General features: G+C 36.6%; 5 protein-coding genes and 1 non-coding gene across 6 annotated transcripts in view; 5 read left to right on the plus strand and 1 right to left on the minus strand.

Annotated features, from left to right (window-relative positions):
* The window catches only part of LOC115218798 (probable rRNA-processing protein EBP2), a 15,800-nt gene extending 15,593 nt beyond the window's left edge, over positions 1–207 (plus strand). The window contains exon 9 of the mRNA XM_029788733.2: positions 66–207. Within this exon, the coding sequence (XP_029644593.1) occupies positions 66–152 (87 nt within the window). The 3' untranslated portion in view covers positions 153–207. The remainder of the gene's footprint in view (positions 1–65) is intronic.
* A 15,905-nt stretch (positions 208–16,112) lies between these two features.
* On the plus strand, positions 16,113–31,333 carry LOC115218789 (zinc finger protein 271-like). The gene is made up of 2 exons (XM_029788722.2): positions 16,113–16,314; positions 29,325–31,333. Exon 2 carries the CDS (start codon positions 29,628–29,630, stop codon positions 31,227–31,229), a length of 1,602 nt encoding a protein of 533 aa, XP_029644582.1. The 5' UTR covers positions 16,113–16,314; positions 29,325–29,627; the 3' UTR covers positions 31,230–31,333.
* Positions 31,334–39,951: 8,618 nt separating this feature from the next.
* LOC115218788 (gastrula zinc finger protein XlCGF26.1-like) lies at positions 39,952–54,603 on the plus strand. Its single transcript, XM_029788721.2, has 2 exons — positions 39,952–40,218; positions 50,525–54,603. Exon 2 carries the CDS (start codon positions 52,744–52,746, stop codon positions 54,445–54,447), a length of 1,704 nt encoding a protein of 567 aa, XP_029644581.1. The 5' UTR covers positions 39,952–40,218; positions 50,525–52,743; the 3' UTR covers positions 54,448–54,603.
* An 8,744-nt stretch (positions 54,604–63,347) lies between these two features.
* On the minus strand, positions 63,348–108,595 carry LOC115219331 (zinc finger protein 658B). The gene is made up of 8 exons (XM_036509381.1): positions 108,163–108,595; positions 107,947–108,034; positions 99,961–100,067; positions 95,371–98,299; positions 86,093–86,431; positions 82,190–82,202; positions 70,408–70,526; positions 63,348–65,190 (listed from the first exon to the last, which is right to left on the minus strand). Exons 4-8 carry the CDS (start codon positions 97,237–97,239, stop codon positions 64,465–64,467), a joined length of 3,066 nt encoding a protein of 1,021 aa, XP_036365274.1. The 5' UTR covers positions 97,240–98,299; positions 99,961–100,067; positions 107,947–108,034; positions 108,163–108,595; the 3' UTR covers positions 63,348–64,464.
* A 5,534-nt stretch (positions 108,596–114,129) lies between these two features.
* LOC115219582 lies at positions 114,130–114,293 on the plus strand. Its single transcript, XR_003882337.1, has one exon. It is a non-coding gene; the product is annotated as a U1 spliceosomal RNA (small nuclear RNA).
* A 26,980-nt stretch (positions 114,294–141,273) lies between these two features.
* LOC115218914 (SH3 and PX domain-containing protein 2A) overlaps positions 141,274–142,428 on the plus strand; it is an 83,916-nt gene continuing 82,761 nt past the window's right edge. The window contains exon 1 of the mRNA XM_029788914.2: positions 141,274–142,156. Coding sequence (XP_029644774.1) covers positions 142,088–142,156 — 69 coding nt within the window. The 5' untranslated portion in view covers positions 141,274–142,087. The remainder of the gene's footprint in view (positions 142,157–142,428) is intronic.

Genomic DNA, 142,428 nt, shown 5'->3' on the forward strand with positions numbered 1-142,428 from the left:
GTCATTTCATCTTTTTTACGACCTTTTAAAGAGAAAATAAATTTCTCAATTTTTTTGTTTTTTAGAACAAGAAACAGAAAGGGTCTCAAAAGCAGCAAAGATTGGGAAAGAACCGAAGGAATCAAAGCAAATTCCGAAATAAAAAGAAATGATTTCAAATTAGTTTATAAATAGCTTTAAAAATAAACATTTTTCTTTACATAAAAATTTGTTTCTTGTTAATTATTTAGTTCTTTCAATCTTATATAAGCTTTTCTTCTTTACCTTTATGTTACCAACCTAGCTCTGATCATAGTATGCCAAAATGCCTAAGACTGCCTGCATCTATCCATATTTAAATCAAAATATTTATGTAGATGTTGCTAGTGTGTTAGTGGTAACACAGTACATTATTTCACTTGATAAAATACTGTCTGATAATGTTTCAACTTAAATTTTGTATTTTCTATTTTACAAAACCAGTTTCAATTCATGATTTTATAATTTAATTTGAAACATCAGGTTTCAGTATTAGTTTACTTTTTACCTTTTTACCTTTTTTTTTTTATTATTCATCTTCATCATCAGCAACAACACCTGCTGCCATGCAAAGCAAGAGTAAGCATGCTTGTATACATTACATTAAAGATGCATATCAGAAGAGAATTTTTAACTTTTAGCATTTTTGTTACCATATTTCTGTTGAAATACATTGCTTTTGTTTGAATTAATTTTGGAAAAAAAGAAAAATTTAATAAAATGATTTTGTCCTTAAGCTGGTGTAATGGAACATAACATGAAATATTGGAAGGCTTTTAATTTAGATCACTCCTTATTTTTCTAACCAGGTTCCACACTCATATTTTTGTTACTTCTGAGTATACCCTAGTACATCACCATTTCTCTGCTGCTCTCTTTTACACTTTTGCTGTTCCCTACTCTCTCTCTCCCTCAGCTGTGCAGTCAAATTCATAAAAATAATTATCATTCTCATAAAATATCTAGGTTTTGGTTCTTGTATGTCTAAAATTTTTTAGTAACTTCTTTATTTTAAAATCTTTCAGCAACATTCAGCTCATAAACTAATAAAAGTGCTTTGTGTCATTGGGAATCTCTTTTTGCTTATTTCTGTAAGCAGTGATACTAATGGGTTCTAGGGAATAGGGGTGCATTAACGTCTGTGAGGTTAAGGTTGGGAAAAAGAGAAAGGGTTAGATGCTATAAGCCATCCACTTCTTTCTGTAAGCTGAAAAGTTGGAGGAATCTACCCTCTATCATACCCTGCCCCATTTTCCATCAGAAAAATGCGAACACACAGAATATGTTGGGAAGTATTGTTTATGGAAAGTATAAGAAGCCTACAAAAGGAAAAGTATGTAAATGTAGAAAGTGGAATGATGGTTACTTGGTGTTTTTATCTAGTCAGACCAAAGATGAAAAGTCTGTCATCAACTTCCTTTAGTCTGAAATTTAACTTATTGGACCTTTGGCACTTCTGAACCACATTACCACCACTCCACCCAGATTACCATTAGAACTTTATACTTCTCAGATTCTACCATCATAGATCTTATTGTACACTGTTGATTTGTATCAAACCAATCTACCATGACTTCTCAAATTTTTTGAATTTCTTGTGTACTTCATACGTTACTAGCTTTGTACTTTCTTTACCTTCTGTCTCTCTCTTCCAATATGTCTGATCATAAATCTTTCCTCCTCTACCTACACCACCATCTCAAACATAACCTCACCATGTTTCCTATCTGCTGCATCCAACCCCTTTTCAAACTATACATTATCAAAAGAAACCTGTTTCTCTAACCACATATCCTACCTCACTTGCTACCTTCACCATGACCTCATTCCCAAAAGATACTGCCTCCATTCTCGCCCTACCTTCCATTCTACTTCCAATATCTTAACCATTCTTCACACCACTTCCTGCTGCCTTTTGCGTGCCACCATCTGCTCTAATCTCTCCAAAATACGCCCCTTGATCGCCTTCTCCCTTTTACTTACTCCATTTTCTGTTGCCCACACCATCCTTCATTTCATTCTTTACCTCAACTGCTTTTCTTTTTTGCTTGCACAAAACACTACAAACTTCAGTCACTCCTCCATCCTGTCCCATCCCACGCCTCTTCACCCACCCCTTCTCCATCTCTAACCCTCTTCAACTTTTCCCCAACTCCTCTGCTACTCCCACTTTCCAGACACACCCCAGTTACCACATTTACCTCCACCCAACTCACCTTCATCCACCCACCCCTCTCCTCTTCACTCTTGTTACTATTCAGCCTGATCGCTCTCTCTCTCAAGTCGAACGTTCTCTCCTTTGTAGGGGTGGGGGTGTCTGTTTCATACCACTCACTCCGTCCAGCAACGAGTTTCCAACCGGAGCTGATGTCCGACATTGTGTTCGCCGTGTCGGGCTGTATACTCCACAATACTCTGACTGCATCTAACGAAGAAGACTGCTTCATTGACCTGGGCCGCTGAGCATCCCGCTGGACGCCGGCTCCCGGCCAATTCCAGGCAGTTGATCCAGTTGCAAGTTTTGCCAATGCCGTTTCAATTTTCAGAGGCGACCCCGATATTTCAACATTTGAGCTGAACTCTCAGCTCCGATATCGTCATTAAAGCAACCGACAAAGGTGAAACCATGGCCGTGTGATGTGCAGACCTCTTCAAGGCTGAGGTGCTCCGCCAACTCCAAGGCACCTCATTCTATCGCCTACTACCCCCCAGTTCCTCGTCACACTATCAACAAATCGTCTAGTCTACCATTCACGATCTTATTTCCTCCATTCTACCGCCTCCAACCTTATTATCCATACCCCACGCACCACCATCATTTACTTCCTAAAATTCACAAACCCAACAACCCTGCCGTCCTATCGTTTTTGCTTGCAGCTGAACTCCTCAAAATACCTTGACCTTATCCTCTGTTAGGAATCCTGGCTTAAAATCTAAGAAGCTATTCATTACAAAAGTATTTTGTTAGCTGCACTGCAGTAATGTGAGTGAAACATGTTTATCCTAGCTGCACCAGGACTCACTGGGAAGTATTGAAAAAATGTATACGACGACATCAAAATAAGTCAACTTGAAAAATTATTTGACAATAGGCGCAGGAGTGGCTGTGTGGTAAGTAGCTTGCTTACCAACCACGTGGTTCCGGGAGTCATTCCTACTGCGTGGCACCTTGGGCAAGTGTCTTCTACTATAGCCTCGGACCAACCAAAGCCTTGTGAGTGGATTTGGTAGACGGAAACTGAAAGAAGCCTGTCGTATATATGTATATATATATATATGTATATTGTATGTGTGTGTCTGTGCTTGTCCGCCCAACATCGCTTGACAACCGATGGTGGTGTATTTACGTCCCCGTTACTTAGCGGTTCGGCAAAAGAGACCTATAGAATAAGTACTAGGCTTACAAAAAATAAGTCATGGGGCTCGATTTGCTCGACTAAAGACGGTGCTCCAGCATGGCCACAATCAAATGACTGAAACAAGTAAAAAAGTAATATGATAAAGTGTGTCAGTCATATATATATATTCAAAACAATCCCGTACGCTTCAAAGTCTGTAAAGACATGGATACGAATACATAACTTTTTTACTCCATTCTCCAATTTGTTAGTTTTCAAACGAAAAATTTGGTTCGGGGTTTCTAATTTCACAAGAAAATCCTCACAATACGAACACCGATTTTATGACTTTTTTATGATGACTCAAAATGGACGATCACATTGAATTTCAAGGATTTCATTTAATTACTTTGATTTATCAGTTAAAAGCAAAGACAATAATTATTTTTTCTCACTTAGTAAGACTTGAGAAATTCGGGCTTTGCTAACATTTTGGAGAGAAAATTTTATGGAGGCAGACTTTCCACTTTTCCATACATGCAGGAAACTGACAGAAGTGTCAAAATATCATAGGCAGCATTATGGATCATTTTTAATTTTAATACTTGTCGCTTGAGTGTTGAAGTGTGACCTGTGGTAGTGACTGGATGAGTTGAGGAATGAAAATATGTTTCTTGGGTTGCGTGAAGAAGTAACTGGGCAACACCCGCGAATATTTTACAAAAGATTTTATTATTGCACAAAGTCAAACTGCGTCAACCTTTTGCAGATAACAACAGCAATAATTGCATACTAGGAGAGAAAGGTAAACCGCCTTACGTTTGAAGAAGTTACTTTCGAGACATTGAATGTGTAGCGAACTTCCTCTCTCTATTATATATATATATAATAACAATATAATAAATAAATAAAATATATGCATATATACATACATATATGTACATACTTACATTTATATCTATATATACATGCATATATGTATATATTTATGAGTACAGGACACCACAATTAAACGTAGAACACAACGAGAAACGAAAACAAAATCAAACAAGGAAACGGACTTTTTTTAACAACGAAAAAACAGAGTACAGGGCAAACAATACAAGGAAAATTCCCCTTCATCAGCAGCCCCTGGTTCGACTCAATGCGTGTTTCGAAGGTAAGGGCAGAACACGGCCAGACCGAAACAATCCTTCCTGCAAAAGGAATTAAATAAGATTCTCTTGCAGAGGGGTAAAACAAGTGACAAGAACAGGACGTAAAAGCAATACAAATGAAGAAAAAACAGTACAAATAAGGAATAACAGGACAGGGAACCAACAATAAGGGCCTTTTTTGGCCCAGACGATGGAAAAAATTAGTTAGAACGCATGTGAAAAATCGGCTTGCGAAAGACAGGGAAGTCGATCTATGCTTGTCGAAAGCACGGAGCGGAAAGAAAGATTTAGTAGCACTCTGATCACGGCCAGAGAGAGGAGGAGGAGGAGAGAGAGGGGGGGAAGAAACCAGAAAGGGTGAAAAATAAGGAGAGAGACAAGTAGAGAGGAAGACAGACAGGCAGGGAGGAAAGGTGAAGTAAAGAGTAAGAGTGCGCGTCATGATTATTCAAATAAAAACTTACTTGGAGAAGAGAAATAACGCGTACGTTCGGTCATATAATAACAATATAATAAATAAATAAAATATATGCATATTTACATACATATATGTACATACTTACATCTATATCTATATATATATATATATTATATATATATATATATATATATATCTATATATATATGCATATATATATATATATATATGAGTACAGGACACCACAAATAAACGTAGAACACAACGAGAAACGAAAACATAAAATCAAACAAGGAAACGGACTTTTTTTAACAACGAAAAAACAGAGTACAGGATAAACAATACAAGGAAAATTCCTCTTCATCAGCTGCCCCTGATTCGACTCAATGCGTGTTTCGAAGTTAAGGGCAGAACACGGCCAGACCGAAACAATCCTTCCTGCAAAAGGAATTAAATAAAATTCTTTTGCAGAGGGGTAAAACAAGTGACAAGAACAGGACGTAAAAGCAATACAAATGAAGAAAAAACATATAAATACTTACGAACATAGCAGGTAACTGCTAACCTTTGGACGCTGTTTTGGAACCAAGTGTGTCTAACACTCTGATTGGTTGGTATTGGCGCAATTTGTCTCTTATTCTATCGCGCGCCAATATGCAACCCAACCAATCGCAATCTCGAAATAAATTACGTAAGACAGTCTTTTCTAAACTGCATTTGAGCATACCGTCAGCTATAAAAATTCACCTCCTTCTAGTCTCGGCGTCTGTTGGTTCCAGACATCCTAAGGTCTAACAACTGACCACATTACAGCGACCTCCATCATCGTCGCCACCGTGATGTCTCTCTCCAACGTCGTCAACAACATATACACAGCACCGACAACATTGGACAGGTTCTAACATATCGCTATTCGTGAGCTTCTCACTAGGGTTAACAGCAAACATACAGCCCACGTAGATGCATGTAGATATATGAATAAATGTCCATCAACCACTTTCGTTCAGCTTGTGTATATATACGTGTGTCCACAATAAACGTGTCTAAAGTTATTACCTTTGTTCCCTGTATTTCTTTACCGGGTTCCTACCAAATCAGATTGCAGTCCTCTGAGCGGAGTCACATTAGATGGAATACCACCTATCCATCTAAAGTGGTGGCCCGACGTGATGTGGACACTATCTAACTATAATGGTAACCCCGACACAGCATGGACACTTACCCTTCTAAAAGTGTGACCCGACGTGTAAAACGCTCTACGACGTTCGAGACCATTATCCATATAAAATGATGACCACGACGTTCCAGACCACTAAACCAACTAAAATGGTGACACGACACAGCACACACTACACGCCCGTCGACTTACCGAATGCGGACTCCACATCTTACGTCACGTGACTCAGGTCATTCTTTGCTGACATGCCACTAATGCTTCCTCGTGACCAGTCTATTTCTTCTACAGTACCTCCGGATATTTCTACCTGGACTCACGTGTTTGTAGGAAATGATGCCGTCAAGGGGCCACTCACACCTCCCTACACTGGGCCCTATCGCGTTCTTAAAAGCACACCGAAACTGTTCACTGTGGACATTCACGGAAAAAAAAGAGACTTCTTTATCGACAGAGTAAAAAAAGCCTTTTCTGAAACATTTATGTCACTTGCTGACACACCCATCATTCCACAAACACTGCCCCCCACCACAACCACCATCTCCACTCACCAAAACACCATTCTTCACCTTACAGGACACGTTCTGGCAGATCTGTTTATTGGCCGAAGACATTGTCTCAGACTATTTACATTTCTCAACTTTGCCTCGCCAGTGACTGTTCCGGAGAATAGGCCTATGTTGCTATAGACATCGCATTCATAGTTTCTCTCTTTCTGTATCATTGTACATACATGCTTTGTTCTATTTGATGGACACCTTTCTTTGCCGAACGTTTTTCCTTGTTGTTCCTCTTTTGATTGTTAAATGTTTTGTTCTTATTTTTTTTTATTGCTCAGTGTTCATATTGCATTTGAGCCTAATGTCACCTATAAAAATTCACCTCCTTCTAGTCTTGGCGTCTGTTGGTTCCAGACCTCCTAAGGTCTAACAACTGATCACATTACAGCAACCTCCATTTTCGTCGTCACTGTAATGTCTCACCAACTTCGTCGACATCATATACACAACACCAACACACTGAACTGGTTCTAACATATCGCTATTCGTGAGCTTCTCACCAGGGTTAACAGCAAACATACAACCCACGCAGATGCATGTAGATATATGAATAAATGTCCATCAACCACTTTCGTTCAGCTTGTGTATATATACGTGTGTCCACAATAAACGTGTCTAAAGTTATTACCTTTGTTCCCTGTATTTCTTTACCGGGTTCCTACCAAATCAGATTGCAGTCTTCTGAGCGGGGTCACATTAGATGGAATACCACTTATCCATCTAAAAATATCGAGTTTAGTCTTTCAAAGAACCCCTAAATGTTCGCACAAATATCTGGAAACGTCTTATGTGGCAAGAATGGAGGCACATATCGCTCAGCTGCCTCAACATTCTGCAGGGCAAGAGGTGAAACGTGTGAGTGAGTTGACCGCTCTCAACGTTCTGCAAAGAATGTTGGCACCAAAAGTAACTTTTTATAGAGTACAAGAAGATTCTAGAGGATTAAATCATGTGATGGTTTGACGCTGATTGGTTGCTTAAAGACCGGTTACGTGAAACTACTGTTGTTCAGTCGTGATATCTGACCGGATATCCAGAGATTTGGTTTCGAAACCCCGCTACACATTTAATACTGATAAAATAATTTCCTGCAAATGAATACAGGTCATGAGAATAATCAAGTTAGGTGTTAAATTCATTCGATGAAAGCTATATTTCTACGTCAAATTGGCTCAGTGAAACATTTTTGTTGTTAAATGTTGACCTAGAGTCAGAATCAAAATTATCAGTATTAACAGTGGGTTACGAAGTAGCAAAGCTAGTAGTCAAAGCTTTGAAACTTCTGGTTCAATTTTCTAAAACATCGTCAAGACGGTATTCTCAATTTATAGAATTTAAAGCATTGTCATTGATGACGCCAGTTACACAATTTGGTGAAACTGCAAAAGCAACAGCCATTGAATCTTAGTTATTCAATTATTATAAGAGTCAGATTGTTCGTGATCTTTTAAAGGATTCTGCTTGTTATTCCTTTAAGAAATGCTGCGATATTTTATTTTAATAAAGGAATAATGAGATTCAAGTGTTCTTTCTCAGTTGCTCAATAGTATTTGGGATTTTTATCCTGAAAAAAAAAAACAATGAAGATCAATGGACTATAACAGTCTGCATTAACGTAACAAGTAGAGAAAGTATATCACTACCAGTTTAAATCAAGAACAATAATTAGCGAGTAAGGTACTGTCTTCAGTCTGTATTTTAGAAATAAATTATAAAAGCGGATGGTTATAGCTTGGTTAGTTTAATGTAATAAGCATATTTATTAAGTCGTGCTTGCACGAGCATTTTCCAACCGGAATTTCTTAGAACTCTAGGATTATGAGAGAAATATAGTACCTAGTTTTATATTCGTAATTATGTTATGTAAGTACGACAGATGCCTTAAAGTAGGGACGAAGTTATAAAGAGAAACTACGGGAAAAGTAAGGGAGTTTGGTCTTAAAGGTCTTGGTTAGGAAAGAATTTCTAAAATCATTTTTGTGACATTAGATGATTTTAGCACGGCCAAACCTTTTACAAACACTTTTAGGAATTGTTGATTTTTAGTTGCCTGTTTTAATTAGTGAAGCAAGAAAGAGTTCACCAGTCACCAACTTATTATTACCAAAACGTATTGGTGAAATAGATTAACTTAACTGAATGTCACAAGGCATCTTGACATACAACTTGAAACATCTTTAAAAAATAAGTTTTTGGCTACACCAAAAAATATTTTCTGATGGAACAGAAAAAGGCGTGGTTGAGTGGTATAAAGCTTGCTTCCCAACCACATAGTTCCGGGTTCAGTCCCATGCGTGGCACATTGAACAAGTGTTTTGTACTATAGCCTCGGGCCAACCGAAGCCTTGTCAGTGGATTTGGTAGACGGGAACTGAAAGAAGCCTGTCATATATATATGTGTGTGTGCGTGTGTTTGTCCCCGCCCCGCTTGACAACCAATTTTGGTGTGTTAGTAAGAAATATCAATATTAAAAAATTAATACTGGGGTCGATTCTTTCGACTAAAATTCTTGAAGGCGGTGCCCCAGCGTAGCCGCAATCTAATGACTGAAACAAATAAAAGATACACCGGGAATTAAGTGGCTGTAGAATGTTAGAATATTTGGCATTTGGTAAACATTCAATAATATGTACAAAATGAGTAGAAATTACACGGAGACTAAATAAATTTTCATTTGTCATTTTTTTTGCATTTGAATAGTTTTATTACAAAAGTAGAAATACTGCTGGTGTATTTTGTTCAATAAACAAAATCTCCGTCGGAAACCATACGGCAACACTAGATTATTGAATGAATAAAATGCAGTTCCATATTCAGAAATGTTTTGTGCATGTATTTATTAAAATATTTCGTATTTCAATCATTTATTGAAGTTATCTGTGAATGATGTTTTAAACAGAAGACTGGGCGCGATTTGTGTGTGCGTGTGCAGAGCTATATCATAATTACATTCGAGTAAGCTATGTTCAAGCTCCAGCAGAAATGAATTTTCATATGGAAAGAGCGGTAAAATATCATCGTATTATTAGTTGAAAGCGGTCACGTGACTAGGATGCAATGTTCCCCCACGTTGACTGAAAGTATTTTGGCTATAAATAACGTCTCAGAATAGTTTTGTAGCTTATCAAAATGTTTTTAAAGAGTTTTGATTATCTTTTTAGTCTAAACTTATTTCTAAGCAATAGGATTAAGTTAATAAATACAATAGCTGAACGAAACTAATTTGTGTACAAGCTAGTTTTACATGTATTTATGTATATATATGTAAAGTTAGAATGTGCATATTCAAGGAGAAGGAAAGGGAAAATGTATGTATGGGCGAACGCTGTGTCTACATAATATGATGAACATTTTAGAAGATTAATGGGAGTAGAATATATTACATTCATTCGCTTCAAGACGAACAGATGACAAAGAATGGTCAACGTTAATATGAATTAGTTGGATCATTTATCTTTTACTTGTTTCAGTCATTGACCTGCGGTCATGTTAGGGCACCGCATTGAAGGTGTCGCGGGGTGGTTGCCGTCGCTCGAGTTGAGCTGGTCAATGAAACTATATTTCGTTGGTCGCCTGAATTATAACTAAAGCAAACTTGTGAACATTTAACTGAAATATTTATTGCCAGACATTAAGATATTTGGTGTTGGCTATTTATAAAGAACAATATTAATAATTGCCAGCTGGGAAAGAGAAAAACGGCTCTGAAATTATAGAAAGTTATCTATGTGAAAACATGCGGTCGGTCCAAAAATACACGAAATCATCTGTGCAAATCTTCTGAGCGATCTGTGGTGACAAAAGACCCTTGGCCATCTGTCTCCTATGCTACGCGTCAAAAGTTTTTTTGTTTTTTTTTTTGGTGGGGACCAAAAACCAAATTGTAGAACGTTCGAGAAAACCATATCACGCCACAATGTCACTCTAATAGGCCAATTTATAGACCGATCACATGAAACTATGGTGATTCACTCGTGGTATCTGAGCGTATATCTAGTGGTAAGGTTTCGAATCCCTGATACAAAAAGCTTTTAGTCGAATGAATCGACCCCAGTACTTGTGGCTGCTAGATGTTGATACTATTTGTGCTTGAACTGATTTGCTAACTGTTAGGAGCTGTATATGACTGCTGGTGTGAGCTGGCTATTGATTGTTGGGTGCTGGCTGTTATTTCTAGTGTTGGAGATCAACAGTTGTGCATAGAAGAAAATGACGAAATCTGTTGAGGTGTTTACATTATTTCTGGTTGAAAGAGTTTGAACGTTACTGTACTTGGTGTAATTGAAATAGTATTATGACAAATGTTGAGAGAGTTTAAATGTTATTGGAATGGTATTATGATAGATGTTGAGAAAGTTTTGATGTTATTGTAATTGAAATAGTATTAGAAAAGTTGTGTTTCCGCCGGATAGTTCGTCATGATGATATTAGCTAGGTCCAGTCGTTTCATGTTCTCTCTGCTATATCTCAAAGTTTTCTGGGTCTTGGCGGCCGCATGTGTTGATTTTGTAAGTATCATGAGACTCAGAAGTGAAAGCGCCTAGAGTTGATATTAGTTGCTGAAGCCCTATTTCATGTGAAGTCGTGATTGGCCAGATTCCATCGGTCACGTGGGCAGTATTCCAGTGAATCGTGACATTCGTTACAAATTATTTTTAGTCGAATGAATCGACTTTAGTACTTACTTTTTAGAGCCTGGCTTTTATTCTGTCGCCTTCTTTTACCGAACCGCTAGATTATGGAGATGTATACAAACCAATACTAGTTGTCAAACGGTGGTAGGGAATAATCATAAACACAAAGACGAACAAACATAGATGTTTTCGCCTGCCAAATCTATTCATAAGGGTTGTGCCACGCAGTAGGACAACCTGCATATATGTGGCTGGGAAGCAAACTTCATATCACACGACGGTTCAGTTTTATTATCTAACTTATATTTCATCATGATTAATTTAGAGTCCTTATTTATATTATAAATAGTATTATCTGGAACAATTAATTGTGCGTGTAGAGATAAAACTAAATGTAAATTTAATAATAAATGTAATTTCGATGATGTAGTATATAAATGTGTAGTGACTATGATTGATGATAATAATAGGAATGGTTATAATTTAAATGCCATTTACATATGGTCGACATTTAATAAAATTGAATTACGGGTGGCTCAACACATGAAGTCTTTTAAGAATAGAAATTTAATTAATTCTACTGGCCTTAGTAAATATATATGGCAACTAAAATATAAAAATATTAAATACAATTTATATTGTGAGATAGTTTGTAAGGCAAAATCATATCGAATAGGTAGTAATTTTTGTGTATTATGTACTAACGAATTTAAGGAGATATTATTAACTAATAATAAAAATTTAATTAATTCCCTAGACGATCGAAAAATTGAATGTAGACATAAATTAAATTACTTATATAATAAGTTTAGCTAATTTGTGTATACATATATAAACCCTGCTTTATGTTACTAATTGTTGTAGTTGTAAAATGTGTATAAATTAGCATGAGATTATATAGTCTATATTACATAATTAGAATAAGTTGAAATTTAGATGCTTATAAAATAAATAAATAAATGAAAATAGATTAAATTATAGAATTTTAGCTTAATTTAGGTTTATTATATTATGTATTTTACGTATTTAGAATTTAAATTATTTAGACTGTACAATTTTTCCAGTTAATAGTATATTAAATTTAATTTTTTTTCCTTATTCTTACAGCTAAAATACATTTGTAATTTTAATAGTTTTAATACATATTTCTTCTATTAATTCTATTTACGCCATATTTTCACGCTATATATTTCTTATAAACGCTAAATTCTACGTTATACATTTAAATTTTTACTTAACGAAAACCCTTCGATAAGATAAGCTATATTTTTATGTTAAGAAATATTGTTAAATGCTTTTCAATTATTTATAGTTAATACACGTTAATTTGTTAATTAGTATAAGTTAAGATAAGTACATTTATTCTATTATTATTATTTATTATTTATTATCTTAGACCTGATGAGTGACTATATCTTTAAATAGAATTAATTTTAGTTCGATTTAATTTTAAATCGAATTGATTTTATCATTATTATCTATTTGAAAATATAGCCACGAAACGCGCCTTGTCTTTTTACTATTATTTACTATCTATTGTACTTTATTAATTTTTAGAATAAGTTTTTTTTATAGTATATGTTTTCTATATGGTGTAAATAACATGTTTCTTTATTGAATTGTTTAATAGTTTAAATTATATACATATATTATATATTGTGAAATTTGATTTAAAATTATTAAATTGAATTATATTCCCTACTATATATATATATATTATATATATATATATATATATATATATATATATATATTATATATATATATATATAATATATATATATATATAGGTGCAGGAGTAGCTGTGTGGTAAGTAGCTTGTTTCCCAATCACATGGTTCCGGGTTCAGTCTCACTGCAAGGAACGTTGAGCAAGAGCCTTGTGAGTGGATTTACTAGACGGAAACTGAAAGAAGCTCGTCGTATATATATGTGGGTGTGTTTGTGTTTGTCACCACCACCCCCATCGCTTGACCGATGCTGGTGTGTTTACGTGCCCATAACTTAACGGTTCGGCAAAAGTGACCGATAGAATAAGTACCAGGCTTACAAAGAATTTTAATACACTCACTGTATTCGTGACTGTCACTCCCGTGTGGGCCACTACAGTCCCAACAGACGCTGCACCACCATCAGCAGCTCTCTGCCGGCGTTACTGATTTTTCCTTCTGTCGAGTGCGCTTTTCTTAAGTAGCGAGTTCCTGTTTTTCTTCTCGCTTCATCCACTTTCGCAGAATTTGTCTCTAGCGTGAGCGATCACTTGTCACCTCCTTCCATCTCAGGACGTCCAGATCAAGTGACTTCATATATCTCTTGTAGACATCCTTCAAACGAAGATGAGGTCATTCTCGTGCTCTTGTGCCGGTGGCCAATCCCTCATACAGGCGGTCTTTTGGGATCTTCCCGTCCGGCATGACCGAGCCAGCGCAGGCGATTCTGCTAGACTCTGCTAGGATGAGCATACTGAGTATCTTGGCACGGTTGAGGACTTTTGGTGTTGATGATGCGTCTCAAATTATATATATACACACACACACATGTATACATAAATATACATACATCTATACATATCTATCTATCTATCTATATATATATATCTATCTATCTATCTATCTATCTATCTATATATCTATATATCTATCTATCTATCTGTCTATCTGTCTGTCTATCTATCTATCTATCTATCTATCTATCTATCTATCTATCTATCTATCTATCTGTATATCTATCTATCTATCTATCTATCTATCTATCTATCTATCTATCTATCTATCTATCTATCTATCTATCTATCTATCTATCTATACACTTTGGTCTCTTATATATAAGTATATATATATATCTAAATTTTGTACGACTCTATTATTCTTTCTATTCTTTCATTCTTTCCTTCTTTCTATCAGCCCCTTCACAATTACTTCCTTCATTCCACTCATCGTTCTCCCTCTCTCACATTTCCTGGCCTTCTCTTCATGCTCACCTTCCCTCCCCTTTCACGTTACTCTGTCCCTTTCATTTTTTCTCGTCTTCTCCTTAATTCTTCTATCCCTCTGCCACTACCTCTCTCTCTTCTCTTCCCACGTGACCGGTGTTTGACCAAGCCTGACCTTTCTTTCTTGGTTCGACTACCATCTGTACAACATCTATATTCCTTCCTGTGCCTGTCAAACCTTATGTCCCGACCGTAAGGCTTTACTTCCACACACGCCAGCTTAACTGAATTCATCCTTAGTCGAAAGACTCCTGTTATTTGTATTTGTCTACCATTTCTCCGTTTTTTTTCTGCCCTTGTTTTCATATACATTCGCTGCTTTCTTCCCAGGAATCTAGTGCTCTTAGCTTAGTTTTTTCTTGGGGCTAACCAGATTGGAGCAATCTCGAATATAACCAGCCGAAATTGCAAAGATAATCTGGAACTCGACTGAAGAAAGAAAACTCCGAATGACACGTCCTTGTTTTCTTTGTATCGTACGTCTGTCTGGATGTCTTATCCTCTTTTTTGCATCACCTAACTGTCTGGATGTTTTGCGTTCTTGTCCCATTTTATACATACACACACACACACACAACACACACACACACACATATATATATATATTATATATATATATATATATATATATATATATATATATATATATTATATATATATATATATTTCGACAAAATTATTTTTAAAAATATGGCGTTACCTCATTCTTTAGATATATGAACAGAAATAATCGACTATATTAGCGTAGTTCTGAAACGATTCAATAGATTTTTTAATCTTGCTTTGCAGAATTCCAGTGTTTTATAGTATTTCGAACAATTGCTAGTTTGTGCTTTAATAAATAAAAATTAATTAAATAAAATATCAGTGGAACATTCTTGAAAAGAAATTATTTCCCATAATTCGACCAATTGTCAATTCGAGCAACTGTTACTTCTATCAACTGTTTCTCAGTCATGTCTTCGGTAAATTATATTTTGATCAACTGATTTTAATCTACTGTCAGCATACTATATATTAATAATAATTTCAAATAAGAGTAAGAATAGAAATTATCCTAATTATTCTTAATTAATAGAAGAAAGTTGTGTTTAGAAACACTGACCGTATGAAATAACACATAAATAAGTGTTTATGCTAAATTTTGAATTATATATAAAAGATTTGAGAGGAAGATATTGTGAATTAATTATTCGAATTTGGCGAGAGAATATCTACAATTTAGTTGTAATTAAAACTTTACCGTTAAGTAGAGGAATTAAAAACATGTAGGGTTTAAAAACAATTAAATGGTGAAGTTAATGATGAGAGTTAACTCCCTTGAAAAATATCTATTAATAAAAAAAAATATAACATTCTCTAAAAATTCACAAAATGAATATTTTTATTGTTTTTCTTTTTGTATGCACCAATTATGTGTACAATTTTTAGGGGAATCGTGATTCTAAATAAAAGCCGAAACCAGAATTCAAATGATTTTTCTAAAATATGGATAGAAACAGACAACTGAACGCCTGGAAATTTATATTTTATTTTAGTATATATTCTTAGCTTCTTTATATATGTATACATATACAGACACATATCAACATATTTACATGCATTTGTGAGTATACACATTAATAAATATGCATACATCTTGAGAGGAAGAGAAGGGTAAGCATATATAGAATAAATACTGAAAGAGATTGGGGGACATTAGTGTTAATATTTTTAATGAAAAAATGTCTTAGTGAGAAATTCGGACTGAGGCTGGCTTAATTAATCCAAGACACTGTCTATGTAAACAAACCTAAGCCCTACCACCCAACACCACAACTAGGCCATCATGGATTATTTCCCTTCCCAAGTTTCTTGCTTTTCAACAAACCCCAATCAATAGAAAACGTGCGCATTATCTGAGCTATGTCCCGTTTTCCAGGCTGTCAGACAGATCTAATATGCTTTAGAAAATAGAATTGGAAAATCTGACAGAAACATTGCTTGTGACAATATCGAAATATCTCATTTCAAAATCTCCCATGTAAGTTAACATTGATAACGATGCTAATCTGTATGTGTAGGCAAGGCTGTATGTTCAATGTATATACGTGTAAGCGTACGCAGTCTAAATATGTGACAATGTTTATAGTTATGTACATCTATTCTCTACACAGTTATTATATGCATGCATTTGCTTACGACCTGTCTAATGCTATGCAGATACATGTAATTATTTATTCTTGGCAGTTGGCATGCTGCAAAACAATATTTCTTGTGTTCGTGATTTTTTGATGAGGATTTTGTTTGTTTATTTGTTGCACTGTCCCTTTCTTCTGCTCGCCTCGCACCCACCTCTTTATTTCTATTTCTCACTTCTTACTCTCTGCTTCACTCATTTTTACTCCGCCCTTCCCTCATTTATTTTCCTTACCTCTTCATCCCTCGAGTGCATGTGTGCTTAATTGTATCAAAGTTACGCGCTTTCATGTTTTTCTTGCAGTCTGGTTTACTCCAGACGGGCTCTGAATTCGGGCAGATTCATATTGTTTCCTGCCAGTCTACCTGCTTTCTCATGGATACATGCAAGGAATTTATGGATCCTGTTTTAGCATTTAGCATGTCTTAATTAAAGATGCTTTCTCTGTGGATCATTCATCTAATTTTTTTTTTTTTTTTTGCTTAACTAAGAATCAAGCTGAAAGCAGAGAATATGCTATTAACCTCCTTGCTAGTACTCATTGCTTGAGTCTGTAATACGGCAACCCCTTTTATTGAATAAAACTGAGTCTAGATAGTATTTGAATACCTCTGCATTAATAAAATATCCGAATGGCGTCATTACCATATATGCGTGTCAGAAATGCAGGTTTAGAAAATGATGTTTTGCAGTAATAGTCCATTGCTAAGTGTTTTTGCTCACACCACCATCATCATAACCGCTTTTTCATCATCACCATCATCATCATCAGTATTATTTCTCTCAGTAAATTATATTGTCATTTAGGCAAAACTTATAAATGCATAAACTTGCTGAAGAACAACGTCAATTATGTTAATTTCAACCGCAAGTGTAGAACTTCAATAAGGTCAGGGTGGTCAGAAGGTGCTTTAAGGAATTCACCTAGGAGAATCGAAACTTTAATGCAAATTCGATTTTGATTCACTATATTTAATGCTTCCCAGTAGTGTTTCTCACAGTGGGATGAATATATATAAATATATATATATGAGGATTGAAAGGGGGTGGACAAATTGGCATGTTTAAACTTCAATTTGACCATCACTGATAAATAAAGAAGAATTATATGGATATAAAATCTATTGCTTTCTCATTAATAGAGGGTGATGCTTGTCTGTTTGAGACACCCTGTTATAATATATACAAACGAATACATTCCGTTTATACTATGTGAATGAAATACTTGGTTGATATACACTTATTTAAAGCTTTATGAGGTACAGATGATATTGGTTTATTTATTAGATACGTCTATCACCTGTTTATGTATATAAGCAATGCTTTATGAAATACCCATCAGTACCATTTATTCAATCTTTGATTCTAGTCTAGTCTGGAATTTTAGCCTCTGATTCTATAATGTATTGAAAATCTCCACAATATCGCTAATTCATAAAGATGACAATAGTAAACATAAGATGGCAACATTGTTGGAATATAAGAATCTGTTACATATTCATTTTTAAAGATGTTTTGGAAGCAAGATATTTCGTAGGCCACTTATGTCAACTGGTACAAGTATCATATTCCTTTTTAAAACATTGTATTGACAGAACTGTTACATACTGATTAATAAGTGACAGCCACAGGACCTGTCATAGATTTACTTTTCCTACATTATAGGATTAGTAAATAATTGGTAGCAGGTTCATAGTTAGTACTGAAACCTAATACATCACATAAAAGCTGATACATTCATTTTGCTGTCATTGTCATCTAATTTGTGGTCCATCTGTTATCTTTCACATTGTGAACTAATCCTTTTTGATTTCTCTCAGCAAATCTACTTACTCCAGTTTGCCTTATTAAATAGGCTCCACTCCTTCTCTTGAGTAACTGAGCATCTTAGAAATATATGACTAAATAGCAGTAGATCCCTCATTGCTCACCTTTTCTGCTCATCAGATCCTTCATCGTGGTACCTCTCCATTTTTTATCTTGTCTTATACTATGGTTCTCCTGTATCCCATATGTGATGGGAACAGCTCATCTTTTAAGTGGATTAACTCAACCTCACAGGTTAAATAACTAGCTTGATTGCTCTTTTTTTGGGGGCTGCATACACCCACAAAAATTTCACACATATGCTATTCTCTTCACATGCCTGTATACATACCATCCACACCACCATAATTCACTAAACACACATATACACATTATACACACTTGCAAATAAACCACATACCCTGTACTTCCCTTCACTATCACTCTCTTTCTTATAAAATTCCATTTCCTATCCTTACCACCTTTGTTTCATGATTATAAACTCATATGCACATGATTTTCTTTTTTGCTTTTTTATTCCTTCCTTTCTCTTTTTATGATGAAAGACAAATATTTCAAAATGTAAGAAGATTCATGTACTTTTCTTTATCCCTGCATGTGCTAATTTATTAACTTTGCATTTCCATTATTTCTTTGTGTTGTATTTAAAATACTGTCTTAGACAAAACATACACACATTGAATAGTAAAAATCAGAAAAGCATCTCTACAGCTGTTTCAGTAGCTAGAGTAAAAGCACCATCATTTATGTGATTATGTAATTAACATATATAATTATTTAATTATCACATTTAATGTGAAAGGTTAACAATTTTCTCTAGAGAAAAAAAAAATGGAAATTAAAATGCTGTTGCTGTTTTAAATAATCAATGAGACAGAGAGAAGAAAAAAAAAAGACAGATAAAATAAAACCCAAAAAGAAAACAATAAATAAGAAAGGAAAATTTTCAGAGGGAATGAATGATGTTTTCTGAGAAACTGGATAGCCCATTGCATTTAAATTAATTATGGTAGTTAATTACATAATTATAAAAACGATAATTTACTCTATCAATTGAAGTAGCTGTAGAGAAAATCAAACTCTGAATCATATATGAAATTTATGATTTTTCTGCTTTTCTAAATATGTTGCTCTGAACTATCATTTTAACTGATTCTATATATACAAGTAAATTTACTCCACTAATATTCGTTATAATGCTATTATGTATTCAAGTTTAACAGTGTGTTAATAATTGAGTTCTTAAATACAGTGGATATATTTTATGATGTTTATACACACTTTTCCAGTGTATGGTATTTGTAAGTTTGTGTTATTAACAAAATAAAGAAAATTCAACACACATTGTAGAATAATATATTTTGTATATTATTGTAGACTATTTTAAATATTGCCAGCCAGTGTGAAACTCTAGGTTATGGCTAGAATAAAACAATATGCACCCTCAATAAAATAATATATAAATACTGTTACGCAAATTCAAGTCACTTCTCCATGAACGTTTGAATTCAAGTAACAACTAAAGAAAAAATTGCTGTTAAGTCCTATGAGGAAGAAAATAAAAGAGACTGAATCCATTCAACATTCTAATTCCCTTCTTTCTTATTATTGTTCTTATTTGATAGGAGGCGCAATGGCCCAGTGGTTAGGGCAGCGGACTCGCGGTCATAGGATCGCGGTTTCGATTCCCAGACTGGGCGTTGTGAGTGTTTATTGAGCGAAAACACCCAAAGCTCCACAAGGCTCCGGCAGGGGATGGTGGTGATCCCTGCTGTACTCTTTCACCACAACTTTCTCTCACTCTTACTTCCTGTTTCTGTTGTACCTGTATTTCAAAGGGCCGGCCTTGTCACTCTCTGTGTCACGCTGAATATCCCTGAGAACTACGTTAAGGGTACACGTGTCTGTGGAGTGCTCAGCCACTTACACGTTAATTTCACGAGCAGGCTGTTCCGTTGATTCGGATCAACCGGAATCCTCGTCGTCGTAACCGACGGAGTGCTTCCATCCCATCTTATTTGATTCTCTTTAAATCTCTATATGATTTGAAAAAGTCAAAATAACTTACATGATTTTCATAAATTAAATTTCAATATTACACTGCTGAAAAATTAATTAAGATTAAAATAAGTATATGCAATTGGAATTCTATTACTTGTGTGTGTGTGTGTATACATACAGATGTTACTCACTGTTACTCAAGAAAGATGTCTCTGCCTTGTGTGGACATGTGCTATGAATGGGCAATGAAGGTTGGGTTAAAAATAGCCTGAGATTTCTGGTTTTATGATACAAAACCTTTCATCTTAAATTAAAATCTGTCAAATTCATGAAAGAAGCTTTTTATTAAGTTATGTTTCAAACAGCAGTTTAATGATAAACATTTGAAATATGGTCACATAATGGTTGAATATTAAAGATTAGTTAAAGTATTGAAGGCCTTAATAAAAATAAAATTACCTTTTTAAAGAAAAAGTTCTGTAAATATTGAATAAATACTGTTTAATACAGTAACAGTAGTCTAATGACAAAAAATAATTTAGGATGTAGTTTTCCTGTTCATGAAGATTTATAATCTACATTGCACAACACTAATTGTAAAAATAGCTATATATTAAGTCAGTGTAGTTCCCACTGAAATCCAAGTTATACAATAACCACAGACCAGTAATTGTAGCAGGATGAAAACTTAATTGGCTTAATTCTGTGCTTTCTAATGCATACATTCCAATCTCTTGAAGTGTAATCTAAGTACCCTATATCAGTTCTTCTGTTATATGCCCTCATTTAAGGATATTTTTTACTAGCAGAATACATCATCCATTTGTGTTACTTGTAAACTCCAATCATTGTGGTTGAGCTCATATTGATTTAACAATATATTTGCTCTTATTTAGTTACTACTTGAAACTGCCCTACAACATTCAACAAAGAAATTCACTTCATAGCTTTGGTCCTAATGCATAATACTTTCAACAAATATCTTTTTCCATAGCCTTAGCTCAGCCTTATGAGTGATATCAAGCTGAGGCCTGTCAGACTGATGGTACCTTTGTCCTGATGAACTCCACCATCATCACCTGGCCTTTGAGCACCTTTAGCAAACCCCAGTCAGTTGCAAGCATTTGAACCAGATCTCTGATCTCAAAATATCTTCTTTCTAGCTTCCAGTGTTGGAGGCCTTTAAATATATGATGGTTGCTGCTCTTCCACTTCTAAGTCATAATAAAAAAAAATAAGCAACTTTTCAGGTGAAGAAAAATTTCCTTTTATCATTGACTAATAGAATCCCCCAAACTTCTTCCACATTCTCTGTGACTTACAAAGTAACAGTAGCTTTGTTTCAATCTGTAATATATTTACCTTATTATTTACATAACCTCCTTACTTTGGTTGATAACATGGTACTAATACATGTAGTACACTTAATGTGTTGTTTGTACTTGGGAAACTTCTTCAACATTTCTAAAGCTATTCGTTGCATTCCATTCCATATATAAGCTAAGTTAGATGTTACTCCTTGGTTTTGAGCATAGAAATTCTCATACGACATGGTTGGGTTTTGAATGTTCATACTGCCAACTAAAACGTTAGTTTAGGCTTATCAAGGATGACCATCAGTTTTATTTTATTAAAAAATTTTTTTTTCATACTTTCACAACATACTTTCACATACTTTAACATGTGAGGCTGATTGAAAAGAAATTATGTTACTTGTGTGAAATGTATGTCATAGTCGAAACTTCAGTAGTTGCATATTTGTGCAGATCTGCTCCTCTTTTGTTTTATGTTGGGACTACCAACTGGTCTCATTAGTCCTGAACAGCAAGAATACATTAACAGATATAGATTTTTTTTTCTTATTTCCTTCTTGGATTTATTTGCCTAAAATAAACACTCAGACTAGTATTAGAAAGATAGTCTGTTTGCCATTTTAGATTTACTCTAAAATAAACCTAAATAAGCCCAAACATGTAAATTTTGGTGTATGTGTGTGTATGGGCATTGGTCATAACATTGACTAATCTAGAATCATTTTAAAAGAATTAAAGTAAAAGATACAGTATTAATTCTTTTCTTCTTTTTTTTAATAATGATGCTAGCATTTTACTTGTGAAAAGCAAAGTTAATTGAAATAACACTTCATATGTTACTGATAATTTTTGTCATAACAAAAAGGATAAAAAGTAAAGCTGACTTTAGTTAGATTTTAACTCCGAACTGTACAACACTAGGAAAAAGTTAACAATTATCTGTAAAGTGTAATGTTAATAAACATCAGTAAAACATGTTAGTTGAATGTATTGGTTGAAATGAGAAATAGTTTTTATATATTAAAACAAAATTCTTCTTGGTAAAAGTATCACTTAACATTGTTCATTAGATTGTCTATGGGTCACATACTCTCACCTGTGCTGTGTTGTATCTGGCAAAGACACTAGGTAGACCAAATATTGTAATATTGAAGAGCAGCTTATATTATAGGGTAAATGATGAGATTGTACTGCAGCTCAAATAGTGATATTGGAGGGCATCTACAATGTAATACTGATGTTTGGACAAAAGTGTAATATTATATGCCATGACAACATGTAATATCAGAGCAGCTATATTATTATATTGTAGGACAAGAAAAATATTATATGACATGACATGCCAAATTGTGATATTATGAGCCAAAATGTGATATACAGCAAGACAAAATATAATACTAGAGTGGAATCAAAATGATATTTTTGAGATATAATGTATTAGATTGTAGAGCACATTAAATTTTGTAGAACAGTAAAAAGCTGGATATTGTTGAGCAGGCATAGTTTGAAACAGTAAAATTGACATTTTGCTTTCTCTATTGCTGTAACTGATGAAACTGAGTTTGCTTTTTATATTTATATGAGTTAATGAAAATTAGTGTCGGAAATACAGGAGATAAATTTCACCATATAATATGTTATATGAGTTTATGTTTGTATGCATAGGCTGTAGTTCTACCAGTGTCACATGTAACACCTTTAAACTATAAAACATTTGTCACAAAACAAATATTTCTTCTTGCAAAGGTTCATGAATTGGTACTTGCTTGAGGAAGTATTGTGTGTGTGTGTGTATATATATATACTCACACACACACACACACATATATATATATATATATATATATATATATGCAAATAAAAAAACAGGAAAAAACAAAAGTCAATTAGACGTACACAGTGAATATATTAAATTGACGTTCAGTAAACATTTTAGTTTGAAAAATAGGAGTGGAAATGATGTTTTGAGCATGCCTCTTCATCTGAAAGAGGAAAAAGTTCTGAGAGGAAGAAAAGGAGGAAGAAATAGTCCAGAGAAAAGCACATATATTATTACACATGCGTCATTACATGGTTGAAAAATAACTGACCAGAAGTTGGACGAGATAGAGAATGTGGTTGTAGAAAGGCAGAAGGGTGCAAAAATGGCCACTGTGTGTGAGTATGTGTGTGTGTGTGTGTGAATGCATGTGTTACTGTGTATACATGTGTTTGTGTGTGTGCATATGAGTGTGTGTGTACAGGTATGTGTATGTATATATGTTTGTGTGCCAGTGTGGGCAAGGAGTACATGCTATGATATGCAAACGTGTGTGTGTGTGTGGGGGGATCTGAGTTATGTATGTGGGTGTGTGGAAGGTGTGGAAGATAAATGGAATGAGAAAAAAGGAGGAGACATCAGAGGAAAGGAGAATGAGAGGGAAAAGAGAGTTGGAAGCAGTTACAAGAAGGAATGGGTTGTGTTAAGCCCAAACAGTGTATGAGTTTGTTGTGTGAAAGTCTGGTGGAAGTGGTTCCATGGTGTAAGGCCAGGCTGAAGTCAGTGAGGTGTTTGGTGGAGTGGTTGGCTGAGCAGAATTGACAGGTGATGGGGGGGGGGATTTTGGAGGCAGATATCTCATAAATGTTCTGCAAATCTGTCAGCTTGATGGTGGCCAGACTGTCCAACATATAATGGGCTGCAAAGGGTACATTTGAGGCAATAAATGATGTTGGAAGAGATACAAGAGAAAGAGTCAAGGATATGAATAGTGTGTTGGCTAGTCCCAGTGAGGGAGGTGCTGTTGGTGTGGCACTGGGGTCTGGAGCAAGGGAAAGATCCAGGGAGAAGGGAAGGGCTACAGACCAGTTGCTAGCATAGGTTTCAGGCTCATTTGAAGGAGGGAAGGTGGGTTAGGGAAAACAGAAGGTTGCAGGATTGGATAAAGGTTGAAAGGCCTGTAAGATTTTCTAATGAAGGGGTAGGGTAGAAGGGTCGAAAAAGAGGGGAAAGGAGATGCAGGTGAGAGACAGGTGTGAGGAAAGAGAGAGGGCTGAAGTGCAGTCAACTTAGTATGCACAGGTAAGGGCAACATGGACAAGATTGGAGGGTATTCACAATGAGTGAATAAACGGGCCAAATATTGAGACTGAGTCTCAAAATCTCAGTCACAGCTGCACAGACATCAGGGATGGAGGAATTAGGAGTAGTGGATATACCATTTAGTTTGGGAGGGGTGGAAGGAGAAAAAATTGAGGTGGAGTTGGGAATTAGTAGTTTGAAAATGCTGAAAGTGGTAGAGAATGATTGAGGGCATCATTAGAGAGAGAGAGAGAGTTGAGTTGTCCAGGAAGTTGAAAGAGATGACAGAGGTGAGCTCAAGGGATGGATGAAAGGTAGAAACAGAAGAGGTGAAATTACTGAGTCATTTACTGCAGTTGTCTATGTACTGACTATAGTTCTAGGTAGGTCAGTGGCTTGAGAGAAGATTTAGGCCTTGACATAATCAACAAATAAGTGGGCAAAGTTGGAGCTCATTCTCACTCTCACAGTGACTCCAGATATATATATATATATATATATATATACACATATATACATACATATATATACACCACCTAACTCAGTACCCTCACCACACACACCACCATACAAACACCCATACACTGTTCCACTCTGTACTCACATCACACCATTATGCACACACCCACACACACCTTCCCACTCCACACACACTAGCACCCAACACCTCCCAGTACCCACACCACACACCATTATGCACACACCTTCCCATTCCATAAACACCCAATACCTGCCAACCCTAACTCCTGTCACCCCCTATCCCACCTCTCAACCCCTAACTCTTGGTATCTGTATCCTACCTCACACCTCTATGCATTCCCCCACAACACATTATTTTCTCCAAAAAAGCACACAATGCACATGTACACGGATAATATACACACACACACACACATGCTTAAAACACATACAACTTTCACACACATACATACACACGTGCACACACACATACTTACACACGTGCACACACCACCCGAACAAGTACATATCAACTGCTACACACACGCATTTGCACACACACACAAATGCACGAAATGCACATCACTCAGTGCACGCTCTAATTTACTTGTACACATACACATGCTCCCATATACCCGCACAGCCTATGATTTTGCACATGCACACACTCACACACACACACACACACACATGTCCATATGCACTAACACATACACGCCAGTTCATGAAGCACACATCACTCCACAAAATGTATGCATTAGGTCAATTATACACATACACACAGGACCACATAATTTTAAGCTCACCCACATATACATTCACATGTGCTCGCCCCTGTTCACACATACACACTCACACACACCATTTCTCACATATGCACATGCACTTGGACATCCTAGTTTGACCAGGTCACCTTTATTATCTCCCTTTCACTCAGCCTCTTTCTTCTGGCCTTTTCATTGTGTTGAACCATTAATCCCTACCTATTTTTCTTCTCTTTGTTTTTTTCATTCTCTCTCCATTTTTTTTTACCTCTCAATCCTTTCTGTCAAAGAGTGTAGGCTCAAAATGTCAAAATCTTTTCCATTCTTCCCAAGCATTACACTTTAAGTGACTGACACTTTTTTATACAGCTGTCTTCATCCATGCCCATCAGACAACAAAACCAGCACAGTCTTCTCTCTTGCACAATACATGATTCCTCTTATGCTTGATTTTTCTCTTAATACCTTGGTGCTGTACATGCACACTGACATTGCACACCCAACAGAATATACTAGCTTCATTCCTTTCTAGTCTTTGTATATGCTCTGCATTCAGTACCCATGTTTCACTACCATGTAGCATTGCTATTTGTATATAAGCATCATAGTCTGCCTTTCAATCAGAGAGAGAAAACTTTTGTCATCAGCAGATGTAGTAGTCCTCTGAACTTTCCCCATCCAATTCTTATTCTAGCAACTATACTTTCAGAACATCCTTTTCCACTACTTACAGAAAGTTCCTACTACCTGTAGGACACCTCCAGAGCATTCAAGAAAAATCTATTTCTTGTGTGTAATTAGTTTTTATTGTTTTTGTGCGTCTCCTACATACAAAGGCTACTTTCTCTGTTAGCCTTCTTGTGAATCCACTCTACCTCTTGTGTGCCCATAACTTGCACTGAATACATTGTATGGAATTCTTACCTCCACCTTTCCCTATATATCAAGCTGGGCCATTTATCAAATGGGATTAGAGTCTGTCTACTTTTCTGCTAACTAGAACTTTAAACTTTAAGGCCCTGTATTCTTTTCTAATTCTACTATAAATTCTGTTATCAGAACAAGGTCATCAGCATATAATAGTTCCCAAGGGCAGTCAGTCTTAAATTCCTCTGTTTTGGCCTGGAGGACTATGATGAACAAAGCCCTGGTGAACTCCTATGTGTACTCTAAATTCATCACTGTACATGGCTAACTCTTACTTTACTGACAGTTCTGTACATGGCTTGTATGGTGATCATAAGCTATTTGTCTATCCCTGACTACCTCAAAGGCTACCAGATCACAGAACATGGGACTATGTCGAAGGTTATCTCCTGTTTGACAAATACTAAGTATAATGGCTTACTTTTAGCTACCTGCAGTTGTCTTATTAGGAAGATGGCATCAGTAGTACTTCTCTCTGACACAAAACCAAACTGCAGTAGATATTGAAAAGAGAGAGGGAGAGAGAGGAGATGTAAAATAATTAGCTATAGAAATTACATATTAGCAAATGAACAAAAAAGCATAAAACTTAGCTGGATTGATGATTCTTGAAGCATATAGTGGTGGTGATTTGATGATATGCTCAAAATTAGGTAATTCCCACATTGGTCAAAATATGGATATGCATTAAGCATGTTTAGTGTGCAAAACTCGGCCTGGCTTGGAAAATTGTGGTGTAGGAGGTATCCTCCACTTGGATAAGATAATGTTAATATGTCTAGTGAAAAATTTTAGTTCTAGAATTTAAGTAACTGTTGTAGGTCATTCTTTTTGATTTATAAAGGCTGCATCTCCCTGACCCATTCACATACAATTTTGATCTCTCATGGTCCCACCATTTAATGCTGTAAGTAATGCTATTCTCCCTTGGTTTCCAGATGTGGTTTTCTAACACCATTTTATATCAGGTACTTGAGATGACTTTGGTTTTGTATACTTTACTCTTTAGTTTCAGTCATTTGACTGTGGCCATGCTGGAGCACCACCTTTAGTCGAACAGATCGACCCCAGGACTTATTCTTTGGATGCCTAGTACTTATTCTATCGGTCTCTTTTGCCAAATCGCTAAGTTATGGGGATGTAAACACACCATCATCGGTTGTCAAGTGATGTTGGAGGGATAAACACAGACACACAAACATATACACACACAGACACACACATATACACACATACATATATATATATATATATATATATATATATATATATATATATACATATACATATATACGACGGTCTTCTTTCAGTTTCCGTCTACCAAATCCACTCACAAGGCTTTGGTTGGCCCGAGGCTATAGTTGAAGACACTTGTCCAAGGTGCCACGCAGTAGGACTGAACCCGGAACCATGTGGTTCGCAAACAAGCTACTTACCACACATCCACTCCTACGCCTATTGATTTTATATTGCTTGCCTGTTCTAGTTAGTATAAATCTTCATTTCTGAAAGTGCAATCTGGAATAGTTCATTTGGTAGGTCTATTTGAGATTATTTTCTTCATGTTGGAATTGCAACTATAGCTTACCTACACAGAATGCCTATCAAAGATTTTTCTTCATATGGTTTTCAAGAAAATGCTTATGTGGTAAGACCAGGAACTTTTTCTCTAAATCAATCCTAACATTTAAAGAGATAGGTGGGCATAAAGCTTATTTTCTTATGTCTATTCTTAAGTCATAAATGTGTGTTGGTTGGGGCATATGAGATCTCGGAATCCACTCACTGCTAGGGCCCTATATTGTAATCTGATACTACGTTACTGAATATTTCCTTAGAAAAGGGGGTTTGAAATACTTATACTGATGTTACGAGATTTTTAAAAACAATTGTTGACAAAAAATAAAAGATTACTTACTTATATATTCAAGCTTCTTGTTGGGCTTATAGAAGATTTGTAGGCATCTGAATATGGGTTTAGCAAAATGCTTAGGAAGTAATTTTAAGCCCTATGTTGGTAAGCATAGCTAAGAGGTTGTTTTCATAAAGTATGACTATCACAGCTGTGTCATATTTCTAATCCATTGTCTCAGTAGAAACCAGTACTGTGGGTGAGGAATTTGGTTTTTAGTATATCAAGTTTATATGGGCTTACAAGTTTACATATATTAGCACTGTCAAAAATGTTCTGATTCAAGTTTTTTTTACCCAAGCTGACTCTTGTTCAAAGGGTAGGATTGTATGTATACACATTTGTAGCTTAGATATCAGGGTTAATTAAATATATATCTATATTCCAGCAAGTTGTGTGGAAGCTGTAATAATTACATTAACCTGTAGATTATGGAAAAGAATTTGTTTTGCATATGAAGAGTGCTTTGTAAATATATTCTTAGAAATTTAATGTTTAAGCTTTTCTTTAGCTTTGTGATTGTATGTTTAAATTTATATTTAATTTTTTTTTTTTGTATTTATTTTGATGTAAATTCTTTTTATTTTTAGATACTGCTTCACAACATGGACACATCCTGGTTGCCAAGTGCAAAGAAGTTAAATTTTCGTTCATATTTATCCTCTTTCATTACATTTTCTACAATATGGAAATGGGATTTGGCAAAAACTAAACTTTCTTCTTCATCATGATTTGCAGAGAGAATCAAGAGCCTCGGGCATAAATGTATTAGTGATGTTGATAAAAATTATTTGATGGCATTTTAAATTAAATCACGTATCAAATATTGATTTCAAGAATACTATGGTTGTCTACTGGAAGATTTTGTGGAGGTTTTCCAACTAATCCTGATAATGTATACTATACCATCTATGTATTCAGTTGGTAAACAATATATTTTTGATATTACTGGGAAAGCTTTCACACAAGAAGATTTGGTGAGATCTGAGGATTATTTTGACAACAATAGTGAAAAACAGTTCAGCTATACAAGCCAGCCAACATTTCCTACACAACCCAATATGAATCCTCTTGAACAGCCCACTTCAACAGCAAGTTCGACAAGTGAAAACTATGTACCTTATCGAAAACCTTTTCCTCAACAAACTGTTTCTTCTCAAGGTACTGGTGAAACGTCAAGAAATTCAGAAGCTACAGAAGCTGAAACTGAAAACACAAACTATTCTGGTGATTGTTGCAGTGAACAACAAAGAGCTCGTAACTGCTCAACCAGTTGCTACAGCACTCCAAAAGCCCACAAGTGTGCTCACTGTTCAAAGACTTTCGCTCGGAGAACTTATTTAAAAAGTCATGAGCGAGTCCATTCTGGTGAGAAACCTTTCAATTGTATGTATTGTCGTAAAGCCTTTTCGCAGCGAACAAACGTTCGTAGTCATGAGCGAACACACACAGGTGAAAAACCTTATATGTGTTTAATTTGCCGTCGATCTTTTTGTCAGCAGAATGAGCTGCGGTCACACGAGCGTGTACATACAGGTGTTAGACCATATCAGTGTCATTTTTGTCCCAAAGCTTTCACTCAGCTTACCAATCTGCGGAATCATATAAGAATACACACAGGCGAAAAACCATTTGTATGTATTGTGTGCGCTCGCTCATTTACTCAACATAACGAACTTCGAAGTCACGAACGAGTTCATACTGGAGAAAAACCATTTAGTTGTTCCATGTGTTCTAAAGCTTTTTCACAAAGAACTAATTTACGAAATCACGAAAGAGTTCACTCTGGAGAAAAACCATTCCAGTGTATTTACTGTTCGAAATCCTTCTCCCAGAGAGGTACGTTAAAAAATCACGAACATACTCATACAACAGATAAAAATCAAGTAAAAACGTCTCAGAAATCTGCATCGTTGTCTTCATCTAATTCATTAAGCCATCATTCCAAAAGTCAAAGTCATGAGCAAAAATCTAGACAGCTGGGACAACAAGAACTTATTCAGCCTGCTTCCTCAGCTGAACCATGCCAAAAAGAACCATCAACTTCAGCATTCCATCATAAACCACAATCATCATCTGTCATTTCAAAATGGGTTAATTCGACATCATCACATTCAAAGTCTCAAAGCAATTCATCTGTTTCTCGTATATCTCATGCAAACACACACGGACGTGTTTCTCTTGGAGATGACAGCAGCCGCAAAGAAATACAATCATCCTCATCTATTAGATTTCAGCAGGTACCAACTATTCCACCAGTAATAATGGCACCTTCCTTTTTGCACCAGATGACCCAGGGCTGGGAAAATACCTACAATTGGCCCCGTGGATTTCCTATGGCTGCTGCTTGGAATACATCAGGGAAAAATATTTCATCTGTATATTCTCATGAAGGAAAGTTGAAAAAACAAAAGTCCTCTTCTGGAGATATAAATAAAGGCAAGAATATGAACTCTTATGATGTGAGGAAAGAAATTCAATCAAGCTCCAAGTAGCTATGAGGCTGCATTTATATATTTTGTAAGCTGTTAATCCTTATCTCATAAATATATTAATAGTAGAGAAGGCTGTATCTTTATTAATCTTAGACACTTGGACACTGATATCGATATCTCTTTGTTTTAGAAGTGAAGAATTTAGAACTTTTGAAAATATTTCTGTGATGCTTCTTTTGCTAAATGAATACATGCTTATTTTATTTCAGTTGTATTGTTATGTAAGCAAAGTGTTGGTTCTAATTAATTCTGATTTATTGATTTTAGTCTGAAGAAAATGCCTTTTACTTGAATAAAAAAAAATGGACTAATTTTGGTATATATTATCATCTTGTTTTTCTTTTGAATGGATTGGTACAAGCATGAGTGTACTTAAAAAGTTTGCTTTGTGACTATTTGGCTTTGGATCTGATTCTATAGTGTGGAGCCTTGGGCAAACATCTATTATTTTCTCATTTTGGACAATGCCTTGTGAATGAAATTTTGGTGGCAGAAACTGTATGAAAGCTTATCATGTGTGTGTATGTATGTATGTATGTATGTATGTGTGTGTATGTATGTGTGTGTGTATGTTTGTCATCACACACCTTTGCATTCACACAGCTTAAGCTTCAGTGACATTGTGTTCAATATAAACAAAGAATTTGACAGTTCAGCAGTTTGTTGTGTGAAAATGTGGAGCAAAATCTTTTGCTTGAAAACAAGTAAGGAAAGAAAACATCAGGAAAGACATCTGGCTAGAGAATACTATCTCACAAAGTCTCATCCAAGCCAAGCCAATATAGAAAAAGCAGATGTGGCAGTGATGGTTATGACGATGATCAATGTCATCATCATTAGAATAAGCCAAGCTAAATATTTCCCTGAAATTAATTTTTCTTGTTTCCTGCAATGACTTTTCATTAGGGATTAATTGATCACCAAAGTTGTTTAATGGACTTTATCTTCTGCTTGAGCAGTTCTTATATTTCAAACCCTGTTTAAGGTAATTGATGCTATATAGGTTTGGTACTCATCATCTCTTTCGTGTTCACATTGATGTGCTGGAGATAAAATTGAAAGAAAGGCCAAAACCCATGGGAATATTCAAATTCCTGTGAGCTAATGTGATATTCAGTTGAATAGTGATGTGTTTTTAGAGCGATAATCTATTCCATTATGTGATGCCTACTTACAGTTAGGTGGACTACAGTAAAGTGTTGATGACAGGATTGTCTGGTACTGTATTGACTTAGTCGTCTGCAACTTTAGACTAATTCTGTTAATTAATTCATGATTTGTCCTTTTCTCTTATTGTCTATTTTCCTCTAATAGATAATCACACTATTACTAACTGACTAAATTCCAGTGAGCTGATGTCTATAGAATTCTGTTACCATTTGTTAAGATTATCTTGAAAGTAACTTCCTGTATCATCAACCTTTAATGTCTGCTGTCCATGCTGGCATGGGTTAGACAGTTTGACTGGAGCTGATGAGCCGGAGAGCTGCACCAGGTTCCAGTCTGATTTGACATGGTTTCTACTACTGGATGCCCTTCCTAACACCAACCACTTTAGGAGTGTAATGGGTGCTTTCACATGCCACCAGCATGGGTGCCATTTACATGACACCAGCAATGACCACGACTACAATTCATTGGTGCCATGTAGATGGCACCAGACTACAATGCACAGGTGCCATTTACATGGCACCGACAGCAACCACAACTACAATTCATGGGCACAGTGACTACAACCATGACTCATGGGTGCAATTTACATGGCACTGCCAATGACCACAACTCATGGGTGCCATTTACATGGCACCAACAATGACCATGATTCCCAAGTGTCATTTACATGGAGCCGTCAATGATCACAACTACAAAGCATGGGTGCCATGACTACAATGCACAGGTGTCATTTACATAGCACCGGTGGTGACCACGACTATGATTCATGGGTTCCACTTACATGGCACCAACTATGACCACAACTATGATGCACAGGTGCCATTTACATGACACCAGCATGGCTACAACAACGATTTCACTTGGCCTGACGAGTCTTCTCACACACAGCTTATCACCAGAGGTCTCGGTCACTTGCCATCACCTCTGTGAAGCCTAACGTTCAAAGATCATGAGTATACCAATTCTCAGGTATTACATTTTCCAGTTTCTCATCTAAAAAGCATACTTCTAGCAAAGTTCTATATTGTAGTTCCCTCTACTTCTGTTCCATTCTTTCTTTCAGTAAAATTTTACTCCCATGTACATCATACTCCATACCATAGTCTCTTGTTAAATCCACACTATGTCATTTTACCTTTTCTCATTATTTGCTTCAACGCTTTGTTTTGCTGGTACTGGTGACATGCTAAAATTACTACCTTCACTTATAGGGGTTACTGAAGCTCTGTTTGCTGGGCCTCAAGGTATTCTTTTCCTGCTGAAAGCATATGCATACACCTATTATTCATCTGCTGCATGGTAACATTTGTACTAGCATTTTAACAAAAATGCTTCTGTAAAGACAGTGAAAATATTGTCAATTTCCCCAAAGAGGGACACAATTCAATTTTTAAACAATAACCAAAGCACCTTCTCCGAAAGGGGGAGGGTTACGGTTTACAATTATTTAACAAATGCAACACAACAACATTTCCCTGACAAGGAACCAACAAACGTGATTACAATAGTCAAACAGTAATAATAATAACAACAAACCTTTTTAATGTATCCCCATTTATGTGAAACCACTTATTCAAGTTCAAGTCATTGATGCAATTTTATACGAATTGCTAATACACACACACATAATAAGGGCGAAAAATTGAATATCAATTTGATTAATATGAATTGAAAACCAGTGGTGTAGCATATAAGACCATAGCGGATCTTCTTCTAGCAAAAAGAATGACCACTGTTAATGGTTCATCCCTGTTATATGATACTTTCACTTTAATAGTTTCAGTATTAAAATGAAAGTGTCTGCATTACAATAGAGAGATGTTTTTGTTTCACTTTTAACACGTAATACTGAAATAGTGGGGAAGATATGATATTGCTGTGGGGTCGCCATAGGGAAAAAGTTAATTTTGCCGATGACACTTCCTGGACCTTAAGTAAGGCATGTGTAAATTTGAATGAAATTGGTTGTGTAGTTCTCAAATTTTAGGGAAATACACAGACAGACACACATTCTCAGTTTTATATATATATATTATATATAGGATAAGATTGTTAATTTAAATATCGATCTTATAAAGTGGCCAGCATGGGAATAAAAACCTTCAAAGGTAATAATTATTATTAAAATTATAATTTAAGGTGTCTAAGAGATACCTCTACGCTGGAAATAGCAGTCAAAAATTGACTCTAAAACTACATTAAATGTTCATACAGCACCAGGGGAGAAGACAAAAGGACAAAATAAACTAGCAAAAAATTACTGAATAATTCCAGATCCTGGATTTCTGGCTCTACATAAGAAATGTTTTGCCTCATCAGTGGAATATACAGATAGTAACATAAATACACACACACATATATATATATTGTTACGAACCTGCCGTTGCTCAACTCGAACTCGGGACCCTAAGTCGAGCGACGACGACGACCACGCTCAGTCAAATCGGAAATCCACCACAGCAAGCGGTGGGGGATGGCAGCGAACGCAAACCAGTAACCAGTGACCGGAGACAACAAAAACAACAGGAAGAGAGAGACAGCCGAAGGCAGTTGCTTACATTTACAACAGTTTATGCAATTGTTACAACATCAATCAAAGCGTAATACATTGCAGATACATTAAAGAAAAACATTTAACAAATCGTACGGAGTTAAAAGAAAAACAATCAATGCATGCACAATACACAACGTCCAAAAACAATCCACATTAAAGCATTTCTTATGCAGAGCCAGAAATCCAGTAATTTTTTGCTAGTTTATTTTGTCCTTTTGTCTTCTCTCCTGGTGCTGTATGAACATTTAATGTGGTTTTAGAGTCAAGTTTTGGCTGCTATTTCCAGCATGGAGGTATCTCTTAGATACTCTAAATTATAATTTCATATATATGCAGTATACGGATGTCCTGAAACCATACTTGGTGTGTGTTATTAATACGTCCTGATGAATGCTGGAAGGTATATCAGCCGAAATGTGTTAACAACAAAGATGAGGACAAATATCTGTCAAATGTAAATAATGTAGTTAGGTTTCTTTTTCTAACATTTTACATAGTTCAACCTACACAAGATAATGTGTGATAAACAAAATAGGAATTTTGAAAGAAGTTTCTGTAAAACTAGTTTTTAACCACTGAATGCAACTAGTGGCCCACCAGAACAAAACAGTAGTCAAAGGGGCTCATAGATAAAAAATGGTTGAGAACCCTTTTTCTAACTGAATAAAAAGAAATTAGTTTCACTGAGATAGCGACCCATGACAAATATTCTCATTCTATTCAATTTCATAGCAAATTTCTTCAGATTTATTGAGCTGCTAGCACCAAAATTACTCAAGTTAACTTTGATGATGCAATTGCAAATGTTAGAATATAAAATTTCAACCTCATTCTTGGACAAAAAGCCATAATTTTTATTTAGTAATGCATGAGAATTACCTTGTGAATTGCATACTTTGTTGCAACCATACATTCTTAGATATTTCACTAACAGATTTTACTTTTGCTAAAAAAATGATAGGATTATAGCATTATGTATGAATTTACTATTTTCATTAATCCCATACGCATTCTTTTTACTAGCTTGGTCTGGAAGAAAGGACAGTGCCTATGGCTTTTGCAGGATCTCCTAGACCTACGAAATAGAGGCCAATAAAGTTCTTGAACCATTGCATGTCAACACCTGCAGGAAAGACAAATGGAGAGGGAATTCTAAAGAATCAATGTTCTGGGAAGGATGGACAGAACATAGTGATTAATGTGTAGTTGGAAGGATTTGATGTAACAAGGCTGATGAAAGGAAAGATAAGTGGGCTGAGAATGCCTAATAATAGTAGTAAAACAAAAGAGATAAGACAGTGTGCCTGTGTGCTATTGTATTGTGTCTGTGATTATCTTTATGCTAATCAGTCAGGTGGTTCTTTTCTGTCTGGAATGACTGTGAGTGCAATGGTTGCACTGTCTTAGATGTAGGAATTAAGGCGACGAGTTGGCAGAAACGTTAGCACGCCAGGCGAAATGCCTAGCGGTATTCCGTCTGCTGCTACATTCTGAGTTCAAATTCCGACGAGGTCGACTTTGCCTTTCATCCTTTCGGGGTCGATAAATTAAGTACTAGTTATGCACTGGGGTCGATGTAATTGACTTAATCCGTTTGTCCCCTATATGTTTAGCCCCTTGTGGGTAATAAAGAAATAAGGAATAACTGAGCTTTGCAGAATGTAAATAATTGTTGAGGGACGACCTATGAAAATTTGAAAATTTGTCTCATTCCTTTCGATATAATATAAAATTTCAGTGTTTACTTTCGCACGACAACGGATGGAGTCCCTGTATTATGCATAACACTATTAAAGAAGCCATACATGTATTTCTGAATAATTAGGAAGTAACCATTATAGATACAAAGTAATTATATCTATATAAAGTTATTAATGATTATTGGCACAATATCACCACCAGTTGAAATATTTTTGTAATAAAGATACAAATTTTTCTTTTACATATTTGATTTATGATCTTTAATGGTGGTGGTGGGGGTGGACAAATCACAAGACAAAATAATTTGCGAAAAAATAATTCTTTGGATAGTGTATTTTCAGAAAACTCATGTTCTTTAAATTTAGTGAAAACATATTATTTACACAGTATATTGAAATTACAGCCTATATTTTTAAATAAGAGTAAAGATAAGCAATGTTGTCATTTGAGCGATACACTCAAAGTGACTTTCTCTGTAGTGTAAAAGTGTACGAACAGCCTCTTTTCTGACCATTATTCAGTTTTAGTCATGTCCAGTTGCATTTTGATCAGTTACAGTATTTTCACCAACCTTTAAACCCTACAATTTTTTAAGTGTATGTATTCTTAAATTTCACCAGATAATTTATATTTACATACCTGAGAGGTGAGTGGGCAGAATCATTACTGTTCTGGGCAAAATACTTAGCCGCGTTTCATCCATCTTTATATCCTGAGTTCAAATTCCACTAAGGTTGACATCACCTTTTATCCTTTCAGGGTATATAAACTAAGTACCAGTGATCACTGAGGTCAATGTAATTGACTTACCCACTCCACCAAAATAGCTGGCCTTGTGTCAAAATTTGAAATCAATATATTTACATACATGAATCTGGTAGGGTAGTAGTGGCTTCTGGAGTCCTTTGATCAGGGCACGTTGCCCTTGCTTTTCTTTATCTCTCCCCTGCTTACTTAGGACACATTGCCCTTGTTTTTCTTTATCTCTCCCTTGCTTGCTTACTTCTGTTCATGGTTGCTCCTCTTTAGTAGGCAACAGTCTCTGTTTTTTTTGACATGGACTACCTCCTACAGGGTGGTAGATAACTGCAGGTAGAGCTCGAATAGCTATTTCCAGAGCAAATTAAATTGACTCTGTTAAGTTAAGACAAATTACAGTCAAAATATTTCTGACAAACTTTTTGATGAATCTGATCAATGTCACTTATTTGCTGAAAGCCAAATTTTTTGAAGGTTGGACTGATGCTTTGTCTTTGGCAAACATCAGTGTCTTATTTAGCCAGGAATGAGTTCTGGGTGCTTTTTTGTTTCCAGGATCCTGTGAAAGTGAAAGTGAAAGTATTTTGTCAAAAAGTAGATGTTTCCCAGACTAAAAAGTCAGTTCTTTGATATACTTACATCCCTTTCCATGTTCTCACAGAACAAAAAATAGTGGCCAGTAGAGGCCCTGCTAAATATCATAAAGAATCCAGTGTGATAGCCAAATATTTTGTGATTAACAGGAACAAAACAAGGCTATTAGCTAAGTGTTAGAATGATTAACAGCAAATACACAAGTTGAGTACTTTTCTTCAACAGTGTGGTTTTCTTCATTATATGTGATTGTGTCCTGGTTGTGGTGAAGGTATGACATCCACAGAAGTGATACACCATGCAGATAGTTACCAATGGGAGGTATACCAAAGTTTTTCAAAATATTTGCCACGGAAGTCTTTGTCTAAGTAATTGATCTTATGTGTTATCATGCATATGACATTGCAGAAAAAGTGCTAACTGGAAGAACTACTGCCACGATATAGCATTTTATTCAAAATCCAATTAAAATCAGCAGTGTCAGTATCAAATTGAAGAGAGTGAATTTGAACAATGATTTGTAGATAGATCCATTTATTATTTGTTTATAGAATAAATAATAAATCAATCTTTCATTTTCTTTTATGGAAACAATTTTGTGACCTGATAACTACTTACTGTTGACAAGATAAATATTTTTACTTTCATAGGGTCTTGGAAAAGGAGAAAAAAAAAAGGAAAAATAACCGAGTTTCAACCATCAGGATCAGGAATGATTTTTGTCAGAGAATGAAGCACTGGTGTGACAAGCTCTTGAATTCCTGAATTCGTTCATGCAGTGTCATTTCAACTGAGTGCCGGTCGCTCTGCTTGTCAGAGATAAACTTAGTAATTATACAAACCCTAGATAGATCAAGTATCCCTTCAATTCTTGGTGCCCAGAGACACCAAGAAGAGATTTAATCGACTCACACTTTGCCCAGGTACCTTTATTAAGAAGACCACTTCTAGAGATACTTTCGCTTCAACATACATTTGTAATATCGTAAGGGAGGTGGAGGTTATTGCAGCCGTAATTGGATGGAAGAAGACACTGAAACGCCTTAATCTGTCAGTCGACATTTTCAACCTGCAACATTTCAATCGTTTAGGAAGCTGCCCCGATGACTTAAGTTTTTGACTTCGTTAGGGCCCCATCTCGAACAAGTATTACATGATGCTAATGAAGGTGCTTGGTTGTTACAGAACGTCAGCCTCACAGTCGCCTGGTTTTGGGGGTTGAGCCGTATAGCTTGAAGAATGTGCATGTGTGTTTATTATATTTATTCACTCATGATTTCTTTCTTTATTAACTTTTTTGGCCATATTTTTACTGTTTACATTCGAAAAATTGTGCTTCTTTTTTCGATAAAATTATCTTACTTTATTGCCTTAATTCACATTGAAAAAAGTTTTTGGAATAAGTTTTAATATCCTTTACTTGTTTCAGTCATTAGACTGCGGCCATACTGGGGTACTGCCTTGAAGAATTTTTAGCCAAATGAATCGACCCCCTCCTCCCAGTGCTATTTTTTAAAGCCTGACACTTATTCTATCGATCTCATTTCGCCGAACCGGTAAGTTACGAAGATGTAAATGTCAAGCGATGGTGGGGTGACAAACACAGACACACCTACACACACGCAAATGTATATGATGGGCTTCTTTTAGCTTCCGCCTAACAATTCCACTCACAAGGCTTTGGTCAACCCAAGACTATAATAAAAAAAAAAACACTTGCCAAGGTGCCGCGCAGAGGGAATGAACCCGGAATCATGTGGACGTGAAGCAAGCTTCTTACCACACAACCAAAAACAAAATTTTTAAACTTTATTTTCAGAAAAATAAAAAAGAGATTGAGAAGTAAACATTCATATTTTTATTGTTTAATACATACATTCATACATAGGTACATACATATATATATAATTTTTATACTATATATTAAAAAACATATTCAGCGGTAAGAGCATGAAGTTATCTCCCTTAGTTCGGATCCGCCTTCAATGTATTCACTTACCGTTTCTTTGCTAAAAAAATTCTGTAAATAAAACAACTGTCTGTCCGTGTGTCTTTACTTCAACTGTGTTTCTAGTGGCACTCACTCTAGCTTCTTGAGTTTCAAAAAGCGGAAGGGTAACGACTGTCAAAAAAATTGGTAGGGCTTACCTGAAGAAATTAACTCTCCTATCCCTGCTACTCTTACTTGATAGGCGCTAACTTGGCAAGGTCTGTATTAATCTGACATGTACTATGTCACCTCTTCCTGCTCCTCCTGCATTAACAACTGCTCCCCCACTCTATGTCTCTCGTTCTCTTTCACGTTTCACAGCACGCCCCCTCTTTTACTGCTTTGCAGTTTCTCTTATAACAAGCTTATGTTTTTTAACATCTAAGTGGATGTTATTGCGGATGGTGATGATGATGATGATGATGATGGTGATGGTGGTAGAAGGATATCGACCATGTTGGTGTGATAATAGCGATAATGTTGGTGAAAAATGGTGTTGATGAGAAATGATAATTATCTTTGGCTTTGGCTGCTGTTAGTTTTTGAAGTAGAGATATATAAGTCTATTGAACTTAGAAGACTACACGGACGAAAGAAAGTCCACTCCCGTAGGGTTTGAAACTGGAATTCAAAGAAATGAATCTTTATAATATTGTATCTTTAAATTTTTGAGTATGTTGTAAAAAACACTAATGGTTATGATAATCAGGATGATGATGATGATGGTGATGAAAATGATGATATGAACAGGTGTTGATAGAAATCGTTTCTAAGTTACTTGCACATGCATATACTAATGTGTGGGTATATATATATATGCATGTATGTATATCTGTATGTATGTATGTTTGTGAATAAATGTGCATATATGTATGTATATATATATATATATATATATATATATATATATATAATATATATATATATCGCTAAACGATGATGATGATGATGATATATATATATATATATATATATATATATATATATATATTACGGAGATGTACTCGCATAGCAAGTAATTTGATCTGAGATCGTATGCTGCAATTGTTGTATATATATATATATATATGGCATTAGGAAGGGCATCCAGTCATCATCATCATCATCATTGTTCGACTGTAGTCGAGACAATGGAATTTACCATGCTACGCCAGACTTCACGATCCATCATGGCATTACAGAGGTCCTGTTGCTGGATGCCTGTATCCCTGGAGAACGTGATCAGAGACAGGACCCGGCAAAGCAGGGGCTGGACCTATATCCGCAGGTATACCATTAGGTCTGGTTCCCTGGGGAAGAGGAACCCTGGTGCAGTTAATTGTAAATTCCATAGTCTTTTCAAATGGCTAATAATGTGTGCGCGCCACTACTACATAGAAACCATGCCAAAACAGGCAAATGGAAGGTGATCAGTGTTCCAGCTGACCAAATCCTGTGAAACTGTCCAACCCATGCTAGCATGGAGAACAGACATTGAAAAGTGATAATGATGATGATGATGAAATATATGTGTGTATGTGTGTGCATGTGTGTGTGTGTTAATAACACCTAGAAGGAGGTACTTTTTCCACTCATGAAAGTGAATGGAGTTTTAGCCAGCAGGAACTGATGTCATCAGATGGTACCCAATATTCACCAGGTGTTTTTGACTCTGAACTGTGACACCCACCTGTTGGTGGGTCAGCACAGGTGGCAGAATCACTATTCTTCATTTCCTCCTGGCTTCCAGCTTAACTCCTCTCTCTTATTCCAAAGCTAACAAGAGGCTCTTGGAACTTCCTTTTCCGTCCTGCACACAGTCTCCTTTTACTCCTTTCCTCTCATTCCAATGGCTGTAAGCATTCCTCCATGCCAACTGAGCAGAAATCCCCTACAGCCAATCTCAACTGAGAAAAGCCATAACTGCCATCCCTTCTCCCTGCAATCTTGCAGAAGGTTCTCATAATTGGCATGTTTCAATTTGTGGGCCTCATCTCAAGGGACTGTGAGCTCAATGAAGATAATTTTCTTGGTCTTTTCAGACAACAGAACCACATCTGGCCTCAGAGTTGTATGGACAGCCTAGGGACCATTAATAGATATAGCAATTTGGATTATGAAATTCCACATAGAATTAGGAAAGCAAGTGTTGCTTTCGGAAGGCTAGAAAAGCACCTCTGGAGTCGGTGAGACATATGCAGAAAGACAAAGATAAAGGTGTACAAGGCATGTGTGCTTCCTTCTCTTCTCTATGCCCGTGAGATATGGGTCACATATCGATACCACCTTAAACAACTGGAACGTTTCCATCAGATGTGCCTCAGATGGATTTATGGCATTAAGTGGAAGGACCGCATCAGTGATCTTGAAATATTGGAAGGCTCTCGGTGTGAAAGTATAGAAGCTCTTGTGTTAAAGCAAAGGCTCAGATGGAGTGGTCATCTGGTTAGGATGAAGGATTCAAGTATGCCAAAACAACTCTTTTATGGAGAGTTAGCTAAAGGAGAACGACCTCCACATAAACCAAAAAAGAGGTATAAGGACTTGCTGAAGGCTTCTTTAAGAGTGCTAAGAGTACCATACGAGTGAGATTGTTGCCAGAGCAACAAGCTGGCCTCCGTGATGATGGCATGTTAAAAACACCATTCGAGCATGATCATTACCTGCATCACCTTACTAGCACTTGTGCTGGTGGCACGTGAAAAAAACATTCGAGCGAGGTTGTTGCCAGTGCCGCTGGACTGGCTCCTGTGCAGGTGGCACATAAAAAGCACCATTTGAATGTGGCCGTTGCCAGTACTGCCTGACTGGCCCTCGTGCCAGTGGCATGTAAAAGCACCCACTACACTCTCGGAGTGGTTGGCATTAGGAAGGGCATCCAGCTGTAGAAACTCTGCCAGATCAGATTGGAGCGTGGTGCAGCCATCTGGTTTGCCAGTCCTCAGTCAAATCGTCCAACCCATGGTAGCATGGAAAGTGGATGTTAAACGATGGTGATTTATGCAAGTTTCCATCTACCAAATTCATCCAAAAGTCTTTAGTCAACCTGGGTGTATCGTAGAAAACACTTGTCCAAAGTGACATACAGTAGTACTGAACCTGAAACCATGTAACTGTAAAATAAATTTCTTAGCCACATGGCCTTGTTAATGAGTGTGTTTGTATGTCTGTATTCATATATCTATATTTGTATAAGTGTATGCTTATATGGTGTGTGTGCGTGCATATGTGTGTGTGTGTGTATGTATGTGTGTACTTGTTATTAGTGTATATATGCTTGAAGATTCATGTATAAGCAAGTGGATATATGTATGAGTATATGCATATTTGTGTATATACATGCATAAGTTCACACTCATGCATATATGCATGTAAGATTGTGTAGGGTTTAAATGGCACTCCATCAGTTATGACGACTAGGGCTCCATTTGATCTGATCAACAGAACGGCCTGCTCATGAAATTAACATGCAAGTAGCTGAGCACTCCACGGACATGTATCCCCTTAACATAGTTCTCAGGGAGATTCAGCATAACACAGAATGTGACAAGGCTGGCCATTTGAATTATGGGTACTACTCATTTTTGCCAGCTGAGTGGACTGGAGCAACATGAAATAAAGTGTCTTGCTCAAGGACACAATACGTTGCTAGGAATGGAACTCACAACCTTATGTTTGTGAGTTGCATACTTCTCACTACTAAACCACATGCCTTCTCAGGATGTATGAATATATCATATACATGTATATATTTCAGTATTCATATATGTTTAAGGCAATCACTGCAAAAGTATCTCTCATAGATTGCAGGATTTATGTATTCATTTACTTATCTAATTACATATACTCACTTATTATAATTTACTATTACTGACTTAATTAGCTATCTATTTTCTGTTTGTTTTCTTTATTTCTTTATTTGTATATGATCATGAAGCTAGAAATTACACATCTGCTTTCATTTAATATGTAATGATATTCTTTGATTATTCCTTCTGACTCTAATTCATTGACTTTATATTTTGTGAAGAAACAATTCAAACTGCTATGAGTTAAATTTCTTCCAAAGTTTTGAATCCCAAGCACATGCTATGAAATGACTTTGATGTATTTACAGATGTATTCTCAGATTAATGAAGGCTGAGATTATCCACTGAAACAATAAATCAATAAAATGATTGCTATTCATTCTAGAATTATCTATATAAAATGTGTTGAGTCCTCTTTTGGATTTCTGGTATCCTTGATCTTGATCTTTGATTCAAATGGAAGGTGTTTATAAGCCATTTAAGAAACACACAAAAACCATTAGATTCACTTCAGTATTTAAATTTAATTTGTCAAAATATTTTCGTCACTTTTCGTCTCAAAGCGACGAAAATATTTTGACAAATTAAATTTAAATATTGAAGTGAATCTAACGGTTTTGTGTGTTTCTTAAATGGCTTATAAACACCTTTCACGCTGCAATTGTTTTCGTTCCAGCACACGATCTCAGATCAAGTCACTCGCTATGCAAGTACATCTCCGTAATTTGATTCAAGTGTTTTCCTATATATATATATCCTGTTAATTATAATAATGGTATTTATATAAGCCTAAAGCTTATAACGATCACCGTGCAATTTCGCACTGAAATATATATATATGTTGTCAGTGGATCATGTCTCTGAAAAAGAAGCACACTCTAAAAGTTAGACAAGTGATGTATTTACATGAAGTTAAATATATGTCAAGTCATAGAGTGATTAATGGTTTTTGCATCCATAAAATGCTTAGCTTTATAGATGATTCGTCAGACTCCAGTGGCCACAGGCCACATCTAATTTATAAGCAAACAAATAATATACTGTCTGAGCCTTAAATGGGACAGGTTATTGCCCTTAGAATGGTCCGGTCAGCAAATCTTATTAACCTAAAGGGCAGACTGGGAATCTCTACCATTAGGTTAGTTCTGGTCTGCAAATACTTTTTACAACCCTAACTGATGAATGAGGAATTCCATACCTGCCACAAGTAACATTTGAAATGGTGGTAGGGCCTATAGATCTCAAGTCTTGAGTTTAGGAGAGACTCTGGGTCCAGCAAATCTTTAAGGATCCTTGCCCGCTCTGCTATGCAAAGCTTGCATCATCTGCTCCCATAGGATCCCAACTGCTCTATATAGATCCTTCATTTAATTTTGTATGGCGTTCCTTCATCCTTAAGGAGCTACATGTGGCTGGCCAGGGATGTGACATAGCATTTTTCCAGAACCCTAAAAGAGGACCTGTGGTTTTACCTCAGCTCAAATTCCATTTTTACATGAGGAGATACATAGTTACCTAGCTAGAGAGGAAGAGTGAGAGATAGCAAGAGTGCAGGAGAGAGATGGTGGTAAAGTGCCAGGGTATACTCACAAAAAACAGATCAGAGCATAGATGGGATGGTAGAATAAGGACGAAAGAGATAAATGGTGGCAAGTGCCAGAACATATCCTCAAGCTATGGAGCCTATAATATAAGTGGCAAAGTATTGCCAAGAAAGGCATGAGTAGAGAAGTTGAGATGCAGTGACTAGTGAGAATCTAGAATTATATAGGGGGTGGGGATAGCAACAATACAGTGAGCAGGGCAGTGAGGATAGGGTTGGGGAGTGGGAGATAATCATAGTGTATGTAGAGGAAATGTGTGGAAGAGGATAGAAAGATGCTGTTTGGGAGAGGCGATAAAGTTTGGTTTGTTGGGGTAGGGTGTGTAAAAATTTTTGTTGCTACATGTGGGTGGGACACAATACTTCTAGAACTCATTTTCACTGACATGGGCAGGTCTTCTCTAGAACCTCATATTGCCAGACATCTTGGTCCATTGTCATTTTCTCCATGAGCCCCAACATCCTGAGATCGGTCCTCTGCACTTCTTCTCATGTCTTCCTGGGTCTCCCTCTTCCACAGGTATCGTCCAGTTTCAGTGACTGGCACTTCTTTATACAGCTGTCTTCATTCATATGCATCACATGTCCAAACCAACATAGTCTACTCTCTTGCATAGTTGTTAAATGAAATATGGTGTTCCTACCAGCAATCAATCAATATATATATATATATATTCTTATTCTTTTACTTGTTTCAGTGATTTGGCTGTGGCCATGCTGGAGCACCGCCTTTAATCGAGCAAATCAACCCCTAGTTGTAAGCCTAGTACTTATTTTATCAGTCTCTTTTGCCAAACTGCTAAGTTACAGGTACATGAACGCACCAGCATTGATTGTCAAGTGATGTTGGGGGGACAGATACAGACACACGAACATATACACACATACACACACTCACACACATATGATGAGCTTCTTTCAGTTTCTGTTTAGGAAATTCACTCACAAGGCTTTGGTTCGCCTGAGGCTATAGTAGAAGACACTTGCCCAAGATGCTATGCAATGGGACTGAACCTGGACCCATGTGGCTGGTAACCAAACTACATTCCACGTTATACTTACATTATATATAGATAAACAAATTTTAAATTGTAACCAATGACTTTTGGCATTATGTGACTTTGGTTGCTTCCACAGGTTCTGAGACTTATTGTTTCCTCTTTAAGTTAACACCCTACACATGATCTGACAATGATAATGTAGACCTAAAACTACTAAATATACTATATTGTAAAGTTGCAGGTGGAAACCTGACAAAATCAAAACTGATAAAATTATATCAAATCCTACACAGTATAATGTGTCAAATAATTTTATCTAAATTTCTCTTTCTGTCACTGTACATTAAAATTTGTTTTTCTAGTAGTAACTCTATTTTGCCTTTGACAGATCATGTTTGTATGGGCAATACATGGTCCAGTAATGAGATCAGTAAATTTACTTTGACATTCCCCTTACATATCTGCACTTCACTCTACTTGAATAAGGCAAACACACATACCCATGTGCATACATGCATACATTAACTCATCACATATTAACAGTACTTGTTGGTTGCTTGGTGATACTAAAAGAGTTAATACAAGCTATCTTCTATTACTTTTTCTTCCCTCCCTTACTGTCTTCTACTGTAACTAGACCACCTCCTGCATAACTACAATTAACAATTCAACCCTGCTATCTTTGCCTCCTACTATTGCTACTCCTACCTTCATTATATGACTATAACTTCTATTTCCTATGTAGATGTCGTTTTCATTTGGAGATGGGCTTGGAATATAATGACTATCAAGGGTATCTTGTGCCACAGATTGCTGCTTGCAGGAGATATATTCTCTCATTCATTATGTATATACATGCACACATGAGTCTAAGAATATATATATATATATATATGTATACATCTTTGTCTGTCTGTCTGTCTGTCTGTCTGTCTGTCTCTCTCTCTCTCTCTCTCTTTCTCTCTCTCTTTCTCTCTCTCTCTTCCTTCCCATACACATATACATATTTAATCATAGGTAAAAAAAACAATTTACATAACTGTTAAGTTCACTTAAGTCCCCATAGATTTATGCTCATCAGATATGCCTGCTCAGATCTGAAATGGCACATTTGATGACTGTAGGTCACAGGACAGTTAAGAGGAGCTATTAGTTTTGTAATCTGCTCTGTTCATATATTTTTATAAAAAAATGGAGAAAATATATTTATTCTCACCATTTTATATATTGAATAATCTTTCTCTTTTGGCATATGAACCACACCCAATTACATTTATATATACCATTGTTATCATCATCATCATCATTTAATGTTTGTTTTCCATGTTGGCACAAGTCAGAAGGTCTGACATGATCCAAAAGCTGCAGAGTCCTCATCAGAATCCAGTGTCTGTTTGGTATGATTTTTATGGCTAGACATCCTTCCTAATGCCAACCACTTTACAGTATGTGTTGCTAAGGAAAGTTGCCAAGTGACATGCAAGACAAAGAAAAGAAAAGAAAGTAAAAGGAAAAAAGCTCCTCCAACTGAATAAGATTGTATTTGAGAGAGGGGCTGGTGGCTTTATATCAGGTGTTGAAGGCCTAAGTATGATAGAGTGACAAGTAGAGGTGCTTTAGAGGAGATATATGACTACCCCACCTCACACCCTTGTGTATTATATGTAGATAGCTTCATAACAAATGACACCAACTTCATTATCTTGGCTGGGCAGCATCATGATGACTACTCCAGAGTACGTAGAGACTATTGCTATGGTTCTAGAAAAAAATGCTTCTAGATATTTATGAGGCAAATGAACAAACCATGAATTTTAGGAAACTAATCAGTGTACATAACACTGAGAGAAGCTGAATGGAAGATAATAACCAGTGTTCTATGATGAAGGGATCAGAAGTGTGAGGTGTTCTGGATTGCAAAACAGTGTATCATTGGAGAAAAATGTGTTTGAAATGATTTACTCATACTGACGCCGAGAAGAAAGAGGCTTATAAATATGTCTACGAGAGGCTATTGTGGAAAATTTATGGGAAGAAGAGGGATTTCTACAGGTGTATCAAACCAATAGACCAAGTTATGAAAGAAACTGAACGAATATGAACACAATTTATAAAGAGAATCAGTTTAGATGAGATGCAATTTAGATTTGTGTTTGGCCATTCCACTACCAGTTCTGTTTTCATAATGAGACAACTGCAAGTGAAGTTTTTAGCTAAGAGTATACTCCTCAACCTAGCATTTATTAATCTGGAGTAGGCCCTGACCTATGATTTGGTGGTCTTCAAGTGTAGAAGAATGATTTGTGAGAGTGATGTCAGTCATGTACATAGAGGGAGTTGGTAAAGTGAGAGTTAGCAATGAGTTCAGTGTGGAAATAAGTGACTAGATAGGTATTCCTCATAATTTGGTTACCAGAGAGAGAGAGGGAGATAAATGGTGACAAGATTCAGTGATGAAACTTCAAGTGTGGAAATAAAACCTAGAACTGAGAAGCCTTAATTCTAGGTTTTGAGAAACCTCATAGTAGACTGAAATTTTAGTATGTCGGAAAGACCCTGCAGACATCCAAGAGATGATTGTTTTCAAAATGCAGAAAAGGAGTTGGTGGTAAGTTTGTATGGTGTACCCATGTGAATGAGGAGGGGCAAGATGTGTATTAGGATTGTAAGTAGACTATCAGAGGGGGAAAATACTTTATGCATAGTAGATGAAGCAGTCAGAGCACAATAAAATAAATTCCATTCATTGCTTGGTAGGTTCTATAGAAATAGCTGAAGATGCTCTGAAAGTATAATAGCTAGAATATTGAGGGTGGAAAACGTTCTGAAGGTTATTACTGCTATAGGCAGTAAAGGGAATCGCTGAGATTGTATGATGCTTGTGTATGAAGAGTAATGTTGCATGGTAAAGACACAAGCACTGAATACAGAGAATGCATGAAGTTTGGAAAGAAACAAAGTGATTTTGTTCTGAGAAGTGCATTATGTTAGCATGCATGAACAATAAGACACAGAGGAGCTAAGAGGAAAAACTGGGTATAAGAGGAATGAGGTGTTATGCATAAGAGAGATGACTGTATTGGTACAGGAAGGGTGTCTGTTGGGGAAAAGATGTGCTGTAAAATCCAAGTGGAATGGAATTGAGGAAGAAGAAAATTGAAGAAAATATGAGCAGCATGGTGGAAGTTGATTTCAGTGGTTGTTGAACCTCACAAAGGAAATGACAAAAGAATGCAACAAGTGGCATGATACTGTATTGGAGCAGAATCGACCAATTCAGTTTTCATTTTCACATTTCTTTTTTTTTTTTTAATATTTATGACTTATACATTGTCACACTGAGAAAATTTAGGAATGGAGCAAAGTAATTATATATATGCTAGAGTGTTGCCTATTGGGATGTATAATGTTAGGAATATGATTTTTCCACTGTGGGTAACAGCATGCAATGTTAGGTACAATAATCATATTTTTACTTTGGTCAAATTTCATGATGTTTGTAATGAAATCAATACTAATTTTCGAAATAAGAAATTATTAAATTAAAATAAAATAAATTTCTTATTAATAAATTTGCTGTAAGAATACAAAATCAATAACATTAAACTACTTAACTATCAATTCATTGCAGATGTAACATATTGGTTAATTCCATACAAGACAGTTTGAATTGTTTGTGTGACCAAGAAATCAATATTGAGCATTCTTACTAACATTATTCATTATATGATAGTCAACACTCTAGCACAGTGAATTATGAATACCCTGTTTAACCTCTAAGTTTTCTCAACACAACAAAGAATAATTATAATTATTATTTTTTTTTAATGAGAAAAATGAACATTTTTAATTCCTCTCTTTTACAATATGTATTATTTCCTTTTCTTTGACAAGTAGTGGAGAAACAGAGAAACAGTATAGGGTTGGAGTAACTTAACACATTTAGTTTTGTACCTATATCTTCTGAGTTAAAATTCTGCCAGATTCAATTTTTCTTTCATCTCTCCCAGGGAGATCAAATGTATGATAAGCTATAAACAATTGAAGTGTTTGAGACTTTTCCTCTGCCAATGTACAGAAATTATTAGTTTTCTCTTTATTTTCTTTCTCCTTCTCTTTATCTCTTTTCCAGATAATCCTACAAATTCCAGACTGTTTGAACTTACTTCTTTGACCAAGATATCAAACCACATGCACAATCCAAATTCCAATTACAAAATGCTTGTTATTACAGAACACTGATGAAATACCAGCTGCATTCAATAATTTGTAAATCAATATCAGTTTCCTGCCATTTTACATTCATTTTGAGAAGGTTGTTGCTTATTGACAGATTTTGAATAATTTTCACAATTATGTTTGATAGAAAAACAACTCACTAGCATTAACTGATAAACTTTAATAAACTGATGACCATAGGTAAATTGATCAATAGAGAGTAATAATGATATTTTAACGATTATTGATGAATATCATTCAGTTATCATTTGGGAATTATCACTAATTATGGAACACATATATTGGTAACAAATACTGGTTGATAGGTAGAAAACTGAAAGTCATTGACAGATAACCCTCAGATGATTTGAAGAAAATAGGTATGAAATTGTCAAAAAACAGCTGGTATTCTAAGAGTTAAGGAATTCTTTAAAAAGTTGAGAATGCGTTTTTTTTTAGTCAATTCATTCAACTTTATTTGATGTTGTGTGATATCTTGCATAAACTATAGAACAGTATTTAATGTCAATTTTTAGAGATATGATTTACGACCCACTTGAATAATGAATGAGTTAATCAGCCTATATTTTATTCATATACAGTAATGTTAAAATGTAAATTACATGAGCCTATTGACCTGGATTGTAATTTTAATTCACTTTTAATTAAATTCACAGCCAATTTTCTTGAAAAAAGCATGAACATAACACAAAATGCTTGTTCTATAAACATATAGTTTTATACCCATTGCAAGAAATCAGTCAGTGCATTTCATGTGCCAAAAATACTGCTGAGGTACAGAACAAGAAACTCCCATCCACAATCCACTTTTGATTCCTGTTTGCTGTGCTTTCACTTACATTGCAAGTGTTGTTGAGAAAGACATAAACATGATAAATTCTTATTTATTTTCCCCTACAAAGCTCAAGCTTATCTTTTAATATATTTCATATGTATTTTTTTTTTGTATTCATATGTACTTCCTATTTAAAGTTTTCCTGAAATTCCAAATGAGTTTCACCAAACATACCTTATACTCCTCCATCTTCATGATAGTGTGTCTCTGGTACTCGTTTCTTGTAGAAGTATTGTCCTTACAACAATAAAATACTGACATTCAAAGACCATAATGAACAAATTTTTTTTTGTGATATTTTGGCTTCTTCAATTCCAAAAAAAGTGTCAACAGAATGAATGTATAAATTAATTCATAACAATTTAATAGGTTAAAACAAAAAAAAAATTCATAAATAAATTAAACTGAGATAACTTCTTGAAGTATCTCACTCCTGAGTTTCCTTATTCCTTAAACATTAACCTAGACTTGTTTCTTTCTAAAATAATTCCCAAAACTAATTCAATTTTACTTGGTCTAACCAACTGGTTATCATTCTTTTGCTTGGAATAGCATCTTTGGTTTCATATTTCCTCCTTGGACATTTTGATCCTGTTTTTAGTTTTTTCCCTTATATTTTTTTATTACTATAATGCACTTTGTGCCGTACTTTTTTTTATTTGGGATAACCCTCTATTAACTCCGATTTTTCTTTCCTTGAATAATTTCTTAAATTTTACCCATTTTCTTTGTAAAACATTGCACCAAACCTATATCCTCTCTGAATCAAAAAAATCAATAATGGTAATTTGAGCAAAATATGTTATTACTATTGATCAAAAACTCTTTAGCTGAAGAACATGTTTTTATTTACATCTAATTTTTGTCTCATTGTACTTATATTTGCCATGTGTATGATCATTTTTGTGTATGAGGAACATGATAATAGTATATAAGGAGAAGAAAAAAGAAAGGAAACAATTTCTATATTTTGACTTCAATGCTAAAAAGATAGATTAAATTTACTTTCAATGTAAAAGAAGAAAAAAGTAAGAAACTAAAAACCCCATCAACATCTTAAAATAAATATCTCATCAAAAGTACTACAAAAACAACAATAAAATGTTAAAAACCAATCAATCACTCAATTGATGAAATAATTATTTACTTGATCAACTACAACACTTACTCATCCCTTATATAAAACGGCAAATTTATTCTGAATAAGATGATAAAAAATAAAATCATTTTTCATTCAGATTTAATTTGAAAATCAGATATCTCAGTCTATTGTGAAGATGTATCCTGTACAAACCATGTATACAATGGGAAATCAGTTTAACTTTGAAATTTATGGTCCAACATCCCTTTATTCATCTTTAACTTCAAAAGAAGGCCCATCCAATGGGAAGTGCCAACAGAAGAGTGCTTTAGGTATACCCTGTGGTTCATCAGGGACTTCCTCAGTTACAAATAGCACTAAAAAACCTTACAAGTGTGACGTTTGTAGAAAGGGATTTTCAAGACAGGTCAATTTGTCCAATCATGAGGCGATACCTGCTGACGATAAGCATTTCTATTGCCAATATTGCAAAAAAGCATTTTCGCAACGAGCACATTTACGCACCCATGAATTTACCCACATGGCTGAGAAACCTTTTAGCTGTACTTTTTGCAGTAAAACTTTTGCTCAGAGGACAAATTTTGATAACCACCGAAGAATTCATACTGGAGAAAGACCTTACCATTGCTCTTTTTGTGAAAAATCCTTTAGTCAACGTACCAATTTGGACAACCACGAACGGACTCATACAGGAATTAAACCATATGTTTGTTCAGTGTGTAAAAAATGTTTTTCTCAGATCACAAACTTGAAATATCACGAACGGATTCATACAGGGGTAAAACCATACCATTGTGCCTTCTGTGAAAAGTCGTTCACTCAACAAACAGAACTTAAAAACCATGAACGTACACATACAGGCGAAAAACCTTTTCATTGTACACTTTGTGATAAATCTTTTACCCAGAGAACGAACTTAATTAATCATAGGCGTATACACACTGGGGAAAAACCATTTCAGTGTGGCTTTTGTGATAAATCTTTTGCTCAGCGCACAAATTTGGATAACCATAAGCGCACACATACAGGAGAAAAACCATTCCATTGTTCCTTCTGTGAAAAATCATTTGCTCAACGAACAAATCTGGATAATCACCGAAGAACACACACTGGGGAAAAGCCATTCGATTGCAATTATTGTGGGAAAGGTTTTGCACAGCGTACAAACCTTGACAACCACAGACGAATACATACAGGGGAACAACCCTTAAGCTGTAACTATTGTGGGAAAACATTCGCCCAGAAAACAAACTTGGACAACCATCATAGAATTCACACAGGAGAAAAACCATTTACTTGCGAAGTGTGTGGAAAATCTTTTTCCCAGCGTGCCATCTTAGATAACCACAGAAAAATTCATAAAGTCAAATTACTTCAGTCATGTAAGTCATTCGACCAGAGAAATGAGAGTGAAATAGAAGCTGCTAGAATAGAGGTGAACAACAGGACATCAAATGAAGAGGGTAAATGCAATCAGTCAGGAAGTAACCAACAACAAAATACACCTGGAATGCAGTCACTCAATACAGCTGATATTGCTCGCCGAAAATCAGCGTTTCCTCAGCGATTAGATGCAAAGAGCTATAACCAACACAACCCTGTAGTATCAAATAACAGTGAATCTTTTTTAAGGGATTCTCAGCTAACACAGTCTATACCAAGCCATCGTATGCAGTCTTCTTCATTATCAACCAGCTGGATGAATTCTCAGTTTCTACACCAAATGCCACAGACATGGGAAAATAATTATGGCTGGCCCAGAGGTTTTCCCATGACTTCTTTGTGGAACTCGGGTTGGACAAATACACCAAGTACACTCTCTTGTGCAATGAGACAAAACAAACCAGGAATTGAAATGGAGTTACACCAGAGAACTTGATAACATTTTATAAGACTGGTTAAATGTGGAGGAATCATGTTTGATTTTTTATTTGTTTGTTTCATAGTTTTCTAGGTGATTTGTGGAGGACAGTGCTTTCTGTAGAAGTTGTATACATTAGCTCTTTCTTTTTCTCTCACATACATACATATATACATACATACATACATACATACATATATATATATATATATAATATATATATATATATTATATATATATATATATATTTGTATATATATATATGTGTGTGTGTATATATATATATATATATATATATATATTATATATATATATATATATATATATATATATATATATATATACTTACTTAGGTCACATCCAGCAGTTTTTCAGAAAATGGCAAACAGCTGTAAAAGAAGAGAAAGAAGACAAAGATCACATTCACAAAATTACTGTATAAATCAATCCTTGGCTTGCAGCCTTAGCTGCAGATCTGGTATATAAAGATTGTTGTTTCTTGTATGGGTGTTATATGTGGATTTTCTATGAGCTTTTTCATCCAGGTCTTATGAAAGTTTTGTTATCCACTTCTTAATCCTTGTGACACTTGGTGTCCTGTTGTCAGCAACTGCTTCTGCTATAACAGGATAATATTGATTGCTTTCATATCACATTTGTATGCCTCTTTCTATTGCAGGTGTAGGTAATCTTTGCCTCTCAATCCAGATAACAGTTAATAATATAGCAGTGCTTCTATAATATAATATAACATGTACAATAAATATATATATATTATATATTGCATTTACATATTTACCTATATATATATATATACAGTTCAAATTTATAGAAAACGAAAGATGAAGACAGGTATAAGAACAACAAACAGGTGTATTAGTTTAATGCTCAAGAAGATGGAAAAGTCATTTACATTTTGAGCCTACACTCTTTGGCGGAAAGATTTAAGAGGAAAATAAAACTAGAAAGAGAATGAAAAAATACATGGAGAGAATTAATGGCCTTGCAAACACAGTATCTTTATTGTGAACACTAGTGTATGCACACACAGATACACATGCAAGCAAACAAACACACACACACACAGAATCCTGTGTTTTTGTGGGGATAAAGTTTATATATATATATATATATAAATAAATCAAAATAAGCAACAAGGATATCCAGAGGTAATGCAGTACAATCGTTTCAAGCAACTCCATTTAATTGACAATGCAATCATTACATTGATTTAAATGTAGAGCAACCTCAGCTGCATAAAGACATAGAATTTAATTAAATTAAAACAGATGGACACATTAGTATAATTTTACCTAAAATCTCCAAGAAGGCAAGGAGATAGACAAAGAACATGCTGTCTTCACTTCAGCTTAGAAGCTACTCATATATAAGATATGCTCAATACTATATCATCATCGTTTAATGTCCACTTTCCATGCTAGCATGGGTTGGACGATTTGACTGAGGTTTGGCGAACCAATGGTTGCACAAGACTCCAATCTGATCTGGCAGAGCTTCTACAGCTGGATACTCTTCCTAACGCCAACCACTCCAAGAGTGAAGTCAGTATTTTTTCATGCCACCGGCACGAGGGCCAGTCAGGTAGTACTGGGAATGGCAGTATATATATATATATATATATATATATATATATATAAGATTATATGCTCGATAGTATATATACATATATATATATATATATATACATACATATATATATATATATATATATACACATATATATATATATATATACATATATATATACATACTATATATATATATATATATACATATACATATATATATATATATATATACTATATATATATATATATATATATATATATATATATGTATATAACATATATATATTGAGAAAAAGGAGGCAGTCAGAATTTTGGATAAATCTTTATTTGCACTTTTGTTCGTTTATTGAACTCAAGACAAAATCAAAATTCAAAATGATAAAAACAGAACGTTTCCTTGTTCATTTAAATGAATCAGATGTTTTTGGTTAGAGAAATATTTTGGTTTTTCTGGTAAAAGGGGGTAAGTGAGAAAGGAAAGCAAAGGAGAGAGAGAAAAATAGACACAGAGGTTTCAGGACAATAGATAGATAGGTAGATAGATAGAGAGGGAGAGAGAGAGAGAGAGAGAGAGAGAGAGAGAGAGAAGTTTCTTTTCAATTTGATGTGATCAACCCATTGAAATTTCATTACAAAGCATTTTTCTTTTTTCTGTCTTTTTTCTCTCCTCCTCTTTCCCTTCTCATTGTATACTTATGTTTTGTAATGAAATTGAAAAGAAACCTCAACTCTCTCTATCTCTATCTATCTATCAATCCTTTACTTTTTTTCCTCTTTCTTGATTGTCCTGAAATCTCTCTTTATTTTTCTCCCCCCTCTTTGCTTTTCTTTCTCTCTTACCCCCCCCCCCCCCAAAAAAAAACTAAAATATTCTTCCCATTTTCTAAGCAAAATAAAAAAATCATCTGCTTTATATAAACGAAGAAGAAAATGTTCAGTCTTTATCATTTTGATTCTGTCTTCATGAGCTTGATAAATGAATGAAAGTGCAAATAAAAATTTATCCAAAATTCTGACTGTCTCCTTTTTCTCAATATACAATATCTGTATACCACTTCAAACACCCTATACACACACACACACACACACATATATGTATGTATGTATGTATGTATGTATGTATGTATGTATGTATATATATATATATATATTGTTATATTTCGGAATGGTCATTTTGCCAGTTTAGCCAATAAAAACACACACACTATATATTTGGTGTTACTTTGCTTCAGTGTTATTTATTTTTTACATTAATCTTAATCTTATTTCGGCCAGAGTTCTTTCGTCACACTACTGTGACCGCATCAGTGGTCCTTTGTTTTCTTCTTTCTTATTTGTGTCTCTCCTTACTAACCGTCAGCCATTTTGTATTTCTATTGTAAGTCTTCATTTGCACATGCTTATATCTCTATATGCGTCTATGTTTATTTAGTAGCTTCTGTAATTTGTCTGATTGTTACAACAATCAGACAAATTACAGAAGCTACACACATAATAGAAAATAAACCTAGCCTGAATAGAAAACTAGAATGGAACACTAGCACACACCAAAACATATGACGATAGAGGATCCCGAAAACATAATAAAACACAGATAAATAAACAAATAGAAGTAAATAACAATATTATTTTTTTTTTTTCGATTTATCATTATTACTAGTATTGTTGTTATACACATACATACATACAAGCATATGTAATGATAATAATAAGTGGATGTAAACACATGAACAAAATAAGAATAAATAAAAACAACAACAACAAAAAACAAATTATATGAACATATATAAACAGAAGATACAAATATTACAGGGATCCCCCCACATACACACACTAAATAAACATAGACGCATATAGAGATATAAGCATGCGCAAATGAAGACATACAATAGAAATACAAAATGGCTGACGGTTAGTTAGGAGAGACACAAATAAGAAAGAAGAAAACAAAGGACCACTGATGCGGTCACAGTAGTGTGACGAAAGAACTCTGGCCGAAATAAGATTAAGATTAATGTAAAAAATAAATAACACTGAAGCAAAGTAACACCAAATATATAGTGCGTGTGTTTTTATTGGCTAAACTGGCAAAATGACCATTCCGAAATGTAACAATATCTGTTTCAACACACGACTTTACATAAAAAATCTTGCACAACAAATATTTAAACGCATATATATATATGTATATATATATATATACATATATATATATATATATATAACGGGAAGCTTTATGAAAATAAACAAAAGACGAAGGCAGGTGGAAAACAAACGAACAATTGTATTAGTATGGCGCTCAGGAAATATAAATAAAACAAGTCTTTAACGTTTCGAGCCTACGCTCTTCAACAGAAAGATACACAGAGAGAGATATATATAGATAGATAGACAGATAGATAGATAAATAGATAGATAGAAAGATAGACACACCTGACAAAAACAGACAAATGGATGATCTGGTATTGCTACAATTGTTTATTTAGAGTCTTTATTGAGGCATAAGCATTGTACATACAGATATGCAACATGCACAACATCCATAAGTTTATGCAACTTCCAACTCATCGGGCTAACTAATAAACAAGCAAGCAGTGATATGTTGATTTATTGAAATGTGAACATCATACAGTCAGGTATGCATACTGCATATCTGACTGTACTATGCTTATAAAGACTCTTAGTAAAACAATTGTAACAATACCAGATAACCCATTCATCTCTTTTTATTATGCTTTTATGCCATGCTTAAGGATCCATTCATCGTTGGATACTATTGGAGTTGTGGATTACCTAACATTAGTAAACATCCTTTCATCAATACATTCTGTGGTATGATAATGGATTAACTATCTATTTTGCATTATTCTTTCTAACCAATTTGTGGCATGCTTCACTTTGATATGCCTCAATCATTTATGAAATCCCAGTAATTTGCAATACATTTTGTCCATTATTCAACCAGTTCACCACTCTTTGACTTTAATTTGGCTGCCTGCAGTTTCTGTCAACAAGCGAAAATGAAGGCAGTTACAGATAGCATTTCTTTTAAGAAATTTGTTGTCAGATTTCTGTGTCTATTAAAAAAATATTTTGAGTCCAAACATGGTAAGTAGCTTGCTTTCCAGCCACATGGTTCCGGGTTCAGTCCCACTGCGTGGCACCTTGGGCAAGTGTCTTCTACTATAGCCTCGGGTCGACCAAAGCCTTGTGAGTGTATTTGGTAGATGGAAACTGAAAGAAGCCCATCGTATATATGTATATATGTGTGTCTCTGTTTGTGTGTCTGTTCGTCCCCCAACATCGCTTGACAACCGATGCTGGTGTGTTTACGTCCCAGTAACTTAGTGGTTCAGCAAAAGGAGTCCGATAGAATAAATACTAGGCTTACAAAGAATAAGTCCTGGGGTCGATTTGCTCGACTAAAGGTGGTGCTCCAGTATGGCTGCAGTCAAATGACTAAAACAAGTAAAAAAAAAGAGTAAAAGCGATACAAATGATGTTAATCTAAACAATAATTAATTAATTAATAAGGTAACCACCAGCCATTGTTTTAGACCTACTAAAGTCGCTGTGGTTATATTTTGAGAATTTCATACCAATATATTGAGGGGTTACAGAAAAACTTTAACAGAAAATATTTATTCCAGCCAAGATATTTCAGTAGATTGACAATATAGGCACTGTATATTTTTATTCTTTCATTTGTTTCAGTCATTTGACTGTGGCCATGCTGGGGCACTACCTTTAGTCAAACAAATTGACCCCAGGACTTATTCTTTGTAAGCCCAGTAATTATTCTATCAGTCTCTTTTGCTGAACCGCTAAGTTATGGGGATGTAAACACACCAACATCAGTTGTCAAAGCGATGGTGGGAGGACAAACACAGACACACAAACATATACACACACGCACATATATATATATATATAGGGAGAATTCACAAAATATCAAAAGACAAAGACAGGTGGTGTAGACAACAAACAGATGTACAGGACAAGTTATTACACTTGGAAAAGTTCAGGACAACTTATTACATTTGGTAAAGTACAGAACAAGAAAAATTTTTAAATATTGCAGCTAAGGATAAAATTTGAATATTAAAAATGATTTGATTTTAATTTACAAAGTAACATTATAATTTAAAAAAGGTACCATCATTTTGTTAAAATATTGACACACTAGAATACTTTAAAAATAAGAGCCAGAAGTACCAACATAGCTAAAGTTTTATGCAAAGTAGAATAGTATATATGGGAGGCAAATTCATTATGTTAAAAATAGGCATTGGGTCAAGACTAAAAATGTAAAGACTTGGCAATAACTCAAGCAAATTTTACTGGGAATTTGTTGTTAAAGGTAGATTTTACTGTAATATATAACTAATTATGTATTACTTTTATTTAGTTCAGTCATTTGACTGTGGCCATGCTGGAGCACCACCTTTAGTCAAGCAAATCGACCCCAAGACCTATTCCTTGTGAGCCTAGTACTTATCCTATCAGTCTCTTTTGCCGAACCACTAAGTTACGGGAACATAAATACACCAACATCAGTTGTCAAGCGATGATGGGGGGACAAACACAGACACAAACATATACATACACATACATATGACAGGCTTCTTTTAAATTAGAATTCCACTATAACTTATTTTCAAATTTCCAATTATTAATTAATAATTTAAAAAAATGAATTCTTTTAAAGTGCAAAGAATATTTTAAGTTATTTTTTAATTTTTAATAGAAGTAACAACAAATAGAAGTAATAACTTGTAATAAAATTTTTAGTTTTAATAAAAGCTAATACTTTATTTGAAATTTTATCCTTGGCTGCAATACTTTAAGTAAAAAATTTCTTGTTCTGTACTTTACCAGATGTAGTAACTTGTCCTGTACTTTTCCAGGTTTATAATCTTAAGAATATTAATTCTCTTGCTCATATTTTTCCATGTAATATAAAATATGTACCATATGGAATTGAAGAGACTATAGTTCAAATGAGGACTCAATACACATATTATATAGTGCAAGTTTATTAGTAGCAAAAGGCTCAAAGGAGAGTATATATATATATACACACACATACACCTTTTATATGCATTAACACATATGTGCATGCACATACACACACAAAATATAATATGTGACAATATCTAATGTATTCAGAATTTGAATGCATATGCTCAGAATTCAACCCTTGATGATCTGAATCCAATCATTCTACCAACTGGACCTGCAAAACAGATGAGCTCTCTGTAAGGCCTCTTGCTACTAAAAAACATATACACTCTACACAATAGATGTATTAAATCCTCAGTTGAACTATGGTCTTCTCAGTTCGATTCTGGGCATAATCAACATATATGTAGGTATGTGTGTGCATGGATATACATGTATTTACTAATCAGTATAAAAATGCATTTTGTTGCCACCAAGTGGGGATCTTCTTTTAAATGGGAAAGATGTTAGAATTGTAGAAATATTAGAGATAGGAAAAGAAAGGAAGCATTGTCTGTTTGTTGACATTTGAATTGGGAGTGAATGATAGAACTAGGGCTCAAAAGTTGCATCAATTTCTACAATAATACCTTTGAAAAAACCAGCTTTAAAAGAGTAACTTTTGATTCTTTTCTCATTTGAAAATGTTCGCTCTCATTTTAGTTTACATATTAGTGTTGAAAGGAGGGAGAAGAAAAAGAAACTACAGAGATTCACAAACTTTTCTTAAGCCTCTACATATTTTTAACTTTTTTTTTGGCCAAGAATTATGATCTACTGAAGAGTGGTTTCCAATTATCTTTATCAGACTCATAAAAGGATTTGAAGTCAGCTACAAGTTACTCAAATATATGTTTGAGTGTTCTCCTGCTTTACAGCAATGAGTCATTCCAAGACACCACACAGTGGATCCCACTATTACCACTTCAATTTTGCTGAAACATAGCACAAGGATAAATTTGAGTGGAGGGGGAGATTCCAAAGAAATTACCCAAATTTTACTAAAATTATGAACAAAGTCATTTTGAGGTCAAACACTGACCTTACATTTTTCAAATTTCCTTATGTGTGTGTGTGTGCATGTACATATAAAATCATATTATCTGTAGATTCCAAAAATATTTTTGATGCAGAAAAAAATAAAAATTTCACAAATAAATGAATATCTGAAGTGACAATTTAACCTCTCAAATACTGAATTTCAGAAAATTCATTGCTGATCTGTTATTTCTCTGCTATAATCAATTTTAAGATACTGTGTATAGGCCTTTGTACAGGGTAAAACATGATTTTAGTAGTATTTGGCCTTCTGTATTTTAATATGAACACCTTATTCCACATCATTTCATGATTTAGACATTCTGAAGACCAGATAATATTTAGGGTCCACAAATAGGAATACTTTTATATAGCTTGCTAAAAGGGAAAAAGTAATGATAGTGTGAAAAATGCAAGATCAACATTTGATCTCAAAATGATTTCACTGGTAAGTTATGGACAGTTGATGAAATTTAGCTAAAATCTTGGGAACTGCTTTTGCTCCAAACCTACCCTCATGCCCCATTTCAGTCCATCTGAAAATATGCTATTTTTAAAGTTTTATTGGCAGATTTGTACTGGAATTACCTCCAATGAACTGTATTTCATCAGAGCACCTATACACAACTATATGAACTCTGTTAGTGTCTTTGTCTTGGAAATCATAAAACATTCAATAAGATATGAAGCATTAACTTTTTTAAGCAACAGGCCAAGGCAATCAGCTATAAATTTCTCCTCACCAAAAGTCAAAATTTTTTTTTAAAAATCAAAAATAATGTTTGCATGTGTAATAACACTTTTGAGATTTTACTGAAGAATTTTATAAATCCATCAGATAAATATTCTTACTTGTTGATTATTATTAGAACAAGCTTTTGGAATTTGTTTTCTGCTACCTTCAAGCAATTACAACTGTTACTTATTTCTAATCTTCCCTTTTGTTTAGGTATTTTTCTGAGTTCTTCCAGATTACAGGTAAATGTTTGAAAAATTATTTGGCATAAAAGAAGTTTTCCTGAATGAATATGAAGCGGAAAATATAATTGAAAGATATAAACTGTTTCCACCATTTGTTTTAAACTGTAAACTTGGTACCACTATTGTGACTTGCATATCAAATGTCTTTCTTGTTTTGAAACTGGTAAATAGTTGACACAAAACTCATAAACAATATTAAGATTTCAACAAAGGCACACCTTTATTCATAAAAATTAAACAAAAAAAAAAAATTCATTCACCAAAGAAAATGCGCAACATTTCCTTTACAAATATATTTTCTCTTCTTCGTCCATCTTGTTAGTATATTCTCCTTTAAAACAATAATAGCAAAAACTATAGCAAAACACAAAAAATGTAATCACTGTGAAAATCTCAAATGTTCATTTCTAATTGAGGAAAAAAAATATATATAAAAATGCTGTTGCTATGGACAATGAAGTTACAGGAAATTAAAATAAATAGTTAAATAGTTTGGTTAGTCGATATACTCTAATTTCTTCAAAAACTATTCAGTAAAAATAAAAAATAAAATAAAATAAATTACATACACACACACATTATATATATATAAATATAAATATATACATATATATATATATAAAAGCTCTTTGCTCAGAAATTGAAGGAATAACTGTTTGAAATTTAACTGGTCTTAAGCATGTTTACTTTAATGTAAAGTTAACTCAAGAAGAAATTTAAGTTAAAGTAACAATTTCACATTACTTGCTAAAAAACAGATTAATGCTCAAAGTCACCAGCAAATATAAATATGAATCTTGTTTTTGTTATAATTTAAGACAACATTGTGTTTAAAATAAGATTTTAAAATATAAGAGTAATAGTTTAGAACTTTGGTTTAGCTATCAAACAGTCATTATGGAAAAAATATATATATAACCGAATTCCTGATATCCGATAAAATCGATACCTTCCTTTCATTTGCTTTTGCAAAGAGCAAACAATAGACAGTATATACACACATATTTGCATGCATAAATAAGTTAGTTCTATATTTTAAATTTTATTAACATATACACACATGTATAAGTTAATATTGATATCTTAAATATATTAAACATCTCAGATATTTAAATTTGTTTCCTTTTACAAAGTGTTTTGTGAAAGAATTTTTCAAAGAGTTTGACAAGAAACATTAGCTGTTATTATCTTGTTTGCTGATTTTGCACTACCAAATATTTATTTTACTGAAGAGAGATATTGAAAAAAAATAAAAGTAGTTCATTTAAAGAAAAGAAAACAGCCAATTAGATTGTCTAAGAAGAAATGTTGCTTATCTAGATAAGGCAATCAGTGATGTTTGCAAAATGTTTTTAAATGTGAACAAATATGGCTGTCAATGAAAATGGGCAAATAAAAAAAAATTGATTGTGTTTTGAATTTGTAGTTATTGCTGCTCACTGTCATAATAAGAATTTTCTTCTGATTGGGAGCCACTGCTGTCGCCGCTGTTGCTGCATGCATCTAATTGCATTCTTTCAGTTTGATGTGTCTTCTCATGACACTTCAGCAATGCTTTGCGATGGAACACTTTTCGACAAATTCTGCAGAAGAGGGTAGCACGGTTAGAATGAGTTTTGATGTGGCTCTTTAAATTTCCTTTCTGCGAAAAAGCTTTGTTGCAAATCATACAAATGAATGGCTTTTCGCCGCTGTGTGTACGTTGATGAATTTTGAGGTTTGTGCGCTGGGAAAAAGATTTTGAACAGACATTGCAAACAAATGGTTTAAATCCAGTATGAATATTTTCATGGTTCTTCAGATTGGTCCGCTGTGAGAAAGCTTTTTCACAGACTTCACACACAAAAGGTTTCTCACCACTGTGAACGCGTTCATGATTCTTTAGGTTGGTTCTCTGTGTGAAAGATGCCTGGCAGACATTGCAGTGGAACGGTTTCTCTCCTGTGTGTGTACGTTCATGGGTTTTTAAATTGGTTCGTTGTGAGAAACTTTTGTCACACTGGGTGCAGTGAAATATCTTATCTGGAACGGCTGGAGACATCTCTGGATGGTTGTTCTTCTTATGGCGTTTCAGCTGAGCATACCTATCAAATGTTTTGCCACATATGTCACAAGCATGTGGTGCTTTATCTTCAGGTCTGTACATAGCTAACTTAAAGAAAGATTAATAGCATAAATATTATTTCAGACAGAGACTTCAGTTAAAGAAATACAGGAAAATTCAAATTTCAGCAACGGAATTCTGATGAAATTCCCTCCCCCTCTCTCTTTCACTAATGTTACTGTGTAAATCCAATTTTCAATTGATTTTTATCATTTATGAAAGCTTTTCTGCCAGGTCATATGCTTATATCAGTAGTGCTCAGTTTTTCTTCAAACATTGAAGAAGTTTGACGATTTATCAACCTTTCAAGACTATATAGAGCTGGCATTTTAAATGACAATCTTACATGGAGATGAAATTAATGGACAGATAAAAGTAGAAACTTCATAATCAGGAAGGAAAGGGAATCAAACAATAATATACTAAGATCAAACAAATTAGATATACAAATGTCAAAAAGATCATTTTGTTTTTAAGCATTGTCTTTTATGTACATAAAAGATAGACAGGATAGATAAGTTCAGACCATTTTCTCATAACCACTGCATTATGACTTCAAATATATCACTCAAATTTACCAATGTCTACCTACTTGTAATTTTATAAAAATAAAAAGTTATTGCTCCTCATATGGCTAACTGCAAATGTTAGTTAAATCATAAAATTACAAGGCATCAAAGATATTGATGCTCAGGACAGTTTACTATTTAGGTTGAGGCAATTAAATGTTAATCTATAATCTATATCCCCTTAGCATCAATGATTTATATCTCATCATTAACACTGCCATGTGTTTATGATCAAGACACTTCTCTCTCTCTCAATTTGTCTACCTTTAGGTTTCTGTAAGACAGCTGTAAGAAGGAGCCAGCCTAGTGTAAGTAATAAATATTTGAAATGCTAAATTCACTCTTCCAATGGACTTGGACAACGTTAAATAGTAAAAAGGGGTTGTACAACATATCTGTACAAACTTGTTTATGTAATTCTATCACTGCTGTATATTTAAAATATCCACCTATAAAAGGCTGCTTCCAACAATTTATGCAAATATATGAACAAGCAAAACCACTCAATTCATCCTAACATAACAAAATGGATGGAAAATTTATTTTACTATTCACAGTTTGCAGGTGCAACCATAAGTTGGATGACTGTGCAAGTTGGGTGGTTCCAATACACATAAATTATAAGAGGTCTTTCTTCCAGTCACAGACTTTGATCTTACTATTGAATAGAGGGATCTTTCTCCGGCTGCTTAATTAGTCAGTTGCAATAAAGACACAATGGATCATTAATGGTAGATTTGGAACACATACTTTATGTCTGTTGTTCACACTTTAATCCAGTTCAATATTTAGTAGCAGAGTAAATTATATCTTTTGATAATGTATATTTCAAATCAAGGAAAATCATATTGTAACTCAAATTCAAAATATTCATGAAAAAGTTTTCCTTCCATTTTAAAGCTTTTCCCTCCTGCGACCATTCTGCATTTTGTATTTTTCTGACTATTGATTTCAAGTTCAACCACATTGCAACCATGCTTTCCTTCTTCTCTACTTTTCAGATTTGAAAAATTTCTTTTTATGTTAACTTGCTGTGTGAGGAGGAAAGAATAGTACCCATGTTTTTTGATGCTACGGAGATTGTAGGAAGAGTGATGCCATTAATGTTTATCATAAATCATTGAAAGTCAACACTGCAGAAAGACACGAGCAGAGGTTACAGAGTGCTGACATTATAGGAAGGAGAGATTGGTTGTAGTGATTACTGCAAGAACTGGGGTTGAGGTGGTGTATACAACAAAGATGATGAAGAGGAGGCATGACGAGGATGGAAATAATGCCTGAGTGGCATTGGCATGACCAGAGCCAGCTTCAAAGAGCAGAGACCATTATAGTAACAGTACAAAAAAACTGAAAAGAGACAGCATGCTCATAAGCTAGAGGCTGCAGCATGTCTGTGAGTGACTTTATTCAGCCCTTTTCCAGATACAGTCTAAGAAGTCTGTGTGAAGTCAGCAGCACTGTCACAGATGTGAGAGCAATATTCCATTGTGGGCCTCACCTGAGCTCTGTAGAGAATCAATAATTGCTAGAGGTTGAAGTATCTTTTGGTGTTAAGAAAAGGCCAGTTGTTAGGACACAGTCCTAGATATAATAACAATGTGCTTTCACCAGAAGAGATCCTTGGTGACATTGTGGGTTTGGTGTGATGTTCAGGTTGTGAGTGGATCATGTATGACTGGTAAAGGCGAGGTAGTAATGAAGGACAGAATAACGTGCACAAGAGTGGCATTGTTGTTATTGATGTCCTGAAGGAAGAGAGTGAGAGACAAACCTGAAAACTGGGGCATACCTGATATGATAGAATGAGGAACAGAAAGAGCTCTCTCAACACATGTACAATAGTGGAATCTGAGATGAAGCTACTGGTCCAAGAAATGAGAGGGGTTCAGCCTCATTTTGTTAAGAAATTTGCAAGCCAGACAGTTGGGATTTGTTGAGAATAATGCTGTTACTCTCAACAAATTTCTCAAAGGCAAGAGCTCATTGGCAGGTGACATAGAAGAATAAGTCACCAGTGGATTTGGTTTTATGGAAATCATACAAGCAGTTGTTAAAAAGAGCAAAAGGTTCAAAGTGTGAAAAAGTCATTGTTCATGACCATTTCCATTACTTTTGAGACATTGGAAGTGAGTGCAATAGAGTAATAGGTAGCAGTTCAATATTACATGAATGGCTTCAATTAAGATTAAAATAATGTATATATAACTGAAGAGAGTAAGTGTATGTGTGCATGCATACTCAGAAATAACACATTATGTAATATCATGCTTGTCTACTAAACTCCATACAGTTGTCAGTTTAACAGAACATTAACAAAAGGAAAAGAAAAGTTCCTTTTCTTTAGCACTCATATTTATCATCTACAATAATCTTTTTTTACATCCTTAGATTTTAATTTATCACCTGCAGCTTTCTTGTAATCAAATAAGTTAATGTAAAATTTAAACACACAGTGAGCTATTGAACTACTGAAAGTAAAAACTCCAGTTCAGTTTTCTACTAGTTCAGTCATCTTTATTATTCTTAATTTTGATTTCTTAAATTATTTCTCAAACTTATAAAAATAGGGTAAAGCTGATAAAGTAAACTGTACATTAAAAGTGGTATGTATTTATCAAGTTTAGACAGGATTTGTATTCAGAATATAGAAGAGGTACAAAATGTAAATATTGCAAATTATTTAACTTGGCACACTACCATTCCTACTGCTCTACACAATTTAATGTAAGTTTAATATAAATTTCTTAGTTAACATATATCCTCAATTTAAAGGGAAAAGAAATGAGGTTATGCAATTTGCATCCCATCCTCAAAGACATTAGTAATGGCTGCAGTCAAATAGAATCACACTTTAATATGAAAAGTGCTTACACATATTTTATAACTCAACTAAAGATATGTTTAATTTTCAAGAACCTTGAATAATTGTGGTGTTATAAAAAAAAAGCCTTAAGTATTTCATTTCATCCTTCTACATTGTAATTTCAAAAAGCTTCTGGGAAAAATTTTCTTCAAAATCCCTTAGAAAAGGGATAAGGGATTAATATCATTAATATACAGGAAATTTTTATCCAGTAGTGTATGCATCTTCCCTACTAAAATAAAACATATACTGAGGTATATGAAATGAAAGATGTTCCCAGAACTTACACACATGAAATTTACATTTGAATACTAAAACAAAGATGAATCAAACATTAACTCTTAACCCTTTAGCATTCAGATTATTTTGCCAAAAGTAATGCTTATTTATTCACATTGCTTTGAGTTGATCATGCATTATATTGTGGCTTTGAGATTTTGATGAGCTAACTGTTAATTTTTAGAATGATGTTGAAAGGTTGGTGTAAGAGGCCAGATCTGGCCAGTTTGAGCATAAAACAGGTAGAATACTTTGGCTAGGTATGGCTGGTTTAAATGCTAAAGGGGTAAAGTTCTATAGTACTCCCTCTATATAAATCTGTCAATCACGTTTGAAACTAGAGACTTGGCAAACTGCAGGGAGTTCAGTATGAAAATCATAGAAAAATAACTATTGCATGAATTTAGATATGGTATGATGGCTGTTACTGTATGTTGTGAGTGTGGTTTAATCTGTTGTTAGGTCCTTTACCCTGCTAAGGTAGTTTTAATAGAGTGATGCTGATTACACATAAGTGTTTTCATATATATTTACAAGATATTGATTCATAGTCAACAATTTCCCAGTTAAATCATAAATAAATCACCAAATTCTATTTCACCACTTGAAGTATTAATTGCTATTCATCACCATCATCATCATTGTTTAACGTCTGTCTTCCATGCATGCATGGGTAGGAGCCAGCCAGGTAGAAGAATACCCCAGGCTACTGTGTCTGTTTTGGTAGGGTTTTTATGACTGGATGCCCTTCCTAACATCAACCACTCTATAGAGTGGACTCAGTGCTTTTTACATGGCACAAGCACAGGCGAGGTTAGTTTTGGCATGATTTTTACAGCTGGATGCCCTTTCATATGCCAAACACTTTACAGCGTGGACTGGGTGCTTTTTACATGGCACCAGCACAGGCAGGGTCACCAAGTAACTTACAAGACAAGGAACTTTAAGAGTAACATTTGAGGAGGGGAACTGCTGTCAGAGGATGAAAAGTTGGTGTGACAGAAAAACAGAGAGGCAGAAATAGGTGTCTTGCCATAGAGGAGGTATACATTACCCAATGAAAGAAAGAGAAAGAAAGAAAGAGAGAGAGAGAGAGAGAGAGAGAGAGTGTAAGAGGAAGAGAGAAAGAGAAAAAGAGAGAGGAAGAGAGTGAGAGAGAGAGAAGGAAGAGAAGTACAAGAAAGAGGATAGAAACAGGTATGCTGATGTAAAGGAGATACTTGGTTACCTAGACACAAGGAAAGGCTATTATGCTCGAAAATCATAGAAAGGGAAGATCTGGAAATATTTGATAAAATACAAGAAAATAACTGCATAGGGTGTAGACAGGTAATTTTCTGACAGGAATTTCTTTCTGAAACAAAACTAAACTTTATTTCTTACACAGAAGGGCGCTTAAACAATAACACTATTTCAAAAGTGGTTTCATGCAGTTCAGGATTTGGTGATAGTTGTGGACATCAGCAGTATAGGTCTTTAAGAGTTAACAACAAAAAAACAAATTATTTGTGTCCATGCAATTTGATTCAATATAACATTACCTTTACTTACACTAGAATCTGGTTGTATGTTTGAACTTCTCTTCTTTCGAGTCAATATTTCATAAGATTTAGACCAAATGCCTAAATCTTTGAAGACACCATTCTCACGAATAAAGAAAAAACAGTTTTCTGGAAGACCAAATAAAAGAAAGTACAAATGAAAAAGCAACAGAAGAAAACTTGCAGCACAATATTTACATTTGTATAGCATGAAAAAAATACAAAACACCACATATATACACACACACCCTTTATCTCTTACTCATTTGGCCAAGCTGGGGGGAAAAAAAACTCAAAGTGTTTAACCAAACAAATTGATCCTAGGACTAATTTTTGAAGTCTGGTACTTATTAAACGAGTCTCTTTTGCCAGACCACTAAATTACAAAGATGTATACAGATGAACATCAGTTATCAGGCATGTGACAGGAATTAAACACTAAATTGACTTACACACACACACTCACACACGTCAGGTGTATAGGGGGTTCTGAATAGAGGTAGTACCTTTGGTGTCTGGCAGCTGTACTTTGCCAAGGATGGTCAGGTGGACTGGCATCACTTGTCCTTATTCAACTCTTAATCTCTTACTTGATGGCTTCTAGTGCCACACCTCAGCGCACCCCACTTCAGCTTGTAGGACAAACCAAGTGAGGAGATGGTGTTAACACTGCTTGCCTGACTAAGGCTTCCCAAAGAGTCACTAGCCAGGATGGAGGAACTAGCTCAGGACGACAGCCTAGAGTTCAGGGCCAGGGTATATCCCAGATAGAAGTATACAATTGTGGCTAACAGTTGGGGGAGGAATGGCCACTGCAAAGCTAACTTGCACATGATACGTTCATGACAACCAGACTGGGGTCAATATAGGATCAGTTGTCACCCAGGTTAACATCAAGAGTGAACAGGCCTCAGTTTCACCAACTCAAAGAGGGCAGCAGAAGACCAAGAGAAGTGGCAAAATCTGGCTGCAACATCATCAGTGATTGCCCCAACAACTACATTGTGAAGAGAAAGGAAGGACAGGAATGTCTGTGTGGATAAAAAGCCTGCTTTGCAACCATATGGTTCTGGGTTTAATCCTACTGTGCAGCATCTTTGGCAACGGAAATTCACATGGAAATTTCAAGCACAACCTGTCAATGACCTCACCATTCATCCAAAATGAATTTAAAATATTTTGCTAATACAAATAATATGCATAATAAATATATGCTGAATTTATGTAGTGAGTACTAGAAAGTCTATACTTTCTAGTACTCACTACAATATATATATATATATATATATATATATATATATATATATATATACAAATACACATACATATATACCTACTTGTATACACACACACACACATACATACATACAATTACACACATTTGATTTTTATTTTGATGTTGATGTACTTGACTTAATAGGTCTCCTCAAGCATAGCAGGTCGCCCCATGATCCAAGGTAAGCACAGCAGGCCGTCCTGCGATCCAAGGTACTTTGAATGGGCTGGGGCTGGTCGTGTGAAGCTGATATAGAATACAGCCATGAACTCACTTTATTTGTCAGGTCTTCGCAGTCATAGCATATCTCCAGAGGTTGCGGTCTTTCGTCATAGCCTCTGTGAGGCAATATATATGTATATTGGAGAGGCATGTTGATTAGTGGTTAGTGTGTTGCACTCATGATCATAAGATTGAGGCTTCAATTCCTCAACCAGACAACGCATCATGTTCTGGAGCAAAACATTTCATTTCATGTTATTCCAGTTTCAGGAACAATAATAGTTTACTAGCATAGAAAGTTGTAGGTTTTTCCATATTGAAGTTTGATAAGCTGAAAAATGGTTTTATATAGTTCATGGTTAGCAACTAGGGTTGTTATGAATGCAAATAAAATGAGTAATCTGGCAATGCACTGGCATCCTGTCCAGGGAGAGAATATATATGCCACACAATCCAAGAAACCAACCTTTTATAAATCTACGGCTCAGAAAGGACCTTTGATCCTTTTTTCGTGATATCATCATTTAACGTCCGCTTTCCATGCTAGCATGGGTTATATACATAGAAAGAACAGAAAACAAACCCATTGATATTTAAAAGATTTCATATAATCAACAGGTGTTTCCATGACTCACAAAAGCATTGTCAACCACATAATATTCCCATAATATTAATTAAAGTTATATTAAATTAGTTGAAAGTCATCATGTAGAAGACATTTTATTGTGAACATTTTGAAATAAAGTAATTTGCATGTGTATATTATATACCTGCAACAGTTCTTATAGGTGCTATCATTTATCATTGCAATCAATCATAAGTGTGTTCTGTAAAAAATAAATCTTTGATTTCATTCAATTGTAACTTCATTTTTTAAATATTTATATTATAGATTTCAATCTGTCCTTAAAATGTCAAGTGCTTCACACGCACATAGATGACACTTGGTATGGATTGGTTGAATTTATAATTCTTCATTTCATCAAGAAATCTATGGCCTAGGTGCAGGTGTGGCTCTGTGGTAAGAAGCTTGTTTCTCAACCACATGATTCTGAGTTCAGTTCCATTGCATGACACCTTAGGCAAGTGTCTTCTGCTATAGCCTTAGGCTAACCAAAGCCTTGTGATTAGATTTGGTAGGTGGAAACTGAAAGAAGCCTGTCATATGTGTGTGTGTCCATGTCTCCCTCAACCTCTTCTTGACAACTGGTGTTGGTTTATTTATGTCCTCATAACTTAGCAGTTCAGCAAAAAGAGAATAAGTACCAGGCTTTAAAAAGGTACTGGGGTCAATTCATTTGACTAAAATTCAAAGCAGTGCCCTAGCATGGCTGCAGTCTAATGACTGAAACAAATAAAAGATAAAAGATATTTTTTGCAAGACAGGCAGAGTGTCTCAGCCTAAGGTTAGAAAATGTGAGATGGTGCACACAAAAGCCTTTTTCAGAAAGATTTGATATTTACATGCACCATGGGTCTTAGTGTACATGTTTATAAACAATGTTTTCAAGAAAGACAATTTTTCTTACGTTATGATTCACTAAGTTATTATGTCCTTCCAGGACTTCTTGGGAGAAATATTTATCCTATTTTCTTGTAAAACTAATTATTGAACTACTGTGAACTTCTGTCACAGAGGATTCATTCACATGAATTACATCAGGTTGGTGATAACATGCCATACTTAAAGATTTAGGCACTCTATTTAAGTTACTGTATTACATCTCAAATCTGAATTTGATAATGTCCAATTACTAATATTAACTGCCCCTATTAATTTTACTACCAGTAGGTACTGCTATTATAGCAGTCAGGTTTGGAGAAATAGACTAGGAAAGTTGGGCTTAAGAACTCTATATAATATTTTGGGGTAAATGTTTTTACCTGGAAGGAAATTAGAGGATTGGGATCTTTTCGGTTTGAACGGCAGTTTTTAACATAATTTCTAGGTAACTAAAAAATTTTAAACTTCGTATACTGGTAGAATGTGTTTATAAAACATCTTTTTCTCTTGGCTTTATTGAGAAAATTCTATAGTTTGTAAGATATTTGTTGTTTTTTCTTCAATTTCTGCAATTTTAACCAATCACTGGCACCTATTGAGTAAAAAACATTCTGTACCGTATGAATATGTCTCTCGTTTAAGAAACAGATTGGGTTTATTTACATTTGTGAAGAAAAAAAGACACCCTTCCCCCCGCCCCTAACCCTAACCCTAAAATGGATTGAAATGCAATAGATCGATACTAGGGTCATAATTATGGGTAACAATTTCATATGACACTGCTAGAAAAAACTGCTGTTCAAATCGAAAAGATCCGAGGATTGTACGAGGTAATGTTCTCCTTTTGCTTTTTTTTCTATTAGGTGAAACTTCATAAGCAGAGTAATTATATGTATCGTTATTTATTTTATAAGAGAGCCTTTGAAGAGCCTGCACTTCTTCATGGTTTACTACCTGGCTATATCTTCTTAATATATTAACCCTTTCGATACCAACCCGGCTGAAACCACCTCTGGCTCTGTAGTACAAATGTCTTATTTTCATAAGTTTTGAATTAAAATCTTCCACCAAACCTTAGTCACAATTTATGTTCCTAATACCAGCTTAATGATAACTAAGCTATTTTACTAAATTCATTGTTATATTTAAAATTAATTGAAAGAAACACAGAGCATCTCAAAATAAATATGGTAACAAAAGGGTTAAATCTATTACTATTAATAGTAGTATTCCTAATTTCTACATGTTAACTTTTACAATTATTAGCATTATCAAAAATTCCTGAGAGTTTTTCTCTTTTATCCTAATACTCAAGAAAACTATTTTTACTTATTTATGAACCCAACTGATCATTATCCCAATGTTTATACTTTAACAGATCAGTAGTTAGGTTAGACAAGTATTTATCCAGTACTGAAGGATGACTTCAGGACACTGAATCTTTTGGAGGAGATGACAAAGGCCCAACATATCTAATGCCTTACTGCACTCAAGAAGCTCCGTCCTCCACACCAAAAGTGTTAAGGCTGAAACATGAATAGATAAATATATACACGTGTATGTGTGTGTGTGTGAGAGAGAGAGAGCTGGACTCTTACAGCTGACATGGAGCGAATAAATTAAGGCATTTGAGCACAAGTGCTTCACAAGGCTATTACACATCCTATTTAGTCAAGCAGTAAGTCAACAAATACACTAGCAGACAAGAACCACTTCTAGCACAGATAAAAAGATGAAGGCTTGCTTGGTATAGTCATGTATCTCACCACAACTCACAGTCCAAAACAATTCTTCAGAGCACAGTTGAGAGAGGACAAAAGAGAATCAGAGAAAATCCTGGTTTGATAATATCTATTTCTTTACTACTCACAAGGGGCTAAACACAGAGGGGGCAAACAAGGACAGACAAACGGATTAAGTCGATTACATCGACCCCAGTGCGTAACTGGTACTTAATTTATCGACCCCGAAAGGATGAAAGGCAAAGTCGACCTCGGCGGAATTTGAACTCAGAACGTAACGGCAGATGAAATACGGCTACGCACTTCGCCCGGCGTGCTAACGTTGGTAAGTGAGCCTGTTACACATGACAGAGAAAGTAAACCAGTGGTGAGACAGCTAACTAAGAAAGTGTCTAGAGTGGCACCCTAATGACTGGCTGCATCAGTTAAGGGATTTTGATGATGATATTGATGACATATATTTAGCTAGCCAAGCAGTGTTTAGCCATAAGTAAACTTTAGGTTAGTTAAAATATGTTTGTGACATATTTGTACTTGGTATCTGAAGATAAGGTATTTTTATACCTTTTACCATGAGAGAATTTTTTCTCCACAGTAACTGCACCAAATTTGCCTTTAGAAGTTGAAATTTGTCACAAACATATTTTAACTAACCTAAAATTTACTAAATACAATACTTTAAATCATATACATTAAATCAGATTATTAATTAATATATTTATTTAATAAACATCCAAATACAGTCTAATACCCATTAAGCAATTAATACTAAAAGCTTAAAATTAATTGATATACACACTGCTAGTACAAGCCATTAATACTGGAATCAAAATAAGAAATGGTTCAAATATAGACACACTCATTAAATAAACTAACTATATAATTAATATATATGTGTAGTTTCTATAGATTTAATATATCACTCAATAATATAGTTGACCAAAATATCAATTAATATAAAACCTAATTTACTTAAAGTTAATACCTAATTATTAAATAATATATTGTCTAACAAAATTAATTCTCAAATTGAATTAAATGTAATATGTTAGATCCTTTTATAAAAATAATAAATCATTCTAAATAAATAGATATAATAATTAATAACTATCATAACTTATAACTATCAATATATATATAAATGATATAATGTCGAAATCTAGGTAATTAAAATTCATTAAAATGACAGATCTGTCAGACTTTCAAAGAGGTCAAATTGCTGGTGTTCGTATGGCAGACGCTAGTGTAATGAAAACAGCCGCAATGTTTGGTGTATGAAGAAGTACTCTCTCGAAAGTAATGACAGCCTTTAACAAAGAGGGAAAAACTTCCTTGTCAAAACAAAACTCTGGAAGAAAATCAAAATTTTCAGATAGGGACTGTTGGACTCTTATGCGAATAGAAAATGGACAAAATTTGGCATCATGGTGTTATCAAGTACCTCCAGACAAAAGGGTTAAGCCTCCATTCTGACATGGTTGCTACATTAGGGAATGATGCTCCAGTTCTATCAACAGTGCAAAAGTGGGCAGCTGAATTTAGGAAGGGAATAAAGAGTCTTAAAGACGACCCATGGTTTGAATTCCTGCAAATGCTATCACCAAGGTAAACATTGATAAGGTCACCACATGATGATGGCTGGCAAGGCAATTGACAATAAATCAAATAGCCAATGCTGTTAGTATATTCTGTGAGAGAGTTGAGAACTTGGCATGACAAAGGTTTCTGCTCAATGGGTGCCATACCTTCTGACATAAGATCAAAACCACACAACGCTGATCACATCAAGGGAAAAATTTGACATTGCTTCAGGCAGATCCAGCTGGTTTCTTTGAACATTTTCTAACCCAGGATGAATGTTGGGTTCACCACTTTGAGTCAGAGACAAAAAAAACAATCCATGCACTGGAATCATCCTTCCTCACCTACTCCAAAGAAGGCCAAGGTTGTTTTATCTGCAGAGAAGGTGATGACCTCAGTTTTTGGATGCAAAAGGCATGGTGTTTATTGACTATTTTCAAAAGGGCCACATTATCAGTGGAGAGCACTATGTCTACTTACTGAGACAGTTAAAAAATGCTATTAAGACCAGTGCTCAAGAAAACTGATGAAAGGGGTCTTATTTCATCGAGTCCTTGGCTTTAATCGCTGCTGTGCATGAATGTGGTTTTGAACTAGCTGATCACACTCCCTATTTTCCTGATTTGGCCCCATCTAACTATCAGCTGTTCCTCACATGAAAAAACAATTGGCTGGGATCACAGTGATGATGATGATGCCATATCAGCTGTTGATGACTTTTTTGACCAGCAGGATGAAAGCTTCTTCACCAACAGGATCAAGCACTGCAACACCAATGGTAGACAAAAGTGTGTGGATTGTGAGGGGCACTATGTTGAAAAATAAACCCCACTTGATCACATTCTATGAGAGTATCTTGGTCAACCTATGAACTTTTCAGCCAATCCTAACATATAAACATATATATTGGATCATTCCATAAATAATGCAATTTTTTCAATTGCATGAACTAAAAGTCAGAGGGGGATGGGATAAACTACCTGCATCAATTTGCTATAAAAGTAGGTAGTACTTGTCCTTATTCTTAGTGCAAGTTTTGAAGAGTACAGTTTGATTTTAACAGTTATTTTTTGCAAAGCTATAATGGACGTGACAAAGGAGCATATTCAGTATATTTTGCTTTGTGAGTTCAATAAAGGCAACAATTAGTTAATGCACTTCTGCTGGTGGATCTGGTTTGGCTCTATGCATGGTGATCTCTGGGGCCACATCCAGCAAGTGCATGAAGGAAGGAAGCAAGCACATTATAAACATATATAAAAATATACATATGTAACTATATATATATATATGGAAAGTGTGAGAAATATTGATGTAGTATATGGGGATCAGACAATAAGCATAAGCCATTATCAATGGTGATTCCAGAAATTCTGAGCTGGAAACTACAGCCTAGAAGACAAGCCCCATCTAGGAAGATCTGTAGAGCTTGACGAGGACATCCTGCAAACCCTGTGGAACAAAACTGTTGAGGACTAGCTGAGAAGCTTGGATCTGGCCACTCAACCATTCATTGACATCTGCATGCCATTAGAAAAGTCAGCAAATTTTATCAATGGATTCCTCACAAACTTTTGGTGTCTAATCGCATGCAGAGAGTGAATGTGTGCTCTTCTTTGCAGTCATGTTTCACAAATGAACCTTTTTTGGACCAAATAGTGATGGGTAATGAGAAATGGGCTCTCTATAAAAATGTCAAATGCCGAAGACAGTGGGTAGAAAAAGGAGAAACACTGGCGCTCCAGGCTAAAGAAGGTCTTCCCCCACGGAAGGTGTTGCTATCTGTTTGGTGGGATATGAAAGGTTTAGTCCACTTTGAACTTATAAACCCAAACCAAACAATAACAAAGGTGATCTACTGCAAGCTTGAGCGGCTTAAGTAAGCGCTGGAAGAAAAACAACCATGTTTGGTTTCAAGACAAAAGGCATTCTTCCATCAGGATAATGCTTGGCCACACACAGCGAGGATGACATTCCAAAGGCTGGAGCAGTTTGAATAGGAAATGGTGCCCCACCCACCATATTTACCAGACATTGCCCTATCTGATTATTATTTATTCCGCAGTCTTCAAAATCATTTGAACAGAAAAAATATGAATTCTGTAGACGAGGTTAGAACACTATTGGAGGAGTATTATTCATTATGGACAAGAGAATTTTGAAAGAGGGGGCCTTGCAAGTCTACCAAATAGATGGAAGAACATTGTAGAAAATGAAGGAGAGTATATTTTAGATTAAAAAAGAACATTGTTTATCTTAATTTTGAAAAATAAAAGAAGTATAAAAAAACCGCATTATTCATGGGATGACTTAATACATATAAACATTGGATGCAGCAGCTGTGGGCTAGAAGAGGCCTCATGGCAGGCCCCATACCAAATGGCTGAATATGATTGGAGAAGATCTCCAGGGGCTCAATGCCACCTTGGAGGATGCAGAGGGGCTGGCACAGGACCACCAGTGAGGGATGAGTCATTAGTTAATGCACTTCTGCTGGTGGATCTGGTTTGGCTCTATGCATGGTGATCTCTGGGACCACATCCAGCAAGTGCATGAAGGAAGCAAGCAAACACATATAAACATATATAAAAATATACATATGTAACTATATATATAGGTGTAGTGTGGCTGTGTGTTAAGAAGCTTACTTTCCAACCACATGGTTCTGGGTTCAGTTCTACTGCATGGTACCTTGGGCAAGTGCCTTCTACTATAGCCTCGAGCTATAGTAGATTTGGTAGACAGAAACTGAAAGAAGTTCATCATATATATATATATATATATATATATATAAAAAAATTAGTTCTGAGAGCCACAAATAGATACTAACCTCAATTACGTTTATGGGGAGCGGGCACAGCAAACTAAAATGATCTTTCCCTTGTGAGATGGATTCACAAAAGAAATAGCTGGATGATGCTTTACTACGTGATTTCAAAGTTTAACCAAGAGGTTTTGTTTCTCTTCAAAAGCATCTACTGATTACTTAGGGCTAAATAGTTTGCTTTGTAATATTAAATGAGAATAGGAAACCATTGATAAGCTGTGCAAAATTCAAATGGTTAGAATGTATAGTATCAATACAAGAAGATACAACAATGGTATATTAAACATATTTAGCACCAGTGATTGCTAAAAATAAGAATGAAAAATTAACTCTGAGAGCAACAAAAAGACACTAACCTCAGTTACATTTACAGGGAGCAGGCGCAGCAAACTAAAATAATCTTTCTCTTGTGAGATAGACTCACAAAAGAAATAGTTGGATAATGCTTTACCATGTGATTTCGAAATTTAACCAATAATGTTTCGCTTCTCTTCAGAAGTATCTAACAACTTCTCAGATCTAAATAGACAGTTTGCTTTGTAATAGGAAAGGCATGGAGCTGTAGAAACCATGCCAAAGCATACAGTAGAGCTTAGCCCAGTCTCCTGGATTGCCAGCTTGTCAAACCATCCATCTGATGCAATTTATCAATGGTTTCCTATTCTCATTTACTATTTATGAAGATCGTTTTAGTTTGCTGTGCCTGCTCCCTGTAAAAGTAATTGAGGTTAATGTCTTTTTTTGACTCTTATTTTTAGCAATCACTGGTGCTATTTTGCACCCTTTATTAATTACTTTTTGGTTTTTAATTGCTAGCCACACATACTCTTATGTGTTTAATATATCTTAATATATCACTGTAATATCTTCTTGTATTGATTATATATATATCATCATCATTTAGCGTCCGCTTTCCATGCTAGCATGGGTTGGACGGTTCAACTGGGGTCTGGGAGGCCAGAAGGCTGCACCAGGCCCAGTCTGGCCTCGTATGTATGTATGTATTTGTATGTGTGTCTGTGCTTGTCACCCACAATTGCTTGGCAACTGATGGTGTGTTTACATCCCCGTAACTTAGCAGTTCGGCAAGAGACCGACAGAATAAGTACTAGGCTTACAAAGAATAGGTCCTGGGGTCAATTTGTTCAATTAAAGGCAGTGCTCCAGCATGGCCACAGTCAAATGACTGAAACTAGTAAATAAGTGAAAAACGAACATATATACATAACATCATCATCCATTTTCCATGCTGGCATCAGTTGGGTGGCAATCCAGAAGACTGGACTAAGCTCTACTGTATACTTCAGCATAGTTTCCATAGCTCCATGTCTTTCCTAATACCAACTGCTTTACAGAGTGTACTGGATGCTGTTTACATGGTACCGGTGAGATCACCAAGTAACTTGCAAGACAAGACCCCCTCAACTGAGTGGGGGTGGAGTAGTATTGAAGGAGGTGGCTTTGAGTATGACAAAAGAAATGAAACAGGTGTCTTGCTATAGAAGAGATAAATGACTACACCACACTACAAAGGTAAGTAGCAGTAATTAGAAAGATGAAGATTAAAGATGATGGCAGTGATGGTGTACAAGGGCAAATTCACAAGGTAGGTGAGCATAAGGGAGGATATGGTCAGTGGATCAGGGCTAAGGGGAGGGTGTGAAGGTTTATAAGAATGTGAAGAAAGAATATCAGATGGTTAGAGAGGTGGGCAGGGATAACATATGCACACACACATACACATATATACATAAACATACATGTGTATGTATATGTGTGTGTGTGTGTGTGTGCACATCAATCTTTACGCATATACACAGATATGCATATATACATACTATATATAAATATATACACACACAGATACCTACATATATATACACACATATAGATACCTACATTTTATATATATACACACACACATATATATGCATTCACTTTATTCCACATATATGTAAATATGCATACATGCACACACACACACACACATTTGCATTACGAATATTCATTTATATATAAAAATATGCATTATGTGTACTCATATATTTCTGTACTATTTATATATTTATATATATTTGTGCATTTATGTGTTCATATACATATATTCGTGCATTATATATATACATATACAAGCGTGTTTATTTTTGTGTGCATGTGCTTTCTTATATATGTTCACATGGAAATAGAAAGAAAACTGAACAGAAAGAGCCTAAAAGCACTTCGAAGTTTATTAGATCCATTCTTGTCGATTCTTTCCTCCTGTTCCCTTTTCCCAAGTCCTTTGTTTCACTGTTGAGACTGTATTAATGTTATGTGTCAATATATATATATATATATATATATATATATATATATATTATATATATATATATATATATATATAATCCGGTTTATATGAACAGAGATAATATCGGATGATGAAAAGGTAATACAGGGAACTGATACTAATGGAAGAATTGGTTTTTCACATCTCCCCTCTCTTCCACGTCAAAGAGGGGCGAGCAGAAGCCCATTAACTAACGACTCGTCCATGTTGGCAATTAGGTATGTATCACTCACTCTCAATTGACACATAGACGAGTAGACTGCGATCAAAGATGGAAATAGAAGTGGAAGAAATACACAATGGCTTATACGAACCCGATGTATCTGTTTATTACATGTATATGTAAGTATATGCATATATCGTTTTCTTTGGCTTTCACAGCTAACACTTCCAAATTGCCATCCGTAAGCGACTGCTCCGGACTATCGGTGTCAAATCCCCTCCCGAAATATAGACCGGCTTCAGCTACCATTATGCAAGTACATCCCCGTAAAATAATGGTAATTATGTGTGATATACATCGAGACAGAGAAGTCGTGTGGTCTATATTAGAACAAGATGTGGTACCTCACTCTACATACCACAATAAATTAAATAAACTTCTTTAATTTGTATAGCCACACTTTCTGTATGTGTAAACTTTTACAAGGAAAGGGTTGACAGTAACTCCGAAGCTTCGTCAGACCGTCTAATGAAGGCGCGCAAGATGAAACTGCGAAGTGACTGTTAACCTTATCTTTTCAAAAATTTAAAAGGCATGCACTCTACAAAAAGGTATTGAATAATCTTGAATAATGTTAAATTATCTATACATATAACTTGACATAAAAGTAAACATTTATGTGTGTGTATACATTTAGACACACACATCGATAGATAGATGGTTATGCATGCATGTAAGCGTAGTCAATAACGTTGTTATAGTACAAAATAGTGTTGGTATATCCTTTCTCTGCGCTATGATACTACTGGGATGGTGTTTTACTTTCATAATTTTCGGGCGTTGTTTATGACCCATTAAAATAGGGAGGTCCTTGTGTCACTTTCTTGCTTCTGCTAAATATCAATAAAATATACACATATACTCATGTTTTGAGTTCTATTTTTCCTGTTTGCACACACACACACACACACATACACATATTACAGACCTATAGTATCCTACCAACACGATACCTTCGTGGTTGTTTTCCCTCATTGTGAACCCTATATTATTCTAATGAATCATATAACTAACTAACCGGCTAATTTATATATATATATATATATATATATATATAATATATATATATATATATATATATATATATATATATATATATATTCAGTTTCCGTTTAACATATCCATTTACAAGGGTTTGGTTGGCCGAAGGCTATTAGTAGAAAATACTTGTCCAAGGTGTCATGCAGTGGGACTGAACCCGGAAAGGTGTGGCTGGGAAGCAAGCTTCTGTATTTCATGAAATTTGCCTTAAAGACAGTACACAGGTGGGACGAACAATGACAGACAAACACAAAGGGTGAAGAAGCTGCTTTTAGTTAAAAATTAATGTTCGTATGAATGATATGGTTACAGATATAATTTTAAAATGTATTTACATAGTTGCAAAAAGCAACAATTGGCCTCGGAAGGAAAGGAATCTAGCCAGCTGAGTAGAACCTTTGCTTTCTACCACTGACCCCCACTTACCTGGTGCCGGTCACTCTCAACCTGCTTGCTACAAGCTTCCATCTTTTTACAAATGTACTCATCGACAGGTACTTCTTCTACAGTCTGATCTTACTTATGAGGTGGTAACTAAAAAAGTTTACCAACCCCTGGCCGGAGACGAAGGTATTTGTCACTATCCCTCTTACACGCGTTTTTCATGCTGTTTCTTTCAGTATGGCTACTACGCAGAAAAAACAAGCCTTCCTTTCCCTGTCAAGGGAGAGAGGCGGTATAATCTCGATGATAGACTCAGCCTATAGCTGTATTCTTCCCATCGATAACAACTGTTGTTCTACGAAAACTATCAGTCACTTTAGTTCTGGACACTCCACAAATGCGTGCAAGACAGTTTCCCTGTCCTGCTCGCACCTTGGACATGTCGGCGAGACAGCACTTCCGTGCCTTGACAGTTTGTCTCGAACACGTAACGCCGCACGGAAACACTGTCAAGCCAGGGATTTCTGGTAATTATCCAGATACTCCGGTCTGAACAGGTTGATCAACTGATTTTCATCGTAGCTCAGGGTCTCCCCCAAGGCGCCTTCAGACATAAAGCCCACTAACCCGCTATAAAAATCTGCGGTTGTACTCCTGCTGCCGGCATTGCCCGCCCAAGAGAGTAGCTGAAGTGCCTGACGGCACTCCGATTTCCAATCTCCCAGCTTAGGTCTCTGCTTGATCTATGCTCCAATGTCCGTTAAGGACGTTAAACACGGAAGGTAGAACCGGACTCGCAGTGACCACACCTGCTCCCCATCCAGGTAAAGCCAGAGGTGCCTCAACCTTAACGCGAGTTTTCGCATCTTCAGCCAAGGCATCCCTAGCGGTTTCTGGCAGCAGACAGAGCGCTTCACAAGCGGCTTTCCTCCATTCCACAAAAAGCGGAAAAGGATTCTCTCCAACTTTTTCATCCACAAATCGGGGCAAGACACCACGGTCAGACGGTAGGTGATAACTGATGCTATAAACATCTGCACCACCTCCGCCTTTCCTTGCAAAGATAACGCCCGCCCAGACCAGGTCTGGGTTAGAACAGTCACCCTGCTGGTTACCTCACTCCAATTTTTCTTTATCTGGAGGTCTGGACCAAACCAGACTCCGAGCAGCTTAAGAGGACCTTCCGTCCAACGCCCGACGACCTTTTGGACGTCATCGGCTTGCCCCTCCAGGTGCCGAGTTGCAAACCGACCAACTTGTCTTTGTTAACCTTTGCACCTGCCGCCGCCTCGTAACTTTTGATGGCCTCTTCCACCACTGGAAACTGGCCCTCATCCTCCACGATGATGGAGATGTCATCCGCATACGCCGTAGCTCCTCTTTCACAGATCATACGGAGCGACCCCTAGTGCCTCCAATTTCCGCAGCAATAGCTCAAGATCCAACACATACAGAAGCGGGGACAGGGAACACCCCTGACGCACTGAGCGTTCGATCCTGAATCGTTTCGAGAAGAAACCATTCACTTTTACAACAGACTCGATGTCGCTGTACAAAGTAGCAATCCAACTGCGGAAGGTCGGACCCAGGCCAGCCTTCTCGAGGACCGCCGCCAAGTACCGATGATCGACCCTATCGAATGCTTTAGACTGGTGTAAATGTACCAGTGCCCCATCCTAAGCCAGAAAGTTTCCCTCCCCTCTCTAAGGAGTATCGTATAAGGTGGAGATTGTCGCGGATCGACCTGCCTGGGATGACGCAAGTTTGCGCCCCCACCCCCTAAGTCTGTCCACGACCCGCGCCAACCTTTTTGCTAGCACCTTGGCCAAAATCTTTAACTCTGCATTTAGCAGAGTTATGGGCCTAAAATTACTTATCTCGTCCCCCTTGCTCGGGTCCTTTCTGATCAGTGTCACCATCCCCCGGCTAGCAGACTTGGGAATTCTCCCATTTTGCTGCCAGTTGGCGCAAACGCTGGCCAGCAGGTGCCCGAACATGTCTGGCATGTTTTTATAAAATTCATAAGGTAGACCATCGAGACCTGGCGACTTCTCCCTGGGACATTCGATCACCTCCTCGGCTGTGATTGGCCCCTCACAGCACTCAGCCTCACGTGCCGAGAGATGCGGGTCGCCAGACAGGAAGTCCCTAAGGGCCTCACCATGATCCAGCAGGTGCATCCGGGAAAAAAGATACCTCCTTTTCAGTGACGCGCACAGTCAACAATAGTGTTGTAAGCGCCTTGCTGGTCCGGAAGTAGTTTTGGCTCAGTTTCAATGACATAGCTGGCAAGAGCATCAATGTCATAGGATGTTTCTTGTAGGATATCTATGGGAAAGGTGTTTTACCCAGTCCAATAGGTTTGGGGAAGGTCATATGTGGGCAAAGTATTTCCACCCATTAAAACAATCTTGTTCTCTATATCAATTAATGCTCTATTGTAGACTTCATAGCTGAAACTACTTCCATGACAGGAAACTGCAATTGTTTCAAATCTTCAGACAGATCATCTCTGTACATGACCCACAAACAAGCAGGATCATACAGTTCACATGTTTGCTATAAATACTGCAAACATTGCCCTGAGACTTCTAGGTGACTGTGATACAGCAGCCTCTGCCAAAATTTCATCCCACAATGAACCATCTTCTAGCGGTCCATGTTTAAAGCAGGCTTCTCGATATATAGCACAAACTTGTCCATCAAGAGTTTTTAGGTCTTGGAAACACGTTGGTCCTCTGGCCTCATGCAGTAGCAGACGGAAATAGAAACTCTCATGTTGGCTGGGATCCACTGTGTAAACTCTCCTCAGGCAATTGTCAAACTTTATGCCAGGCTGTCCATCAACATCTTGACCTGTTTTTCTTCGTGTCCATGTCCTCTTGTTCCAGGTGTAGTAGGATGGTACCTGGGGATACAGCAAGGTTTGAGCAAATGAATCTACTTGGAAAATTTTGAAAAACACAGTGCAGTTGGTGTCCTTTGGTTTCTGTGCCAATTGAGCAGCATTAACATCGGTGAAATACACTCTTTGACCATTTTCGAGGTGCACTGCAAGCCGTTGAATGGCAGGGTAAGGGAATGCCGAAAATATGCCAGAGGGCCTCGTTGCTACTGATGTATCACCCTACTTCGTATTGTGCAACTTCATCTCGGTTGTTTTCTTCTTGAAGGCCAAATATGGCAGCATCTGAACCCTTGTTTACATATTTACATACGTACATGATGGACTTCCCAGAGTGGCAGAATTCAACATTGATATGGGCGCTGAATGTCTTTAATAGGAGTGGACAGTACAGGACTATTCATCTGTTGTTAACCTCATGTCGACCGATCTTTGCTGTAAATCCTTCATCTTCTGGTTTTCTTTGTTTGTATGATGCATATCGATCGTCACCAGTATTGGTTTCTTGAAGAAAATGCCTGGGAAACTTTTTGGCGCACACATTCTTTCAAACATGGTAAGTTTATGTTGAAGCCACGCATGCACGGACCATGCACTATGTTTGCCTTCACTATCACATGTAGTTCTTTGTCAGTAGATGAATCTGGAAACACTGCAGAGATAATCTTGTTAATGTCTTTGGAATTGATTTTTGTTGATTGCCAAAGCAGAATGTGAGCATGTAGAAAGCCTCTTTTTTTGTCATTCAATTGTGTACATGTCACAATTTACAGTTCCAAATACCTGCCCTGTCTTGATCTAGCAACGCTCCGATTGAATAGACCAGCCTACTGATTTTCGTCGACGCTCAAAGTCTCTCCGAGAATGTTGTCGCTTTACCTTTTACTAACACTTTATAGAACTCCATAGTAAAGCTTTCACTGATCGCACTGCCCAACTTGTAGAAAGCTGTGAGCGTCTGACGGCATTCCAGATACCAAGCTCTCTGTCTTGGTCTTTGTATGGCTTAGGACTGCAACTTTGTCAAAGAGACTAGCTGTGGAAATACCCACCTGACAAACGGAGACCATACCTACTCGTAGCAAAAGAATGGTTGGAGATGTTGCAGCCTCAGTCAGCGCATCATCAGCCATGGAATGCTCTGTGCTTCACTCAGCGGGTTTTGACAGCAAATGGAGTGCATCATCAGCGGGATACGACAACTCCTACCGAATGCTTAAGAGCAGTCAGACGTTAATTAGGGCAGCGCAAGAGAGTCAGGCGGTATTATAGGACAAAGGCGATGTAAGCGTTCATAATTTCTGTCCGCCCTTTCAGGGCTAGCTTTATCTCGGTATATTTCTAGGTAAGAGTGGTGTAGCGTTGGTGGAATGCATCCGCGCTCTCTGAGATATGCCGTACAAATAATGTAGCAGATAACAGTTAACTTTTGGCCGTTATTTGGACCCTGTTGTGTCCACTACTCAGATTGGTTGGCATTGGCACAGTTTGTCTCTTGACTTATTTCGCACCAATGTGTAAACCAACCAATCAGAACCTTCTAATAAGATCATGTGAGACAGCTTGTTCACAATCCAATTTGAGCCTCCCATTTGCTTTAAAAGGCGTAAGCAATTCACTATATCTCGTCTTTGGTCTCTGACCATTGACCATGCAGCAGCCGCGACAGACCAGACCAGCCAGTTCCAGCGACCTAGCTATGTTCCTGCTCCAGCCAGCGACGACACCAACATACACCATCCAGCAGGACGATTTCCACCACCGTCACCTTCATCTCAACGTCGTCGTTCTCTACCGCCGTCACTACCACCGTCGACTTCAGTGATACGTACACAGCAACATGAGCTCAGGGTTAACTTCTTACAGTTTGTAATTACTTCACCAAGGTTAACAGCCCGAAATACCTGAGAAGATCTCCTGTACCAATGTAACCTGGAAATGGATTGAAGCCCTAACTTCTACACGCGTAGTAACCGTTCTCCTCTTTGCCACCGACTTCATTGACGCAGAACCACTGCTATTGTGTAACCTTACTACGAACTTGTAAATTTATCTTGTTTCCGGACATTCTTTCTTTGCTCTGTATTGTTGTCTCACTCTTATAACACTTACACGAACACACAGACACAAACGCATATGTCACACGCACCGTTGTTAGCACTTACAACGGACACACAGACACACTCTGCTAGCACTCACACACACTCTTATTGTACACATCTATAAATAAAAGTCTTTCTTCTCTTAAACAGTGGAACGGTTGAGTTTTTCTTCTTTATTCCTTTTGGCATTCTTATTCATTTATACTATATATCTGGGCTTATTCTTTGTAGGGCGACCGTGCGGCGTTTAAAAGGAGACATTTCTGTCACCAACTCCTTTACGCACTGTCGTTCACTACAGTGGCCTACCTGCTCGTCACTTCATCTCAGTTCTCCACTAGGAGATATGGACCAAATCAGACCCTGAGCAGTTTAACGAGTCCGTCCGTCCAGGGCACTACGACGCTGTTGGATGGCATCGACCCACCTCTTCAGGAGCCGATTTGCAGGCTTGCTGCTCTTGTCGCCACCTCGCAGTTCCTTTGAACAGTTCCGATTACCTCAAAATGCTTGGTATCCGATACTATGACGGTGACCTCGTTCGTTAATGCCGTCACGGTTCTTCTGCGTCCTAGTTCGTGCACGATAACCCCCTCAGTGTTTCTTGTTTCCGTATCAGTAACTCAGGAATCAGTACATACAGAAGAGACGAAAGGTGATAACGTTGACGGACCGATCGTATGATGCTGCATGGCTTCGATAGGAGGTCATTCGCTGTAACCATCAATCTTACATCGTTGTACATTGCAGTGAGCCAACCACTGAAGACAGGAATTACACCATCTGCTGTGAGCACAGCCACCAAATTTTCATGGTCGACTCTATTGAAAGCTTTCCATTAATCTAAATTTACCAGGATCTCACTCATGCCACTTTCCTGGCTCGTACTCTCTACAATGTATTGCATGAGATGAAAGTTGTCTGGGACAGATCTGAATGGTACTGCCCACGTTTGAGCATCACCAGTCAGACCATCAACGACAGTACTAATCTCTTCACTGATCCCTTAGAAGTTCCCTTAGTCAAAATTTTGAATTCTGTACTTATCAAGATTATGAGCCAATATTTTAAATGTGATTTCCCTTGTTTGCGTCCTTTGAGAGCAGTGTTATTTCTCCTCGACCTACAAAACTGGAGATTCCTTCGTTCTGCTGCCAGTTGCAGAAGGTGTCTGCCAACAGGTCTCCAAATCAGCTGGTTTTTCCGCCGTGCAACCAATCATCGCTTCCCATATTTCTGCAGCTGTTATGGGTTTTCGCAACATTCTACTTCTCTTGTCGAGGGCTGCGGCAGGTCGTCGGGGTAGACACTGAAGTCCGTTCTACAATACGGTCTGCAGCTCATCCTGAACAGTCGATCAAAGTGCCGCTGAAAATCCAAACAAAACTGCTCGGGTTTGAGCAACACACGCACATCATGGTCCATCAAAGACCAATTCATAACTTCGTTTCCAAGGTATGCCACTATCATTCGAGCCTGTCAAGCGGCATTTGTCCCTTCATGTCTTTGAGAACGCGCCTTATGTCTGACAACGTATCCTTCGTGCTTTGCGTTGAATTGGTCATGGGCAAATGTCTTCCCTAAGCACCTATTCTAAGTTTCTAACTTGCTCAACTTCCAGTCTATTTCTTAATTGATTATGCTTTAATCGCTCTTTTCAGACTGAATCACATTGGGTGTCGACAATTTCCCCCATCATTAATCTGGTCTCTGTAAGCTTGGCGTTCAGTTGTCAGTAACTGAGTTCCTGGTAATGGGGCCTATCCAAGTTGACCGTACAGATAAAAAAACAATTATGGTTTGTGTAACTGACAATTCTAAATTATGAAGAGTCTATGCTATCCCTATCTTATAGGCTATCTAGATATGTTGCGGATGACCCGATGTTTGTTCATGTCGACATTAGCACATAGGAAAATCTTGCAGGAACCTGTCAGTTGGAAACGTCTGAGCAAATTTGTGAGGCTTTTGCATCCCCCTATCAATTGGTTACTCTCACACAATCCAAGCGTGCATCCAAGATACCATTCCAATCTCACTAACACTAAAGTATGAGGCTTTCCCAGGAAGCACTCTAGATTTCTGGAGAAATCTGGTCACCCGGTCATATTGGGCTGTAAACATATATTAGTTTGGCCTTCACTGCTGGTCATGTTCAGTACCAACAACTTACTTTCTGGGTACAAGAAAATGGTTCGTATCGTGAGATTCAGAATTTTCCAAAGTTACTCTGAATTCTATTCTCGGTTGACTGGAGGTAAGTAGGTCTTGTAACCACCAAAAATGAGCACAAAGGCTCATGGATCGATGTCCACCACATCTATGTCTGTTGACCTGAGGACGTTTAGCAGGTGGCCCTACTTCTAAGACGATCACAGGTCACCTGAATTTACACTTCCTATCCAGAGTAAGGACATGTTCGATGGAAGGAGAAAAGTGAAAGATCATTAATTCTCGGTGACTTGGGGAAGACATGTATTCCATTCCTTTGATGTTTCCTAAAGCAGTCTTATTGATATCTATCCATTCTGAAGTCTCCTACTCTGATAAGATATTTGTTTTTTTTTATGGTGTTGCATATGGTTTTTATTGTTTGTATGACTTTTGTGTGATGGTGTGCTATCAGTTGGTTTGATGAAATCGTTCTGAATAATATTTGTGAGCTTACGTATGCACTCCATTAATTCTTTGTTGTTTGTATTTATGGTAATGAAGTATATGTTTTTTTGCTGTTGTTGTTCTTGGTTCAAGTGCACTATGGGCTTTTCTGCTGTTTGCGATGATGGTTGTGCCTGTGGTGGTGAGGATGATGATGGTGTTTGTAGTATTGGTGTGTCATTGTTGGGGGTGTTTCTTCTGTCTGTTTGAAGCCACCATAATTTTCATTGGCATGTTTTTACCCCTTTTTCTTTTTCTTGTTTGTTACTTTTTGCCACTTATTATTATTTGCCACAAAATATCGACACTACTTATACATAAGTAGCATATAATATTTCAGGAAAAACCTTTTTGTCCAATTTGGCAGAAGAAATGAGAAGAACATTAAAATTTTTGTCAGTGCCCTGTTGATGCTTCATGTTACCATCCTGTGCACCAACGGGCCATGTGTGTGTGTGTGCGGCTGGGTAAAGGCACAACAAACCCATTCATCCATTCTCCAGAAGTGCCCTGGTGATGTTTCATGTTTCCAATCCTGTGTTTAGTTGGACGAGTGAATACAGGATGTCCCAGAATTAATAAGTTGAGTGAAATCAGATGCATTTTTTTTTAAAACTCACTTTCATTTATGTTTATAATGTTCAATATGTGTTAAAAGTGTATAAATTTTGAATTTGTTTATAATTTTATTTTCATTCCTATTGGACCCCTCTTATTTGTCCATGACAGCTTTTCTTTTCAATTTGGCAGCAATCATTTTCTTTACCTCCATCCCCATGATGAAGCAATCATTTAGCTGAGCTTAAAGAACACATTCAGTTAACAGTGCAGGAGCTAACTCCTGAAATGCTTCAAAATGTGTTTCACAACACTAAGGAGAGATTTGAAGTATGCAGGAATACAGACATTGTTAAAAATTTTCAATAAAAGTTTGACATAAGTTTTATAAATATATTTGTTTTGGTAATAAACATAAAATTCTGCCAGTTTTTAAAAAAATTGCTCAATTTCATTGAAACAGATAATTCTGGAACACCCTGTAAGGTGTAGTGTTGTTAGTTGTTGCGTTACTTGAGTAAATATTAAAATCAAAGGTCTTCTCGCCATAAACATCCCATCTTTTTGTTAGGCATACTGTATCAAGGTGTATATTATCCAAAATGTATCTCTCCTTTATAGGCGTGGCTGTGTGGTTGAGAAGCTTACTTTTCAACCATGGGTTCAGTCCCATAGTGTGGCACGTTGGGCAATTCTCTTTCATTACAGCTCTGTGCTGACCAAAGCCTTGTGTATTATATAATTGCCATTACTGTATTGATATATAAAATAACACATACAAAAGTTCATGTATGAAATTGATCTTTTTTCTACTTCAATTATTACGTTTTTTTTCTTATAAAATACACACATACAGGAGGAGTAAATGTATATATATAATAACACTTTGAATGTGACTCCTGAGAAAGAGTAAAAGTAATTAACTTATCAACAACAGTTACTACTGCTAGTTGTCTATAAAATTTTTTCTTCTTTTTGAGAAATTACAATGCTGTAATATTTTTGCAGGTAGTATGCATTCTCCATTATATCTCATTATGTACATACAATGGAGTATATTGGGTTTGAGACTCAAATGCTGGACAGGAAATTGAGAGAATGTAAAAATTCCCAATAAGTACTAGGCTTAAAAAATTTTTTTTAAAAAATATATTGGGATTAATTCAGAGAGAAAGTTGCAGAAAGCAATGCCACAACTTGCTGGCTTGATAGAGAGTAGTCTGAGAAAATTTATTAACCACATACTCATCTTACAACATTCATTGTATCATATTCCAGAGTAAGGCACATTAACCTGCTTACTCTAGTTTTGCTGACTAGCAGAAAACAGGGTGCCTCATCTCTACATCATTGCTGAATGATCAGTAGAAGTATCTAACTGTAAAATTTTGAGCGTAGCAGTTACTAGCATCGCCTGACTGGGCTCCGTGTCGGTGACACGTAAAAGCACCAACCGATCGTGGCCGTTTGCCAGCCTGCGTTGGCTCCTGTGCTGGTGGCATGTAAAAAACACCCACTACACTCACGGAGTGGTTGGCGTTAGGAAGGGCATCCAGCTGTAGAAACACTGCCAAATAAGACTGGAGCCTGGTGCAGCTTCCATGACTTACCAGACCCTGGTTGAACCGTCCAACCCATGCTAGCATGGAAAACGGACGTTAAATGATGATGATGATGAAAAACAAAAACACACACACCCACAAATATATACCTAACCCTGCTTGGAGCAATGAATATAGAATGCATGCATATGCATACATACAAAACTATATGTGTATACATGTGCATATGTAAATACATATATAAATATATTAACAAAGCAATAAAAAAATATCATTTACTATTCAAACAATATAATAATACAAAATAGGACTAAATTTATCATTGTTTATTGCTTGATTTATTTAAAATTTCTCTAACTAGTTTACACACTCTGCCTAATATACACAAAAATGTTGTCTGAAACACTAAGAAATTAGGTTTAAGATGTTAATAACACACCTCCAATATTATCCACCAACCAGTTTATATTATCATACATCAATTGAGACATTTTTTATTCCCATGCACTAGTGAAACAGAGTCAAATGCTTCATATTTTGTAATCAGAGAGATCCATTAGAGAACAGCTGACTTCAGAGAATTGGAAAATGAATGTTGGGATGTTAATGCCTTTCCCAAGATGCATAAACAGATATTGAATAAGTAGCCTTAGCTAGGAATGTAACCCATGCAATAGACTTCAAAGCTTATTATTTATGCAATGGTACTTGTGCAAAAGACATATTTGAGATTCACAGCTGGTCTGGGGCAAATGGGCACCAACTAATGATTGAAGATTTTGGCAGTCCTTATTCCATTTTTGTGCTATCATTTCTCACATTGTGTATATGTATATATGTATGTATATATATGTATATATCTATCTACACATACACACGAAGTACATTTGAACATACACACATGAAGCACATTCACATATAAAGACACACACAGATAATCCACTCACTCTCTCTCTCTCTCTCTTAAGTGCATGCATAAAAATTCATCCACATACACAACTAAAATATAAAAGTGACATTTAATTAATTAAAAAATCAAAACAATTAGCATGGATGCTAATTAATTTTGATGATAATTTTCCTTTTGTCTTCATTTTCTCAAGTCTTTAGCATTAACACAAAAATTAAAGCCTAGAAACACAGGTAAAAAAGAAGTTAAATAATAGTAATTTCTTTTATTGGCATGGGTTCACAAATTTTGAGGGAAAGAGTGCAGAGTCACTCCCAGCAGTATCTGAATCCAGAACATAAAGGGATGTAACTAAATACTATTCATTAATTAAATTAATAATTTCTAACATAGGAATCAGAGCACAAATTTTGGAGGAGGATACTGTCAACTAACTCAACCGTAGAATTCAACTGGAATTTTTTCTATCAACCCCAATAGAATGTAGGGCCAAGTAAACTTTGATTTGGCTTAGGCAGGATTTGAACCAAGAACATAAACAGACATAACTAAAAATACCATAAGGCATTTTTTTAAACTGATTCTCTACCAATTTTAAGATCGACAACCATAGTAACAATAATACAAACAATAAACTGCAAATATTTATAACATAATGGAAAATTGACATTCAGGCATAAAAAGAAAAAAAGATATAACTACAATGAATATATAAAAATTATATATAAAAAAAAAAGAAACAAGCATTTTTGAATTTCTAAGGAATGTTGTTTTTACAGTTAAAACACAAGCAAAGGAAAAGTAAATTCACCAGATTTAGATTATAATTTGCCCTCAGTTGCTAGTATATGAACATGTATGTATATATGTATGAGTACACAATTATGTGTGTATACTGACATGCTAATGAGATAATATATTTCTATGTATATAGGAACATACATGTGTTAGCAGATATTTTTATGTATATATGAACACTATATACATACATGTCTGTATATATATATATATATATATATGTATATATACATTTGATAGCATACATTTATATGTGCATATATGCATAAGTTTTGAGCAATAACAATGTATCTTGCTCATCGCACTTCAGGTGCGAAACTGATGTCCGGCAGAGAAAATATTTGAACTTCATGAATAAATTGCTTGCCACAGGTGGTTCGTCACAGAAACTGGTGGGTAATCTTTGATGTTTTTACAGGCAGGAGGTGTGGTTCCAGGTCGAGCAAAACTATTGTTACTCTCAACTACAAATGGCCCAGGAGGTGGAGGGAGAACAGCCACTGGCGATGTTAGACCAGAGCTGCCAGCTGGTAGAACTGTAGATGCAGCAACTGCCGAATGAGAATGCTGGTGTTGATGGTGGCTGTGTTGCCTAGCATGTGTGCGCCTATGTCGCTGCAGTTTGTCAGTGCGAGCGAACAGCTTCCCGCAAAACTCACAGCTGAATGGTTTCTCTCCCGAGTGGGTCCTTCGATGACATTGCAACGTATCGCGTCGAGCAAATCTTTGGATGCACAGATCACACTGATAGGGTTTGTCGCCAGTGTGGGTTCGCTTGTGACATTGCAGGGTATCCCGGCGGGCAAACCGGCGGCCACAGACATCACACTCATATGGCCTCTCACCAGAGTGTGTTCGCTTGTGACAAACAAGTTTATCCCGCTGGGCAAACTGCCTCTGACAAAGATTGCATTGGAATGGTTTTATGCCTGAATGAGTACGCTTGTGGCAAGTTAACTGATCCGATCTAGCAAATTTTTTCGGGCAGAGGTCACAGGCAAAAGGTTTCAGTCCGGTGTGAGTTCGTTTGTGACACAACAGTGTATCTCGTCTAGCAAACTGACCACTGCAAAGATCACAGTGATACGGTTTTTCACCCGAATGAGTCCGTTTGTGACATTGAAGTTTGTCCCGCCGGGCAAATTTTTTAGGGCAGACTTCACATTGAAATGGCTTTTCACCAGTGTGGGTTCGTTTGTGACATTGCAGGGTGTCTCGACGAGCAAACTGCCCATTACAGATATCGCAACGGAAAGGCTTCTCACCTGTATGAGTCCGTTTATGACACTGCAATGCATCTCGACGGGCAAATTGATGTGGGCAAACATCACAGTGATATGGTTTCTCTTGATGAACATGTTGGTTGGATAGTTGCTGTTGTTGTTGTTGCTGCTGTTGTTGATGCTGCTGCTGCTGCTGTTGTTGTTGCTGTTGCTGTGATTGTTGATGTGGTGTGGTTACTGTTGAAATAGGTGACGGTGGTGGTGGAGGCTGTAATGATTGTTGTGGATGACTTTGGTGATGAGGATGATGAACAATGGGTGGTGATGACATGGGCTGGGAGGAGCAAGTTGATGAAGGGGGACATATATCGCAATGCTGGTGGTGGGATGTTGAATTTGAAGGTGAAGGTGTTGATGGAGAGGACGGCAGAAGAGGTGGCATATGCGGAGGTGGACAGATATCGCAGTGAAAGTTGGGAGCCTTGTCAAGATGCTGGTACTGGTTTATGTGTGCCTGATGAGGTGACATTGATGGGCAGGCGTCACAATGGAAAGGCTTGCTGAGATTGCGAGAAGTGTGATGGGGGGAGGGCGAGGATGAAGCAGTACCTTTTGGTTGATTTATCAGTGGTGAAGATGAGGATGAAGAGGAAGAGGAACTTGGAGATGGTAGAGGTAAAGGGGGGATTGGTGGCGCCATTGTTGGCATCGGGGGAGGTATTGATGATTGTGGCAAGGCTTTTCCCAATGAGAGAGGCTTGCCATAAATGTCCCAGTAAGGTTTACTGACAGCAGTAGCACTATGTAACCGATTGTGCATATGCATGGAACTGCAGTTTGGTGGATAGGATTTTGGGTTACACATGTTTCCATGGTATACTTTTTCTGAGTGCATGTGGGGCATTTTATGTATGGGTGGGGCAGGTCCAGCATTGCTGCAGGGAAGGAACTGCTTTTGACGCATGCTTTTCCCTCCACTATGTCCAAGATGACTTTCCATGACAATTTTTACAAAGATTGTAATATTTAGTTAGAAATAAAAGTTCAGTTTCATAACATTTATAATAAAGTTTCTAAAATCAAATTGGAAAAAATTCCAAAACAAGAAAATTTCTTCCAGTTTTTCTCTGAATATATATATGTCAGTCTATTTGTCTGTTGGTCTATCTCACTCTTACATTAATATAACCATTAATCTCTCCCATTCTGTCAATCAATCAAACCTTTTAATGTATGCGTGTGTATGTATCTGAGGTTTTATCACTATCTTTTAAAAATATGTATATGTGTGTATATTTGTTTGAATTTAGAAAAAGTACTCGATACAAAAGTAGAACATAAATATTTATTGTAGAGCCGATTACTTTCTGTTACTAAATGTGAAACTGTGCATAGTAACAGAGATTAATCTCAGGCCAACAATAAATATATGTGTATGTGTGTTTGAGTGCACATGGGAGTGTTTAAACTTTGAGATAAATCAAATAAAACCAGATAAATTAATTAGTTCCATTTTTCCCAATTTAAAAAGAAATATTTCTTTTCCAAATTTTTTTTTTTAACTTTTCAAAACAAATGAATTTTTCTGAATATCAAATAAGAATATTCCCTATAATGATTGCTTTTGCTTCCTTCAGTTTTGCTTCTTTGTAAGAATATAAATATTTTTTTTGTTGCTTAGCATGATTTTTTTCTTGTTCAGAAGGATATTTATTTTTTCCAACTGAAAAATCAAAGATCAAAAAGAAGAAAAAACTTAATACTTTTTAAATTTACAAAACAATTTGTAAATAACTCAACTATTTCTTTCTTTCGGTGTAATTTAAATTTTCAAGAAAGCCAATTCGAACCAGAATACGTCAATCAAAATATATCAATCTTCTTCAATACAGCAGAGTTTTCAGAAATCGGATGGTTTTTTTGTTGTTTTGTTTTTGCTTTGTTTTATATAATTTTTTTCTCAGTCCCTTCAAACATAGTAAATCGTTTCACACTCTTGAAAAGCATCCTCCGTAGAATAAGGGGTTCGATAATGATAGTTTTTCTGCAAAATGTAATATCTGAAAATATGAAATAGAACTTAATTAAGATTTGATTTATATATTTGTAGTGAAGATAACAAGTATATATATCTCTTCTTCTACACACATTTTCCAACACTGTTAACATTATGTTACCAATTCAGCCAACCACTTATCCCATGTCCAGATTTATTCTTTCACCTTTAATCTCTTTCTGCAATCTTTATGTAATCAAAATACAGAATAAAGCAGTCTCAAATCTCTCTTGTCAAACTTTAATTTTTTTTATTTTGAAACCTTGTTTCAAATCCTAATATTTAATGTATTTTGGGCATTGAACTGACAGAATTATTATCATGCTGGGCAAAACACTCAGTGGCACTTCATCTGTCTTTACGTTCTGAGTTCAGATTCTGCTGAGGTTGACTTTGCTTTCATCTATTCAGGGTTGATAAAAATAAGTACCAGTTGATTACTGGGGTCGATGTAATTGATTTACCCCCTTCCCCGAAATTGCTGGCTTTGTGCCAAAATTAGAAACCAATATCTAATGCCCTTCCTATTTTTAAAATGGTTGGGTATGGTGAGGGAGATTTGATTGTTATTGCCTGCAGACTGAGTAACCACATAAAAAGCTCTTTCATTGACTCCATGACTAAAGTGATGGTTATAAGGGATGCTTTTCCAATTCCAAAAAATTCGAAGTCTTCAGCTTCTGACAGGCATCAATTAGTAAAAAGTCCACATTTTTTTCTGTAAATATAACCATAGACCCTAACAAAGATCTCTAAGCTTACAAAAAGCCACAAATTTATAGATAAGAGCCACTGTAAATCAAATTGACACCAGTACATATCTGGTACTTATTTTATCAATCTGGATGGATGAAAGATAGAGGCAGCACCTTTCCACATAAGCTCCCTGTTTTCCTCAGAATCTGATAGTCACCAATATTTTTTCACCTTCTTTATCTTCTTCCGCTAAATTAACTTTTCTTTTTCAGTCTGCTTAAGTCTTATTAAGACAGAAACCATTAATATGTACTGGGTTGAACAGTTTTCACCAGGAAAAATTTAGCATTTGCAACCACCTGCCTATTCCAATTCTGAGTGAGAAAATAAAATCTATCAGGATTGTGCATTTACTTATTTAGGAGGTGATAAGGGTGGCTGTCAGTTTCTTGAAGTTTGTACTGTAAATGGTTAGATCTCTTGCCTGATAGAAATCCAGGACCCTTGATCTTTCCTTATCCTTTGTATTGTAAATATAATTTCCACTTATGTCAGAGAAACCCTCTCGCTGTTGTCCAACATGTTCATTAAAATTGCCAGCCATAATAATGAGTTACTATCATTTGTTATGCAGTTTATCTGCAAAAGGGTTTCATAAAAAAGTAATCCTTTGGTTCATCTGCCAGCCCTGACTGTTATTCAAATGCAGAGATGTCATCACTGAGTTATTTATAACTAACCTAAGCTTAATTATCCTATCATATACTCTGACCTCCTCAATTACTTTATCTATTCATTTGTTTGCTCACAATAATACTATCTCATTGCAGTTTCCTATCCAGAGGAGTTTGTATCTCTATTCCTTGTCCACGATGAGTCTGGCTGAAGCAACCTTCTACTTTATTTCTTGCACACAATACACAGCTACTCATCTTTGTTCAAGTATCTCCACAATCTCTCCTGACCTACCTTTCATTGTGTCAATATTGATGGTAGCAATCCTAATGATGTTGACCAGACAGAAAGAGTAGAGGCATCCATTGGTGATTCAATTTGATGGTATCTGTTTTCAGCAACTGAAAAGAAAGAAAAAAAATTACACTCATGGTCAGATGTTTCTACCTGACAAGGTTTTGCTATTATTCTTAAAATGAACTGCAACAATTTATAAGTTTCCTAAGTTGTGTAAATACTAACCACTTGGCATGTATTAAGTGACAAGGAGAAGGATAGGCTTTGTTAGAAACACCCAGAGTTTCCCCAAGAACGTTGTCGCACTTTCCCTCCACAAGCCCTCTAGAGAACGCTAAAGTGGAACTATCACTGACTGCATTGCCTGCCAGCAGAGGGCTGTGACCGCTTGATGGCACTTGAGGTGCCAAGTGCCCCACCTTGGTCTACGCCTAATCTAGGATTGCAGCTCAATCAAAGAGACGAGCTGAGGAAAAGCATGCCTGATAAACGGTGACCACACCTGCTCATGGTCAAGGAAATGCTGGAGATGCCGCAACCTCAGCACATGTCTGCGCATCAATAACGACAGTATGCCAAGCCCTCCATTCAGTGGCTGTTGACAGCAGATGGAGTGCCTGACCAATGGAATGTGCCCCTTCCACAGAAAGCGGAAGAGTAAGTGCACCAGCTAGGTCAACCAGCAAACAGAGCAAGGGACAGTCAAGTGGTAATTGATGATGGATGCGATGTATGCATTCACCGCCTCCGCTCGACCATTGAGGGACAGCCTCCTCTCAGCCCATTTCTGGGTGAGATTGGCCACCCTGCTCGTCACCCCATCTCAGTTCTTCTCCACCTGGAGGTCTGGACCAAACCAGACTCTAAGCAATTTAAAGGGAACATCCGTCCAGAAATAATAAAAATAATAAGTGAATGTAGCATGCTGGCACAGAAAAAATACAAGAAAAGACATGACAATCTAGGAAGAGCAATGTAGAAAGCTAGGATTAAAACATACTGATAAGTGGTATGAACATGAACCTAGTAAAGTACTAGAAAGTAAGAAATATAAGATGTGGGACTTTAACATTCAGATGGACAGAGTAATAGAAGCTAGAAGGCCTGATTTGGTAGTAGTAGATGAATAGAAAGTGTCAGCTAATTGACTTTACAGTCCCAAATGATGAGAAAGTCAATATGAGAGGTATAGAGAAAAGAGCAAAGTACCAGGACTTTGTTATTAGGGACAACTAGGAAGTATATGGTACAGTATATGGTGCAGTCATTAAGTAGAAAGAGTACTTGTATCAGAAACACACAAGATTTTGTGGGATTTTCCAATTCAAATAGATAAGAGGATAGAACATCAAAGGTTAGATATTACAGTAATAGACAATGAAAATTGAATTTGCTTATTGATTGATCCATCATGACTGATACCATGATTGTGAGTATTTGGAAGTTGAAATCTATAAAGGTGGTACTTGTGATGATTGGTGCATTAAGAACTGTGAGTGATGACACAGACAAATGGATAAAGGAGATTGGAATAGAATGTTCTGTAGAACTTCCACAGAAGGCTTGCTCCTTAAAAACAGGAAAGACCATCAGAAGGGTTTTGAGTACTTGATGGCTTACTGAAATCATGAGGATATGTGAATAACTCACTAATCACATAAATTTTGCCAGGAATAAGACCAATCTTGAGTCAAATTGAAGAATAATAATTGGCACTGCATGCCCATTATGTGGAGCACTATCACTGTAAATTTTATAGTTCTATAGAATTTTAATGTCAATTTAAAATTCAGTAGAACTGCTATTATCAGGGAAATCGCCATGCTTGATATACAGCAAAAGTGTAGGCAGAAATTCCACATATACACATGTTCTTTATATTATACATCCAAGGTAAATAATTGATGCATAAGAAGTAGAGCAGGATCCCAGAAAGATAGACTTTAAATGTGACAGGTGCACAAGAGTGCAAAATAAAATTCATTTGAATGCAAAATAAATTCATTTGAATACAAAATAAGTACGTTCGAATACCCGTAAGTTTTCTTAGAAGCAGTAGATAGCTTCTGCTACATTAGGGACCTAATTTGCAGTGGGATAAGATGATCTGTAACTGTAGTAACCACAGATAGATTATCATCATTTAATATTCACTTTCAGGCATGAGTTGAGACAGAGCTGAAAAAAGTTCAGGGAGCTATCAACTCTGCTGATAATAAAGGGTTTCTCTTCAAAGCGAAGGTAGTTTGTATGATGCAGAATTTGAACTTTGAAATATGAACTTTGTAGTTCATATTTAACCCCCCCCCCCAAAAAAAAACACTCTAACAAGCTGGTTCCTACAAATTACATAATAATATTACTTAAGGATGAGTGAAACAGATGTAGGGATGAATATTTTGAAATATCATTGATTGTTTTCTGTTGTCCTTTAGCGCTTTAGCATTACTCAGTTAAATGTAATCCTTATTTATTCACATTGTTTCAAATTAATCACTGAGTAAGAGGTTGGATCTGGTCAGTTTAAATGCTAAAGAGTTAAAAGTACTTTGCTTTGTTTGTCTATTTCACAGTATATGCAACAGTGTACATGGATATGCATTTTACATGAGATGAGGAGTTTAACATGGTAAATTATTCTGATCTCTAACATAACTGATTATTTGTTGTGTGTAGACAGCACATCATGTCGTATGTATGTGTATATTTATATATATATATATATATATATCAACATCATTTAATTTCCTTTGTTGGCTGGATGGTTTGATTAGAGCTGACAGGCTGGGGAGCAGCACCAGACTCCAGGCTGATTTGGCATGGTTTCTATGACTTGATGCCCTTTCTAATGCCAACCACTTTACAGAGTGTGCTGGATGCTTTTACGTGGCACCACATCGGTACTTTATGTGGCGCTGCATGGGAGCTTTTACATGGTATTGCGTGGGTGGTTTTATGTAGCACTGTAGTGGTGCTTTTACATGGTACTGCATGGGCACTTTTATGTGACACCACCATGAATGCTTTTTACGTGGCACTAACCCAGAACTCTTGCAGGTCAATCCTCACCACCAGTGGGACTGGTCTTAACTCTTTTGCTGCAGAGTATGGGTCTTCTTGAGTACAGCAAGATGCCAAGCTTCTCAGTCCTTTGTCATCTCACCTGAAAGGTTCAGTGTCCTCAGGTTGTTTTTTTTAGCACTTTGTCCCATGTCTTCCTGGGTCTTACACTTCCACATTCCATCTACTTTGAGAGATGAGCACTTCTTCAGGGAGCTGTCGGCATTCATCCACATCACATGACCAAGCCAGAGCCGTCTTCTGTCTTGCACACAGCAACTAATTCCTCTTATGCCTAACTTCTCTTTTAAAGCACTAGCAGTCAGCTGAACATGTACACTTACATTACACATCCAGTGGAGCATACTAGACTCATTTCTCTCTAGCCTTTGCATTCAGAGCACACATTTCACTACCATGTACAATTACTGTCCATATACATCCATCATACAATTTTCTTTTCACTCAGAGAGAGAAACCTTTCATACCCAAAAGAGGTAACAGCTCTCTGAATTTCCTCTCTCGTATTCTTATTCTAGCTATCACATTCTTTATGCATCATCCCCACAACTAATTTGGTCCCCTAAGTAGCAGAAATTATCTACTACTGCTGATGAGCCACCAGAATTGATAGAATCAATTTCTTGAGTCTCTATAGTTTTTATGGATCCTGAGCATCTTTCACATACAGAGACTATCTTCACTGATAATCTTCATATTAATCCACTGCACCTCTTGTGTGTACATAGCTTACACTGGGTACACTGTATGGAGATCCTGCTTACACCTCTCCTACAAATTGAACAGGGCTACCTATCTGAAGGGAATAGTAGGGTCCTGTCAGTTTTCTTGTTTACTAGGACTTTAGTCTTTGCTAAGTTAACCTAAAGGCCCTTAGATTCCAGGTCTTGCTTCTACACCTGATATGGAATCTGCTATGAGGGTAAGATCATCAGCATATAGCAGTTCTCAGAGGCTGCAGGTCTTGAATTCTTCTGTTATGGCTTGGAGGACAATGATGAAAAGGAAGGGACTAAGGAATGAGCCTTGATGAAACCCTACCTATACACAAAAGTCTCTGTTGGACTCATAGTTAACTCTCACCTTACTTACAGTGTATCTGTACATAGCCTGTACAGCTTTCACCAGCCACACATCTATCCCTAGTCTCCTCAGTGCCCACCATATCACACAGCAGGGTATTCTGTTGAAGGCTTTCTCTAGATTATATATATATATATATAATGTACATACATGTATTGGAGACTATATAATTACATAGATTATATACCTATACATGTGTGCATTTGTGAATGTGAATATATATGTAGCACTACTGATGAGCTTTAATTTCAAGTGAAAATGGCTTGCCAATTTAGTACCCTTGCTTGCTATGGGGTGGTTAATTCCCCTGTCAACACATAGACTTGTGCTATGCTTGTGGCTATAAGGGTCTTTGACTCTTATTTCCAGCAATGTAGGTGCTATAATGCACCTTCAGTCATTATTAGTGACAATTGAATTCTTCCTTTTTGGTTTTACATTGCATCTAGCCACTTTTATTATTTTATGTATGATGATATGTACACCACAGGCATATGTTTGGATATATATACACACACACAGATACACATGAATATAATTATGTGTAAAAGAAAACAAAGCCACTGCGTGGCACCTTGGGCAAGTGTCTCCTATTATAGCCTCGGGCTGATTAAAGCCTTGTGAGTGGATTTGGTAGACGGAAACTGAAAGAAGCTCATTGTATATACGTATATATATATGTATGCATGTGTATGTTTGTGTGTCTATTTGTCCCCGCAACATCGCTTGTCAACCGATGGTGGTGTGTTTGCTTCCCCATAACTTAGCGGTTCGGCAAAAGAGACCGGTAGAATATGTACTAGGCTTACAAAGAATAAGTTCTGGGGTCAATTTGCTCGACTAAAGGTGGTGCTCCAGCCTGGCTGCAGTTAAATGACTGAAACAAGTAAAAGAGTAAAAAGAGAGTAAAGAGTAAAGCCATCACTTGCAAGTGAATATAATCTGATAGCAGGTACCATGCTTTTGGTAACACTTAAGGTGCCTATGTAATAATTCTGAGCAGAGGCACTGTCTTGGCTTTCCTACTCAGCAGACCACTGAAGGTGAGGATAGACCACCTCAAAGCTGGTTCATGTTTTCAGCTGAGTAGACCAACACTAAGTGAAATGATATTTCTTACTCAAGGACACAATATACAAATCCAGTAGTCAAACCCACATCGTTATGATCAGGAGACCAACACTCTAGCCACTTGGCAATGTGCTTTCACATACAGTAATCCTTTGTCATATTGAGACTCACTTATTTTGGTTTATTATTTAAGCATTGATTCCTCTGTGGTTTTGTTTTGCATTTATAATAAAATAAATATATACAAATTATAAAAATTTAAAAAAAATATATACAGTGCAGTACTGTTTCTACTTCGCAGATTTTCACCTGTTGTGGAGGGTTTTGGAATGTAACACCTGCGATAGTCAAGGGATTACTGTATACATATATTGGTGTCTCAGAGTATATACCATCATCATCATTTTTACAACCCTACTCATGAGATGGACAGCTCACTCTGATCTGTATCTGCCTTTGTTTGGAGTTATTGTCCTACTAGACAGGTCAAAAGCCCATGTCTAGTTCAACACATTCCATTTTTGGCTTGGTTTCTAGGGTCGGATGTCCTTCCTAACATTACCAACTTTACAGAGTATATTGCAGCATTTTATCATGACACCAGCACTAGAGAGGATGTCACATCTTCTGACAGATTAAAGAGTCCCCTCAAATCTATATTGTGTCTGCTCATTCACTAACCACTTTTACAGTGCACAGGTTCATTTTAGTGTGGCATCAGCACCATTGATGTTGCATAGTGCCCCATAAGACTAAAGAATCCTCATGACTCCTTGGAGTCTCTGTTCATTCAAGGAAACATTACCAGAAAAGTTGAATAAAAGAAAGACTGATAACTAAAGAACATGAGTAAGTGGGTTAGGAGAGTAAAAGTAAGATGAGGGAAGCAGTTTAAAGGATGCTAGGGTCAGTAATGGAAGAGACTGAATAGTGAAGTGAGAGTATGGCAGGAGAAAACAGGGTGAGTGGAGGTGAATGGAGAGGAGTACCAGAGAGATTAGTGATAGAGAGATGAGACGGTAAGGAACACATATTGGGAGCAGCATATAGAAGCTTAGCAAGGTTATGTCAAGCAAATGTCTGTACAAAGACAGCAAATGAAAGCTAAATTGGGCAATATAGATATGTATTCCATCCAATATTTTAATGTTCCTTATGCCATGCCAGCAAGAGTAGCTGAATTTTATCAAGTACTGTATGTTGCCAGTCATCATGATCCCCTACATGAGATGCAGCATCCTGAGATTAGTCTTCACTACTTCATCCTTAGACTTTCTATGTCTACCTCGTGTAGAGGTTCCATCAATTTTGAATGCTCTGCACCTTTTTATACCATTACCATCTTCATGTGCATTATATGTCCACACTGTGATGAAAATCCAGGCTGTCTTGGAAGTGAAAGCTGCCCAGATGTTGATATTAATGTGGAAATTTTCAGAAATTGCTTCAGCTGTTTCCTCCAGCAGAATGAAGCACACTTGCTTTGAGATTTGTTTGTCTTCCATTCGAAGCACATGTCTTGTTCACTGACAGGTTACTAGGTCAATAGGTGACTGAATGTCAGACAGACAAAGAAATTGTCATTTACAGAGAACATGCTCAACTTTAAACTGCAGAAAGATGAAGATCATCACAAGAAAATGTTAGTGTTTGATATGAATTGGAGAGGAAACAAGAAATGCAAGAAGAAGCAAGAGGGATTCCAAGTAAAAAAGAACTCAAACAAGATAAACCGAAACACAAAAGGGAAATGGAGAAAGGCTCAAAGCAAAAAAGTTTAAAATCATTGAAAGACAGATAAACCTGTTAACTTTGACTGTAAGCACTAGGTGTGTGTGGGTGTACTGACACTACTTATCACATGCAGGTATTATTTTCTTGTTTCACAAGTAAAATTGTTAAAGCATTATATCACACCAAATTAATCTTTTATTGTTTTATCATGTGTTTTGTTAGTATAACAAACTGATGAAATAGATAAGTATGATTTTTTTTAATGCTGTGAGATAAACTGAGAGCAATCATGGAATATAGATTATCATTTTTACTTCAACAGAATTTCTTCAATATATTAGTTTCACTTGTGCATGCTTATTTATTTCAAAGATTAGTTCCAAAATATTCAAATGATTTGCAGTTGAAAAATATAAAAGTAGTTCTATATTTACAGTAAAATTCACATGTTAGTATGGTAGTGTCTGGTACTTATCCAACATTTTTTTGGTTATTAATGAGCAATATTTGTTTAAAATGTTTATTGTCAGAGCATTGCTATCACTTTCATTGCGAAATCGAAGAAAAGCTCAAGTCTTTGGAAGTGAACTATTCACTATACGCAGAGCTGAATTTTGTTGTTTCAAATAAGCAAACTAATATTAGATTGCTGGGATTCTGACTTTTTATTTGAGTGAAGGCTCTCGAAGACCATAGATTGCTACGAGCTTGACCGCGACCGTGTGTAGGCTAGAAATATTTGATTTCGACGCTAAAACTCTTGGAAATGTGTGTGTGTGTGTGAGAGAGAGAGAGAGAGAGGTGGAGGAATTGGATGAATAGCTGGATATATGAAAAGATATCTAAAAAAAAATGTGAATAAATAGAACAGGAATGGATGAACGGTCATTTAGTAAAATAAAATGTGTAGAGATAGACAAGTGGTAACTTAATTATAGATTAATAGATTGCTAGTTAGTTAATTAGTTAGTTAGTTAACTAGATAGTTAGTTAATTAGTCACATTAGATCTTACCAGTTTTATCCATGTTCTTGAAGTTTTGAACCGAGATCCGTTGTAGACAATTGGCATTTCAATAACATCACTTGACGAGTATTAGTAACTAAACAGAATGGATATATAATAATTAATTAAGCAACGATTTAACCTTTCTTTTTTTTTAATAATATAGCGCAAGTAGATTACAAGGCATATATCAAAATTGTAAAGGTAAACAAATGATTGACTTACACTAATAAATCATCTTACTTTTAAAGGGAAGTTGGCGGTAAAAACTTGACAAGTCTTTTTAATGAATCTTTCGCTCTCCTACTAATCCAGCAAAAACACAAATTTATAGTAATAGAATAAGAGACTAAACAGATGCAATTCGTTCTCTGTTGCTTAATTAATTTATAGTTCCATTTTGGTAAAACAGATCTAATTATGATTGGATCACAAGGACATTGTCTACTGCTGTTGCATCTTGAAGGTTTCGGTGTTGCCGGTGTATTTCCCTTGTTGTCAAACAACCCGATTCTCGCTTAAACTAACTCACATATTTGTTAATTTGGTTATATTAAAGAAAAAAATATATATACCGTGTTTAAAATATCTTAATAAAAACAAAGTTTGAGTTATGCTAGTGAGTAGATAGAGCGACAATTAGAAGTAAGGGATCATCCATAAAGTCATTTGCTTCCTCTTTCTGCATAAAATGTATCCCTCAATTCTTTTGGACTCTTCACCATATTACCATTTGCCTTAATTATCTAAATTCGCACTGTAGGCCGATACGAATTATTTCCCTTAGCTCATTTTTCTAACGATTTTATTTGTTCTTGGACTTTCCTAAATCTGTTTAAATTGGGATTGGAGGAGAAATATTCTATTTCTTCCCTTCGTTTTGAAAGGACTCGATATCTAGAATTATAGCCAGCTTGGTATAGGTATAGAATAACGTCAGGAAAAGTAAAAAGTAAAAGCTGTATGACGTATCGAATTTGTCTTTTGAAATTATGGTATAAAAACATATAAAAGATGAAGATTTCATTAAAAGAAAATTTGTCAAGATTTGTTAAGTCTCTGACAATTGTAAATAATTTCTAAAAAAAAGGTTGCCTAAGAACGCCGTTTCTAACGTGTACTGTACTATGAACAAACTATCTCTCTTACCCGACACAACAAAACTAAATATGACCAAGAAAAATAAAGACAAAAAAGAAGAGAGAAGAAAAGGAAAAAAGATGGACATTGAGGATTTGGTACCAGTTTCTTCTGACAAAAGTGGAAACTTTTGCACAATGTAAACGGTAATGTTGAAAGCTTCTAGTTAAAGTAAAACCAAGAGTACGTTATTTTGGATATAATGCGAAAAAAATTTGATAAAAACTTAGCGAGAAAAAAAAATTGATAAAAATATAAAAGACGAAAATTGAATGCCCTTCATTACCGATAGCTGTCCAGTATGAACCAATTTGGTGTTAATTTATCGAAAACAGTTTAATGAAATATAATTAATTGAAAACAATTACTCGAAAAAAAAAAGTAACAGATCGAAGTAATATTTGCACGAATAAACATTTAATCGAATTATGAGAGGATATGGAAAACAGGTTAAAGGAAAATGGATACTGTGTTACATTTTATTTAAATATTGTAAATTGCAATGTTATGCAAAATTTAATCTCCCGTTATGGGCAATCGCAACATATAGTTTTGAGATTGCCCACAACGGCACATAACACGTGCGTGTGTATCGCATTTGTTTCCAATATAAACACATACATATAGACTACACTGGTTTTTACCTTTTAATAAAATTATTTGAACGAAACGTTACAATATAACCTTACTGAGCCAATCTTCTATATTAGCATGTGGTTCAACCGGAAGTAAAATCTGAAGACAGAAATTGAAATACCTATTTCTTTACTGCCCACAAGGGGTTACACACAGAGGGGACAAGGATGAAAGGCAAAGCTGACCTCCGCGGAATTTGAACTCACAACGTAGCGGCAGATGAAATACCTATTTCTATTTCTTTACTACCCCACAAGGGTCTAAACACAGAGAGGACAAACAAGGACAGACAAACGATTATATCGACCTCAGTGCGTAACTGGTACTTATTTAATCGACCCCGAAAGGATGAAAGGCAAAGTCGACCTCGGCGGAATTTAAACTCAGAACACGAAGACAGACAAAATAACTATTTCTTTACAAACGGATTAAGTCAATTATATCGATCCCAGTGCGTAACTGGTACTTGTTTAATCGACCCCGAAAGGATGAAAGGCAAAGTCGATCTCGGCGGAATTTGAACTCACAACGTAGCAGCAGACGAAATACCTATTTCTTTACTACCCACAAGGGTCTAAACACAGAAAGGACAAACAAGGACAGACAAACGGTTTAAGTCGATTATATCGACCCCAGTGCGTAACTGGTACTTTTTAATCGACCCCGAAAGGATGAAAGGCAAAGTCGACCTCGGCGGAATTTGAACTCAGAACGTAGCGGCAGACGAAATACCGCTAAGCATTTCGCCCGGCGTCCTAACGTTTCTGCCAGCTCGCCGCCTTAGAAATAGAAATACCGACACAGAAAAAATCGAAAAGTACTTAGTGAAACTGGTGATACAGGCTTACATATGACAATGGAGAGCGAACACTAACTAATTGAGAGATGGTGGATCTCACTCGGTACACAAATGATATCTCATGGCTTATGTTGGAGCGGAATCTTTGAGAAATGGGATTATACATAGGATTGTGAACCATTCTCTAACGGTTCAATAATCCAACCGATCCAGAAGTGAACATTCTTTTTCGGATTTCATACATATACGCATGCACACCACACACACGCACGCATACGTGACAGTAGAGAACATGGTTTTGGTGGGGCTGGACGCAAAATTTTTCCCCACGAGAGTACCGGACCACAGTTATGAACTCATTTGCATACAACCAATCAGAGCTCAACTATTAAACTAATTTATGAGCTCGTAACAAATGATGGGCGGTAAGATCAGATCACTTGGGTAAGGAATGACCATGCTCCTGTTCTCTTATAATAATGCTTCTTGTTGTTCAGGTTTCAACCATGGCTGCCTCTGCCTAGTTGTGCTATAATGGAATTGAAGGCTTGTGATACCTGTGGAGTATTTCCTTCTCTCATTATTATTATTTCTTTCGTCTTAAGGATCTGGAACACGAAGGAGTTTACAAGCTGAGTGCAATTCAATAGTCGTTTATTTTTAGTTCTCGTTCATGTGGCTTGCTCCCAGTGACCATCTTTATGGTAGCGAGTGGTTCGTTATAGCTCCGTTCACGGGAGGTTCATTACCTCTGGAGATAACAGGTGAAGTTAGAGCGGGCTAAGAATCCGCTGTGAGCTGCCAGATTCGCAGTGTTTCTCGGCGTAAGCGAGAAGGAAGAAAGAGATGATTTTTTATTACCCACCAGGGGACAATACAAACACATGTGGGGGACATATAAAAACGAAAAAATAAATATCTGGGATAATAAAGATTTGCTAACTTTCTTAAGACGTGAAGGATGACGAATAAAACAAGATGCTTTCATTCACAACGTTGCTATCAAACATGTGGCCGATCAAAATTAAGTTAAAAACAGGAAAACACACACATACATACATGCGTACATTCATAAATGCATACAGACAGACAGGCAAGAAAAATTATGTACCACCATAGAAGTCAGCTGTCCTGTTGATGTGAATGCTTCTTTGAAAACAAACAAACACACGCACAAAAAAGGGGAAAGAATAACTACGTACAACTGGTCCGAAACCTCCAGCTCATATATCTAGATAATAATTTCACGTTTATACCAACAATAATAGGCGTACTTGATTTTGTAAGTTAATGATTAAGTGACAATCTGGATAAGCCAGTTAGGATCTTTTCTTTTTGATGGACGGAATTTTCTAGTTAACTTAAACAATTTGAAACTTCGTATACTGGTAGAATGTGTCAAAAGAAAACATTATCGAAAACAAAATTGTAATTTGTAAGTTTAACGTAGTTTAATTCTTCGAATTTTAACCAATGAAATCCCAGCATTGAGCTCAATTCATTTGAAGCGTCTAAGTAAACAGCACACACACACACGCACACGTGTTAGTCATCCTTTGTCTTCTGTCTTCTGCATGTGCTAGAAATAACAGCTATATCTCTTCAATCGATGAATTTTGTCGCCCAATAAAAATATTAACGATATTTTTTGAATATTTTCTTTATTTTTTTTTACCGAAAAGGCTTCTCCCATGTTTATTTCAATGTCATCCCTGACTTACGGAACGATTACCTGTGTGTTTTTGTTGTGTATGTGTGTGTGTGTTTTTTTTGTTGTGTATGTATGTGTTTTTTTGTTGTGTATGTGTGCGTGTGTGTGTTTTGTTGTGTATTAGTGTGCGTGTTTTTGTTGTGTATGTGTGTGCGGGTGTTTTTGTTGTGTGTGTGTGTGTAATCTCCAGGGGTACAGGCATCCAGCAACAGGACCTCCGTAATGCCATGATGGACCGTGAAGTCTGGCGTAGCATGGTAAATTCCATTGTCTCGACTACGGTCGAACAATGATGATGATGTGTGTGTGTGCATGTGAAGTATGTAAGTGGTGCGTTAGGCATGACTTTATAGGAAATAACAAGACAATGCATGGAAACCGAAAAAAAAAAAAAAAAATTGATATCCTGCGAAAGCGGAACGAATACGAACATGTTTTAAAAGTCCAAAAAATATTGTTAATATTTTTATTGGGCGACGAAATTCATCGATTATTTCTAGCACATGCAGAAGACAGAAGACAAAGGACAAATTACAATTTTGTTTTCAATTTTGTATACAATAATGTTTTCTTTTGACACATTCTACCAGTCTACGAAGTTTCAAATTTTTTAGTTAACTAGAAAATTCCGTCCATCAAAAAGAAAAGATCCCCTTTTTTTAAATGAAATTTTCCACAGATAAACCATAACCTGATGAAACAAAGTTGTAAAGATTTACAAATTTAGGCGCCAAAACGATTTAGAAAACGTGGAATTTCCACGTGTTCCACAAGTTACTAGTAATTTTAATTTGGTGAATGTGAGAGCCCCTCTGTGGTCGCTTGACATGCTAGAAATAGTCAGAAGCTTCTTCAAACAACACACTAACCGGGTTTAAAAGGAGACACTTTGGGTAATACATTCCGAGGTAAACTGTGCGAGTTAAAAAGAAAAGAAGGAAGGGACGGACGGACGGAATGGTAAAGAATACGTACACCTGGTGTTTAGAATTAGGGGTTAGGAGTTAGGGTTTTTGTTACGCCGAAAACGGGTGGTGTGCGTATTCTTTACCTCCGCCTTTTGGCTCATGATCGTTAATCCGTGGTTTCGATTCTCGTACTCAGCTGAAAATGAGTACCAAAACACAGCTGGGGAGGAGTGGCCCAAGGTGCCACAACTTGGGACTGAACCTGGAATCATGTGGTTGGGAGGGAAACTTATCTACAAAGCTTATATATATCACCCTCTTGAAACGCACCCATTAAATCTAGGTACTACTTTTTTGTCATAGCTAGATTCTCTTTCCACAGAAAACATTAAATAAACAAAATAAAATGGCTCGAAGTTGTATGTAATACGTTTGTATTATATTCTAATAATCGAGAGTAAAGTTACATATTGAATATTTTATACAGAAACGACTCCGCGCACGTGCGTGTGTGTGTGTGTGCATGTGCGCGTTATTCATTCATTTCGTAACTGAGCGTGAGAAAAATAAAGAAAAGTTGCTCGAAATGACAATCGAAATAAGGTTGCAGAATTCGGTCCGCTAAATATATATTTAAAGGCAGGAGAGATGCATGAATGTAGCAGTAAAAAGTATGAAATTTAAGCTGTGAGGAAAATTAAGAATAAAAACATCGAAAAAGATTGCTCAATTACCTCCCTTGAATAATGACGTCTTATTGAAGAAATCACTTATGAAAGAATGTTTAATTAATAGATTTGTAAAATTTAGACAAGAAAAGCAAATTATATAAAAGTACTTTTATCAAACAATTATAAATGATGAAGTAAATAAAATACTTAAAAAATTATTATATTTCTCTTTAGTCTAAATAATAAAATGGAATATATATTTTATATGAAATCAGTCGATGATATTGCCAGTAAATGAATATATTTAAAATCTTAAGGTGGAAAAGCATACTTACCTGGCACAGGGGTAAACCATGATCATCAAGGTGGTTCTCCCAGAGTGAGGCCCTTCCATTGCACTCCGGTTGGGTTGACCTTTGCGATCGCCCCAAATGTGGGCGACTCGGGTGCGCTATTTCTAAGTGTGGGGTCTGCGTTCGCGCTCACCCCGTAAATCAAACAAAGAACAGACTGATCAATCCCTCTCCCTATCAATCTAATAGTGATTTTCTTAGCAGAGATGTGATAGAATGGCGTAATGTGTTAATCCGTGGGTTCGATTCTCGTACCCAGTCATTGGAGTGTGCCCAAGCTGGAGCCGTGAAGGGTTAAATGTCAATTCCATTTCATTTACTGTATCAGATTAATGGAGTGTGCCCAAGCTGGAGCCGTGAAGGGTTAAATGTCAATCCCATTTCATTTACTGTATCAGATTAATGGAGTGTGCCTAAGCTGGAGCCGTGAAGGGTTAAATATCAATCCCATTTCATTTACTGTATCAGATGATTCACGGAGCGGATATAGACTATTCCAATTCATAAAGTTCGGTAAAGGGATCAGTTTTCATTATAACAATTTTGTTAATAAGAAAAGATGGAGCTTTTCGGTTTGAACGGCAGTTTTTAACATAATTTCTAGGTAACTAAAAAGTTTAAAACTTCGTATACTGGTAGAATGTGTTTACAAAACATCTTGGATCTTTTTCTCTTGGCTTTATTGAGAAAATTCTATAGTTTGAAAGATATTTGTTGTTTTTTTTTTCTGCAATTTCAACCAATTAATTACGTCCATTGAGGTAAAAAAAAACATTCTGTGCCGTATGAATATGTCCCTCGTTTAAGAAACAGATTGGGTTTATTTACATTTGTGAAGAAAAAAGATACCCCTAACCCTAAAAGAGATTGAAATGCAGGAGTGGCTGTGTGGTAGGTAGCTTGCTAACCAACCACATGGTTCCGGGTTCAGTCCCACTGCGTGGTATCTTGGGCAAGTGTCTTCTGCTATAGCCCCGGGCCGACCAATGCCTTGTGAGTTGATTTGGTAGACGGAAATGAAAGAAGCCTGTCGTATATATGTATATATATGTATGTGTGTGTATGTGTCTGTGTTTGTCCCCCTAGCGTTGCTTGACAACCGATGCTGGTGTGTTTACGTCCCCGTTACTTAGCGGTTCGGCAAAAAAAACCGATAGAATAAGTACTGGGCTTACAAAGGATAAGTCCCGGGGTCGATTTGCTCGACTAAAGGCAGTGCTCCAGTATGGCCGCAGTCAAATGACTGAAACAAGTGAAAGAGATCGATACTAGGGTCATAATTATGGGTGATAATTTCATATGACACCGCTAGAAAAAACTAGCATTTTCTCTAGCGGTGTCATATGAAATTGTCACCCCTAATTATAACGCTAGTATCGATCTATTGCATTTCAATCTGTTTTTGGGTTAGGGTATCTTTTTTCTTCGCAAATGTAAATAAACCCAATCTGTTTCTTAAAGGGTATCACTAATTTACATCCACATTACAAGGGAGGCAACTGTGTTATATATAACTGACCACACCAATAAAACACATTTCTGAATATTTATAAAAATAATGCGATAATTATGATATAAAATTAATTAATTATTGTTATTGGTCCCGCAAAGAAAATAACATCATGTTTATTTTAAAATAAAGATTTATAAACTTCTTTCATTTTCCGATTAGTTTTACAATCTGTTGTATGAAAAAGTTTTTAAGAAAGTATAGGACGGTCTTAATGATAAATAATTATTTCTACTCTAGGCGTATGGCTCAGGTGAAATTTTTGGGGAAGAGGACTAGTCGATTATATCGACCTCAGTATGTAAGTGGTACTTATTTAATCGATCCTGAGAAGATGAAAGCCAAAGTCGACCTCGGCGGAATTTGAACTCAGAACGGAATACTGCTAAGCATTCCTTCCACGCCGGTGTGGGGGGAATTCGAGAAAAAAGGATCTCTTCTTTTTGATCAATATTTTTTAGATTCATTTTATTTTCCCTTTTAGTAATAGAATTTTAAATTTTTTATAAGATCCCATATATTATGCTGAGAGAAATAAATTCCTAAAGACGGTGTTGAATATGGCTTCACTATGAAAAAAAAGTTACGGGTGATTTAGCTGTTGTTTTCACCACATCCCCACCGTTGGGATCATTAAAAAAAACTTTTTTCTATTATTCAAACGAAAAATAAATGAATCTAAAAATTTTTTCTGGATCTTTTCGTTTTGATGGACGGAATTTTCTAGTTAACTAAACAATTTGAAACTTCGTATACTGGTAGAATGTGTCAAAAGAAAACATTATTGCGAACAAAATTGAAAACAAAATTGTAATTTGTAAATTTAACGTAGTTTAATTCTTCGAATTTTAACCAATGAAATCCCAGCATTTGAGCTCAATTCATTTGCTGCGTCTAAGTAAACAGCACACGCGCACACGTACGTTTAAGAAACAGATTGGGTTTATTTACATTTGTGAAGAAAAAAGTTACCCCTAACCCGAAAAGAGATTGAAATGCAATAGATAGGCGCAGGAGTGGCTGTGTGGTAAGTAGCTTGCTAACCAACCACATGGTTCCGGGTTCAGTCCCACTGCGTGGCATCTTGGGCAAGTGTCTTCTGCTATAGCCTCGGGCCGACCAAAGCCTTGTGAGTGGATTTGATAGACGGAAACTGAAAAGAAGCCTGTCGTATATATGTATATATATGTATGTGTGTGTATATGTTTATGTGTCTGTGTTTGTCCATCTAGCATTGCTTGACAACCGATGCTGGTGTGTTTATGTCCCCGTTACTTAGCGGTTTGGCAAAGGAACCGATAGAATAAGTACTGGGCTTACAAAGAATAAGTCCCGGGGTCGATTTGCTCGACTAAAAGGCGGTGCTCCAGCATGGCCGCAGTCAAATATACTAATAATTCTATTTACAAACATAACCCACCCCTCCCTGGTTTGGGGTATGGAACCACAATATTACGACTGTAACCTTTGACAGAAGATGAATGAATTGATTAAAATACATTTAATGTTGAGAAAAGGCGAGTAGAAAGCACGAAGTAGTGTAAACTATTTCTCGTGAAACTTCAACTTGGATTGGAATCTAAAATTTTTTTTTCTTTACTTTTATATCAGAGCTGATGAGGTTTAGGAGAATTTTGGCCGCTTTCTGATTTTTATCTAATGTACTTGCCAATATAACAATTATGTAACATATACACATGAACATATTATTCTTTAAAAGAATAATATTGACAGTGACTTCAAAGTGTTGATGTTTCTCCATGTTGTTGCTGGTGTAGTCTGTCGTTGGAACTGGCTGTGTGCTCTGTGGTCAGTGATTAGACCTTAGATGGTCTAGGATCAAAGATGAAATACGGTTTGTTGTGACTAGCTTTTATAGGGACTAGGAGGCTCCAACAGAGAATTTAGAAGACTATTTTATAACACATTTTCCCTTAACCCTTTAAATCCAAACCTGACTTTGTCTGGTACCCTATAAACATTAATTAGTATTCATAATGATGGGAGTGAATAAACGGATTTGATCTTTAATGCAAAAAAAAAAAAAAAAAGAACCCAAACAATAACTAAAAAAGGAAAAAAATACAGACAAATGCCATTTCAAATAAAATACTGATTTGCAAAATAAAAATGGAATAGCCTTGAAACGAATCAATAGCTTTAAATATTTAGGAACTATCATTACATCAGACGGGCAAAACGTCATGGAAATTAAACCATGAACAGGAAAGGCCAAGGTTGTTTTCGTTGGGATCAGTATTGTCAAATAAAAGTAAAAAAATACCTCTAAGGACATATAGAACCCATCCTTATATATCGCTATGAAACCGGAAACGTAACAAGCAAAAGCTAATTAATTGAAGGGAGCCTATTTAGATAGCGTGACAAATGTTGAAATCTTTATACGAACAGAAACCACATGAAAATTCTTGTCAACATAAGAAGGAAGGTACAGGTTAAGTTCATGTACATCAAATGAAAAGCCAAGGGGTTAAACACATAGTGACAAGTGAAAAATTAAAAAAGAAGCTGTGGATGACAGAAATATTGTAGAAGATACTTGATAACTTTATTACTTAACTCCAGAAAGACTGAACCAATAACTTATGTGGGACAAAAGATCTATGATCACCGATGTCTGTAGACATAGCAGGAAAAACGCTTTCAAAGCTTTTTAATCTAATGGGAGTATCATATAACATGTAACATAGAATTAACATTCGAATGTGATCAAATAATGGAACCAAAATGTCTATGCTGTGTTTCAATATGATTATTTGTGTGAGCCTCTTTTTGGACCGAGGATCGCTCATATTATACACATTCCATGCAAATGGATTGATAAATGATACGTTATATTATTCATGACATTTATCCAAAGACGTAAACATTCTGGCAGTATCTCATTTAGCAGAATTTCTCTGACTTGAAAAACAATCTCGGAAATAAATACAAGCGCATTGTCCATGCAAGTTGAAGAAAAGATTCATTACATTCGAATCGAGTTATAAATTCAAAATTCTCATTTTCTCTCCACAATGATTGACAGAGGTAAAAGAAACACAAACGGACACTAATGTTAGTATAAAACATGATATCAGTTATGCTGTAATCCAGATTACGGTTAGAGAAAATCTCAACAATAGTTTCTAGGACAATTATGTTATTTCTAGGTATAAACACATAGAGTAAGGGCTTGTAATTCTCTATAAACACTGTTATGAATGAATTTCAACTTCATCCCACGGTGAAACAGATCAAGACTGTTGTTGAACTTTCCATCTGCAAGCCAATGGGAACTTTGACTAAGGTGCTCAAGGGACGATGGAAATATAAATAACAGGATTCTGTTTGGATCATCAAAACGACTATCAGGAGTCATGAGTGGCCAATTCTTTGATGATCTTTGGTGGGTGGAGAGATGGCAGTTATTTCTTTATGATGCGTTAACAGGTGGAATATAGGGTAAAGTATTCAGAACTTCTGCAACAATATCGCAAAGACATTCACCAGAAATTTGATGAGTTTCTCATGTCCTTTTACTAATTTGGATTCCAGAGCCGGGATGATCGCAAGAAGTTTCTTTCACAATACTTCGTACGTTTTGCATAATAGGGTAACCAGGAAAATTTCAACTTCATCATGCCAATAGCTTTTAAAATCAGTGCTTTTGTTTTTGTTGTCATAAATCCCCTTCTATGATAATTACGTTCCCCTCATTTCACTGCATTTGATGTTTTGAACCCCAATAATAACAGTTAGCAAATAAATGCAATGATGGAAATAGTATATGTAGTGGTTCATGCAGGTATGGCGTGGATTCGATCCTTGATAGGCAAATTTCACTTAACAGTTCAACAGCACTTTTCTCACGGTAAAACAATAATTTTCTTGTGAGTGACAACAGTTACATTTGCCAGATGCCTTCGCTAAGCAGAATAATGTTTTTGCCACTTGACCCTTCTAACATCTTCTAAGCCACTAAAAGCTAGAATAGAGATAACAGACCGCCAACGAAATCTATTGCTCTCAACAATATGTCTCTCCTTCTAACTAGTTTGGATAATTATAAATACTAAAATACTTGTAGCGGCACAAGTAGTCAGCGCCTTTTTGGAAGAGATCTCGCGGCAGCCATTGCCATCTCCGAGACTGGAGCAAGACCTCACCTGCATCCATTTACCATGCGCAAGATCACAACGAGACTCGCGATGGCAAAACAGAAACAGATTCATTCTCTCTCTCCGCTTCTTCGCAGCAGCGCTTGCTGAGCACACTTCACTGGCTGGGCCTATCTGCATGTTGTACCTCCAGAGGCAATATACTCGCACTAATGGAGATACAGCTTGTGATGGTTGCTGAGAGCAACGCACTTCACCTGTTCTGTGAAACTTGTAAATAAACCGGTTGTAAATTGCGTTTGTACTTAAAGACTTCTTTCTTCGCCTGCCGGAGCCTGAACTACACGAAGAACAAGATATAATGGGAGAAGGCGATATTCTCCCGTTATCGTAAACCTTGCCTTCCATTATACACCGTAGGAAAAAGTTAGTCGGCAAAAAAGAGATGACGCAGAGGGGACAGCAGGCAAAATCCAGTTAGTGAGATTGTAAAAACGACCGTGCGAAGGAGAGGTGACGAAGAATGGCTCCTTTAATACACCACACGGTCGATTACAATAAATGTGAAAACGAATATGTGTGTGAGTGCTAGAAGGAAAAGAGATGACACAACCGGTAGAATGTTAAGGGATTTTATTTAGGTATTAACATGTGTGTGTCTGTGTGTGTGTCATAAGTACATATATAATAATAACAATAATAGACAGGCTGTCATGTATACAAAGTGTATATGTGTGCATTAAATACAGAGCATAGAAAGAGTCTATAATAGGACGCTAGAAGAATGTTCAGACACAAGGATGAATAAATACCAGTTCGTAGTAAGGTACACAGTAGTTGAAGTGCTATAACAAGAAGTTGTGGCGAAGAAGCAGAGCCGGTTGAAGCACATGTGCGAGAAGTTGTGACTACTATGCTGTTGTCATTCACTTGATACAGAAAGTTCTCGCAGGTTGTACTTGCTGTTAACCATAGTGAAGTAATTCACGAACAGTGTTGAGATAAAACCTGGGTGTACGTAGAGATATGTTGTTGACATTAAGACGGAGGTCCTGTATGCTGCCGGACGAAGTGTTGATGTTTCCCCATGTGGTTGCTGGTGTTGTCGGTGGAACTGGCTATGTGCTCTGTGGTCAGTGGTTAGACATTAGAAGGTCTAGAACCAAAGATGAAATACAGTGTTGGCTTTTTTATACCATTCTATCGGCGCAACTGATGTTTAGAAAAGACTGTCTCACGCGACCTTATCAGAAGGCTGCAATTGGTTGGGTTGCACATTGGCGCGTAACAGAGCAAGAGACAAACTGCACCAATACCAACCAATCAGAGTAGTGGGTCCAATCGGCCGAAGGCTAGCTGTTACCTTCTACGTCCGTACGTATGTAAATATATATAACAGAGAGAGTTCGCTACAAGATAATTCAACTGAGAGGAGGCTTACAGTGAGAATGTCAACTATGATACAGTGTCTTATCACAACACCACAACTGTTTAAATATCAGGCACAATGGAGGTAACATTTTATCGACTTCCTACACTTAACATTCACTCTATCTTCCTCTAATTCCTAGTTATGCAGCTAGCAGTTTGGCCAAACATAAACAGCAACAACATACAAGAAAAGATAACTAATGTTTTTATATGATACACATACCTGCCCGTCGTGGTATGGCATATATTAAAGTAACGGTAAATAAATATTTCTTTACAACTTCAATTACTGCTCTTCTTCCATCTTGCACACTGGCAACCAAACACCTTAACAACAACCGTTACAACTGGTGACTCTCCACTGCAACGAAGAACAAACCGTTACATATGCATGTATATAACCTTAAGTGGGTCATTTTAATTATCGGATCTTTTCCTTTTGAACAGCAGACAATTTCTAGTTAACTAAACACTTTAAACTGGAGAGGACACTTCAATGCTGCTGTAAAAAGCTGCAGAAACAACACGGGAGGTAACAGTCACGAGTGATAAGTCCATTCAGATTGGCGTAAAATATGGGCGCTACGGGTTACCTCTGACGGTGGGAGGGACTTCCGTGTCCTATTGGTTAGCTACTGCCCACCTCAAGCTGGGCAGCCCCCAGTTAATAAGGTGCTGACCGGCCACAAGCCGCCTGCTCCATTGGGTGCTTGGAGCAAAGAGTACGACTCGAAAAGCGGCCTGCAACCTCTGCACCAGGCAAGCAACTAAAAGTCAAGAAAACACCAGTTCTGCGGTTGGCAAGCTGGAATGTCAGGACCATGTGTCCTGGAATATCTGATGTGCTTCTCAAGATTGAAGACACAAGGAAAACGGCCATCATTGACCGTGAACTAAAGAGGCTCAACATAGATATTGATGGGCTGCAGGAGACAAGACTTCCCTCAAACGGCAAACTCAAAGAGCAGGACTTCACCTTCTTTTGGCAGGGAAGAGATCCAGAAGAACCTCGTCAACATGGCGTTGGCTTTGCAGTGAGAAACTCACTACTCTCCTCAATAGAACCACCATCGGGAGGCACTGAGCGTATCCTCTCACTGCGCCTCTCGACTTCTTCTGGCTCAGTACATCTACTCAGCATCTATGCTCCCACTCTCTACAGCTCAGAGGAGACCAAGGACCAGTTCTACAAAGATCTCAACTGTGTCATAGAAAATATACCAACGACTGAAAATATCTACCTTCTATCAAGGTTGCCCTCAGTAGCTGCCCAACCTCCTCTGCTGAAAGTAGGTGGGACTATATCAGGGAAGCCTTGTATACGACATCATTGGATACTTTCGGCATGAGAGAAAGGCAAACCCAGATTGGTTCAATGCTGGGCTCTCAGAGCTGGAGCCAGTTATCGAAGCAAAGCGTGCAGCTCTGGTGCAATACAAGAGTGACTCTTCTACAAAGTCGCTCGAAGAACTCAGAAAGGCACGAAATAAAACCCAACTGACAGCCAGACGCTGTGCAAATAGGTATTGGCAGGAAATCTGTCAGAGTATCCAGTCAGCTGCTGACAGGGGCGACACCCGTGGGATGTATGCCGGTTTGAAGAAGGCCCTCGGTCCATCCGCAACCAAGTCAGCCCCTCTGAAATCAACTACTGGAGATCTCATCAGGGATCAAGGCAAGCAAATGGATAGATGGGTGGAGCACTACCAGGATCTCTACTCACGGGAGACCACAGTGGCTGAGGCTGCAGTCGAGAGTATCAAGATCTTGCCAGTCATGTGCGAACTTGACAGTCCGCCATCTATAGCAGAGCTCACCAAGGCTGTTGACTCCCTAGCAAGAAATAAGGCTCCGGGAAAAGACGGCATCCCCTCAGAGATCATCAAAGCCGGCAAAAACACCATCCTGCTTCGGCACCTTCATGAGCTTCTGTGTCAGTGCTGGGAAGAGGGTACAGTCCCTCAGGATATGCGGGATGCCAACATCATTACGCTTTACAAAAACAAAGGTGACCGTGGTGATTGTAACAATTACCGTGGTATATCCCTTCTAAGCACTGTTGGAAAGACCTTTGCCCGCGTTATCCTGGCCAGGCTACAACTACTTGCTTCTCGAATCTATCCGGAATCGCAGTGTGGCTTTAGAAGAAGCAGATCAACTATCGATATGATATTCTCCATACGCCAACTTCAGGAGAAGTCCAGAGAGCAGAAAATGCCATTATATATGGCCTTCATTGATCTAACAAAGGCTTTTGACTCGGTAAGCAGAACAGGCCTCTTCCTCCTGTTCCAAAAAATCGGATGTCCACCAAAGCTGCTGAGGATCATCAAGTCTTTCCATGATGACATACAAGGCACCATACAGCACAACGGTTCAACATCAGCCGCCTTCCAAATAAAAAACGGGGTAAAGCAAGGCTGTGTCCTAGCTCCTACATTGTTTGGCATCTTCTTCTCACTCTTACTTTCACATGTCTTTCAGACATCAGATGATGGAGTGTTTCTGCACAGTAGAAGTGACGGGAAACTGTTCAATCTCTCGCGCCTGCGTGCCAAGACCAAAATCAGAAACGTCCTGATCAAGGAGATGTTATTTGCTGATGATGCCGCTCTGGTAACACACACAGAAGAAGCCCTCCAAAGGCTCATTAACTGTTTTGAGCAAGCATGTAACGACTTTGGCTTAGCTATCAGCCTTAAGAAGACCAACATCATGGGCCAGGCTACATCGGACATCCCAAACATACATATTGGAGACCACAGATTACAAGAGGTGGAGAAGTTTACCTATCTACCGTCACCTACAACCTATCCCTTGACGCTGAGCTCAATATACGCATTGGCAAGGCAGCTGCTGCGATGGCCCAACTCTCCAAACGGGCTTGGGACAACAATAAGCTGACCAAGACCACGAAAATGAAGATCTACCAGGCATGTGTACTCAGCACTCTACTGTATGGAAGCGAGACCTGGACGCTATACACACGCCAAGAGCGTCGCCTAAACATCTTTCACCTGCGCTGCCTCCGAAAAATCCTCCGCATCAAATGGCAGAATCATACCCCCAACAAAGATGTCCTCAGGCAAGCAGGAATACCAAGCATGTTTGCACTCCTCACACAAAGACGTATGAGATGGCTTGGGCATGTTAGCCGTATGAAAGATGGCAGAATCCCCAAGGACATACTCTACGGAGAGCTTTCTAGGGGTACTAGGTCTGTGGGTAGACCGATCTTACAGGGATGTTTGCAAAAGGGATATGAAGGCCTGCAACATCAATATTAGCGGTTGGGAGGCAGTTGCCGGCAACCGTGGAGAATGGCGACGTACAGTAAAAGAGGGAATACAAAAGAGTGACAGAGAGAGAGAGGAGAAATGGAAAGAAAGGAAGAGACGTAAACAAGAGACTATGGCACTACAACCAGCCAGGAACAGTCTTCGCTACATTTGCGGTACCTGCCAGAGGGAGTGTTTGTCCAGGATAGGACTACACAGCCACAGCAGGAAATGTATCAGGACATGAAATATAAAAGCCGGACTAGACTACAAAAAAAAAACAAAAAAAAATAACATGCGCAACTCCATTGAGACAGAAAAGATGCCAAGAAAAACACTTTAAAACTCCGTATACTGGTAGAATGTGTCAAAATAAAACATTTTTTTCTTTTGGCTTTCTTGAGAAAATTGTAATTTGTTTGTTTAACGTAGTTTAATTTTTCGAATTTTAACCAATTATATGCTCTCTTTTGAGCTAAAATCATTTGCTGCGTCTAAAACTGAGACAACATCCTGTCACTATCCCTCAACCTAACCCTAACCCCCAATTTTTTTTCTTAATTGTTAAATTAATTTAATAGTTACGCGTGTAAAAAAAACCCGAAAGCAATGGAAAATGATTTAAACAGTTAACAAACACAATAATTCTATAATTTTATACACACGCTTTCCGTATACTTTCCATTGCTTTCGGTTTTTTTTACACGCGTAACAATTAAATTAATTTAACAATTAAGAAAAAAAAATTGGGTTAGGGGGAGGTTTAGGGTTAGTTACAGGATGTTGTCTCAGTTTTAGACGCAGCAAATGATTTTAGTTGAATGGAGGTAATCGATTGGTTAAAATTGCCGAAATGCTCGGATTTTCAGACGAAATATCTTACAAACTATAGAATTTTCTCAATAAAGCCAAGAAAAAATGATGTTTTATAAAACACATTCTACCAGTATACGAAGTTTAAAAGTGTTTAGTTAACTAGAAATTGTGTTGACATCTGCCGTTCAAAAGGAAAAGATCCTAATTATCTTCTGTTGCAGAAAATCGTCGTTGTCAAAGGCAAATCGTAAAAATTGACTTCCATGGACTGGTTAGTTTCGCACGTCTTATAACTATTTAAATCGATGAAAACCACGACTTTCATCACGTTGTCAAATTCTGAACGATAAAATTAGATCGCCACTCCGAACATCACATGTCTATTTCTGGCCAATTGGAGATTAGCCACTTTTGACGCAATTTCCATTTGGTGCTTTCTATTAAAGAATGCAGCCGTCGTTTGAAGCCTATTTTAGTCAATAAACAGAAACGACATTTGTTTTGTTTCCTGAGTAGTTTCCTTGTCCGGTTAAATCCGTGTTTGGCAGAAAGACACTCTCACTACTTGTTTGCTTGTCTGTTTATTACAAACTCTTGTCTTTAAGTATGCCATTATTGACATTATCAATATTTTCATTGTCACACACGTCTATTTATTTTTAACGCTTTCTAATTTCGACTCCTCAAAATATTTTGAATAACTCATTTTTTTTTTTTTTACAATTTAAAAAATTTATTTCTTTGAAAAATATCATAATTTCACTGAAATTGTATCTATTCTTCGATTAGTTTGCTTTCGATCAATTTGTCTTTTGGCCAAGCTGTTTTCGACCAAGTGACGAAACAAATTATTTCTCGAATTTTTAGCCAGGAATCGAAATCCTAGCCTAGATTTTTCTGCCAGATCCTTTCCATTGTTTACAATAATGTTTTATTTGACACATTCTACCAGTATACGAAGTTTCAAATTGTTTAGTTAACTAGGAAAATCTGGCCTTCAAAATGAAAAGATCCGTCGGCATTAGTATTTGGAAATTTATGAGGTTCAACCGTCAAAATGAGATAAGTTCTACTGTTTAAGTCAACATTCTTGTGTTCCATAAGGGTTGACATAGATAAACAAATTTACTTCCCATTGTTCTCCGATCTACATCCAGTTTTCCAATACTCATGAATACAAATTCTTTCGTAATATTAGGGGACAGTCATTTTCACTTTCAGACGCTGAACATCTCTTTATTTCTAGCAAACAATCTCTTCTTAAAATTCGCAACACACACAGTTATTGCCAAATGTACGTAAGCTTCATCATAGTTATTATTCCCTTACCACTGTAAAACAACCGACTACCTCAGTCTTTTGTATACTGACCGTAACAGGAGAATAAAATTTGTAAGATATAACTTTCCTCTTTCTGTTGATTTTTATCATGCATATTACACTATCTCATGAAGATCAAATGATCTAACAGTAATATAATCAAATACATAAATGTTCCATAATACTAAAACAAACATGCACACACGTAACACATTTACTCACGCACATACATGTACACAAACGCAACACACACACACACACACACACACACACACACACACACACACACACACACACACACACACCACACACACACACACACACACACACACACACACACACACACACACACACACACACACACACACACGCATTCGAGGCACAGACGAGCAGAGTTTAAAGAATTTATTCATAAATTTACAAGTTTGTATCAGTTAGAGATATAATACAACAGAGACTGCGGCCATACTGGGACACCGCCTTGAATTTGTGAGTTTGTGCGTGTCTTTGTGTCTGAGTTTGTTCCCTCACCACCACTTGACAACCGGTGTTGGTGTGTTTGTGTCCCGTAACTTAGCAGTTCGGCAAAAGAGAATGAATCGATCCCAGTATTTTTCTTTTAAGCCTGGTACTTATTCTACCGGTCCCTTTTGCCGAACTGCTAAATTACGGGACACAAACACACCAACACCGGTTGTCAAGTGGTGGTGAGGGAACAAACTCAGACACAAAGACACACACACATACTCACACACACACATACATACACACACACATACACACACACACACGCACAGGTTTTTCAATTACCTCTACGAAATCCACTCACAAGGTTTTGGTCGGCCCGAGGCTGCTGTAATGACACTTGCCCAAGGTGCCATGCAGTGGGACTGAACCTGGAGCCATGTGGTTTGGAATCAAGCTTCTTATCATATAGCCACACCAGCGTTCCAGGATAGATGGTGCTCACCAGTCGTAGTGAAGACAACCCATCTGGGAGAAGGAAATCTCAGAAATAAAAACCGGTCAACCGAGGGTACGCAACCAGCTGATTCTGCCAGCGTTCTGGCTTGCTTCAGTAGGTTCCGTTGAACCTCGTGGTGTGCAACCAGTTGAAGCGCTTGGTGCTGCCTTGTTGGTCTTTTCCTTTTTTTAATTTCTTTCTTCCCCACGAATGGTTTCAATACAGTTTTAGCAGAAAGATTTGGAAGAATTAGAAGAAAGTTCTCTGGTAATTTTCTTTTGTGTAAATAAATGTTTGTGTTAATTTAAGAATTTGCCAACAAAATCTTATAAAATGACAATGTTCTAAAAATGTACATGTTTATTTGTTATATATGAAAATCTGAATCTATAAAAGGCATGATGTGTGTGTGTGTGTGTGTGTGGTGTGTGTGTGTGTGTGTGTATGTGTGTGTGCGTGATTGTAATTTATGCACGTCCACAAATTAGCACGCATGTCACTCCAATTTTAGGAGGACATTCGTCAACATCCTACCTGGGTTTTGTCAACTTATTTTTTTCTCAAGGTACCCGCGGATAGCGGTAAAAATCTATTTTCAGCCATAGCTTTTACCAATTTTGAAGGTTGAGAACATTAATTAAGTCCCTTCTAGCCATAGCCAAGCGAAAGTGTGTGTATGAGGAAGAAAGAGAAGTTGTGTGTTGATGTATGTGTGTATGTGTGTGTGTGTGTGTGTGTGTGTGTGTGTGTGTGTGTGTGTGTGTGTGTGTGTGTGTGTGTGTGTGTGTGTGAGGGAGAGAGAGTGTTTCGCAACGTCTAACAAAAATAGTAAAGAAAAAGTATGTGTAAAAAAAAAGAAAACAAGATAAAGAAAAGTGGAAGAGAGGCAGAGGATTTGACAGCGTCTAACAAAAAAAAAAAGGTAAAGACAAAGTGAGAAACAGAAAGAGGGGGAGAGTAAATGTCAGCGTTCATAAAAAATAAAATGTAAAATGTTTTGTTTTTTCTTAAACACGAGATATAGTGTTCAAATTTAGGATGTTTTTGAAAGATACTATACTTTATAATCAGAGTATATATACTTTCTCATACAACGATTACAATATATATATTTAAAATCATTTATTTATTTTAAATCATTCATCTTTCTCCTCCCTCTCTCTTTCACACACATTACTTTGGGTGCAAAAGAGTTTTGTTCTTATTTTACGCCGAGTAAAAAAGTGTTTTGTTGACAATCCATTTATTTAACAACAAAGAAACAAAGAGGTAGGTAACAGTTTATCAGTGAATTACACAATATAAATGGGTACGATTTCCGGGGCTTCCACCACACTCCACTCCGTTTCACGGACCTCAAAAAGTGTTTTGTAGCATATTAGGAGGCCAGAGTAGTTGATTCCACGCAAAAACCCGATTTTTTTTCTTAGCGAAAATCGTGCGACTGTTAATCTACAAATTTACCAGCATTTTTTTCCATTCATTTCTGTTTATGAACATGTATGCTTGCACAAAACATCCAATAGGTGTACGTATGTGTGTTCGTGTGTGTTGCCCATATATATTTATATTATATTATATTATATTATATTATATTATATTATATTATATTATTATATTATATTATATTATATATATATATATATATATATATATATAAAGCTGAAGTTGTCTGTGTATGGCAGGTTTGGTAGCCTTCAACTAACATGCAAGTTGACCAAAATTGAGAGTATGATAGAAGAATGCTTGCTCTTCCTTCCGTAGAAGAAAAAATTCAAATCGGACCATGTTAACACCAAAAATTATTTACATCAAAAAGGTGCTTTTTTTCTATGAAAATCCCTAATTTTTATGATTTTTTTACTGCTGTATCGCCATTTTTTGGTGTATTTCAACCAGAAAAATGCTTACTTAAAGAGAATAACAAGCTACATAATGCAAAATTTTTACTTTTCAAAAATTCCAATTCTAAAGGGTCGAAACAAAGCCGAGCAACGCCGGACGATACTGCTAGTAAACAATAAGTGTCGTTGACAACTTCATGTGAACAACGTCCTGTTTCAAGGACGTGCAAAATATGTCATCTTATACTTGGAAAACGAAACAAGGACTGTTACCAGGAAGGGCAAGCAGGGAAAATGGACTAAAATGTAAGAAAAAAAATGTATGTATATATGCGTGCGCGCGCGCGCGCGTGTGTGTGTAACTACATGACTGGGATGAGAGAGAAGTCGAAAGTGACGATGAAGTTTGAATGATAATGACGCATCGTAGAAATGAATGAATGTAGAACAATTAATGAAGAACTATTGTAACGGGTCTGACTTCTCTTCATGTCTCTTAAATATTCTGATAGTTGTTCTGCTTACATTACATTCTTTTACACTTTAGTAATTAAAAAAAAAAAATTTGATAATGTTTTATTTCCAAAGAAATTGACTCTCTTGAAATTCGAACCTCTATTATTCAATCACAAAAATATTCCACAAAATATATTTGAAAAATTCAAGTGTTACTTTAGAATGTGGTGTAAGGCACTAATCGAAGAAGAAGAAAAATGAAAGTAAAATAAAAAAAAGATACAGAGATCTCGAAGGTGTATTTCAGAATACATAAAGTAAAAAGAAAAAAAAATTCAACCAAAACTGTTCTGAAGTAAACTCGTGCAAAATTAGTATCGTGTAAAGCAATCCATTCATCCATCCGTCCGTCCGTCCGTCCGTCCGTCCGTCCGTCCATCCATCCATCCATCCGTCCGTCCGTCCGTCCGTCCACCCACCTACCCATCCGTCCGTCCGTCCGTCCGTCCGTCCATCCATCCATCCATCCATCCATCCGGTTAAATTGTACCAACATTTCAAACATAGCAATTGATACTAATATGTAATGCTTATGTATCTAAGGTAATAAAGATTTTCCATATTGGTTATTTCAAGACATTCTTTATTCATAACAAATTTTCTAGGATATCATTTTCATTAAAAAAAAATTCTATTTTGCTTTGATGTATATCGCTTTAACAGTGGAAATGAATTATTTCCTCTGAAAAATATAACGAAATTTCAAGCACTATTGTGAAAGATATTTAAATAACTAAATAGCAAAAAAAAAAAAAAAAAGAAAGAAAAAAAAGACATTTATAATACAGGGTAAAATATATTGGAAAACAAATACAGTGATAACTCGTAGTACGAGTTTAATTCGTTCAGTGATCGAGCTCGTCTTACGATTTACACGTTTTAAAAATCAATTTTCCCAATTGAAATTAACTAGAATATAATTAATCCGTTTCAGCCACCCCTTCACCCCCCAAACCACTCGAAAATAATATTTTATGGGTTTTAAAACAGAAAAGGTGTAGTTACAAGTAAAATGACAATTATAAAAAGAAAATGCAAAAGAGATGTAAACTAACTTTATTAACTGAATTGCCTTAAAGATGCGGCGAATTGTGCGCGAGGAAGACGATGGAACGGGGAGGATGATTACTGTTTGGAAGGAGATTCTCTTTCTATTAAGACTTCAGGAAGAACAATTTCTGGTGTTTTCTCTCTTACTTCGCTTAATTTAGGCTTTTTTGGACACACTTTCTTCACTTGCAGGCCGTTTCATTAGAAACATATCAAGAGAAGTCTGCTTTTTCCTGCCTTTCAAAATGTTGCGCAAATGCATCATATCAGAGTCATTAAATTAAGCAGCTGCACGACCTGTAGCTACTTTTTCAGGATGATGATTATCTACAAATTCAGAAACATTACTGTCACTTTGCCAACTCTGCCTTTATGTCAATTGTAGAGATAGCATTCTCTGCTACACTGTCCTCTTCTAGGGAACCAATCTCTTCCACTGCATCCAAATGCTGCTGCTCCTGAAGCTGCAGGAGTTCATCTGTCATCAGCTCCTCTGAGTGTTCCTCGACGAGATCGTTAATATCCCCATCATCAAACTCGATGCCCATGGACTTGCCAAGAGATACTATCTCCTCGACTACAGGTGTCTCAAACTCAAACTCCCTCGAAGTCTTTTTTGGATACGCAGTAAGGTCACAGTTTCTTCCATGCAGAATTCAGCGTTCTCCTTGTTCCATCCTGCCAGGCCATATTGATGATTTTCAGGCAGTTTACAATGTTGTAGTGCTCCTTCCGAAACTCACGAAGGGTTAGATTTGTATTTTTGGTGACTTCAAAGAACCGATGAAACAGGTATTTGGTGTACAATTTCTTAACATTTGAAATCACCAGTTGGCCTACGGGCTGCAAGAAAGGGGTGGTGGTGGTGTTGTGAGAAAGGTATAGAACCTTTATAAATTTTAATTCGTCCAGGATGACATCTCCAAAGTTAGGAGGGTGAGCAGGAGCATTGTCGAGGATGAGTAGGGCCTTGAGAGGAAGATTGTTTTCCAGAAGGTACTATTTCACTACTGGTCCGATGATAGGGTCGACCCGTTCAGAGAAGAATTGTCTGGTGACCCAGGCTTTAACGTTTGTCCTCCACATGACTAGCAGCTTCTCCTTCATGATTTTGTGCATCGTGAACGCTCGTGGGTTTTAGGAATGGCTTAATCTTCAAGTCTCCACTTGCATTAGCTCAAAGGGCGAAAGTTAACCTCTCTTTCATAGGCTTGTGACTTGGCATTTTCTTCCCTTCTGCAGTTATGTAGGTTCTTTCTTAAAAAAAAAAAGGCCAGTTTCATCACAGTTGAATACCTGTTGTGCGATGTACCCCACGGCTGCGATGAGGAGACGGAATTCACGCTCGAAATCTGCAGCTGCTTTTCCATACCTGACAACACTATGAACACCAGTCCTCTTCTTGAAATTGTCAAACCAGCCCGCTTCCCTGGCCTTAAATGCGTCGATGTTTCAGGGTTCTGCTTCAGTAGATCCCCATATAGCGCTCGTGCTTTCTCACAGATGATGATCTCCTTAATCGCATCCCCTGCGAGTTGCTTCTCGTTGATCCACAGGAGAAGCAATTTTTCTATCTTTTCGTGGACAGGAGACACTCCTTGCTGTTGTAACGTCCTTGACCTCGTCCTTTTTCTTCAGGATGGTGCACATCGTCTACGTGCTTCGGTCGTATTTACGTGCTATGTCCACTACATGCACTCCTCTCTCATGTTTATCAATTATTTCCTTCTTCAATTCTATCGCAATCAGTTTTTTCTTCTTCTCAGCACTATCCTTCGCACTAACCTTTTTAGGACCCATGGCTAACACAACTAATTATTATAAGATGATAGCCAAAAATGCACAAAACCAGACAAAAATACTGGGAAAAGCATAACAGGTGCTTCCACAACGAGATAAACACGTGAACTGAGCGAGCGAGCGGAGACTGCGCCTGTTAGGAGTGCGTACGCGAGCCCAGTGCCGACTAGCGGTCGCTTGTACGAAACTCGATCCTACTGCAGATTTCCGCTCGTACTTCAAGACAAAAATTCGCACGGATCTCGGCTCGTACAGCAAATTACTCGTACAATGGTGCACTCGTACTGCGAGGTTCTACTGTACCTCAAAATAAAATTTTAAAAAAAGGAGTCGAAAAGAAGGAAAATAACAAAATTTGAAGAATAACGCATATGTTCACATTAAATGTACGTATGTATGTGTGTATGCGTACGCTTCTGACCCATGTAATTTTGAAGATATGCTACGAAGATATGCTCTTTGTAAGCTTTTATTCAGTTAGCTACCATTTGTAATTGGAAGCTTGTTATTTTAATTTCCAGATGTAGTCAGTTAATTTCATTGTACTTCTCTTCCGAAATATAGTTGTTAAATTTTATTTGAACTTTATTCAGTCATAGCTATGTGTTATTTATATGCCATGTAAAGGTTTGACTTTATGGAACTAACCTCTGCTTTGCAAATGATGGCTTCTCCATTGCAAAATATTTAGTGGGTATGAATTGGTGTTCGTGTCTGAGCATATTGCAAGAGTATTTTTTTTTTGAAGAGATATATCCGATAATATGCTTTACATGTGGTACAGCCATAGCTTAATGTAAGTTTGCCTGTTGAATATTTTTCTGGACTTAAACTTAATTGAAATGTGCTTATAAAGGTTAGAAAAGTTTCATGATATTATTTTTAATAAAGTGAAACGGAGTGTGTGAACCATATGAAATTCCAGGATCTTTTCTAAAATGGGCAGAGTTAGGAGAGGATAATTTTGTTCTTGAATCTTAAAATTAGTTAAACACTATTGTAGTATGAAGTTAAAAACTAGGGTTTCCTGGCATGTATTATGGTATTGATGTAATTATTTTCTGTTATAATTCTCAACAGTTGACAATGCTATACATAACGAATGACTGTATCCGTCCTCTGTTCTCTTGTCTGCTGTTTTTCATCTAGCATGTGTCTGCTGTTCTTAGAATAGTCCCTTTTTTAAAAAATATAACTCAAGAAAAACTCTGATTGGAGAACTGTGATGACGTCATCACTCGAAAATCTGGCAATTGCTTACTGACAATTTTGCATGTTAGATTTGTACTGACATCATCACTCAATGTGTCAAAATTTTAGTTATTATTATCAGTGAATTTCCTGGTAATATAAACAAGTCCCGGATTCAAATCAAAGTGCAAATTGCTACAGCAGTTACATTTCAAAACATCTAAAAATTGGCTCAGTCAATCTTGTTCTGCTTATGACGTGACTTGTTTTCAATAACATTCTCAACCAATTGATAATCATCCACTTGTAATGCAATTTGATTTTGGTGCATTCTCTCCTAGGAATGCTACTTCCTTCTGGATCCTACTTGTGATTTAAACGGACGTAGTTCACTAAATGGCGGACTCGCTTTCCTTGCTGAAATTCACATCAATCAGCGGGACACTTCACAATTTCTGTTTGCTTACTTATTGAATATTCTTTATGATAAATATTTTTCCAGCTTGTTTCATGTAATAGTTTCCGTTACATGCATTTTGTTAATAATGAGCTATCTTTTGATACCACGAACGATTTTGTTTTCTGACCTGGAAACTGCGCGAGAACTTTAATTTAAGGGAAATGTAAATAAGCATCTATTTTTATGTTGGAATCAGTTTTTATATAATACATGGAAGAAGAATAATTTTACAAAGTCAACAAGTATCGAAAACTAAGTTTTTTCTCTTTTACTTAATACCGGGAAAAACTGTTATGTCGAAGCCTCAAAGAATGAAACATATACATACATACATACATACATACATGCATACATACATACATACATACATACATACATATACATACCTACATACATACATACATACATACATACATACATACATACATACATACATGCATACATACATACACGCATGCGCGCGAGTGTAATATATATATGTACACTCACACACACACACACACAAACACACACAAACACACACAAACATACACACTAACTAGCTGAGTATCCCGTCGTTGCCCAGTAATTTTTGCAATGAAATGCCTTGGCGGACATTCGGAATAGCACATCCATACACGTGGGATTTTCTCCGTTTTGATGGGGATGGGGGTGTTTCAATTTTGTTTTTCCACGTCCTTACAAATGATAGGGGGAAGTATTTTGTTTAAAAAAAAACAAAACAAAACAAAACAAAAAAAAAAAAAAACTGGAAAATAGGCGCTGGTGTGACTGTGTGATAAGAAGCCTGCTTCCTAACTACATGGTTCCGGGCACCTTGGGCAAATGTTTCCTACTATAACCTCGAACCAACAAAAGCCTTGTGAGTGGATTTGATAGACAAAAACTGAAAGAAGCCGGTTGGATATATGTGTATGTGTGTTTGTGTCTGTATTTGTCCCCCCAACCACTGCTTGACAAATGGTGTTGGTGTGTTTACATCCCCGTAACTTAGCGGTTCGGCAAAAAGTGACCAATTGAATAAGTACCAGGCTTAACAAAAAAATTGAGAACTAGGGTCGATTCATTCGACTAAAAATTCTCTGAGGTAGTGCTCCAGCATGGCCGCAATGCTATGACTGAAACAAGTAAAAGATAAACTCTATGAATCTCCCCTTCCGCACTTCCGTATACCTGGTCAAAATGTTACCGACGAGCTTTTGCGCTGATCACTGGACTTGGTAATATTTCAGGCGGCGAGCTGGCAGAATCGTTAGCTCGGAAGGCGAAATGCTTAGCGGCATTTCGTACGTCCTCACGTTCTCTGTTCAAATTCCGCCGAAGTCGACTTTACTTTTTTATTCTTTTACTTGTAAGCCTTGTACTTATTCTATCGGCCTCTTTTGCCGAAGCGCTAAGTTACGGGGGCGTAAATACACCAGCATCGGTTGTCAAGCGATGTTGGGGGGACAAACACAGACACACAAATACACACACACACACACACACACACACACACACACACACACACACACATATATACGACGGGCTTCTTTCAGTTTCTGTCTACCAAATCCACTCACAAGGCTTTGGTCGGCGCGAGGCTATAGTAGAAGACACTTGCCCAAGGTGCCACGCAGTGGAACTGAACCCGGAACCATGTGGTTCGTAAGTTAGCTAACCCAACCCTAATCACACAGCCACTTTCAGTATCAATAAAATAAGTACTAGTTGAGTACTGGCTTGATGATTACATCGACTTACTCAGCCCCCAAAACTGCTGGCCTTGTGCAAAATTTTGAAATGAATATCGATGACTTTAGAATTGGAAACGTTTAGACCTTTTTATACTGGAGGTAAATATACAGTCCGGATTCTCTCGGTGATGATAAAACTCGGAACGGAAAAGAAATGGAAAGATATAACATTTTCCAGGAGAAAAAGAAGAGTTGCCTCCCATGAAATTCATTCCACTTCTTAATTAAAGTGTTCTTTTTTTTTTTCCTGACTTATGGGTAAGTAACTGATCATTTATGTGTGCGCGAGTGGGTGTGTTGATGATTATTCAGCAGCACGGTCGTTGACATCTAGTATGGTTGATATATAAATCGACCAGGAACAGATTAGCCTATTTACATATCAACAAGATATGCCTTAGAAAAGTAGTGAAAGACACCTTCAGCGTCTTCTACAGAAGGAATATAAGCTAAATATCTACCAAGAGTTATGTCAGGTATATTAGTAGATAGATGCTGGTTTAGTTTAGCTAAGCGAGATATTAATATTACACAAGATTAAAGCGGCGAGCCGGCAGAATCGTTAGCAAACTGAGCAAAATGCTTAGCGGCATTTCATACATCTTTATGTTGTGAGTTCAAATTCCGCCGAGGTCGACTTTGCCTTTCATCCTTTCGGGGTCGAGTAATGGGGTCGATGTAATCACATTACTCCGTCCCCCGAAATTGCTGGCCTAGTGCCAAAATTTGAGATCAATGTTACACAAGATTAATGCGAAGGTGCGTGGTTAGAGTTGTTGTACTCATGATCGTGAGACCGTGGTTTTGTTCTTCAGTGAAATACCAGTTCCCGTTGCTCCAGTCCACTTAGCTGTAAATGGGTAACCCTGCGGTAGACTAGCCTCCCGATTAGGAAGAAATGTTGGTTTGCTCACCTAGCCAGCGGGGTGGCATCGTTTGAAAGCTAAAACGATGCGAAGTGCATTGTGACCAACAACGTGTAACAATATCTGTCTGTCAGTCTTGCGTGAGAGAGAGAGAGAGAGAGAGAGAGAGGAGAGAGAGAGAGAGAGAAAGAGAAAGAGAGAGAGAATGGGGTAAGTGGAATTAGATGGACTTCGTTTGATACTAATAAAGAAACTGAAAGAGAATCTTTTGTATTTGTTCTCATCTTTAAAATCCTCACTTGTTTCAAAGAATTTAATTTGTTTAGTAAATACTTCGGTCAGAGTAGAAAGTGATCGGAGTTGGACAAGAAATAATTCACATGTTTCAATACGTACAAAGTGCTTGGGTTAAATTTGACTGTTTATATAAAAAGAAAAGAAAACCAATATCTCGCCGGAAAATAAAAGTATTTTTAAAAAATCAAAAAAATGCCAAGCAGATTAGGTTGAGAGATAACAGTTTACTCAAAGTAGCTGCCTTCAGCTCCCACCATGGCCTCAACACAACTCCAGAACTTATTGCATGCATTCCTCATTATGTCCCTGGTTTCAATCTCCCTTGATCTTGGCCTCCGACTCGGCCTTCGTACAGTAGGTAGAGCAGTTGTTTCCTTTTTCTATCGCGCACCACACATTGTAATCAATGGGATTACAATCGGGGGAATCAGGAAGCCAGAAATAGGGGCTAGTGAAGTCGTAGAAATTCTCTAACAATCACTTCGAACCCTTTCCGGCGGTATGGCAAGGAAGGAATCCTGCTACCATACATGTGGCCTTCCAGCAGCAACCCTCTCCAGCCAGGGTTTGACCAGTTTCCAGCAGCTTCACATAGACGTCTGAATTGAGCCTAAGACCCTATCCTACAGTTGATGGATGAACTCCAGTGTGCAGACTCAGTCAAAACGCCTGCCGTATCCCTTCCGGGAATCAGCCAAACTTTACCTGCTAGAAATAGCAACCCAAATACTTTTAAATCAGATCCCAATGCTGAATGTTCAAGAACCAAATGAAGGGCAGATTTTCAATCCCTGGATCATCCTGATTCCAAAAAGGTATAATATGTCTATGTAGAGCAAATGTAGACTGAGATACAGGGGTCCCAGACGGACAGAATTTCACTTTTATTTTTATAGATAGTATTTCTATGTAATGACATATCTGTTTGGCAAATATTGTTTATCTTCCCACATGTTACTTTAAACGTAACCGACGAAGAAATCGGTTCGCTCACTTCTCTAAAACCAACCATTCTTCATCTCAAGCTGTTGCAAAAAAAAAAAACAAAAAAATAATAAGATCTATAGAAAATGTCAGTTTCAAAACCTGAAAAAAACATCAGCGCCAAGTTCAGTGAATATGACATTAAAAGGATAGTTTGTCTATTTTCTCTCTACACTTGATTAGTATTACACTGAGTCTCCTGATCAATTGAAAGGGAAGCGTCCATCTAATCCTTTATATGATAGTGCACGCAATCATATAAAGGATTAGAAGGGAGTTTCTCTTTCAAGGGAAGCATCCTTTCAAGTGGGTGCTGCAAAGATGCTGGCTTTGAGTAAAAGAAAATACAGGACGAATAGTAAATTATGATTTTATTTCACATATTCACCCCTCAGATTCACACACTTATTACAGCAGTCCTTTAGTTTTTCTAACCCCTGAAATAACTTAGAAGGTTGGACCTTTCGCAATACCCCCAAAACCAGGAACTTTGCAGCTACTCCTCCCCTCGTACAATGGCCCGGTACCATCGGTCTACGTCGAAGGTGCATTTATCATCAGTTTCCTACACCACTCTTTGAAATTCGTGCCTGTTCAGATCGGGCTTGACACTAAATTGAGAGACAAAGCAGCGACAATGATATTGGTGAGCATTCTTAATGAAGCCCCACAAGGCAATCCTGAATTTCTATTTAAAATATGCCTTCATTTCAATCAGACGTGATGCCATCATTCACTCAATGAGGCTTCCAGAGTTTTGTCACTTTGCCTGGAAAGACTATGAAGAGTCTTCTTCTATGGCAGCCAATACATTCTTTCTGCTTCGGGAGTTTAACAGGGCGACCAACTTGGTTTACTCAGGCTATAGTTGATATTTTTTGGCTGGGGTGTGATCTGGATTTTAATGTCTGATATCTTGATAACTTTTGCTTAGGGTACCTCCAGAGAGGGTCTTCGCAATGATTGTGGAACTTAGTCGTAGAAGTTTTGAAGCAAATGGTTCTGCATACAAACTGGATACTCAACTATTCATTTTCGCCCCATCAGAATATGTCGTTCTAATAGCTATATTTTACCCCTCCTTCGTGGTCCTTCCTCTATCGATATGGTAATCCGTTGAATCCTTAATTCCCGATCTCGCTTTCGAACCCACCTTCCTTTCTAAGGTTATTCAAGCAATTACTTAAAAACATCAGTATAATGGAATCCTTTCAAGACTTTTTTTACTCTTAGGAATTAGTTATCTTTCTCTGATTTAATTTACATTCTAAAAGACAGTACCGCATTTAGATTTTTGCAGAGTTTGCATCTCTTTGACAATTTTATTTATGAGAAATCCGATAGCTTGGTCAATACCAAGCTCTCTTCAGTCTCCCCTTTATCTATTTTTCTTAACTTGCTGAGTTTGGAGGTGGGGACGGAGCCCCTGACCCTTGTATGTTTATACCATGTCCATAGACAGGAAATTTCGATAGATAGCACATTAAACACGGCACAAGTACTAGTAAATTTAGGGGATTTGTGATTTTGGGTTCTTGTTTTGAGTGAAGTGATGTGAATGGACAAGTTTAATATTATTGTTTCAGTGACACGTCTAGCTTTTTCTAAAGGTCAGGCAACGTTGACCAAACGTAAACACTCCTCTTTACCCACTCGTTTCTTCTTCTCTTCTATTCATTGCCTGTTCCTCATTGGGGGCAACATTCTCTCCTTTTCAAAATGGACTAGTCCCAACAGAGAGATGAATGTAGTTCTACAAATGTAACGGGAGCTTGGATTGTTAGTACCAGAGCAAAATAAACATGTTTGGCGCCAATTTACAGTAAAAACACATTTCTGACTCTTCTTTTGATCAATCTGAACAATACACAAAGTTACTTTCAATGAGTGCCAAATTTTCTGAAGATTGTGTTGATGTTTTGCCTGCGGTAAGCCTCGATTGTTTATTAACCAGATAAGCTCAATCGCCCTCAGAGTCAGAGTTTATGCACGAGGTGAAATGAAATAGTCCTTGTGGTAAACTCCTCGATTCCAGATGTCTTCGTGAATTATAATGTTAAGCCACTGAATACCAGTCGATTTGATTGTCACAAGGAGATAGTTGTAATCATTAAACGGTCCTTAGCCCGAATAATTATTCCTTTAATTCTGGAACCAGTGGAATTGCCTTGGAACTATGGGAAGAAATCCCACAGACTCACTCTTTAGGCCTGGATTAGAGGTAGATGTCTCATTTAGAACACCACCGTTTGCGGTTCTTTTGCTCTAACACACGTCCTTTATATTACTGCAGAGGTGGATGGATGGGATAACTGCAACTGTAGCTGAATGGAAAAGATATTGAAATACTGTAACTTGTTGATGGTAAATTACATTTCTGGCCAATGGTTTTTGAGACATTCATGGGAACTGGAACGATAACACAAAAGTATCGTTAACGTCGCCTCAGGAATGTATCAAATGATGATTGGGTGGTTGCCTGGATGTTGCACTGCCTCAGCATTGTAATCAGTCTCTTTAATACAGTAGGTCGTCTCCAGACTTTTCAGAAGGGAATACCAATTGCTTGGAGCGATGTATAACCGAGGGAGTGTCCATATCTCTTTATTTGCTTTTCTCATTTCTTGTTTTTTTTATAAATTTTTTCCTCTCATTTTCTTACTGTTTCTTTCCCTGACCTCCTTTCATTATTTTCACTAAATTGTTTTCGTTGTAATATTCCCAAATGAAATAAAATTTCCATCTAAAAAAAAGTTCTTGTGTTGAAAATAAGCATTTTTCTGGCATGTGTGTCAGCAACCTCCCTAACTCACACACGCACACACCCACACACACACATGCACACGCACGACACACAATTTTGAATACATGTCATTTTAAACGCCACATGACGTTGTAATTTGCTAACTAAACCAGCAGTTCTCAAGATGTCAAATACTAGCGCCTACGAGCCAAAATATTAATCTTTTTGTCCCTTCTCACTTTATTAAAATGACGAATTGCATCTATGTAGAGAAGTTTAATAAGTTTTTAAACTATTTCAATTTCATCAACCGTAGCAATACGTCCGCCCTCATTTCAATCCTCATAGCCCCCTCCCATTAAAGAAACTTAAGTAGACAACCTGTTCTCTGGAGAATGTTGAACTGCCAACATTAAAATAACACTCAGGAAAAAAAGCTTTCGCACCTGCTTTAGACTCTAAAACTTCGAAACATTAGACATTTCGCTTTTAACTATTTTTTTTGTATTTGCTACACTCAGCTCAAATCTCATTGTTTCTAGTTCACTATTTGTTTTAATTTAACCTCAAAACCCCATTCCCCTCCCCCCTTCCTTTTTTTCTCTTTGCTGCTCCAGATCTCTGTTTACTTCTGAAATTCATTCTTCCACTATTTCACACACTGGCTTAATGATCACTTTTTTTCGTAGCTCTCTGTAACTCTCAAATGTCTCACACTGACCCTCCTGTCTCTTCCTTTTTCTGTCAATCAGTGTCAGTGACTAAACGGCAACTTTCCATGCGCACACACAACCACGTATCATACACCCAGATAAATATGCTGAAATACGCTTAAATATCTTTATCTACGTAGTGAAATAGTTAAAACAAGTTGACAACAAAAACAAGCATACATCTACAGAAACACACACGCACATATATTTATATATGTATATTTCCTTTTTTAAACAGTAAACTATAAAAAGTAGAAAACCGAACACACACACATTTTATTCCAGTTTAGTCATGAAAAACTCAGTCCATTCGGTGGAAGTAATCGACGTTGAAAAACGTCGTTCCCCTGGTAAACATTATGTAAGTATATTGCATGAGTTTTTGTATATATCTAGCTGATCATAAATGTGCTTCTTTTCTTTGGAAATTAAATTCATAATAGTTTATTGTCACTATTTGAACTTCAAATTAGATGTCTGTCCACACACGTAGCTATTATATATTACGCACACACACATATATTACAATATGATATATTACATATATAATGTATATAAATAATATATATATATCTATCAATTTGTCTATAAATATTTACTTATGTATGCACATATATATATATATATATATAT

Source organism: Octopus sinensis, linkage group LG14 (assembly GCF_006345805.1).
Source record: "Octopus sinensis linkage group LG14, ASM634580v1, whole genome shotgun sequence".
NCBI lineage: Eukaryota > Metazoa > Mollusca > Cephalopoda > Octopoda > Octopodidae > Octopus > Octopus sinensis.

What these genes read in the sequence shown, in the direction of transcription:
- LOC115218788 (XM_029788721.2), top strand. Translation starts at nt 52,744, where the DNA reads ATGTATCCTGTACAAACCATGTATACAATGGGAAATCAGTTTAACTTT.
- LOC115219331 (XM_036509381.1), bottom strand. Translation starts at nt 97,239, where the DNA reads ATGGAAAGTCATCTTGGACATAGTGGAGGGAAAAGCATGCGTCAAAAG. An exon ending in ACCTGTGGCAAGCAATTTAT is followed by an intron (nt 86,432 to 95,370) that starts TCATGAAGTTCA and finishes CTGTATCCCCAG; the next exon opens with GTACCATCCTACTACACCTG. An exon ending in ACATACAACCAGATTCTAGT is followed by an intron (nt 65,191 to 70,407) that starts GTAAGTAAAGGT and finishes TCTTTCTTTAAG; the next exon opens with TTAGCTATGTACAGACCTGA.
- LOC115218789 (XM_029788722.2), top strand. Translation starts at nt 29,628, where the DNA reads ATGTATACTATACCATCTATGTATTCAGTTGGTAAACAATATATTTTT.